General features: G+C 38.1%; 2 protein-coding genes across 4 annotated transcripts; both read right to left on the bottom strand.

Moving 5' to 3' along the window:
• Positions 1–21,922: 21,922 nt before the first annotated feature.
• On the bottom strand, positions 21,923–107,535 carry LOC126294993 (zinc finger protein 59-like). 3 transcript variants are annotated; one of them, XM_049987237.1, is made up of 7 exons: positions 106,620–107,535; positions 105,633–105,719; positions 82,305–82,391; positions 48,718–48,810; positions 35,643–35,680; positions 25,277–25,887; positions 21,923–25,215 (listed from the first exon to the last, which is right to left on the bottom strand). In XM_049987237.1, exons 1-7 carry the CDS (start codon positions 106,692–106,694, stop codon positions 25,181–25,183), a joined length of 1,026 nt encoding a protein of 341 aa, XP_049843194.1. In that variant the 5' UTR covers positions 106,695–107,535; the 3' UTR covers positions 21,923–25,180. The 3 variants fall into 3 exon arrangements, with proteins under 3 accessions (XP_049843194.1, XP_049843196.1, XP_049843195.1); XM_049987239.1 differs by having other exon boundaries at positions 107,388–107,535; XM_049987238.1 differs by having other exon boundaries at positions 21,944–25,215; positions 107,302–107,535.
• LOC126295062 (zinc finger protein 85-like) lies at positions 24,567–25,077 on the bottom strand. Its single transcript, XM_049987309.1, has 2 exons — positions 25,064–25,077; positions 24,567–24,957 (listed from the first exon to the last, which is right to left on the bottom strand). The coding sequence occupies exons 1-2, from the start codon at positions 25,075–25,077 to the stop codon at positions 24,567–24,569; spliced, it is 405 nt and encodes a 134-aa protein (XP_049843266.1).
• Positions 107,536–110,665: the final 3,130 nt, after the last annotated feature.

The following is a 110,665-nucleotide window of genomic DNA, read 5'->3' as shown; positions in this document are numbered from 1 at the left end:
TGACCACAAAGTATATTAGTTCAGTGGGGTGCTTCTTCAATTTTCACTCTTCCTGACATCACACTAGATTATTCGCAGTTCATCATTCTACATTTCTCAATATCATTCGATATTACATTGAGGCTAAATGCATTTGACAGTAAGTGCGCAGACACAAATGTAGCATTGCGCACTTGGTAATCAGCAGCATGACTGAGTTGAAAATATAAAATTTATGCCGTTTTTTGTCACTCTTAAAGCGAATACTGTAGATTGGAAAGAATGAGATGTGCACTGAAAGTTTTATGTCGATGCACATTTTGAAGATATTTTTAAGCTTTTATACAAATTTATATTGTCATAGGAGTTTTATAACGATAATGACGCTGTCGACAATAATTAAAGTTTTTAAAATGTTAACGAATTTGTTACGATTAAGATAATAGATCTTATGACGTCCGCCCAGATAGCTGAGTGGTCAGCGCGACAGAATGTCGCATGAAGGGACCAGGCTTCGGTTCCCGGCTGGGAATCGAAGCCGGGATTTTATGATCATAAGACGAAAGCATATCTTGCACTGGTATCTTACACAGGCCAGTGAAGCCAAACTGCAAATGATTTAATGAAAATTGCTTCATAAATTTTTGTTTTTATTTACGTGTTTATATTTCGACTGATAACAAATGTTGCAGTGTTCTTGTTCAGCATGTTAGCGTAGACGTTGGCACAGATGCGGCTAACTAAAATATCTGTGCAATTCACACGCTTATTTGTATGTTAAAGTCGACTTTGGAATTTTTCTTTGTGCGAGACTGCATGGGCCGAGTTGATATTCTAGATTCGCATATTTTACTGATGAAGTCACTTTCCCATAATCTTTTATCGATTGTTTAGGTACTCGTTTGTATTGTGGTCTATTGTGAAATTCGAACATTCGCGTGTGTCACAGTAAAATCCTACTGTTATTGTTAATTCTAGGCTTAAACTCAATTGTCCTCTTTTAAAGTTTTTGAGAGTAGTAGGCCTATAGGATTGGAACAGTTACAGCATTCACACAGGTGTTCCAACAATCATTCGTCACACGCTCCATATGTGAATGGAACGTGAAGAAACACTCGTAACGGGTAGAATACCCTTTGGAATGCACTTCGCAGTAGTTTGTCGATATGGATGTAGATGTATATGTAGATGATGAACCATGTTTTTAATTATTACAAATTGTTTCTGTGAAAAAGCGGTAAGTAACAGCTAAAAACTTCATGCATCGCTTTTAAAATACTTGTTTCTTAGGTTTCAATTAAATAAGAATTTTATGGGAGTAATCAGTGCCCTTGTTGGTAGAAAGATTATTTCGTTTATTACAATGGATATGGAAGAAATACCTCAACGTCTGCATGATTACTCTGCAAGTCAAACAAAGTGCCTGGCTGACGGTTATTCGAATCACCTTCAGACTATTTCTATAGCATTCCACCCTGTTACAGCGCGTAGTAAAGTATCTCTATATGTTCTGCGATTTCTCTTATATTTTTCGATGACCATTTCCACCTATGGACGTTGGCGACAATAAAATATTTCCTCTTGCACGGGAGAATGTTAGTGATTGAAATGATCTCGCTGCATATAAAAGTGCTTTCGATTTAATGGTTGCCATACCAAGTCGCATATCATATTTGTTACTGTCTCTTCACCATTTCGCGATACTACAAAACGAGCTGCCATTCTTTGGTCTTTCTCCATGTCCTCTGTCAATCCTACCAGCTAAGGATCGCACAGTGTACATCAACATTCTAACAGAGGACGGAGAAATGTAGTGTAAGGAGTCGGTTTAGCGGACCCGTTGCATCTTCAGAGCCTTCTGCCAATAAAATGCGGTCTTTAGTTTGCCTTTCCTTCAACATTATCAACTTAATCGTTGCAATTTAAGTTCTTCGTAATTGTAATTCTTAGTTATTTAATTGAATTGACAGATCCCGGACCTGAGGGATTTATCGTGTAACCAAAATTTAATGGATTTCTTTTCGTATTCATGAGGATGACCTCACACTTTTCGCATCATACAGAATTTTGTCTGAATTATTTTGCAATTGGTTTTGATCTTCTGCTCACTTTACTCCACAGTAAATAACAGCATCATCTGACTCAATGATTTTCCCTTGATTACTACATACTGTGACCTTTCTGGCAGAAAAATGATGAATCCATTTGCATAACTAAGGCTCGCAGTTGGATTAGAAGTGTCTTCTGAGGAATCGTATGAAAAGGTTCTTGAAAATCTAGAAATATGGAATCAGAGCTAGCAGTGTTTCACTGAAAGCTAAAAATTCTTTATGTTTCAATTTATTTGCTCCTCCTCTACCGCTCTGCTCTGTGTTTGTTGGTAAAAAATTTATTTTCATCTAAGCTGAAGGTGTTTTATAACAGGGTAATCTTCTATTTGTATTTTATATCTTTGTTCTTCTAGAGAGATCTTTACAGAAAAGCCTTTTTTACTAGAAGCCTAAAATGTTTACGCCAATATCGGTAGGATCTGTCAACGATTTCTAAATTCTCTGTAAGAATTATAGTTTGCCGTTTGCCTTTTTTTTGGTTATCAGTAATAGTCCTCAGATTTGTTGTATTTCTTTTATCAAGCACTCTTTGGGAGAGAAAAATGACGTGTCAAGTTTGCCTTGCAATCTATTCCTTTTTTGAGTCAGCCCTTCACCTGTAAGCAGTCTCGAAGGATGACAGTTCTATGTCTACATGTACATCTACAGCAATACTCCACCATCCACCTTAGGTGTGCAGCTGTTCTCACAACAACTTTTCTTGTCAGAGGAATATCGATGTTTTCCTGCAGAGTATCACATTTTACCTTCGTTATTTCGTTTATTTGCGTGGTATGCAAAGTGGACTCAGTATACCTGAACAACTATTCTATTTCAGAAACACGTACCAACATCTCAGCACCAACTGCACCTGACACTCTCAGAATCTTTTGGTGAATGCAATGCTCCATTCCTCTAAAATTAAACACACACTGTTTTCGGTTCTGTGACATATTTTCCAATTCTTGTGTTAAAGTATCTCATATAAAAAGTGGAAATAATCACATATTTTAAGTTTTAAAGTTCAGTGAGTTTTTTTGAATGGACAACTGTTTTCCACCAATGTTGCCAGTAATAACTCGTGACCGTACATTGTGTGGTCACAAATGTATTAATTCAGATATGTAGCGAGAGTATGAAATTAATGTCTTCTATACAACAGTTACGCTTTTCAACATATTTACAAAACTGCAGCTGCTGCTAATAATAAGAACAGTAATAATAACAATAATAATTTGCACAATTTTTCTGAAAAAATAGTTGTTTTGGGTGATTTTGTTATTTTTTACATAATTAAGTAGAGTTTATGGCAAGTACAAAAGAATGCCTAAGGTTGAGTTCCTCTCCGTATCGCATTTTCGTGCAAATGGCAGTCTTTATGCTCTTTTTTCTGACAAATGTACAAGATCCCTAACACACGTATTAGCAAACGAATTCACTTGTGGGCAGAAAATCAGACACTGTTATATTACACCCACAGTTACACTTGTTACACACTTCTTTGTTCGGTTGTAGTCACTTTCTCAGTCAATGGAAACCCTAATTCCTTTGCAGCTAACTTTTCCTGGTAATTTTATTTTCTGTTAGCACTTAAAACCTATTCAACAGAGGTCATGTTGACACTACACACAAAAGCAGATTCTAGCACACTAAACAACCTACTCCAGACACAAACTACCGTTTATGGAAATTATTATATTCATGTAGTACCATCTTCAAACATGGTCACTTCACCAGAATAGAGATGAGACGCTAAGAACCATACAGACCAAAAGCACACAATCATCGATCACACATTTAACTAAATATCAAATAAACCAGTGAGAGAGCTTTCCGTCCATGTTCATATACACAATGTTGGCCTACAACACAGATAAACCTGACCCACCATAAGATCAACAGATATCTGAAGCATGAATACATGCTACAGTCTCACAATTGACGATGATGTACTTACTGGTCCTCAGCGCCTCAAACGGATTACTGTATGATAAAATTCAATGCTTAGTGTGTTACATCTCATTCATTAGGCCACAAAATATGTTTCTCTGTCAGTGCAAGTATAACATGTATTGGTATACGATGTAATTTTACTATATAGTGAGTGAATTGGCGTATCTGAGGAGTGTGCAATGGTCTAGTGGGATTCATGAGAAGCGAACAGTGAGAAGAGTCTGCTGCAGTCTGGCACCAGCTGGTGGCACATATGAACTTGTAGTTGAATAGGAAGGGCTAGCTGTGCACACCATGAACCATGCACGTTGTGTATCAAATTCGTACGTTTTTGGCCCATGAATCAATTGTCACACCAGTTGCACATGCTCAAAAGCCACTTAAATTGCACGCAACTGAAGGTGTACTCGCCATTGTGAAACCACACAACTGAAGGTGTACTCGCCACCGTGAAACCAAGTTTCACAGACTCTAGAGGAAAAGCAATGCAGCGCAGCACGGTGGATTTAGCGTCCTGTACTTCAGATTATCGCTTCTACATTAATTTTAACAGCATTCAAAGAAGAGTCACCAATAACTCCGAAAGGTGTCAAAAGTAAGGGTGTTCACGTGCCCTCATGCTGCTACACAACAGTCACCGCTGAGTGTTTCTTTGTGAAGTCCACGCCAATGTTACCATCCCAACGTCTGTGTTCAGTGAAATTCACGCCTACTCTTGCACTGCCTACTTCAACTAGGGGGCACTATTGCACCCGAAATTCCATTAGATCTATTCTCTAACACTCTGGCCGAGCGGTTCTAGGCGCTTTCGGACTGAAGTGCCTAGAACCACGAGACCGCTACAGTCGCAGGTTCGAATCCTACCTCGGGCATGGATGTGTGTGATGTCCTTAGGTTAGTTACGTTTAAGTAGTTCTAAGTCTGGGGGATTCATTATCTCTGATTCTAAGTCCCGTAGTGCTTAGTGCCATTTGAATCATTCTAACACTGCTTAGCACTTCCCAACAACGAAACATTTGTCGATTTGGTGCGTTTCTATTGTGATTTCTATACAGGTAACGGATATTGAAGATAGTGGGCAACGTCTTGAGTCTCCTGTCCAATGTATCTCAGCTTGTTGACTCATTTATGTCACATGCAGTTGCAAATCGCTGGAAAGTTTGTGGTTATCATATGGCAGATAGGTCTCCTGTAACTAGAATCAGGTATCACAGTAAGTTATCTTTGTGTTGTAAGATACCTGATATTTTCCTCTTTTTCAATCATCAGCTTTGTGGCTACTTGATTGCACAATGCAATTGCACCTTGCCTTGCCTGGAGTGAAATGGCACTGAGCACTATGGGACTCAACATCTTAGGTCATAAGTGCCCTAGAACTTAGAACTACTTAAACCTAACTAACCTAAGGACATCACACACACCCATGCCCGAGGCAGGAATCGAACCTGCGACCGTAGCAGCCCCGCGGTTCCGGACTGAAGCGCCAGAACCGCACGGCCACCGCGGTCGGCGCCTGGAGTGATGCACAGAGCTTGTGGCCAGCTTAACAGGCAACATCACAGCAGGGTTGATGCAAGAAGTCTCAGAAACCAGAATGAATGAATATTCTTGGGGAAGAAGCTGTAATCAGGGAGGTAAAGACACTGCCCTGGCCTTCTGAAAGAAGTTACTACATCATTACAGCACTGTCAGCGATGTGAAGTTTCTGGCATGACAGACAAGATGGAGCAGTGATGTCATGATTGCTCTGTGGTCAGTATCGATCCTGTTGTTAATTACAGATCAGGAGCACTACCATTTCCAAAACCATAGCACATGAGCTTGCACATATACCACCAAATTTCGACAGGTATTATCAGTACTCACCAGTTACTTAAGAGGGGTGTCCACTCCAGTCCACGAAATATATAGAAAGCTGCCACTTTCAGACTCTGCTTCCACCAAGTGTGAGCCTGCTACTTGTACTGCATCTGAATGCTGCTGACTTGGGACCTTCTGACCACTGGGTCACCCACTAGCAAACCACTGACCACTAATTGTCGCCTAACCTGGTGATCTGTGATCCAGAACCAAGCTGCACTCAACTGAGCAGGTAAACACTGTTTTCAGTTATCTTCTCGTGGGCAAACACAGTACTTGTTTTCCACCGTCTGTGTTGGCACTCATCGTCGCTGTGAATTACTGCCATCCATACTGAATCTGCAGTCTCATTCTCCACATTCTGGCGCACCCTAATCCAAGCTGTGTAGCAGTGTCAAGTCTGTCTGACTTTTGTTGCTGGCTGTCACTCGCTGTCTAAATCAGCATCTGCGCTGCTGTGCTGACCACAACGCTTCACCTGACTCTACATACTGCCCAATGTAACAGGCCATTGCTGGGGCAAGCATGCTGTCACTGTCCGAGTCTGTCCTGTGACTTGAGGATGTTGCCCTCCTTCCAGGAACGTCACGAGTGTTGTAGTTTGTTATGCAATAAAAGGAATTGTTAACACTGCTTTTCCATCGCGAAATGTTAAGACGACAACTAGTATCTACGCACCATGTCACTGCAACACTGCCTACAGTAATGTACTGGAGGCCCCCGATCATCCATTCTCCGGTGATTCATTTTTTTCTCACAGAAGTTCACAATTACAATCGTGTAGGTCTTTGCTCTTGACAAACAAGTAAACAAGCTACCGTCATTATAATTCTGTAAGGTTATTTTTGGAAACAGCAAAACAACACAGTATTTCTTTTATTATGTGTGTAAATGGATTATTACAATTTCTTGTATGTCTGCTGCTGTAGTTCTTGCCATTTGCTTCACACCTTTATTGCATTTCATTATCTCTGATTATGCAACTTGTCCAGATAGCCACACATGTTCATGTACCACATACAGGATTTGTGAAGGCGAGCTAGCACTAGTTAGAATTAGCCTCATGGAGAGCAGGTGAGCCAGGGTGCGCTTTTTAGGTAAATACAGGGCAGTTAGCGATGTCCTTCCTCAGATACTCACTACACAAAAATTTGAAGCAAAATGTTCTGAGATTTACACATGGACTATACCCTAGATGCAGACAGAAAGGATACACAGACGCCATACTGAGGAATGGTGGCGTCAGGAAGGGTACTAAGTCACCTGTTGTCACTAACGATACGATAACCCAAACAAATCTTCAAATTTCTCCCATTTTAAAAAAATATTGTAATTTCTACACAGTGAGGATCATTCTATTCATGGTAAATGTATTGGCACTTTGTACTCCTAATTAATGTTGATTCCCACAGTTAAAATAATAATTGCATACCACATTTATCCTCAGTATCGACACAGCCTTTTTGTTTGTGTTATTGGTGGTGGTTGTTGGTTGGTGGGTTTCAACGGACCAAGCTACAAAGGCCATTGGTCCTATTTGTATTATTATTATTATTATTATTATTATATTATTTCCAAAGACTCCTTCCATTACAATTGTCCAAGTGTTTCAAATGTTTTCTTTTCGCAGCATGTCACTTCAACAGATCTGCCAGATCTGGAATGCCACAACTACCCTGGCTATTCTAACGGCCAGCAACCCTTTCGTTATGAGCATATTTTTTTATTTTCTTTATTATAATGCAAACCAAACTCAGAACTGAACAAACTCTGTTGCCCTATAATTTTAGGTCCCTAAAAATATCCCTTCACCTACATCTGTGGATTATTCGAAAGGATGAAAGGTGAAGAAGGTACAACTGTGTGCCATTCCATACAAGGATCCCTAGATATTATTAATTTTTGTCTCTTTTTTTTCGGTAAGGTTCCACCTTTTGTGCTCAATTGTAGCAAGGTCCACATGCTGGTACAGGAGAGTTGGTTTAGTCCAGTATGCTTGTGAGTCTTTTTTTATTTACCTGTGCTAAAGCAGACATGGTTTATGCCACCTACAACAGCCTCACTTGTCTTTTATCACTGCTACACAGCATACGATACATCCCTGTTGCCATCGAGACTGGCAACTTCATCTTTCCTGGAAGGCCCGATATAAACTCTCTCTGCAATAATTGCAGACTTCTCTAACTGTCGTTATGACTCTCAATTGGCCCTTACATAATCATATAACCATCAACTCTATTTTGCCCACAATCCACCTGGTGTTCTGCACTGTAGCAGCTCCTATATTCCCACGAATGATGCTGGTAAGACTTTATGCTAGGGTTTCACTCGTTTTTCTTTTTCTTTTGCCACAACACTTGTAGCTGCTGCTATCCACCATCCTTTTAGTGTTTGCTAAACTGTCATACATTGAGTACTAACTAATATCTTCCACCACATCCCCACTTTCCCTCTTCTTGTCAGAAGGAATATCAAACTGAGTTTATATTAAGTAGGTTGTGCAGATTATTGCATTCCATCTAATTAACCACAAAAAGGAAGCAGTCTTGGGTTTACTTTGTTGTTAGTATCACTGTACTGAAAGCCTTCTGTTGTCATGTCTCCTCAACTAAGATATGAACAATCTCTTCTTTTCACTGGGCATTAAAACCAAATGATATAGGGTTTTTTCTTTCAAAGCTATTACTATTAGAAAAAGCTGTAACTCTGAAGAGATCATAGTTACTTGTAGTAAAACAAATACTTAAGAAAAGTCCCATAGCAATGGCAATATTTGTTGAAAATCAACTGACCTGAATATCATTTAGACTTTATTAATGGAACAGCTACAGGGGGGGGGGGGGTTACTGGTACATCTCTAGTCCTTTATGATACAATGTCTGAATGGCATAGATCTCTCTGATGTGCCTTGGGCTGTAACCAAAGACATTAAGCTATATCCATGAGCAACTGTGTAGCTCTAACTTCTGCAAATTTATGGGCACAATTCTGTGTGTTAGATACAACTGCAGACCTATGTGGCACACATGTTCACTTACCCTCAGTAAATGTAGGGACACTAAACTGACACCATAAAAATTTTTAATAGCAGATACACACAGTATCCAAATGAGTAACATGAATCTGCAACTATTTTTGCAATTTTATCTTCTTCTTCTTCTTCTTCTTCTTCTTCTTCTTGGCTGGCTCTACAGTCCTTTAAAAACCCTGGCCTCCTGTATCGCCTGCCTCCATTGTTCTGTGTCCATCGCCTTTCTTCTCCACTTTCGTATTCTCATCGCTTTCAGATCTTCTTCGATATCATCCAGCCACCTTTTCCTGGGTCTACCTCTTCTTTTTTCCTGGTCAGGTATTCACATGAAATCTTTCTTGACACTCCGAGTTTCTGCCATTCTCTGTATATGTTATGCCCATCTTATTCTTCCCTGCTTAATTTTAAAAACAATATCCATCTGTCCAAAAAATATTTGTAGTTGTACATTTGTCCTTACTCTCCAGCCATCTTCCTCTCTCACTTCTCGATAAATCCTTCTCAGTGTCCTTATTTCCCGTCTCAACAACCAGTTCTCCTCCTATAATGTCAATACCCAGCCTTCTGATCCATATATTACTATAGTTCTTAACGTGGTCGTGTATATTTTGATTTTTGTATTCCTACTAACATTCCTGCAAGACAAAATAGCAACGATTTCCACTCACTATCCTTTCTTGTATTTCTACTGGTTCTTTATTGTCCTCTGTTATTACGTAACCTAAATATTTAAATGTTTTCACTCTTTTATATTCTTTCCCATTCTTTACTATTGAATTCTTTCGTCCATTTATATTGGGCTTACCTATCACCATACACTGTTTTGTTTACGTTTACTTCTAAACCTACTTCTCTTGCTGCTTCCTCTAATGTGTCGTAGTTCCCCTTTAGTGCCCTTACATTCGTTGCCATTAATGCTACATCACATGCATGTGCTACCACTTGAACTTGCCAATTAAGTATTGTTCCTACTGGGTTTATCGGAATTTGTCGCATCACCTTTTCAAAAACTAAATTAAATGGCATTGTAAAGATCGCATCTCCCTGTCATAGCCCCCTCTGTAGTTGGAATTGACCAGACAGTTCTTGCTCTATTATTACACACTGTTGCTTTCATTGTTATTTGTGTTAAATTGACCAATTTTAGTGATATTCTAAATTCTTTCATGATCTGCATAATTTTCTCCCTGTTTAGGCTGTCGTACACTTGCTTAAAATCAATGTACAACTGATGTAGTTGCTTGTCATACTCATAAAACGTCTCTAGCTCTTGTCTTAATAAATATATCTGATCCATCGTGGATCTGTTCCTCCTAAATCCAGCCTGATAGTCCCCCAATATCCCTTCTATTATTCCTTCAAGTCTGGAGGCTAAAATTTTACAAAGTATCTTATATGTTACGTCCAAGAGAGTGATTCCACGACAATTGCTGCATTCTGACTTGTCGCCTTTTTATGTAATGGCCAGTTAATCCCCTTCTCCTGCAGTTTTTTTTTTTTTGGAGGGGGGGGGGGCTCTTGATAGCATTCTTCACTTCCTCTGGCTCTGGTACTGTTTCCTCTTCCTGATCCTCTACATTTAACTCTTGATTCCAATACTGAGTCCTGTTCCTCTTCATTCTGAATCACAGTTCCTTCTTCTTTATACCCTTCTTTCCCACCAAGCAGTTCGGTAAAATACTTTTGCCACCTTTCTAGGACTTTGCTTTTACCTCCAATTAGATTTCTATCCTTATCCTTCTAGAAAAATGCTCAAGGTTGGAAACCGTTTGTCAAATCTCATGTTATTTCATAGAACCTTCTGATCTCTTTACTGTCTGCCATTTCGTCCAGCTGCTCTATCTTTCTCCTTTCAGGCTGCCTTTTCTTTATCCTACAGAGCTTATCAGCTCTTTTCTCTGTATTCTTCTGCCCCTAACCTCGTTTTCCTTTGCAACATTCTACACCGCATTTCATTTCTCTTGTGTATTACCGATAAGAATTCCTCGTCAAACCACATAACTACCCTTTTGCGTTCTTCTCTCCCCAGTATCTCTTCTGCAGCTATACTAATGGCAGTTTTCAAGGACTCCCATTTAGTTTCCACATTATCTCCATTTCCCATGTTTGTACCTGCTTCCAATATCTCTTCTAGTTTCCTCCTATATTCTTTCTGTGTTCCCTTCATTTAGAATCTCTGTGTATCGTGTTTCATTCTTATCTTATTACTTTGGTTTTCTACCAAATCTATCTTCTGCCTACATCTAATTCATACTAAGTAGTGGTCTGTATCTCCATTTGCCCCTCTGCAGCTGCTAATTTCCATACATCTGTTGCATGCCTTTTGTCTATGAGTACATGATCTATTTGGTTTTTTGTGTTTCCATCCAGTGATACCGATGTACATTTCTTAATGTCTGTCCTTGTGTGAAAGGTGCTTTTCATTATGCTGTTCTTCCCACTGGCGAAGTGTATCAGTTTGAGGCAATTGTCATTACTGTCGTTGTGTAGGCTTTCCTTTCGTATTATACTTCTATATACCTTTAATGAAGGGGAAGAAATAGTGGGAGGGGCATAAAAAACTTGATAGAATAGAATTAATTCTGAAACTTCTGAGTAAGCAGAATGAAAATATAAATAATTTAAAATATGAAATGAGGGCTGAAATTGATGAAAGGTTAGGGGAGAATTTGAATAAGCAATTAAATGTAATGAAAACTGAGTTAAACAAGGTCAAAAATACACTGGAAGATAACTTAAAGGTGATAGTATCGAGGGTAGACAATGTGGAGAAAAAAGTAATTGTTTTTGAAAATGAATTCATTGCTGAAAATAGTAACAGAGTCAGGGAAATTCAGGAACTTCAAAATGAAAATGAATCACTAGATGCAAAATTAGATGACTTGAAAGCAAACAATGTTAATGCAATCAGTAGTGTTGAGAAAAATGATGACAGTTTAGAATCAAATCTTACCAATAAATTACACACTTTAAAAACTAAAATAAATCAATTTGAAGAATATGTTGTTAACAAAAATTTCTAGTCATGGACCAGTATGGTCGAACCTGTTAGTGAAAAGTTTTCCTTGTGATAATTTGCACCCAGTTGGCTTTTTGCACCATTGCAAGGACAATTTTGTGCCAGGAATGTCTGATAATTCAAACATTAAATTTGTCAAATAATTTCTTGAAGGAGAGGCTTTATCCTGGGCTAACCGAAATTTAGATCAATGGGAAACCTTTGCAAATTTTGAGAAAAACTTCTTAAGCAAATTTTGGTCAGAATGTGAACAGGGGAGGATTAAATCTGAATTTTTGAATGAACCTATTTTGAGAGGGAGAGTGGGCACCATGAAAGGATTTTGTAAAGATCAACTGAGAAAATTATTACATTTAGATAAACCTTTTGATGAAATGACAGAAATAGATGCACTGAAAAGAAGGCTACCTGAAAAATTGTATTGGGATTTAGTTCATGGGTCTGATGATTCTTTGGAAACATTTTAAAAATATGTGCATAAATTGGATAGGGCATTCGAAAGAGGGAATATGCAAAATTTTAACAATGGTGAACACCTACACAGGGGGTGGTATTCAAACAGGTATGGAGAGAGGAGAGAATACAGAGACAATAGATATGAACAACACAGGGGGAAACAATAGGGATCATAATTGTAACGACAGAGACAGGGATAGAAATTTTGGAAACAGAAACAGGTGGGATGACAGAAACAGGGGGGAACAAAATTGGAGATCAAACAACAGAGAAAATAGGCAGGAAACCTTCGGACCACCTGAATGAGAGTCCACAGTTTTGGGGAGAGAAAATTTAATCAGTATAGGACCTACAATAAGAACTGGGGATTTACAGACAGAGGAAGAAGGAGAAATGTAACTTACTATTATAATAAAACCAGTGGAAGACAAAACAAATACACTCTACAAATAACAGACACTCATGTTCAACACCAAATTAATACTGTAAATTTTGATCAGAAATTTTGGGATACAATAAGAGAAAATAATCGTGTTGAAAGCAACACGGTAACTACTTCTGAGAACAAACCAGATGAGGATATTGCAATTGGGCCAGAATTTCATAATTGGGTAGATAATGAAAATCTATGTAATTCTGAAGTATCTGACAAACATTACAGCTCTGATTTGAATAAGTTATTTAGTGAAAATGAAAAGTTATGTGAAGAGAGAGAGAGAGAGAGAGAGAGAGAGAGATGGAACTTGATGTGACTGTGAACAGGATGCAAGATGAGGAAAGTTTTGATATTGATGAAAATATGGAAGCTAATGATGTTGTTGAGAGTTGTACAGAGGTAAGTAATGAAGAGGTTAATGCTGTGGGAGAATATCAGGTATTTGTTGAAATTATTTCAAGTAAAGTAGTGAAGCTATGTGACAATGAAGTTGATAATTGTGAGCATTATGATGAGGTAAGTGTGGTTAGTAATGAGGAAGTGGACACTCATGCATCTGAAGAACAGGTAAAGTTAAGTCAATGTAACCAATATAATGTAGCAGAGGACTGTAATGTTGTGGCAGCTAATAGTAAAAGTATTTAAACCCACATACAAGTTATGAAAGAAAAGGCGAAAAATTTTTAAAAATATTATGGAACAGTTGCAATTACAAAACAGATAGGGAAGAGGTTTGGAACTATTTAGCTAAAATTTGTAGGTTACATCCTCACTGGTGCCAAAGTGTTAAATGTAATGAATATCTGATGTCTGCTCAACCTGTTGTATCCATAGATGATGTTAATGAAAGTGTCAATGTGTGTGTGTGTGTGTGTGTGTGTGTGTGTGTGTGTGTGTGTGTGTGTGTGTGTGAAGCTATTAAAAACTGATCAGGAAAATAATGAGGGTAATTTTAGAGAAATTGAAAATGACCTGTTATATTAATCATTAAAAGTAGAAGAATGTGAATTAGGATGTCCCTACATTCAAGATAAAGTAAACAACTGGGAGAGTAAATTGATACAGGGAGTTCTATTTCAGCCATTTCAGAAAAATTCAGTAATAAAATTAAAGACAGTGTTAATTTTTTTGAGGTCCCTGTGATGGGAGTAAAGATAAGAGGAGCTACAGGCAAACACAGTAAAGTCATCAAAGTCAAGTATTTTTATCATTTGGAATAGAAGATGTAAAATTTGAGCAGGATTGTCTTGTTATTCCAAGTTTAGAAGAGAACATATTGTTTGGCGTAGTCTGGGAGTTAAAGGTAAGTGCTGGATTTAGCTGGAGTGAGATGAAGTTAATTGTGTGTGAACCCAAAAGCAGTATTACTGTGTGTACACAACTGTTTATTATACACTGCAGAGAAAGTTGCAATCAAGTCAGGAAAAACATTGACTATGAAGAGAATTTGTACTGTTATGATGACAAGCCTGAGCTAAATTTTTCTGGTCAAAATTACGAAAACCTAGTTAAAAGTGAAGTAGAGGAAGCAATTAATTTGGACAGTGATCAAAAGAGACAGTTGGAAAATTTATTGTGGGAATTTCAAGATGTTTTCAATGAAAAACCTGGAGTGGTCAGGAATTATCAATGCACTTTACACCTTAAAAGTCATGAACCTTTTTTTCTCAAGCCTTATAGTACCCCTTCTGCAAGAAGAAAAGAAGTAGAGAATGAGATACAAAAAATGGAAGCATGGGGTATAATCGAAAGAAGTAACAGTGATTATAATAATCCTTTGGTGGTGGTTTCCAAACGTTGATGGGGTGATTCTAGGCACCATAACAAATTCTTGAGAAGAGAAAATGATCATCCAGAAAACATAGATGAACTGTTACATAAATTTGAATGTGTGAAATTTATAAGCAGCTTAGACCTAACTTCAGGCTTTCACCAATTTTTTTTAGAAATAAATTCTAAAAAATACACTGCATTTTTGTATGAGGGGAACAGTTATCATTACTGTGTTGTACCATTTGGACTAACTGTTTCTCTTGCTCAGTTTATTAGAGCATTAGATGTTGTTTTGGGGGATGAACTGCCGTCTAAACTTACTGTATATGTAGATGATATTTTGATTTCTGGAAAAACATGGGAAGAACATTTCGAATTGCTAACACAGGTGTGTACAAAATTGAGGGAAAGGGGTATGACGTTTAAGTTAGAAAAATGTAAATTTGGAGTAAGTGAATTGAAATTTTTGGAGCACATTATTTCGGAAAAGAGGATTGAACCTGATAGAGAAAAAATTAAAGCTATAGAGAATTTTCCTGTTCCTAAAAATAAAAAACAAAATCTTTTTGGTCTTGCTGGATTGTACAGAAACCATGTCAATACTCAAGCTATGAATGGTTTTTGTTTATGTGATCTATCTGTTTGGGATTGGTCATCTGACTGTCAAAAATCATTTGATAAGATAAAGAAACAACTTTCGCAAAGCAGAATTCTATATAGACCTGACATGTCTTTACCTTTCTGTTCAATGACTGGCAGCAGAGTGATACAGGATTAGGAGCACACTTATTTCAGGAAAAAGTAGTGAGAGATCATATTGAACACCATTCCATTGCATTTGCTAGTAGAGTATTACAAAAGTATGAAAAGACTTACACTGTGACTGAAAAAGAACTTCTGGCTATACATTGGACTTTCAACAAATTTAAAAATTATCTTCTTGGACACAAAGTAATTGTTTACTCTGACCACAAAGCACTAAGTCACTTACAGGAGTGTAGAATCACCAGATGGGTAATATTCTTACAATAATTTGATTATGAAATTAAATATATTAAGGGGAAGGAAAATGTTATTGCTGATGCACTTTCTAGGTCACCTATTGGGCAAAATTTTGATAATGAAACAGATATTGATGACAAACATTTCAAAACTATGTATTTGAAGGGGATAAAAGAGGAAGGAGAAATTTTAAATATTTGTAATGACATTAGGAGACACCAAAATCATGATGAAAATTGGAAATTGGTAAAAAGTTATTTGGGAGTTACGCAAAAGGTAGATGATTATTATAAGGTACACAAAGGGATTCTGTTCAGAAGATTAAGACCTGATTTGGATGACTGGAAATTATGTTGGCCTGAGCAGCACAGACACATTAGTTAAGTTTATACATGAGAGCTTTGGACATTGCAGTTCTGCCAAATGCATACAAAAGGTTCAGGAAAACCTCTACTTTTATAATATTGCCATAGGAGTGAAGAAAACATTAGCAGCCTGTGACCGATGCCAAAGAGTAAAGGTGAGTAATCAAACATGCAGAGGGATGGTGCAAAATATTTTGCCCAGCAAAAATTTAGAGCTGGCAGCTTGCGACATTTATGGACCCCTCCCCAAGTCAAAAGGAGGTTACAGTTATATCTTTTTGATTGTTGACATACTCTCAAAATTCATCAAATTGAATCCATTAAGGAAACCCACAAGTAAACAGATTACATCTAAATTAACCAGTGATTATTTCAATAAGGCAGGTACTCCACAAGCAATCTTGTCAGACAATGGCTCACAATTTATATCGAAAGTATGGAAAGATTTTGCTGAAAATGCAAACATAAAACATATATTGATTTCAGTTTATCACCCATCCAGTAATTGAGCAAAGAGGTACACGAGAGAGATACGGAGGTTGTGCGGAACATATTGTAGTAAGAACCATGTAAATTGGATTTAATATGTAAATGATTTCAAAGACATAATGAAAAGTTTGCAACATACATCCACTGGCTTTTCACCATTCGAAATTGTGTTTAATAAAAGACATTACTGAACACATCGATTTTCCAGTTTGTCAGATTTTGTCACCTCAGGAGATAGAACAAATTGTAAAAGCACCATCAAAAAACAAGCAGATTACAGAAAGAAAAGACACGATGCAAAAGGCAGGATTTCACACTTTAATATTGGTGATTTGGTTTTGGTTAAAAGGAGAGAAAAATCTAAACTTATGACTTCAGAATTAAAGGAATTTTTTGGCATTTTTATAGGAACATTTGAGGTGAAAGAAAATTCTCACCCAAATGCTTACAGATTGATCTATCCAAAGTCGAGGAAATTATTTGGTTTGAGGTATGTGACTGAATTGAAACCTTATAAGTCCGATGCCTAGAATGAAATTTGCAAATCTCAATAACCTGGAATACAAGGAAAATTTTTCTCATTTTATATTGTTTATGAAGTTTGTTTCCTATCATGTGATATAGAAACTATATATGGTAACAAAGCTTACTTATTGTTGAAAGGAAGCGCAAAATGATTTTGCTTTATCAACATATACACATGTAATATACGTACTATACACTGAATATATGCCTAGATGTAAGAAAATATTTTGATGGTTGCTTATGCATTTTATTTTCTTTGGGTGGTAGGACATGTGCTATTTTAGTTGTAGTTTACTCATGTTAGTTATTAGACATTTTAATGAACATTTTGACATTCATATTTTGTGCTTACTATTGTTTAAAAATACTCTTGAAGTATTACTAGTGTGACTTTTTAAGGAAGTTGTGTGTGGTGAGCAGTGGAGTCGTGAACAATTACTCATTTTTGTAACAATGTTTATGGAAGAGTCTATTATGTGTACATGCTTAAATTTGTGACTATTTTCTTCATGTGCTGATGTTATTTATGCTGAAAATACTTTGTTGCTGTTATTATATTTTCTGAGCCTATATGTTGTAACTCACCAGAGTTTGTGCTTCGACACATTATGAAAAGACTGAAATTGGAATATTATGGACAGGCTATGCCTGCTTACTTGCCCACTTGACAGTTGGAATGTATGAAATGGAGAAGAACTTTCCACACTGTGGAATTAAATCATTCTTTTGCATATTATTGGTGAACCATTCTGTCTGCCTATGGAGGCAACACACAGATACTAACAGTTTTCATTTTTCTTAGTTTTGTCTTTGTAGATAACATGTTTAGGATTAGTGTGATACCTTTTGATATTTTGCATATTACAATAATATTTCTTCTGTTTTCATAAGACTCAGTGTACCCCTGAGCACTTTTCTTCTTTTGTACATGTCATTATAGGTTTTTATGCTACAGTTAGATTGGATCTGTATTGGGGGGGGGGGGGGTCCATATTGGGATAGTCAATATCAGTGATGGGTTTCTTAAGCTACTGTAGGGGGATTATCACAGTTGTCCATTCTGCCATGTTTGTGTTGTATTTTATATTGGTGGGTGGCTGTTGATATTCTGCTCTCATTTATATTTTTTGAATCCTCCCTTTTATTTCTTATCCTACTGCCTGTCACTGATTCTGTTCTATTTTTCTTCTGCTGATGATGAGAGGGGGCTAGGCTGAACTCTTCAGTAGTACCTATTTCTATTTTTCTTTTCCATCCACATATTTTCAGGTATAGTTCCTCCCTTCTTGCAGAGTGTATAATTCTACCATGTTCTCATGCTCTTCAATACAGATCAACAAGCAATTGTTTTCTTAAATGCTGTCTGGTAATACTTCTCTTTGTCACAAATTTCCATGTTAATGTAGTTAACTGTATCTAGTTGAAAACTTTGAAATTCATTTCCAAATTTATTTATACACTATCCTACCGTATTATAGTAGAGTAAAAATTCCAATTACTTTCACATCAGAATGTTGAAGGCCTATGGATAATAAAAGCTTGCTTATGACATGTCACAAACAAGATTTTTTTAGTAATGTTAGAAAATGAGATATTTAATGTGTGTTGTAATATACAGAATTTTTATTGAATATGAATAATTGTTAGACTATTATAATCATTCATATTGTTTCTTTTATGTCGTACTAGTGTTTGATCATTCTTGGTGACACAATAGTTGTAACTAAGATTGAAAAATTTTATGAGTTTTCCTTTGCATAAAATATGTTACAAATTGACAGATTACATTTTGATATTTATGGGTTCTGTTCTAAAGAGAGTGAAGTGAGGCCTGTTGTAAAATTTAGTAATTTTTGCAAGTTTGAAAAGATATGGTTAAAGCAACTTTTAATCTATTACATTACATTTCATTTCTTTAATATTATACCATGAGGATCAATAATCTCTACGTACTGTTTCAAAGATACTATTATTTTATATAGTGATTACCGTAACTTACTACCTTATCTTGCTGTTTGGACACTAAATTGTATGCAGCTTGTGCATGGAATTTTGTGTGTGTGCGTACGTGTGTGTGTGGGGGGGGGGGGTTTAAAGGTACTTTAATTACGTAATCATTATGGCATCTCACCTCAACTTCTCGATACCAGCAATATTCTATAAAATAGCTAACATACTTCTGTGACAACATTCAGATTTGATTTCATTAATGTAGAGGTACTTTGATACATCGATATGTATATGTTGCAATGATATTATTCTTATGTGTATTCTTTCTTTTGTGACTATGATAGTTGACGTACTTGTAACTCTGATTTTTGGGCATGTAAGGGGTTTTTAGATAGTCAAGCTTTGGTCGTCATGTTAAAAAGACGCAAATTGTAGTCAGTTTATGAAATGAGACTTTAACAGTGAGGAAGACATTTTCAAGTAGGTTTTATATTGTGAAGTGATGTTTTGGAAAGAGTTACGTGATATTGCAAACGAAAGTGATAAAAAGGAAGTGTAACTTAAATTCGGAGTGCTGATTACTTTTTTACATCACCATTGTCCTAACTTGCAAAAGTTTAATCATCAAGAATGGTTTACAAAACACGTCTATAAAACTTTTGAATATTGCAGAATAGCACCTAGGCCTCTTTGCATCCGAGCCTGGTATCATCAGTACCTAGATTTTCGACGATTGAGCCACAAGTTCACAATGAGACCAGCGTGACAAACACGAAAATATGAGTGCCTAGTTTATCCATTATTTTATGATATTACTTTATTAACTGTGCTCTAATGAGACCTGCCACATAATGTAACTTTGTTGTTGCCCAAAAATGCAATATTTAGCAGCATGAGCAACACTACAAATCATAATTAATTTTTGACCTTTGTTGTGGTAGGGTTGTTAGAACCTCTTCTTTCTCTATTTTTGCATTTATGTCTCTGAGCATTATTTTCACATTATGCCTTTCGATTTTACCAGTTTCTTCTTCCAACTAGGCATAAAATATATCCTTTGCATCTTCATCTGCCCCCTCAGTAGGGCCGTAGACATTCACTATTGTAACATTCTGTCACTGCCATTGCCATAAAACCAATTATGTTGGCGTTCATAGGCCTATGTAGGAGGATACCAGTGCCATAAAGGCCTGTATCTCCAACACTATACTTCATTAAATGTTCCCCCGATGCTATCATTCCTTGCCCTTTCCATGTAACTTCTTTTATTGCTGCTATTTTCACTTTATTCTTATCTAGTTCACTCCCTATTTCTTGTATGTTGCCAGGTCTCTTGAGTGTCCTCACATTCCAGGTGGCTATCCAAATATCAGTCTCCCTTCTCTTTAACCGTTTTCCTCGCCGGGTCATAAGAGGCAATGCTTTCCATTCCGAGGCATATGTATAATATCTACAACAGCACTTTTTTCCTGCATGGGGTTGTTACCCTCACACCTAACCACTCTCTTGGAGGACCTGCATTTTTTAGGATTTACTCCCCTAGGTGGGTTGGGTTTCTTACGCATATAGAAACCCCCCCCTTCTGCCCTATGTTGTGGGACACACTGACTCCTACATCAAGACCAATCCGGCTTGGATGACACAGCCAGTAGCTACACTACCTCCAGCACAGCTCTCGACTTCGTCAGAGCATGCAAACCCTCCTACCAAGCACTGAAGGTGCCTACGATAATGCGGTGTCCCCTGGGAGGGTTCACAATTTTATACTTTAGTGAAAAGTAGTTTTTTTAGCTTTACACGAAACCTGTGTCATCTTCCAACAACACCATTCACTCAAGTAATTTCAAATAAGAAAGTACTGCAATTCTACAAACGACAATATTATAATCACACTTTCTTGATTTATGATTCATTTTGGACTCAAGTGAACAGTAATGTTTGTCTTTTGACAGATGTCTAACAACTCAGGTTTTAAAACGAATCATTTTGGACAAAAGTGCAAGAAGTTGCTGAGCTCACTTACAAAACAGAAATGGCAACAATTATCGTCTCTAAATGACTTTTCTAAGAACGTTTTGGTTGGAAAATGCCACCCATATTTGCTTGAAGGGGTGACACTGTGAAGATGGTCATTACAGCCTTTACGCCATTTGTCAGATATATTTCAACAGAATACATCTAAAAGTTACTAATAATGACGTTTGTGTTGGCCTTATGAATAAATACCACACTACAACAATTAATGGCACTGTATTTTGACAAAGTGATATTGCCAATATTTCCTAATTTGAAACCCTATTTTAATGTGTTACTGTGGGTTATTTTAATTTCTGTTCTGAATCATCAGAATCTCATTTTCAGTTATGAGACTATTAAAATAGAAGAGCCAGGATTTGAGCTTCATGTGAGTAGAAGCATTGTAAGTTTGTGACTTCAAGGCTCTGTTCTTACTTGAATAAGAATTGTAATAATTTTTGTCTCAGCAAGCACTAATGAGAGAAAAAATATTTTTCTGCTATGGTTAAAATAGATCATCCACAAAAAGTGCAGTAACAAAAGTAAGTGAATCAGAAATATGCAACTAAATAGCTGGACAAAATAGTGTACCAACACTGCTATATGGATAATGATATAATTTAAAATCCATGCAATTTCATTCCAAGTCACAATCAAAACTCCTTATCAAGTGTGTATGAAGAATAGTAGTCCACAAACTGCAAATATATCACCATTGCCTCAATATTTAAAAGCCACTGCAGTATTACAGACCAGATAGCAGCACAGTATTATGTTTCAAGAACCATCATGACAGATACATTCTCATTTCAGACAATAGCCATAAAGCTGAAAGTGTCACAAAACTCAAAAATGACAACACTTAATAACAATTACCTCAAGTTATTACTAGTATGACAAAACATAAACCAAATACCTTACACCAACAAGAAATGGGTAGATAACCGAAAAAAATGACCAAAAACAAACATTATGAAATATGAGACAAAGCATTAGTAATGTTTTCTGAAACCTCACATTTATTATAAAAATAAAGGAAAATACACACTATGCAATCATGTTTAAAGTAGATGAAAGAAGACAACTAAAAAGAAATAAAATGAGAACAAAGAAATTAGAAAGAAAGCACATTTGCTATATTTACTTATTACAATAAAAATTATGCATTTGGATTAAATTTAAATTTTAGTAATCACATTTTGAGCTGTTTCGGTTGTCCTTGTGTTTTATACAATTGGAATTATAATCTGACACTACATGATGACATAGTTTTCCCACATATGTTTGTGCAGCAGTTACATGATAATTAGAAACAGACAAATAATTGAAAGACTATATGCATAAAACTACTCTTCATTAACTTAGAATTATGTACAGAGCTTTGTACTATACAAACATATTTCACAAGAAATACAGCTCAAATGGCCAGTAGTGTATTGATATGAACTTTAAAAAAGCATGAAACTTTGAATTACTACAAAATTTACCAAATGACCCTTTTGCATGAATATACACTTTTGATCCAAATCATTATATCCACTTCCATAGGAGGGCTGTATGCTGCCCAGTGGCATTGTGGGTATATCACATATTAATGAAGCTGTGTAAGCAGAGATGAATGCATAATCATTCTAGCAACAGTCTGTGAAAAACAACAGACAAATAACTTTGCCAAAGAGCAGACGGTTTTGTCTGGTACCTGGGTAATTGCATCTCACTAACAGCGAATCTGGTTGGATGCTTATGTGCTCCTATTGTGAGCCTCTATGGAACATCGTTGAAAGATAGTGAAACCACAAGTTGACAAGAAGGTACAGGATGCTTGTGCTTTACCTAGAGAATGGGAGATCAGAGTCTGGCTGCTCTGTAAAGTGGGATCGATGTCAGTCTATGAAGACAGGAGATAATGCTTGAGCATTCTCAAGACTCAAGCAATTCAGCAGACATTGTCGAGAATGAGGCCCCAAGTTATGTAACAGCTTTGTATTCTAATGTTGATCTAACAACATTGTCAGTTACAGCAGCAGTGGAAATGCAATAATTGAGATTTGACTGCATACCTAGAGAGATGTGTCACATGTTGGCATAAGAGACATTTCTTTTTCGACGAGGTCAATGGTTGTGCCCAGATATGCCATCATCCAGATGAGTGGTTATTCAAAACATGTACCAAACAACAGATGCAGGAAGATAAAGGCAATGTCATGCTATGGGGGATATTCATATGAGATACCAACAAAAAGCAGGTCATAACTGAAAGCATCATGACAGCTGCGTATAATACTAACATTATTGCAACCTCTTTATCACTTCCCTGACAGTGGCATCATCTTTCTGCAGGATTACTAACCAGGTCACAGGGTCAGAATGACACTACAATGGTCTGACCAGTATGATAGTTCACACTTGTCTTGCCCACCTAGTTCAACCCATTAGATCATGATGTAACGAATTTGGGATGCTATTGCACACTGTCTACACAGCAACAGACCAACAGCCTACAACTTATGCGTACAGTGTGATCTATGTTTCAACACGTAATCCAATATACTACTGGAAAACTAACAAAGAACTAATGAGTCCACACCATGCAGAAGTGATGATGTATTGCATTATGAAGGTGGATCAAAAGGCTACTAGGCAGATGATCAAAATTTTTGGCTTATCACTACATACTCACCACCATCAGTTATTTCCTAATGGGGAACTAGCACCAAACAGTTCACATGTGTGCAGATTATCAACTTCACAAATAGCAACTATTAAAGAAGCATACCTCAGTAAAATGCTTACATAATCATGAGATTTTTGTATCTTTCTCCATTGTTCAGATAAATACCCTGAGTGAAGAATATGTAATAAGCACACCTTAGCTGTCACCTGGCTAGTGCATACAGCTTCATGAATCATGAATTGGCGTATCTTTAAAAAAAATGGCAACATATTGTTTCATTCTCACGATGAAGATGGGGTCCTGATTACTATTTGGAACTTCTACCCAAATGAGTAAAAGATATCTCTCACCGCACAAATTTCTGGTAGCCAGTTCATTAAGGCATGGACCATTTGTCACAAAAAAACAAGTGTGTGATTCATATGTAGTATTTATTCTGCATCTTCTTGAAACGTCAAGAAGCAGAAATGGATGTGTCATTTTTATGACCTCTCTCTAGCAGATGCGAACAATTTTCATAACACATGTGTGGTCTTTCAACATGTGTAACACTAGAGCCCTCGACAGTTCTTTGAATGGTCTATACTAAGTGTGTATTATAGCAACCTTCTTAAAACGATCAACCTGACTAAAAGATTTCCCAGAAATATATCTGTGTAGCCCTTTTTATTGTGTAGTAACTCCTGTGTTTTGAAAATACTGGAATGGTTTAACTCTTTTCCACAAGCGCTACATACGGTCGTTCTGTAGTGTGTACTAATATTGTTACTTGAGAGTAGCAGAGTAAAACATTTATCTCTTCCCTGCATGTATTAACAATTGTTTCTTCAGATGATCCAGTAAGAAAAAAAATTTGTCACCAACATTACATTAGTGTAGTCTTGGTCCAGTGTGTACTAATTTTGTGCCTTCAGATTACTCGGATGAGTAAACAATTTTCCTCAAACACTACATTTGAAAGGGACTATCTCCAGTGTGTATTAAGACGTGGCACTTTAGATTGGACAATGCATTAAAACGTTTGCCACAAGTATCACATTTGTACGGTCTCTTTCCTGTGTGTATGAATTCATGTGTCTTACGATGGCCTGAATGATTAAAGGATTTTCCACATACACTACATTTGTAGGGTCTGCTTCCAGTGTGTCTTAATTCGTGTGTCTTGAGATTGCCAGAATTAACAAACGATTTTCCACAAACACTACATTTGTAGGGTCCCTTTCCAGTGTGCATTAACACATGGGGCTTCAGATCGTACAATGTAGTGAAAGCTTTGCCGCAAACATCACATTTATGAGGTCTCTTTCCTGTGTGTATTAATTCGTGTCTCTTCAGATTGCTGGAATGAGTAAAAGATTTTCCACAAACACTACATTTGTAAGGTCTCCTACCAGTGTGTATTAAGTCATGGACCTTTAGATTACTAAAACGACTAAAAGATTTGCCGCAAACGTCGCATTCGTGAGGTCTCTTACCAGTGTGTATTAATTTGTGTCTCTTTAGACTACTTAACAGAGTGAACAACTTAGCACAAACATCACATCTGTGACATCTCTTTGAACTTAGCACGCTGTGGACATTGACATTATCAAACTTCCTGGCAGATTAAAACTGTGTGCCCGATCGAGACTCGAACTCGGGACCTTTGACATTATCACTTGTAGATAACATTCCATCATTACATCTTTCGGGTTTCTCGGCAGCTTGTGTCACAGTATGTGTATTATATACATCATTGAAGGATTTCTTCAAAGTTTTCCTACTTTCCTTGGATGAAGACTGCTTCTCGGTCATTTCCATGCTTCCTTCTCGTACACTCTCCAAGGAGATATTGTTTTCATGGTCATCACTGCAGTCAAATACCTCACTGTTGGCAGCAGATAATGCTTGGTCACCGTTACTCATTATCAAATGTTTTTTCAAGCAGTCATCAGTGGGCAATACCTCACCACATGACTTACACACATATGCAGGTGCCTGCACACCATCAATGTGGTTGAAGACATGCATTATGAGTCTGTATTTGGATGGGAAGCTCTTCAGGCAGAAATTACAGTTGAACCTGTGAAAATCCTTTTCCCTAATGCTATGACTACATCTCATGCTGAATAAGCTATCTTCTTGTGAAATCGATATTTTGGTATAGCTACCGCACACAGTGAAATCTGTTGACTTCTCTGCATCTATCTCCAGCTCGTCGTTGACTACTCCTTGATGTAATGTTTCTTGAAATGAAATGTCACAGCTCTCACCAGCACTTTGAATGCAACTGAGGAATGAAGAAAGAAGTGTGAAATGTTGATTTACAAGATACAAGGAACAATATTTGAGCACGCACAAAATCAGAGGCTATCAACTCAAAGATAAAAATTTATGAGCGTCGCAGATAACTTGTTCAGTAAATGTAAGTGGTTTAAAATTAACATGAAATTCTACCAGAATTTCATTTTGAGACACTGAAACATTTCCATAAAGCAAACCATCATAGGAAATTCAATAATGACCAATCTCATTCAGTGCTGACTACATTTCCAATTTTTCTAGTAGGTTATTTAAAAGTATCACAATATTATAAAAATACTACATTTATTAGATATAATATCCTCCACTTTTGTACATAGGAGTTTCATTCAAAGAATAAAGGAAATGAAAAAGAAGAGTAATCAATGGTTTTAAAGTAAAAGTGAAACAATTTTCTGCAGTTGATTTTTCTTTGTTTTGGAGAGCAATTTCAGCTATGGGTAGAAATTCTTAAAATCAGATATATTAAATTCATTTTACAAAACAATAAAGCATGGCTTTTCATTTGATTCTAAATCAATCAACAACTACCACAAACATCAACTTTTTCATTGGCTAGATAGTAAGGCCATCAACCAGGTGGAGAACATCTGTGCGTATATAGGAAATAATGTCAGGTCAATACATGAAGGAACACATACATGAATTTCCAGACTGATGAACAAATGTGAATGACACACAAATTTTTCTAACACAAGATGTGTGTTGTTAGTAGCACAGCTTGTATGTATCCCTCTGGCAGGAAGAATGCCAATGCAGTTACAGCTACCCATTCAAAAATATTTTTACAGCTCAACATTTGGTCACTGGGAATTCCAAAACATCCTTGCTGTATCAAACACATGTGTCAGTGGTGATGTCAGCACAAGTCACACACTGTACAGCCTACCATAGTCTTCTGAGAGCAAGTAATGGCAGTAGGTGCATGGTCCACCTGTGTGATATCTGGGTCCAATCATTCCACCTGCAGCTACCCCATTCCATCAGAATGGAAATGGAAATTTTTGAGCTTCCCAAAGAGATCATTTGCTTGTGGATATGGCTGTGGATGTGTAGGAGCATGCACACATTTGTGTGATATAATTCTTATTTTATCCTGATTGCTGTTTTTGACTGTTTTGCTTCTTGGTGGGTATTATATTTGGTTTCAGGTAACCAATGACAGTGAAAAATTAGAGTTTGCTCTCCTCAACAAATGAAATTTTTCTGCAGAATATGGCTATGCTAACAAAAATAAGGAAATTCTTTCTCTAGTTTGCTGATAGTGGTTAGCCTTAAAACTTCTGCACAAAATGATCATGATCTTAATTGTGCTGCAGATTCTTGATCGCTGTTTTCTCGGTTATACTGCACATCACACGGTTGTGGTAAGGTTAGGACACGAGTTTAAATTCAAGGCTACAAAACCTGTCATCTACCACAGTTTAGTCACAGATCACTTAAAATCAGCTTTCAACAGAGCAAATCTCATTTCTGTCATGCTGTGCATTACATATTAAAAGCATTTGTGAAGTGACTCACTGTGAGCAGTAGCTGCCAGTGGATGTAGCAGCACTGCAGTGTCAAGTGACACACGTCAACTGTCAAGTAGTTTTAATCAGATTACAGTAAAACTTATTTTCTATGTGATTAAATGAAATCTTTACAGTTAATCACTTTGTTGCAGGTAACACTGCCACTAATTTCATACACCAGAAACTGTCCTTTAAAAGAAACTCATAGTAAAATGGGCTCTTGTCTCACAACTCTAAGTCAGTGTAGAATATTATACCCCACTGACCACAGTATTGTATTCTGCATTACAAAGAACACACCTTTTGGATATGTTCTATGTAGGTATGTTTCTTATACTGCTGCTTCCACACAGGCCATGTAATAAGGGTAGATGGCTGGTGTGCCCATAATCAAAGTGGCTGAAAACACTTCTCACTTTCACAGTTTACATATGGCATAAATGGCAGGCGCTGACTTTCCCTGAACCATCATACAAACACATATATCATGAAGAGACAGTTACAAATACACACTGTTTTGACATATTATTGGATTAGTGAAAGGCAGTGTATTCCAGCCATTCACAAGCTCAGGGTGCAGAAGTATCCTCCAAATGTAGGCTGGATGTTATTACATTCTTTCTTGGATTCTACAGACCAGGTATGCCACATGCTGATCAAACTTTTCTTGTAATTTGGCTTCCAATTGGTGAGGGCAACATTACAGTAATTTTGTGCAACATATCTTTTTCCCCTGGGTTCAGCAGAATAGGCAAGATTGATTTCTTGCATAAAGATAAATGGTTCCTAACAGTTCAGCTATTATGTAGTACTACTTGAAAATAAAAAGTGGTATCTAGGTTCTTTGAGGCACCACATTTGCACTGCCTGAGCTATCTCCCTGTCTCCCATCTGGTGTTTAGATTGTCCCTGCCTGATATAACAGTTTTATGGGCTATTACAATAATAATAATAATAATTACTCCTGGTTGCTAATTCACATTTTTGTTGAGCCAGCTAAGAAAAGAAATGTTGCAGACAGCTGTTCTCAGATAAATACGCACTGGAGATGAGCAACATTGGAATTATCACCAAGCTTTGCAAAAGGTGAATACTATGGGCTGACATTTACTTCCACAACAGGGCAAGTACACCAACAATGTGGTGAATTTACCTTGCAATAATCTTAGAATGGCAAGATGGAAGCAGTTTCAAAAATCACCAGATGGCAAAACAATGCTCTCTTTGCTCTGTGTGATAACAACCTCAATGACATCCTTTTGACAAGCCTGCATGTGGAGGTTACAATTATAATGAATCAGGATTAGAGATTAGTTGACAGAAATCAAATAACTGTGCTGCAACAAATTCTACCACCTGTATTCAGGAGACATAGCTCGTCTCATGACCCACCAGGAGATGCTGGCATTACTCCTGCATATTACTGACATTATTATCCCCTATAAGCGAAATGGCTGTCAAAATTTTAGGTCAATATTGGCAATGCTTCTTGCAAAGAGATTCCTGGCAAATGAAAACAAAATCTAGTATTATTGAGATACAGCTAGTGTCTGATCTCATTCCTCACTTATGTCTCACAGACAAGAAAAACAGGTTGTCCATCAAGCACTCCTTACCCCCAGTGGGAACCAGTCAGATACTGTGCCCTCACAGCATGGGACTACTGAAACATTTACAAAGTGACTGAAGTGAAATACAGTGATCTTCTTCAGATATAAAGTTTTAGTTACTCTACATGTGCTATCAAACTATGGATGTTCCATTGCAATATAGGAGTAATTAAACCAATGATAAGCTCATGAATCATTACTAGAAGGGAGTAGGGAGATGACAATTTCAGGGTTTTTGCTGAGGAACTTTGTGTTTCCACCTGAAACCATCAATGTTTACATCTAGTGGAATGAGTCTACCTATGATTCATGGGATGAGGTAGTTGTAGCTGATGCTCAGAAAGTTGACAGTTGTTAGTTCCTGTATGTCTTTTCCCCAGTGATTATGGTGGTGACTTTAGGTTTCAAGTGTTTTCTATCTTTGTCTATTGGTATTGAGTAGAGCATTAAGTAACACCCCCACCTGCTGACACAGCCCACGAGTCACCACCAAATGTGTTCTTGAAGACTTTGCTAGTGACTTAAGATGTCTCATTGGTACAACCCTCCCATAACAAAACCGAATGAAACAGCAAATATCCTCATTCCATGCCGGATAGCCATGGCTCAAGATGGTACAGTTGTTTCAACACTATGTTCCTGATTCATGCGCAGTTTCCCCGTATTTATGATAGAGTTCTTATCCTTTGAAATCCCACACCAAAGCTCATATGACATCATCTCATGACTGATTACATGAGCAGTTACATATGCTGTTAACCCTTATGGACTTGAATTTAATATTATATGTCTGTTATCTGTGGGTTACCATTTTAGTTATTCATAATTTTCCTCAAATATGTGCTACCTCATTTCTACCAGCCATTCTTAATTGTTGGGTAGCTTCCAAAAAATTACTTACGAGAAGCAATAACTCAGTAAGGTAGGTTGTGAGAATATATGATATCAATGGTACAATTACAAAGGCTATTAACAGCTCCATGGCACAATGTCACGTCTTCCTAATTTTGTGACTTTTTGGTAATAGCTAAGTTATTTCACATGTTTCAGTTTTTGTAGCACTCATTTCCCACATGTACACTATGTGAGCCAACCTATCTGGAATCGTGGCTGAAAATGACACAGGTTTGTGGCACCCTCCATCAGTAACGCTGGAATTCAGTATGATGTTGGCCCACCCTCACTCTTCATGACAGCTTCCACTCTCACAGGCATACATTAAACCAGGTACTGGAATATTTCTTGGGGAATGGCAGCCCATTCTTCACAGAGTGCCACAGTGAGTAAAGGTATCAATGTAAGTCAGTGTTTCAAAACATCCCAAAGGTGTTCTACAGGACTCAGGTCAGGACTCTGTGCAGGCCAGTCCATTACAGGGATGTTACTGTTATGTAACCGCTCTGCCACAGGTTGTGCATTATGAACAGGTACTCGATCGTGTTGAAAGAGCCATCCCTGAATTGCTCTTCAGCAATGGGAAGCAAAAAGGTCCTTAAAACTAATGTAAGCCTGTGCTGTGATAGTGCCACGCAGAACAACAAAGGATACAAGCCCCCTCCATGAAAAACACTACCACACCACAACACCACCATCTCCAAATGTTACTGTTGGTACTGCACGCACTGACAGATGTTCACCAGGCATTCTTCATTTCCACACAGTGTCATCGGATTGCCACATTGTGTACCATGATTCGTCACACAACATAACATTTTTCCACTGTTCTATCATCCAATGTTTATGCTCCTTACACCAAGCAAGGTGTTGTTTAACATTTATCAGCATGATGTGTAGCTTGTGAGCAGCCACTCAACCATGAAATCGATGTCTTCTCACCTCCTGTCTAACTGTTACAATACTTGCAGTGGATCCTCATGCAGTTTGGAGTTCCTGTGTGATGATCTGGATAGATGTCTGCCTTTTACACAATTTCTCATCAGATTAGGTCAGCCTTTACGTTTTTGTTCTGTATATGTCCCTTCATGTTTCCACTTCACTATCACATTGGAAACAGTGCAGCTAAGGATGTTTAGGATCATGGAAATCTTGCATATGAATGTATGACACGAGTGTCACCCAATCACCGACCACATTTGAAGTCTGCGAGTTCCACAGAGGACTCCATTCTGCTCTCTCATGATGTCTAATGACTCCTGAGGTCGCTGGTATGGAGTACATGGCAGTAAGTGGCAGCACTGTGTACCTAATACAAAAAAACATATGTTTTTGGGGGTGCCCAGATACTTTTGATCACATAGTGTATATATCTTGCCAAAGTGAAGTGATTTGCATGACTTAATGAAACAGACAGACAGTACATAAAACTGCAATGGAAGTATATCTAGGGAGACTCCAGACACTAACATGTGGTTAATGAAGACGGATAACAGGTTTTTCTAGTAGTACAGGTACCAGCTGCCACCATACTGTACGATGGCTTGCCGAGCATCTATGCAGATGTAGATGTACAACAGTTTGTACCATTAGCCAACATGGCCTTGCTATGTTAGTACTGTGAACAGCTAAAAGCAAAGGACATACACCTGTTATAATCCATAATGACGTACAGCCCTACTGAATAGTTTAATGATAATGACAGATCTCTGGGAGGCACCTACTCTGGCAGATATTATCAGGGAAAAGAACAATATGGCTAAAAGTCAGAATGTGGAATGTTAAGTTGCTTGATTGATTAGTTGTGGAAGAGAATATGAAATGAGAAATGGATAAGTTTAATTTTGATATGGTGGTAATTAGTGTGGTGCAAAGGGAGGACCAACAACATTTCTGGTCAGGTGAGTACAGAGTTATTAGCACAAAATGAAACAGGAGTAATGCATGAGTAGAAGTAATTATAAATAAGAATATAGAAATGGAAGTAAACTATTATGAACAGTATTGTGGACTCAGTACCATAGCCAAGACAGATAAGAAGGCAAAGCTATCCATAATTGTACAAGCACATACAATTACTAGTTCTGCCAATTATGAAGTAATTAAAAGAATCTATCAACTCGTACCTAGATAAAATTTTGAAATGTTGCAACAATTGGCAACTAGCATTAAATATTCAGACTAAACAAAGTGTAGTTCAAAGAAAGGAGAAACATAGTATCCTATCACTACTCTCATTAATTCTTGAGTGTAGCAATATGTGGAGATACCACACTGGTTCAGTTGCTACGATACTATACAATACATTGCTAGGAGGCGAGAGGAATCCAGTCATGCTATAAACGTGATGCTTTCAAAACAACTGTAACACTCGCCTCAGAATATTGCTGAAGTGTGTATGATACATATCAAATAAGTTTAAGAAGAGATATTAAGCTTTTACTTCACATTGATTCGCAAAAAATGGGTGTGTATCTAGACATAGCAGTCATGCTGATCAGTGAACATTTACTAGGTGAACAATGTTAAATGTTTAAAATGGATATACACAGTAAATGTGGAACTGAATTATTTCATAAACATAATTTGAAAATCTCATGAGTCCAGCATTCCTACATTTCTAGCACCAAGAAAGGATGGCTACACTTTGGGATGAGAACATCTTGTGCCAGGAAAAAAGAGCTTTACTGAACACAAAGGAAGATCTGATAGTGCACTACAGGCAGTACAGCTGAATATTTCACTATGTGCAATCTGTTGTCTTCTGAATTAGGTATAGCTCTCTCTACCTTGCACATGGTATTGAAGTCCAAGAAGTTATTATAGTTTTTTAGAGAATAAGAAGACCAGGAAAATAACTAACACAAAGTTTAATTGTACAACCACACTGTGTACCTTATACACCTAATGTTAACATTCATAAAGAAATTTCACTCTTATTACTGTGATTCAGTGGTGAAAATAGTTTCCTCCTACGACCTGGCCACAACTGATTAATATTCATTTTACTGTCATGGTCAGATAAATCACTTACTATCGGTTTCACTCCCAAACCAGCCAAGCTTGTGGTGTGCCCATTAAGTCCTTGTGTGGAATTGTACTGTGTTAGATTTCCCAAATTCAGACATTGGGAATTCCAGGTGTCCTTGATTTCTAGCTTCTGACAGAAAATCAACATTAAAGTCACAGAAGATAACCACTCACAAGCCAATTCTACACGGCCTTTCTAAGGCTGCCTACAGCTGCTTTATGAAATTTAAGATCATGATGGTGGTCTGTAAACTGTCAATACAACAAGCTTAGGTTTCCCAATTCACATTCTTGACACAGTGGTCAAAGAGCTGTTCACCATGACATTCATTAACTGAAAGAATTAAGACTTTACTCCAGTACCTGCATTTATAACCACTCACCCTTTCCCTCTTACTTGTTCTACATTAGCTTGTACCCACCATGTTGAATTTCTGTGACTTCCATGTCATATTCAATTACAATAGTTAGCACTATACAGCTGCTGACACTTCACCTGAACTTACGTTCTCTTTTTTGTATAAAGGAATTGCACTCTTTTTATTAAGGAACAGAAACACAAACCAGCTGTTTTATTGAACGTGTTACCAACCATATTGCTTCGTAATATTTTTTCTTGTCGATAATAATGAACAATCTTGTATATGTCAAGCACCATGCTTAATGTGAACTCACTTAAGGTGAACACTTGGTTAACACCAGCAAAAGAAAAGCCCAGGCAGTGATGTACGTGATATTATACAAAGTTTTACTGGTTAAACAAATGAATTACAAACTTTTTTCGTAATGTTTCTCTGGCTGACTTTTGTGCGTAACATTGCTCAACAATTATTATCAACAATCTAAACAATCATGACAACAGTGTGAAAAAACTAGATTCCTTTAATAAGTACAATTACATGTTGAGACGTGCTTTTATGTTCTTTACATGGAGCCAGTATTAGTAACATTCAGTTCCAAGCAGTAAAGGGTAGTCACGTCAATAGAAAGCAGAAAGCATGCATCAGGAAGTTAAACTAAAAATTCTGCAGGAAGCATACCATGGTGTATTGAGCAACAGCACAACTGCCAGAAAGATTAGACTCAGCAAATCTACATTAATCACACTACCTAAATGAAAAGTTCATAACTCTGCGGCACCGGGTTCCAGGAGCAAATCTAAGTGACTTCACAGTGTTATGTACGAAGATGCTGAACTTTTACTTTTACAATGGTTCATCAATATGTACACTTCCAATGTACCTATAGTGGAACTATAATTCAGTCAACAATAAATGAGATGGCAAAAAATTTAGACATTCAAAATAGACTTCGGTGTTTTTGCTTGTTGGCTGTATCGTGTAAGTTCCAAAACAGTGGCATAATTTCATCTTCAGTTATTAGCAGTGAAATGAATAAAATTGATGAAGGTGGGGCAAGGACTGGTTGCAGGAATTTGACCAAGTGAAAGAAAAGTTTGCTATATCTTATATCTGAAATGCAGACAAAACTAGGATTTCTTTACAACTTTCGCCAAGTCAAACCACAAAATAAGAGGTGAAATATGCCATGGTCAGGCCAGCAGTAAACAATGTTTAATTATGTACTTGTCTGTAATTCATATGATATAGATAAACAATATCCTTGGGTGATCAGTAAATCTGAGAAACCCATTTGTTTTATGAACATGAAATTGATGTTTTCCCTTGCATCTGCTGTCAATTGACAGCTAATCTTAAATGGCTTTTATGTTTCAATATGAACTAAGGTAAAGGTTAACTTTTTACCTCCAAATACATTCAGTTGCCTTCAGCCTTTGCATCAAGGCATTACTGATGCTATGAAGATATTGTATCACAAGCCACTTGTGCAATCTGTATTGCTGAAAACAAGATTGAAATGCCAAATTGGATTGTATTGGATGGAATACAAATTGGGAATCAGTTCTGTCACAACACATGAAGAACTGATTTAGAAATGCCTGGAGATTTGTTGCAAGTTAGATGGAGACAATCACTTCACCTAAGAGTGGAATATTTTGCAAGACATTTCAAATCCTGCAGTTAGTCCTGAATCTGATGTACAAAAGTTTCTGTCTGAGGTGCAAAATGCATCATAAGAATGTGAGGACAAGACCATTCTGCCTACCCACCATTAAGTGTTAAACGCCTTTGACACTTTTGCTATAACATCTGAACTCATCATTATTTTTACAGAAGTTTTTAGAGATGGCCTGAAGCAAGCAGGCATTTTTGTTTCTTCCTGTGACAGCACAATATTCTGGATGTTTGCCATAAGAAAATTATCTGAGTGTATAATTTTTCAAATTACACTACAGTATTTAATGAAAGTGTTTTGCTTTTCATCTTTGCTGTTTGTGTTGTTATTGCAAACGAATGTTATAAATGGCACTGATGTACCTCATAATGTTGTAAAGCTTCTTTTTATTTTTTTGCATTAACAGAATGGTGTACATAATAGTGTTTCCTGTAATAACATGCGTAATATTGCTGCAGTACATATATAATGTATACTATAAATGGTTAATATGTAGAAAAATGGAATTGAAAAAAAAAAGAAATTTTTATAAAAACTTCTGGTATTTTGTTCCCTAGGGGTTATTTTTTTGCTTTCACATGGAGTAGCTAAAAATTTATACAGCTCCAAAAATTGTGCAGTGAATAATAAAAACGTACCTCGTACTATCAGATGCATTTCTTATTGAGGCTGCCACCTGAAATATTACAAAGAATTACTGGTGATTTAAAATTGATGAAACAGTAAATAAATAAAATTGTATTAACACCCACTAACATGTGATTGTTAATACTATTTCCAAGTAGTGTTTGGAACAAAGAGATGCTACATAACTGTAGCAGTAATTGAAGAAAAGGTAAAAAGTAAAAAATAAAGTAAAAGCAAAATGAAAAATCAACACTTCATTTCAGCACTTTATTTTTAGCTGTGTAAATAACTATAAAAACATTGACTCATTTGAATACAAATTTCCTATTTGATACTTGAAAAATAAGTGTCCTGAAACATCATTCACCTATCATGCACATAGGATTAGGTGAAATAGCAGAGAAAAATGTGAAAAATGGTCAAATTTATTGATGAGACAGGTAAAGAAAAAACTGAAAAAAATTCTATCTGAAATGCTATTAAATTTATTTTTTAAACAACTGCAGTACTGAATATTATTCCATTCTCTTGAGATAGCTCATCGCATGGAACATCAAAATCGTTAAATGTCACATCAGTTTCATTCACAGAGGAAATTTAGGAGTACAGCATGACATAAAAGCAATAGGAATTATAACATGAAGTGGTGGTGTTTTATAGGAATATAGATGAAAAAGATTCATGTATTATTGTGAATAGTAAATGAACATGGTCAACGTGAGGACAGTGTCCTCTTCATATGAATGAATATGCAGTCATACATTTCACAGAAGGGGAGGGATTAATAAAACTGCTGATAAATTCAGGTGGCAGACTATAAAGAGCCAGTATACAATGAATACACATGAAGAAGCACTTAGAATGTGGACAACTATAATAGCAGTAAAACAAGTCTGTTACTGGAGCCTAGGAGAAGACCTTTAACATCAAGGAGAATCCAGGAATTCAGTCATCAAACCCAGAGATGATCACATTTTGTGAAACAGGTCAGATTAAACAAACTAGTGTACATTAAAGTATAGACTGAGTCATCTCTGACAGCAAGTTCAATTAAGCTAAGTAAAACAGCTAATTTTTGTTCAAAAACAACAACTGCACTGGTAATGAATAATAAAGATAAGTGTACTGTATTTTGCTACAAGAAACAAACAATTTCTTGGTAGTGGTCATGATTTGTTATTCAGATTATGTAATTTAATGAAGCAAAACTTTAGTAACATTAATGAGGAATACGATCAGTATAGTAAGTAACTTTGCAACAAATGAAATGTTGACATAAATAGAAATAATAAAGGGTTTGGAGATAGATGCAAAAGAAACTATCCAGAAAAAAATCATTTTTCAACAGGATAGAGCATCACCACACTGGCACCTGCGTGAAAGAGCACTTCTGAACAATCAGCCATAAGAGGCATAGACATCTCACATTCATTTGCTGACCTTGAATTTTGTCTGATCTTGCAGTATGCAATTTTTTTGTCAGGGTTTGTCAAAGGATCCAACAATTTGCCATGCCATCCTACACCTTAGTGATAGCTAAAGTAACAATTTTGATGACAGTAACTCCAAATGTGCTTCATTAAGTATGGGACAAGTCTATTGCCTCAATATTTGTTGCACATCTGGTGGAGGGAATACTGAACTTTCATCAAAGGCAAATGAAAACATTGTACTTAAACCAAATTGTGATAAGCACCCCATTATACTTGCATGCATATAGAATATGTACACTTGATAAATTGGATGGTTCTTTGGGAAATAAAAGCTTTATAGTGATACATCTAAGCAACATGTATCCTACATTTATATCTTTATTAGTGTCTAGGATATAGCCTTGTGAATTAAGATGAATCTTTTCGGAACACCCACAGGATCTGGTTACACAGAAATCACTACCCTTTCAGTAAAATATGGTAATCTTGCTCTGTCTTGATGTGCTGCATTTATTTCTTAACTTTTTGTATTTTCTTCATAAATTTAATTTCTCTTTCAATGTTGAAATCACACTACAGCCTATACCCTGGCCAGGGAAGGTTATTCATCCATTCATTCGTTCTATGATCCACACATTGTGTTCCACAAATCAAAATGTCTTCATGGGTGTCGAATGTGATACATCACACATTAAAAAGCAGAAGCTGCTATTGCAGATTACTTTTAGAAAGCCTACTGAGAATAAGGTGTCTTTGGTTCAAATGGCTCTGATCATTATGGGACTTATCATCAGTCACATAGACATTTTTTTTTCTTTTTGTCATCAGTCTACTGATTGGTTTGATGCGGCCCGCCACGAATTCCTTTCCTGTGCTAACCTCTTCATCTCAGAGTAACACTTGCAACCTACATTCTCAATTATTTGCTTGACCTATTAGAATCTCTGTTTTCCTCTACGGTTTTTGCCCTCCACAGTTCCCTCTAGTACCATGGAAGTCATTCCCTCATGTCTTATCAGATGTCCTATCATCCTGTCCCTCCTCCTTTCAGTGTTTTCCACATATTCCTTTCCTCTCCGATTCTGTATAGAACCTCCTCATTCCCTACCTTATCAGTCCACCTAATTTTCAACATTCGTCTATAGCACCACATCTCAAATGCTTTGATTCTCTTCTGTTCCGGTTTTCCCACAGTCCATGTTTCACTACTATACAATGCTGTACTCCAGACGTACATCCTCAGAAATTTCTTCCTCAAATTAAGGCCGGTATTTGATATTAGTAGACTTCTCTTGGCCAGAAATGCCTTTTTTGCCATAGCGAGTCTGCTTTTGATATCTTCCTTGCTCCGTCCGTCATTCGTTATTTTACTGCCAAGGTAGCAGAATTCCTTAACTTCATTGACTTCGTGACCATCAATCCTGATGTTAAGTTTCTCGCTGTTCTCATTTCTACTACTTCTCATTACCTTCGTCTTTCTCCGATTGACTCTCAAACCTAAAACTTAAAACTACCCAAACCTAACTAACCTAAGGGCATTACACACAGCCATGCCAGAAGCAGGATTCGGAACTGTAACTGTAGCAGTCACTCAGTTCTGGCCTCAAGCGCCTAGAACTGCTCGGCCACTGCAGCCAGCTGAGATACCTTTGACTATTGCTAATCTCCTCACACTGACACTATGTGAGATATTTCCAGACTGCATTATCATCATTATTGTTCTTGTTGTTGTTATCTTCAGTCCTGAGACTGGTTTGATGCAGTTCTCCATGCTACTCTATCCTGTGACAGCTTCTTCATCTCCCGGTACCTACTGCAACCTACATCCTTCTGAATCTGTTTGGTGTATTCACCTCTTGGTCTCCCTCTACATGTGTTACCCTCCACGCTCCCCTCCAATACTGAATTGGTGATGCCTCAGAACATGTCCTACCAACTGATCCCTTCTTCCAGTCAAGTTGTGCCACAAACTTCTCTTCTCCCCAATCCTATTCAATACCTCCTCACTAGTTATGTGATCTACCCATTTAATCTGCAGCATACTTCCATAGCACCACATTTCGAAAGCTTATATTCTCTTCTTGTCCATACTGTTTATCATCCATGTTTCACTTCCATCCATGGCTACACTCCATACCAATACTTTCAGAAACGACTTCCTTAAACTTAAATCTATACTCAATGTTAACAAATTTCTCTTCTTCAGAAACGCTTTCCTTGCCATTGCCAGTCTACATTTTATATCCTCCCTACTTTGACCATCATCAGTTATTTTGCTCCCCAAATAGCAAAACTTCTTTACTACCTTAAGTAATCTAATACCCTCAACATCACCCAACTTAATTCCACTAAATTCCATTATCGTTGTTTTCCTTTTGTTGACGTTCATCTTATATCCTCCCTTCAAGACACTATCCATTCCGTTCAACTGCTCTTCCAAGTCCTTTGCTGTTTCTGACAGAATTACAATGTCATCGGCAAACCTCAAAGTTCTTCTAGATGGATTTTAATTCCTACTCCGAATTTTTCTTTTGTTACCTTTACTGCTTGCTTGATATGCAGATTAAGTAACATCAGGGAGAGGTTACAACCCTGTCTCACTCCCTTCCCAACCACTGCTTCTCTTTCATGTCCTCAGACTCTTATAACTGCCATCTGGTTTCTGTACAAATTGTAAATATTCTTTCGCTCCCAATAGATTACCCCTGCCACCTTCAGAATTTCAAAGAGAGTATTCCAGTCACCGTTGTCAAAAGCTTTCTCTAAGTGTACAAGTGCTAGAATCATAGGTTTGCCTTTCCTTAATCTAGTTAAAGATAAGCCGTAGGGTCAGTATTGCCTCACATGTTCATGTTCCAACATTTCTACGGAATCCAAACTGATCTTCCCCGAGGTCAGCTTCTACCAGTTTTTCCATTCGTCTGTAAAGAATTCGCATTAGTATTTTGCAGCTGTGACTTATTAAACTAATAGTTCGGTAATTTTCATATCTGTCAACACGTCCTTTCCTTGGAATTGGGATTATTATATTCTTCTTGAAGTCTGAGGGTATTTCACCTATTTGATACATCTTGCTCAACAGAGGGTAGAGTTTTGTCAGGACTGGGTCTCCCACGGCCGTCAGTAGTTTCAATGAAACTTGTTTCGACTCAGGTCTTTCAGTGCTCTGTCAAACTCTTCACGCACTATCGTATCTCCCATTTCCATCTTCATCTACATCCTCTTCCATTTCCATAACATTGTCCTCAAGTACATCGCCCTTGTATAGCCCCTATATATACTCCTTCCACCTTTCTGCTTTCCCTTCTTTGCTTAGAACTGGGTTTCCATCTGAGCTCTTAATAGTCATACAAGTGGTTCTCTTTTCTCCAAAGGTCTGTTTAATTTTCCTGTAGGCAGTATCTATCTTACCCCTAGTGAGATAGGCCTCTACATCCTTACATTTGTCCTCTAGCCAACCCTGCTTAGCCTTTTTGCACTTCCTGTCGCTCTCATTTTTGAGACGTTTGTATTCCTTTTTGCCTGCTTCATTTACTGCATTTTTATATTTTCTCATTTCATCAATTAAATTCAATATTTCTTCTGTTACCTAAGGATATCTACTAGCCCTCGTCTCTTTACCTACTTGATCCTCTACTGCCTTCACTACTTCATCCCTCAAAGCTACCCATTCTTTTTCTACTGTATTTCTTTCTCCCATTCCTGCTATTTGTTCCCTCATGCTCTCCCTGAAACTCGGTACAACCTCTGGTTCTTTCAGTTTATCCAGGTCCCATCTCCTTCAATTCCCACCTTTTTGCAGTTTCTTCAGTTTTAATCTACAGTTCATAACCAATAGATTGGAAACAGAGTCCACATCTGCCCCTGGAAATCTCTTACAATTTAAAACCTGGTACCTAAACCTCTGTCTTACCATTATATAATGTATCTGAAATCTGTCAGTATCTCCATTCTTCTTTCATGTGTACAACCTTCTTTTATGATCCTTGAACCGAGTGTTAGCTATGATGTGCTCTGTGCAAAATTCTACCAGGCAGCTTCCTCTTTCATTTCTTACCCCCAATCCATATTCACCTACTACGTTTCCATCTCTCCCTTTTCCTACTACCGAATTCCAGTCACCCATGACTATTAAATTTTCGTCACCCTTCACTATCTGAATATTTTCTTTTACTTGATCAAACATTTCTTCAATTTCTTCGTCATCTGCAGAGCTAGTTGGCATATAAACTTGTACTACTGTAGTAGGCGTGGGCTTCGTGTCTATCGTGGCCACAATAATGTGTTCACTATGCTGTTTGTAGTAGATTATGCGCATTCCTATTTTTTTATTCATTATTAAATCTACTCCTGTGTGACCCCTATTTGATTTTGTATTTATAACCCTGTATTCGCCTGACCATAAGTTTTGTCCCTCCTGCCACCAAACTTCACTAATTCCCACTGTATCTAACTTTAACTTATCCATTCCCGTTATAAAAATTTTGTAACCTACCAGCCCGATTAAGGGATCCAACATTCCACGCTCCGATCCGTAGAACGCCAGTTTTCTTTCTCCCGATAACGATGTCCTTTTGAGTAGTCCTCGTCTGGAGATCCGAATTGGGGACTATTTTACCTCCGGAATATTTTACCCAAGAGGACACCATCATCATTAACAATACAGTAAAGCTGCATGTCCTCAGGAAAAATTACGGCTGTAGATTCCCCTTGCTTTCAACCGTTCGCAGTACCAGCACAGCAAAGCCATTTTGGTTAGTGTTACAAGGACAGATCATCCAGACTGTTGCCCCTGCAACTACTTGAAAGGCTGCTGCCCCTCTTCAGGAACCAAGTGTTTGACCTCTTAACAGATACCCCTCCGTTGTGGTTGCACCTACGGTACGGCTATCCGTATCACTAAGGGCAAGGTCCACAGTTCATTTGGGGGGGCTGCTATTATTATTATTATTATTATTATTATTATTATTATTATTATTATTATTATTATTATTATTATTATTATTTCTTTCTTATCTCAGACGTTATGTCTGGTCAGAAGTAGAAAGTGATGCGGACCTTGATCAAGCATTACTTCCTTTCAACTGTACGGTACATGTTATATTGCATTTAGGAATTTCGGGTAATTGAACATGTATCAATAATTACGGATTTCTGTAGTTGTATATATAAGTTTGGATGTAGTTGTATTGCATTGATGTACTGGTGGATATTGTGTGGTATGACTCCTGTAGTTGATAGTATAATTGGTATAATGTCAACTTTATCCTGATGCCACATATCCTTTACTTCCTCAGCCAGTTGGATGTATTTTTCAATTTTTTCTCCTGTTTTCTTTTGTATATTTGTTGTATTGGGTATGGATATTTCGATTAGTTGTGTTAATTTCTTCTTTTTATTGGTGAGTATGATGTCAGGTTTGTTATGTGGTGTTGTTTTATCTGTTATAATGGTTCTGTTCCAGTATAATTTGTATTCATCATTCTCCAGTACATTTTGTGGTGCATACTTGTATGTGGGAACGTGCTGTTTTATAAGTTTATGTTGTAAGGCAAGCTGTTGATGTATTATTTTTGCTACATTGTCATGTCTTCTGGGATATTCTCTGTATTTGCTAGTATTGTACATCCACTTGTTATGTGATCTACTGTTTCTACTTGTTGTTTGCAAAGTCTGCATTTATCTGTTGTGGTATTGGGATCTTTAATAATATGCTCGCTGTAATATTTGGTGTTTATTGTTTGATCCCGTATTGCAATCATGAATCCTTCCATCTCACTGTATATATTGCCTTTTCTTAGCCATGTGTTGGATGCGTCTTGATCGATGTGTGGCTGTGTTAGGTGATACGGGTGCTTGCCATGTAGTGTTTTCTTTTTCCAATTTACTTTTTTCTTATCTGTTGATGTTATGTGATCTAAAGGGTTGTAGAAATGGTTATGAAATTGCAGTGGTGTAGCCGATGTATTTATATGAGTGATTGCTTTGTGTATTTTGCTCGTTTCTGCTCGTTCTAGAAAGAATTTTCTTAAATTGTCTACCTGTCCATAATATAGGTTTTTTATGTCAATAAATCCCCTTCCTCCTTCCTTTCTGCTTAATGTGAATCTTTCTGTTGCTGAATGTATGTGATGTATTCTATATTTGTGGCATTGTGATCGTGTAAGTGTATTGAGAGCTTCTAGGTCTCTGTTACTCCATTTCACTACTCCAAATGAGTAGGTCAATATTAGTATAGCATCAGTATTTATAGCTTTTGTTTTGATTGCTGTCAATTCTGTTTTCAGTATTTTTGTTAGTCTTTGACTATATTTTTCTTTTAGTTCTTCTTTAATATTTGTATTATCTATTCCTATTTTTGTCTGTAACCTAGATATTTATAGGCATCTGTTTTTTCCATCGCTTCTATGCAGTCGCTGTGGTTATACAATATGTAATCATCTTGTTTAGTGTGTTTTCCCTTGTCTATGCTATTTTTCTTACAATTGTCTGTTCCAAAAGGCATATTTATATCATTGCTGAATACTTCTGTTATCTTTAGTAATTGGTTGAGTTGTTGATTTGTTGCTGCCAGTAGTTTCAGATCATCCATGTATAGCAAATGTGTGATTTTGTGTGGATATGTTCCAGTAATATTGTATCCATAATTTAGCATGTTGGATAGTGGGTTCAGAGCAAGGCAGAACCAGAAAGGACTTAATGAGTCTCCTTGGTATATTCCATGCTTAATCTCTATTGGCTGTGATGTGATATTCTTTGAATTTGTTTGGATATTAAGTGTGGTTTTCCAATTTTTCATTACTACCTTTAGGAACTGCATCAATTTAGGATCCACTTTGTTTATTTCCAATATTTGTAATTACCATGAGTGGGGTACACTATCAAAAGCTTTTCGGTAATCAATGTATGCGTAGTGTAGCGACCTTTGTTTAGTTTTAGATTGATATGTAATCTCTGCATCTATTATCAGTTGCTCTTTACATCCTCGTGCTCCTTTGCAACAGCCTTTCTGTTCTTCAGTCATTACACAGAAATTAATGACACATACAACACAGAACAAAATTATAAATGAAGTTAATATTTTGTATATTGTTGGTAGGCATGTTATGGGGGGGGGGGAGGGGGTATTTAGCTAGGTTTGCTGTGTCTGCTTGATATTTAGGTTTCATATAAATTATTCCACGTGTAAGTGTATCAGGGAATGTGTATGGGTCTGCAATGTAACTGTTAAATAATTTAGTTAGATGTGATCATGTTGAGGTGAACTACTTTAGCCAGAAATTTGCTATTTTATCTTTTCCAGGGGCTTTCCAATTGTGAGTAGAATTAATTGCTTTGGTGACTTCATGTTCCAAAATTATCACTTCAGGCATTTGTGGTATCATCTTGTATGTGTCTGTTTCTGCTTTTATCCACCGTGCATGCCTGTTATGTTGTACCGGGTTTGACCATTTGTTGCTCCAGAAGTGTTCCATGTCTGTTATGTGTGGTGGATTCTCTATTTTAATGTGTGTGTTATCTATTGTCTGGTAAAATTTCTTCTGATTTGTGTTGAATGTTTGGTTTTGTTTCCTTCTATTTCCACTTTTGTTGTATCTTCTAAGTCGTTTGGCCAATGCTTGTAATTTCTGCTTCTTCTCATCTAATTGCTCTATCGCTTCTTGTGAAATTTTACCTAACCTTTTTCATTTTTGTCTGATATTTCATTTCTTATAAATTGTGTTAGCTGTCCGATTTCTTTTCTCAGTTTTTCTATTCTGCTCTGCAGCCTGTGTTGCCATGCTGGTTTTGTGGGTTTCTTCTGTGCGTTAGTTGGTTCTGATCTCTGACTAGTTTGTATATTTAGTGTCGTGAGTACTCCTATATAAACCAGTAGTTGTAACTCTTCCATAGTTGTGTTTTCATTTATTTTGTTGTGTACGATTGTGTTGATACTTTTTATTGTTGTTTCGACTAGTGGGTTATTTGGTGGTCTAAGCAATAATGGTCTAATGTCTGTATATGTGTCTTTGTATTCTATATATGTCAGCTGAAATTTTTCTTCTATATCTAACGTGTGTTACATCGTGTTCTGTTTGTGCTTGTTCTGGTGGCTGTCTTAAGATTTCGTTTTCATGTGATTGTTTAATTGATGCGTGTTGTTCTTTGTTTGTTTTCTCTGGGATGTGCGAGTCTATTACTGTATTTTCTTCTTCTTCTTCTTCTGATTGCACATTATTTTGTTCCATTATTTGCTGTACTTGTTGTTTGATGTTTTCTAATTCTGACTGGGGTATCCTGTTATTTTTTATTATTACACGGATCTGATCAGCTAGTCATTGTTCTATTAAAAATTTTAATTCTGGGTATCTGGTAATAAATGTGTATACTTGTTCATCATCATCATCATCCTTTTCTCAGACGTTATTTCTGCTTAAAAATGGCATGAGACGCGGACCTTGATCAAGCGCGACTTCCTTTTGACTGTATGGTATATGTTACATTGCATTTAGAAACTTCCGGGTAATTGAACACATATCAATAATTACAGATTTCTGTAATTGTATATATACGTTTGGACGTAATTTCTTGAAAAAATTTTTACTCATTGAATTATGGGTGTTAATGGATTAATGAGGAGTGTTTTATTGATTTGTTTCATTCTTGATAGGCTGAAATCTAATCTTTATATGCACGAGACTATGAAATGACTAAAAAATTCCTTTCTTGTTCTTACACTGAGTATTTTTGTATCCTTATTGGCTATAGCATGGTGTATCTGAAACTCATATAAACTGGAGTTCAGAAATTTACATATTTGTAGCATGTTTGCAGGTTTAAGGAGTTGTGTGGTAGTGGTTTTAAACTCAGTTTCCCAGATTCATCTCACCAATTTCATATATTCTCTTTTGAACCCCTGTTTTGCAAAATTTTTTTGTTGTAGTATATGCAATGAAGTACTGCTTGACAGTGTGAGATCCACCAGGTCAGGTTAAATGAAGATATTGAAGCAATTCAGTGGCATGCTTTTAAATTTCCTACTATTAGGTTTGATTGGCACACAAATACAGGATTATTTATTGCACAAGGACTAAATATTGTATAGATCTCATACATACTGTATTTCAAAGAGAAACTCAGGAAGTTTTTTAACAAACAGTCCATATGTGAACTATGAGTGACCTGGCAGGTGTCAATACGGTATTCGAATTATTGCTATACTTGTCCCAGCATGGCATTGTTGACTGTGGCAGCCACTTCCTGTATTCATAGACAGCTTCTGTCACTGGACTTTCCACATAGTCACTGGCGCCATTTTGAGTTCACGGGATACACGACGCACTGACTTCTTTTGACTCCTTATGAATGTCTCTTGTAAATGCTCCACATTCACATCACTCATACTGGGACATCCGCTTCTCTTTGCCGGCAGAAGCAACCCATTGTAATGAATTTTTTGTGCCAGTGGTAAACAGCCTTCCTTTTTGGTGCCTTCTTACCATACTTGGTTCTAAACATCTGTTGAACAGCTGTCACACACTAGTTTTTGTCAAACTCCAACACACAGAAAGCTCGGTCTGCACCTAAACTTGCCATGTTTGCAACTACTGCTGACTCGGCAGATTACCAAACTACGCTGTGGCGGTATACATGAAAAAACTGACATACGTACATTGTTTGGTTCTGGTGCATAAATAACATATAACGTATAGTGTTCCAGACTTTATGTACATCCTGTATTATAGATATGGTTCAGAAATGCAAACAGGAATCTGTGGAGAGAATATGCTGTTCTTTTTACAAGTCAATGTTGAGAAAATTTAGGGAACTGGCATTTGAGGTTCAGTGCAGATATAGATGTTGATCAGCAAACATAATGGAACTTTACATGTTTGGCTTTGTATACTAGTATTTGCCTATAATATAATGGATCACATCTTGTGTATCCTCTGTGACTGCCAGAAAGAAACTGAGTTTTATTTTCCTATGTTTCCTGTTTTGTCTAATGTCTTTTGTTAATTTTGGAATCACCAGTGTGTGTATTGAAATTGAAAACATTTAATGGGCTTTTGTTATTGTAATATTCTGGAAGAGCAAGAGTTTAGATGTGCACCAATACATAGTGAGTTTTGACAGAACAATGGGAGGTGATCAACTAGGGTTTAAGGTTGCTGTTGGGCAGTATACGGTCATAGACGGTGAAATTGTAAACGTAAAAGAACAATTTTTTTTGAGTACTGTGGATTGTAAAGATAGTGGACAACATGGAATTAAAATTTATGCATTTCAGCTTAATTTTCCACACAATAGCATGAAGGATGCAACATAGAACCAATGCAGAGGCATGTTTCCCAATGGAAAATTTTATGAAGTGCAATGCCAACTACTAAGTTAATATTCCAAGGTGTTGATCTTCCTCTTATTGTGAACTGGTGTAATGTGGTAAAATATCAGAGCAGTGACAGAAAAGGAACACAGTAAGTGAATTCATTTCAATACTGAGCATATTCTCCAAACTGAATACCATATATAAAAACTACGATGTCTGTGTACCACAAAAAATAATTATTACGTTATGCATATGCAACAGAATTAGGCGTAACAAACAAACGCTTACTTTGGGAAGAGTAAATTTGATGCAGGAACCAACTCCACCACATGCACTCTTTTTTTTATATGCCATATGCGCTGTACCTAGCATGATTAATTTTGTTCCTTGACTGGTATGCTTGCATTTCCTTCACTCTATTTGCAAGTGGAAAAGAGAAGTAAATGACTAAATGTGGTGGAACCATACTCACCGCCGTGCACCGTATTTTGTCTTGTGTAATATGTATTTAGATTTATGTTTTTCAGTCCTCGCTCTTATATTCCCCAACATTTGTTAGATTTTACACCTGTGAGAAGTTTATGAATCTAACCATCCGCTTTCTCTTACGCAAGACAAAAAAAATTATACCACCACATTTTAGTTTACCAGGTTAAATTTTATGCTTCAAACAAGCAAACCATAACAAAGCTGAAGGGTGTGCCAAGAAGATAATTTGTTTTGATCAGTTACGACTTCAATGGTGAGGTAATACACAAATTTATCTGTGCAGGTACATGAGTTTTTCTGTGACTGACAAATCTATAAGTAATTCAACATATACCACTGTGGTAGCCATATTATAAATATTTTAAGACTAATGTATCAAGGGTGATTTATCACATACAAATATTATCACATTTCATACCTCAGGCACCTTTGAAAATTTTTGGTACGAACTTGAATATAGCAATGATTCACAGAAAAGATGAAAATGTCCAATGTATTATTCTGCATTCCATTAATCATAGATTATTGAAAGCAGCAATTTTTTTCAAATGATCTACATTCCCCAGGTTTAAACTTATAGAAAATGTTTAACATTCATAATGGTCACTGAAAATATGGTTGAAGTTATTGTTACAAATTCTATTTTGATTCGATTCAGAACAGTAAGCAAATAACAGTTGATAATCCACATCAAGTGGAACAGTGGAAGAGCACTGGAAAATTAGGAATTGTACTTAATTGCAGGAAACACTCAATCTATGCCTGTCCCACAGTACTGCATTATTTACATTAAGCAATTAAACAAATATGTTTTTCTCACACTACATGCAATAAATCAGAGATGTGAGTGCTTACAGTATTCTCAGTTTCATCCACCTCCAAATTTAGTTCAGGATCCTCCTTGATAAAATCATTTGGCCACGAGATCCCTAAGTCATCTTCAAAAAACTGAAAGAAACAGAAAATCTATCAGTTAAAACTGCTTGTACCCATTTGTACTTACGACATTGCCCCCAATATTTTTTTTTATAAATATCACACAACTTTTCAGAGATTTGCATCATTTGTACACAAAAATAAAAATAAATATAATTTATTGAGCAGCTATTCTGCCAACACAGATCACCACAATTTCACACAGCCATACAGTACTAATTTTACAGTAGTCAGTCAGTACACACTGTATTCAAGGTGCTTACTGACCCTTGTCATTCATTTGGTAACCTCACAGTTTGCCCATAGCAAGAAGAAGATAAAGTAATTACTTCCCATGCATTAACGTAATAGAATAGGAAAGGTGGCGAGCCCAAGAACTACGATTAGCACTGTCACTTGAGACTCAAGTTCACATGTGATCAGATGGCATTTGTTTCTTCTGCCTCAACTTATTTTGAGAGTTTCTTTATAGAGTTGTGAGTGAGTATTTAAGAGTTGAAGGTTGCGATTATAAAGCGGCATTGAGAGATATAGTTACAGGTATTTATAGAAGGAAATGAACAAAAAATGCCCACGTTTTTTGATCCAGTGTACTGATTTGGGCGAAGAGAAACAAAAGGTAAATATTTTGTAGGTCTCCAAAAAGTAAAGTACAATTTCAAAATGGTTGAGAGCAATTTCTAGGAAAGACAATCTGACTCAGAGCTGTTCTGTGTGTGATATGGATTTCAGTGAGGAACAACAAACCTTTATCATCGTTAAACAAGTTTTAATTCTAAGACAAGGGTGGTCTCTTGAGCCTGGAGCAGCTCAGCAGTTCCTTGTGTATTTCCCAGTTTACTGAAATATCTGTTGACAATATTACAAGAAAGATAACAGCCAGTAAAGCACTCGCTAAAAGGAAGCTGTGAAAAGAAGACAGTAAATAAGCTGTAGTTTTGATGCCTGCCAGAGCTGCTTCTGTTGAGGAGAATGTAGGGAGCAGATCAGTACTAAACGAAGGAGTTATTACATTAAAAAAAAAGTTGAAGTGGCAGGAACTGGAAATTCTGCGATTACATGAAAAATTAAGGACTGCATATTCCAAAATCAACTCCTTCCACAATCAATCAACTCCTTCCACAATCAATCAACTCCTTCCACAATCAATCAACTCCTTCCAAAATCAATCAACTCCGTCCAAAATCAATCAACTCCGTCCAAAATCAATCAACTCCGTCCAAAATCAATCAACTCCGTCCAAAATCAATCAACTCCGTCCAAAATCAATCAACTCCGTCCAAAATCAATCAACTCCGTCCAAAACCAATCAACTCCTTCCAAAACCAATCAACTCCTTCCAAAACCAATCAACTCCTTCCAAAACCAATCAACTCCTTCCAAAACCAATCAACTCCTTCCAAAACCAATCAACTCCTTCCAAAACCAATCAACTCCTTCCAAAACCAATCAACTCCTTCCAAAACCAATCAACTCCTTCCAAAACCAATCAACTCCTTCCAAAACCAATCAACTCCTTCCAAAACCAATCAACTCCTTCCAAAACCAATCAACTCCTTCCAAAACCAATCAACTCCTTCCAAAACCAATCAACTCCTTCCAAAACCAATCAACTCCTTCCAAAACCAATCAACTCCTTCCAAAACCAATCAACTCCTTCCAAAACCAATCAACTCCTTCCAAAACCAATCAACTCCTTCCAAAACCAATCAACTCCTTCCAAAACCAATCAACTCCTTCCAAAACCAATCAACTCCTTCCAAAACCAATCAACTCCTTCCAAAACCAATCAACTCCTTCCAAAACCAATCAACTCCTTCCAAAACCAATCAACTCCTTCCAAAACCAATCAACTCCTTCCAAAACCAATCAACTCCTTCCAAAACCAATCAACTCCTTCCAAAACCAATCAACTCCTTCCAAAACCAATCAACTCCTTCCAAAACCAATCAACTCCTTCCAAAACCAATCAACTCCTTCCAAAACCAATCAACTCCTTCCAAAACCAATCAACTCCTTCCAAAACCAATCAACTCCTTCCAAAACCAATCAACTCCTTCCAAAACCAATCAACTCCTTCCAAAACCAATCAACTCCTTCCAAAACCAATCAACTCCTTCCAAAACCAATCAACTCCTTCCAAAACCAATCAACTCCTTCCAAAACCAATCAACTCCTTCCAAAACCAATCAACTCCTTCCAAAACCAATCAACTCCTTCCAAAACCAATCAACTCCTTCCAAAACCAATCAACTCCTTCCAAAACCAATCAACTCCTTCCAAAACCAATCAACTCCTTCCAAAACCAATCAACTCCTTCCAAAACCAATCAACTCCTTCCAAAACCAATCAACTCCTTCCAAAACCAATCAACTCCTTCCAAAACCAATCAACTCCTTCCAAAACCAATCAACTCCTTCCAAAACCAATCAACTCCTTCCAAAACCAATCAACTCCTTCCAAAACCAATCAACTCCTTCCAAAACCAATCAACTCCTTCCAAAACCAATCAACTCCTTCCAAAACCAATCAACTCCTTCCAAAACCAATCAACTCCTTCCAAAACCAATCAACTCCTTCCAAAACCAATCAACTCCTTCCAAAACCAATCAACTCCTTCCAAAACCAATCAACTCCTTCCAAAACCAATCAACTCCTTCCAAAACCAATCAACTCCTTCCAAAACCAATCAACTCCTTCCAAAACCAATCAACTCCTTCCAAAACCAATCAACTCCTTCCAAAACCAATCAACTCCTTCCAAAACCAATCAACTCCTTCCAAAACCAATCAACTCCTTCCAAAACCAATCAACTCCTTCCAAAACCAATCAACTCCTTCCAAAACCAATCAACTCCTTCCAAAACCAATCAACTCCTTCCAAAACCAATCAACTCCTTCCAAAACCAATCAACTCCTTCCAAAACCAATCAACTCCTTCCAAAACCAATCAACTCCTTCCAAAACCAATCAACTCCTTCCAAAACCAATCAACTCCTTCCAAAACCAATCAACTCCTTCCAAAACCAATCAACTCCTTCCAAAACCAATCAACTCCTTCCAAAACCAATCAACTCCTTCCAAAACCAATCAACTCCTTCCAAAACCAATCAACTCCTTCCAAAACCAATCAACTCCTTCCAAAACCAATCAACTCCTTCCAAAACCAATCAACTCCTTCCAAAATCAATCAACTCCTTCCAAAATCAATCAACTCCTTCCAAAATCAATCAACTCCTTCCAAAATCAATCAACTCCTTCCAAAATCAATCAACTCCTTCCAAAATCAATCAACTCCTTCCAAAATCAATCAACTCCTTCCAAAATCAATCAACTCCTTCCAAAATCAATCAACTCCTTCCAAAATCAATCAACTCCTTCCAAAATCAATCAACTCCTTCCAAAATCAATCAACTCCTTCCAAAATCAACTCCTTCCAAAATCAACTCCTTCCAAAATCAACTCCTTCCAAAATCAACTTCTTCCAAAATCAAGTCTGAGATGAAAACTGTGAGATGGCTCAGTCAAATGTCCTACATCATCTGAAACTCAGTAAATACAGAAAATCATAGTTGCCACTACGTTAAATAAGTTCCAATTTAAAAATAAGATAATGCACTGTGTGGTGTGACAACAAATTTATTCTGGAGGGCGTGCTCTTGAAAATTAGTAGCTCAATGGATACACTCTGTTTGAAGCATGCCTTGTTGCAACAACCTTCTGAAACACATCTCCAAAATTTTGTAAATGATCTCAAATGCTCATGCACAATTAACAAAGAGGCTGTGAACAACTAAGAATTATTTTCGGGAAGGAGAAAATGAAAACAAAGGTATACTGTTTTTTGAGGAAGTAAAGCCCAAGAAAAGCTAAATTTCAATTACACTTTGCTGAAAGATGGTTTCATCAATTTATGGGAATATACTTCAGACGATTGTAGTAATAACTTTGCCTATCATTGCTCTGGTGTTCATATTTCTTGCACTGATGTATTACCATATTCACCCTATTCATGTGTACCTGAGTCGCAATGTCACTCTTAGTGATGTCTAGCATCTATTGATTCAAGTAATTATCCAGCTGAAGCAAGATGGAATGAGACTTGTTGCATTTACTTCGTATGGTACAGTACACAACAGAATAAAAAGGTCCGGCAGTGTCTAGGAATTACTGGCATAAAAAATAAAGTTACTTGCTCAATATCAAATGCAGTTGACAAGACCAGAAAAATATAAGCATTTTCGTAAATGCTATTCATGTCATAAATTGCGTTAAGAAATGGTTGGTATGATAAAACTGGTGTAGTTTTTAACGATGACATCATCAACTACAGTTTCTATCGACAAGGTAGTTCTCCAGAATGAATGGGATCATTCATTAGATAGGTGAGCAACTTAGTGGATACACTTATTTTCTTGATTATGGTTTGTACAAAACACAGAGGCTCACAAACCGTTTATGAAATAGAGAAGAATTCTTGCTAGTAAAGTTAAAGCTTTGCTTCTGAAAGAACTCTATAGCCACCAAGAGTAACCACTGATAGTACCTTAGAAATACCTAAATACTTATGGAAAAGAGGTTTCATTTCTCTCCGAACAGCAGCATCATTTCGGTAGCCTAAGGTCTCCAAGTTTCAATGGTCAGCCGCCAGTAACAGACTACTTCTGCTTGAACAAGTTACAATTTTTTTGCCAGTACATTCCTGTAAAACTCACTCTCTCCTTCAGAAACTGAACATAAATGCGAATTTTCGTTAATGTCATACGTAAGACAAATGCGGATTTTAGATGGATATTTGCAACAACAGAACAAATACAGAGTTTTGGAGCATAACACATACTTTAAAAACCCTTTGTATTCACATAATATTAAAGAGGCTCAAGTTAATCCGCCATTTAAGTCAGTCTGCTGCTTTTGATGTTGTAACACATTCTTCAGCGGGTCACAAGCAGACCAACTGACATCTCACAACAGAACCGCTGAACTAGGCAGTCAGCAAATTTCCTCTTCTACTCGCTATGATTAGCCTACAGTTTCAGTGGTGTTTTCTCCCTCCACTCATACAACAACATGTTCTTAATTTTTAATTATATCACCTGCCTATTTATTGCTGTCTGGATTTATCAGCTGAACACATTCTCATGCTCACAGGTCTGGTTTGAATATTTTCTGGCATATGAGACTCTTTTCCCACAATGTCACCTTTTGCTTCATTTCCTTTTCCTTCATTTCCAACACTTCTTGTTTTTGGCGCCGTGCAGGTGAGCGCCACAATCAGGACTGCATACGACCGAGGCACACAGGGCCAACACCCGGCATCATGGTGTGGGGAGCGATCTCTTACACTGGCCGTACACCTCTGGTGATCGTCGAGGGGACAATGAATAGTGCACGGTACATCCAAACCGTCATCGAACCCATCGTTCTACCATTCATAGACCCTCAAGGGAACTTGCTGTTCCAACAGGACAATGCACGTCCGCATGTATCCCGTGCCACCCAACGTGCTCTAGAAGGTGTAAGTCAACTACCCTGGCCAGCTAGATCTCCGGATCTGTCCCCCATTGAGCATGTTTGGGACTGGATGAAGCGTCGCCTCACGCGGTCTGCACGTCCAGCACGAACGCTGGTCCAACTGAGATGCCAGGTGGAAATGGCATGGCAAGCCGTTCCACAGGACTACGTCCAGCATCTCTACGATCGTCTCCATGGGAGAATAGCAGCCTGCATTGCTGCGAAAGGTGGATATACACTGTACTAGTGCCGACATTGTGCATGCTCTGTTGCCTGTGTCTATGTGCCTGTGGTTCTGTCAGTGTGATCATGTGATGTATCTGACCCCAGGAATGTGTCAATAAAATTTCCCCTTCCTGGGACAATGAATTCACGGTGTTCTTATTTCAATTTCCAGGAGTGTATATGGACCCTTCCACAGTTTGGCTAATGAATAACTGGGGACACAGTGTGAAGATATGCCCACGGTATGGGTGGAGGAGGGGAGGGGGGGTGGAAGGGAGTGCATGGGAGGTGGAAGGGGAAGAGTGAAGGTGTTTCATTTCTTTTACACAATATGCTTTAACACTTCACAGTGCAGATATACACAAACAATGGTAATACAAGTAACAAATTTGGGGAGTAAAATAACTGATGATGGTCGAAGTAGAGAGGATATAAAATGTAGACTGGCAATGGCAAGGAAATCGTTTCTGAAGAAGAGAAATTTGTTAACATCAAGTATAGATTTAAGTATCAGGAAGTAGTTTCTGAAAGTATTTGTATGGAGTGTAGCCATGTATGGATGTGAAACATAGACGATACATAGTTTGGACAAGAAGAGAGTAGAAGCTTTTGAAATGTGGTGCTACAGAAGAATGCTGAAGATTAGATGGGTAGATCACATAACTAATGAGAAGGTACTGAATAGGATTGGGGAGAAGAGAAGTTTGTGGCACAACTTGATGATAAGAAGGGATCATAGATAGGACATGTTCTGAAGCATCAAGGGATCACCAATTTAGTATTGGAGGGCAGCGTGAAGGGTAAAAATCGTAGAGGGAGACAAAGAGATGAATACACTAAGCAAATTCAGAAGGGTGTAGGTTGCAGTAGGTACTGGGAGATGAAAATGCTTGCTGAGGAGAAGTAGCATGGAGAGCTGAATCAAACCAGTCTCAGGACTGAAGAGCACAACAACAACTACAACATGCTGAAGTTCAGTAACACCTAGGTTACCAACCTCAGTTGTAGAGAAATGCTATTCAAGGCTCTGGACTTCTTCAAATGTTGGGTAAGTAAAAGCTGGAGATGTTTATTTTGATATTCCTCATGCCATGAGAAATATTCCAGAAAGGGACAATAGAGACAAAGAAATTGACATTGTCAGGTATAAATTGACATATCGTTACAGTTTAGACAGGCTCTTCAGTGACAATACAGTTCCAGCAACAGAGCTCCAGCTCTGACAACAGAGCTTCAGCTGCTGAGATTTGTTTACGTAATAGCTCACCACAAAACTATAAAGTAGTACTCCCTTAATAAACTGAAAATAACTCCACTGTACAAATTTGAGCTCAGTGAAGTTATTTTGTCTACTCACACAAGAGAACTGGACAATAAATGCTGGGGAGGTATAGTATGTGTAAATTGAAAAGCAAACAGCACTCATGATGAGGGACCTTTCATTTCGCAGAAGGCTACAACTGCCATACAGGATGACACAATCAATTTCCCCTCTGACAGCATAGATCACTCTGGAGATGTGTTTCTTGTGTTAATGCCATTAGTAACTGATATCAGCATTTCATTAAGTCTTAACACATTCTGTGGCAAATAAACGGCCACCAAGTATGTCTGCAGACTGTTGTAGTGAGCTCTTCATAGGCACATTGTGCACAGTTGTAATAACTTTGAACCACACCCTTTGGTTGCTTCTTGTGACGTAGTGGGATAGACAGAATAGGGAATAACTACCTTTATCTTCAGTTTGCAGACCTGTGAAGGAAGGAAGAGAATGAACATAATCTGGCAATCTATCTTTCCTTTGCTTCTACTTCCCGTATCTCCCCCTTCACACTCTTGCACTCCCAGAATATAATTTATCCCTTAATATGGCTCTACTGCACTTAAATGTGGTACACTAACTTGTTTTTAAACCGGTACATATAAAGATAAATTAATTTTGTACTGTTAAAACAATATTTTAATAATCTACTTTTTCTATATCCTTAATTGTGGAAACTATTACGCACAGATTAAAGAGACACTAACATTTTTTAGGAAATTCCATGTAGTTTGATTCTGTACTGCAAAACATTTTCAGTAGAAACTGCAGTTTGAGTTATTCAAAATGAAATATAAAGTGACCTTTAAACATCACTCCCCGATCCCAAGACTCACATCCTACCATTCAGGATTTTTAGTACATAGATCAGGAGACTCAGTCTTGGCACTGTGGAAAAATTTGTGTCTACACGATTTTTTCCGCTAATCAAACTTCTTTTGGCTTCACTGACTCGGCTATAAAAAGAGAGTTCAGAGGTCATTAGACAAATGAACACAGAATTCCATACTGTTATAATAATTTCTATCTACCACTGCACCTCTTCAGTCCATGTATTGCATACTCTTTACTTTTTCAACCGTTTTCTGTAAAATATTACCATTATTGACAATTTGCAGCTAACAGCATTGGATATGAATGAGACCATGATTTAATATTTTTTGTTGTAACATTATTACTATTTTTATAGTATTACACTCACGTACTATTTGCATTGCCTTCTCTCATTTGCCCTTTTCTGTTATATGGAGCTGATCTGCTACTACTGTGAAAACTGCCCATCTTTATTACAGAAAATAGTGATTCAGATGGTGGTTTCCGTTCATTATACCAATGGTGATAATGCTTTCTTGAGGTGCAAACGATTATGACGAAAACATCAGGTTGATCTCCAACGAGTTCCCAGTGACTGAAGTTTCAAACTTACCGATCACCTGAGATTTTTTTCAGAAGTGAAAAAATTTCCCAATATTAGGTATTTCTAATGACATTCCAAATGCATCACATTGTACTTCGTCTCATTAACCTGTGGTTAAAAATTACTTGAAAATAACTGAGTATTTCTTCCTCTTTCACATTAATTGCGCTATTTGTTATAAAATAGCTTTTTGTTGATGGTGTAATTCACTGACTTTTTCTTTTGTGGTTCCTAGGACTGAGCTCATGTTTTCATCCAAATGCAAGGAAACATTGCAGCAGTTAAGAAATTTCTTGTTCAGAACGTGCGTAAAAAACAAATCAGCATTTTCCTGTCTCATAAGGTATCAAAAACATTCCTCTGTAGTTCTCTCATGTTCATATTATGCAGTGTTAAGGCAGAAGAAAGTCACCTGTACTGGATCGTGATGGTACAGTTTACTTATTGTATAAAAGCCAGGAATTCGAATTTGTTGCTTGTAGCTCATTCATAATGCTGTTTATATTTTGGTGCAGAGATAGTCAACTTGTAAATTTTCAGAAGAGACAGATAGAGAGAGAGAGAGAGAGAGAGAGAGAGAGAGAGAGAGAGAGAGACACATTGTGTGTGTGTGTGTGTGTGTGTGTGTGTGTGTGTGTGTGTGTGTGTGTGTGTATTTATTTATTCCTAAGGGACAAAACTGCTGAGGTTAATGGTCTGTTCAGAAATATAAACTTGCACTTGTATAACAGACTTTGCTTCACCGGTAAAATACAAAATATTGGGAAAATGCAACCAGTCCGCAAAGGAGATTGCTTATAAAACATTTGTGAAATCCATCCTACAAGCCTGCTCAGGTGTGAGGCACCTGCAACACATATGATTAACACAGAATACTCAACGTATACAAATATGAGCACCACCAATGTTCACTAGTTTGTTTGACCCATGTGACAGTTTCACAGAGATGCTAAGAAACTAGACACACAGATTGAAATTTTCACTCTGCAGCGGAGTGTGCACTGATATGAAACTTCCAGGCAGATTAAAACTGTGTGCCCGGCCGAGACTTGAACTCGGGACCTTTTGCCTTTCGCGGGCAAGTGCTCTACAATCTGACCTACCGAAGCACGACTCACGCCCGGTACTCACAGCTTTACTTCTGCCAGTACCTCGTCTCCTACCTTCCAAACTTTACAGAAGCTCTCCTGAGAACCATGCAGAACTAGCACTACTGAAAGAAAGGATACTGAAGACACATGGCTTAGCCACAGCCTGGGGGATGGTAGAGCACTAGAGCACTTGCCCGCAAAAGGCAAAAGGTCCCGAGTTCGAGTCTCAGTCGGGCACACAGTTTTCATCAGCCAGGAAGTTTCTTAGACACACAGATGCTTGAAGATAGATGCAAACTATCCTAGGAAAACCTATTTCACAGAGTTAAGAACCAGCTATAAGTGATGAATCTAGAAATATACTACACCCCCACTACATATCACTTCCCCAATGAGCATAAGGACAAGACTTGAATAATTACAGCGTGCACAGTCATTTTCTTGCACTCAATATGTGAATCGAATCGAAGAAATCCTAATTACTGATTCAGTAGGCTGTCAGAACCAAGATGGCCGCCGAGTGAGATCGCAGGTATTTTCTTCGTCTGCTAAAAGAACTTATGTAAGAGGAAATAGTGTCAAACTTAAATTTTCTTTGTTTTGTATACTTGCTGTAGTGACCGTTCTTGTCACACAACTGAATATTAGCGTCCGATCAGCACTTGTTCTTGAAAAAAACTTATTCTTTAGCTGTAGTGACCGTTCTTGTCACATGACTGAATATTAGCGTCTGATCAGCACTTGTTCTTGAAAAAACTTATTCTTTAGCTGAAGTACCGATAATCGCGACATAACCAGAAATTTTCATGACAAACACAAGAAATTACATTGAAGTTTTCTTGATAGTGCAAAATGCGTTTAAAAAAGACTACTACTAGTTTCATCAGTGACTACTGTCGCCATAAAAGTGTTATTAAATGTTTCTAAATTGTATTTAATTAACACATTTTGTGTTGTTTACTAATTAGATAGACGCGATCTAGGCCTAAATTTTCCAACTTATAAACGTTTAAAAACTTATCCAAACACACCTAATAACGTAAATTCTCTAAAATCAAATTAATTACAAATGCATTCTTCTGTCATTGTATCTCTAAATCAGTACAAAAAGAATAAGAACCACCGAACATAAGACCTTTGTGTCATTTTTTGTCAATCTCGCGTCCTTAAAATTAAAATATTCTTTAGACTTAATTATTATTATTTTTAAACTGACCATGAGTGAGAAATGTGGGAGCTGTTGTAAGGTAGTAAGTAGAGGGATTTGTTGCCAATCATGTAGGGGGGCGGGGTGCAGTGGGGAGAATGTTGGGAGAACAGAAGGGGCTCTCTCACCTGGAACTACAGAGTATGCAGTAGGAACATTTTGATTGGGGAACAGGAAAGGAAAATTTGTGCCCTTCAAGCACAGTTGGAGGAAGTAAGGAAGGATCAGGGGAGAGAGGGTGGTTGGGAAGTGGCAGCTGGTAGGACGATAGGAAGAAAGAGAACACGATCTTACAGTTTTATCACCAAAACCAAAAACGGTATCTACCACTGCCAGAGTTAAGTGGAGAAGAGCCTCAGGTAGAACGAGGAGCAGGAAATGTGCAGAACACTTGAACCAAGGCCAAGAAGCCTAGGAATGTACAAGGTGTTAGGAAGAAGAGAGTGCTGCTGCTAGGTAGTAGCCATGGGCGAGGTGTAGTCCCTCAGTTACAGGAAAATTTAGGGGCAGTGTACCCGGCCACCAGCATGTTCAAGCCAAATACAGGGCTAAGTCATGTGATAGAGGACCTAGGGTCTTTATGCAAGAACTTTACAAAAGAGGACCAAGTAATGATTAGTGCGTGGGGCACGAAACAGTTTGGACAGGGATGGGGCATATGACTTAGCTGGTGACCTGGACAAGATAGCTTCCCTGACTCGTGGCAACAACGTACACTTTGTTGATCTGTCTCAGTGTCATAATCAATCACACCTTGATGGAGCTGTGATGCAAATCAATCTGGGGTTAGCAATGGCTCCGAGGACAGCCAACTTCGCTCACGTTTCTCTGGTGCGTCAGGACGATCAACAGATGGGGCTTCACCAGGCATAGCCTACACCTAAACAGTACTGGGAAGGGAAGATTGGTACAGCTTATTCATGAAAGTATAGGGGGTAGATCTTGGGCCACACATGGTCAAATACGTGTTGTCAAAGGTACGAAAAGTAGGTCCTTTTTAGGATAAATCTCGACAAAAGGTTCCCCTGCCTAAAGAGTATCTCCAGCACTCTAAAAATGCTGAAACAATCACTCACAAGACAGATTTTAACACTTCAAATATTACATATAGCAGATGTCACAAAGAAAATCAAACCACTGGAAAGAGTAACATGAAGCATTTCACAGACTTAACAATCCTCCATCAAATCATGTGATCAGTAAAAAATAAAATACAATTATTAGAAGTTGAGTTCCAATCTTTGAACTGCACAGTAGTTTGTATTACCAAGCACTGGTGTAGAGACACAGAAATCCAACATGTATTATCATTGTATGAAAAGGCAAACACTTACTGCAGAACTGCTTCAAGGGGTGGAGGATCATGCATTTATATCAGAAAAGGAACACAGTTCAAATTGAGACATGACCTCAGTACTGTAAGTGAAGACAAACACTTTGAAATACTAGCTATTGAATTAACAGGGCTTTATATCACCAAGAAGTTTATCATTTTGTGTGTGTAAATGATCTAGTGATAGTGTGGACACTTTTTTCAATAATTTAACAGAAGTTCTAGATAAAGTCTCAAGTACAAAGGTCAATATAATACTGTATAGGGGCATTAACATCAGCACTATCATCATAAATGAATCCAGCAGCACCTTCATAAACATCTTTCAAAGATTTGGCATGTCCCTATTGGTCAACAGTGTAACAATGGTTACAACAATGACTTCATCAGTAATTGACAATGGGCCACAGATATGGACAGGCAAAAAATGTGATGTAGCTGTAAAAGATCTCTGACTATCAGACAATCTCTGTCAAATAACAACAGTAAAGTCACACATCCAATCATTTCCTGAACAACAAGCCTACAAATGACATTTATCAGAAATCAAAATAAAACATTTTCCAAAAGAACTAGAAAAACAAGGGATGAAGTGTATATGGAAACCAATGTGAATATGAAAATTATTGGCCCATTTCCCTGCTGTCAGCATTCTCAAACATAATAGAAGCAATTATGAAAGGCAGATTAATGAATTAGCTGAATAAATAAAATCTTTTAAGTGAATCACAGTTTGGTTTCCGAAGTTGCAAAAATATGAGTCAGCCATAGTATAATTCACAAAAGTTGTACTTGATGCTGTTGATAAAGATGAGTGTGTCACAGGCATATTTTTGGATTGTTCTAAGGCATTTGATACAGTCGACCACAAGATTCTCTTAAATAAATTAGAACCATTAGGAATAAGAAGGGAAGCTAATGACTGGTTTCGCTCATACCTAACAGATAGGGTACAAAGAGTAGAGGTAACACATATCTCAACATTTAGTACAACACTTATCAGAACCAAACTACATTAATCGCAAACGCAAGGTAGCATATTAGGACCAATACTGTTCATGATATACATCAATGATTTTCCAGGTAGTGTTACTCATGGTGAAAGAATCCTCTTCGCTGATGACAGCAATATTATAGTCACTGAGAAAACACGAGAACTCCTAGCTGAGAAAGCAAACGAAAATCCTCAAAGAAGTTTATGATTGGTCAATAAGTAATAAAGTGACATTGAACATAAATAAAACTAATGCAATGAATTTCAGTTTGAAGAGGAAAATGGCAACATTAAGTTAAATGTAGATGGCATCTCTATTGACTGTAACAAATACAAAATTTCTAGGAATGACTATTGATTCTCAGTTGAAGTGGTGTGAACACACAAAAGTACTTGCAAACCAAATGTCATCAGCATGACACGCCCTTAGAATCCTGTTATCAGTGTTAACGTGCACTGTCTTTTAGTTACATATTATTCATATGTACACTCACTTCTTAGGTATGGTATTCTTTTTGGGGAACAAATGCACAAAATATGAACACAGTTTTCAAACTCCAGAAAAGAGCCATAAGAATAATAACGAAAAATACTAGTCGAGCTCATTGTAAATACCTGTTCAGAACACTGGGGATTTTAACTGCTCTGTGTGAATACATTTACCATTCAGATGTACACATCAAAAATAACACTGGTAATAATGCACAAACCGCTTTGTCCATGACCATGCAACAAGAGAGACTCACCTTACATTTACCAAGAAAAAATAAACATAAAACTCAAAGCAGCATTTCTACCAAGGAATAACACTGTACAATAAATTAAAGAAATTGCAAAAATACACTTACTTAAAAAGGCAGCTAAAAAGTACATGTTATGTAATTCATTTTATACATTGAAGGATTACTTAGCTAGAACAGAGTAGGGGTTTGATAAAAAAAATTGTTGTACGAATAATTAATAATAATAATAATAATAATGATTATAAAATATCCAACATTCCACGTAACACCTTCACGTTATGTTTTTCCTTCTTTTTTTTCCATTTCTACAAATACTTACCTCCAAGCTATGAATGACACAATACCAACACCTTTTCCTCTTTCTTAGCTCATCATCTCAATTATGTTTGCAGTACAGAAAATGGCCCAGAGATCACCAGTGTATGTGTGCCCCTTGAGACTACTTGCATGTGTATGGATGGCCAGGCAGAGACTAATCTACTAGTGCTGAGATTATCTAGGCACATTAGTTACCAATTCACTTTGTGTATGCCCTGACTCCTTATTTTATCAATTTTCCTGATGTAGGTACACGTCAAAAAGTATTTTGTCATTTGGAGGAAAAAGTCTGCAATTGAAATTTTAAGACATGAACTCAATACAAAGAAAATGCCTTTGTTCTGTTTGCCACCCCAACTCATACCATACATTACACTTTATCCCTTATTTTGCAATAATACAGAACATGCTGTCCTCCTTTGAACTTTCTCAGTCCCCTCCATTAATCCAACCTGATACGAATCCCATACTGTACAGCAATACTCCAGAAGACAGCAAATAAGCATAGCATAGGCAGTCTACTATATTTTTTGCACCTTCTAAATGGACTGCCAATAAAACTCACAGTTCAGTTCATCTCCCCCCACAACATTTTTTATGTGAAGTTAAGGTTTTTGTAATTGTAGTCCCTGAGTCCCTGGGTATTTTGTTGGATCTATAACCATTAAATCTGTATGTTTTATTATGCAAACCCAAATTTAGTGGAGTTTTACCATTCTGATGAGGAGGACTGCACAGTTTCTATTGTTCAGGGTCAACTGCCACTTTCCTCAGACTTCATGTCAATGATCAGCACAGAGCTGTTTATTGCCAACTGAATGTAAGTTGAGTGATTACTAACTCCTTGCCATGCCTCTTTATTCCAAAAGATGATGGTATACATCACTAACATGAATTTATACATTGAGGAAATAACATAGGATAGAAACAAAGCATTTTATGTTCAAGAATTATTAGAAATCAATTACTGTATTTCATGAAAGTATGAAGAATTTTAATTACATAGTTTGGAAGCGACATGTTTTTAGTGGAAACATAATGGTGAAAATAATAAATGATGTGTATTTACAGTATTATCTAAAACTGTGATGTTTCGCAATATAGGAATTTTAATGGATTGTAGGTCTTTGGAGAATCAATATAAAGCAAAGAATGAAAAATTTCCTGAGCTACTGCACTTGAATGTTGGGTCATGAAGTAACACAACTGTTATACACTGTTCTGTTCGTAGGTTGGATTAGGAGGCTACCAGTCTGAAGCACTTATTTTATTTGAAGAAACTGATTGATTGAAATGGTGTCCTTATCTATTTATTTCAAAAAAGACTGCTGTGGTACGGCCAGTTACTCTATGTACTAAAAACTGACCAGGATCTAGTATATTCCATGGTTACATTTCATATGAATGAGTTTGTAGCTGTCATTGAATTTAAGGTAACTACATTATGCATTGTTGAAGCAAAATGCCATGTACCAGTCCATCACTAAATGGAAATGTACATAAAAGGGAGAAAATAAAGCAATATTTTGATATTGGAATGAAGACTGTGCTGAGACACCTATACAACCGTACATATCGGGCGAACAGAAAACAACCAAAGTATCTTTTTTTAAAAAAGAAGTGTAGCAATTTAATGTAATTTGTGATAATGCCAATCAATAATGTTAGTTTAAGCATTGAGTAAGCAACACAAACTATAAACCAATCACTTTGTGGTCCACAAGTATTGTTAGAGTAATCAATTATGGCATGTAATACTGAGTATGAAGAATGTTTATTGTATCGGTTTGAATCAATAGGTATCAGTGGGCACATCATGGTAAAAATTATGAATTGGTACTTACAGTGTTATATAAATTTGAGAGGTCTGTCTACATTCATATCTTAACTCTGCAAACCACTGTGAAGTGCATGGCAGAGGTAACATCCCACTGGCTTTTTCCCAAGAATATTCACATATGGAGCACAGGAAGAATGACTATTTAAATGCCTTCATGAACGGTGCAATAAATTTAATTTTGACAATACACGAATGGGAGCTATAACATGGGGCTTTAGCACTACGTGGTTGTAATTAATGAGCAGTTACTCGCACAGATTCAGTGTGGACATTAATCATCATATCAAAGCAAAACTCTGTAGCTGCATTACTGGGGAACAGGTTTTCACTGGAAAAAAACACTTCCAACTTTGGACACCAGGTGCAAAATTTGACAATGTACAATGCACACTGATTGTCTGACACTATGACATCCATACTGTCATTTGACAAGACGTAACATGAGTGAACAGTATTGCTGTCAAGTGAGACCATGGTCTGTTAGTGCAACTGTTTTCTGTGAAGAGCAGGAATTACAGTGCTGCATTGACAGAGTAAGAGCCAAGGTGAGGACCACTGTCATTAAATGGTTTAAAGGAGATGATAATGAAATTTCAAAACAGGAGTGAGCTTGGTGTAGCACCTGGAAGTGGGAGGTGTCCTATCTGAATGGGGTTGATGGTTGCTGTAACTGACTATGTGGCACATGCCCCCAAGTAGGGCTAGCATTTGTGTTGTTTCATGAGACCTGTTCATTCCACAGTGAGCTGTGGAGTACTTCTATTGACACTTTTATTGATCCCTGTATCACACTGGCATTTACTTGGTTTCGCTTTGACTGGGTCAGTTTGGCTGGAAACCAGAGTGTCCATCTCAGGTGCTGCAGCAGATAAGGTGAGTACCCTACTTGTTTGCAAATTTTATTCACAAGCCTCAAACAGCAGCGACTTATTTTCAATTGTCTGTGTAGATAATGTTTAGTTCCTAATTTCTTGCATGTCTGAATACTTACCAGGCATAGTGTAGCATCCTAATAACTGTGTAGTGTGCAGTTTTGAATCTTTGGTATGAATAAGTACTGATTGCTCTATTCAGGTGTGAGCTAAGTTGGTGGCTCTTAAAAAACAACCCCAGCTGGTGTTGGGTTTGGTCACACAGCTCGAGGCTGTTGCCAACGGGCATCACTATTTGATACTAGATTTCTACTATGTCCCACACATCCCCCAATTGGTCCACTACTGTGGCTCTCCTCAGTACTGCCTGCACTGGAGCTTACCCCTCACCTGTGTTCGAGTGATTGGTAGCTCCAACAAAATAATTTCTGAGGGGCCTATCTGAGTGCCACTACAGATTGTATGACAAACAGAGTCTGAGTGCTATTTGTGGCTTTTGAAATCCCTGAGCCAGGTGAATGCACTCCTTTTCCACTGCAAGCCTCTCAGCCCACAAGGCCTGAGCATTCACAGAGGGTGGGTTTACTGGTAGTTGGGACTTCCAACATTAGGGGATATGGCTGTCAAGGAGGGCAAGGAATCCAGTGTGCACTATGTGTGTATCACTAGATATTTTGCAAGGAATTATTGTAGATGGGAAATGGGTGCTTCCAGACACCATGAAGAACAAAGGGTGCTGCCAAGTGCAGTTGGTGGCTCACATTGGAACAAAAATGTGTGTTACGTTGTATTTGGAAGAGATTCTCTATGGTTCTGAGTCGCTAGCTGAAGAAGTAAAGACCGAGTCTTGATTGCCAGATGAAGGCAGAACTCACCATCTGTAGTACTGTATACGTAAGTGATTGTGTTACAGAGGCCAGTGGATGGCTTGAATCAGGGGTCCAGATGGTTCTGCAACCATGTAGGCTGAAGATTCCTTGACTTGCACCATAGGGTGTTAGGTTTCTGGGTTGTGCTTAATAGGTCAGGGGTTCACTATAAACAGAAAGTGGCTACACATGTAGCGGGACCTGTGTGAATCGAACGAGGCAGTATATTTGAGGTTCCCATGGAGGGAACATATTCTTGCAATCTGCTAGTTAGAAAGTTCAGATAACCAGCTTTGTAACAGACTGCAGAATGACACATAGACACCAAAATACATCTCAGAAGGCTTTAGAAGACCGGGGGGGGGGGGGGGGGGGGGGAGATCTGGGCTCATATGGAAGCATGTTGTTTGTTGTTGTGGTCTTCAGTCCTGAGACTAGTTTGATGCACCACTCCATGCTACCCAATCCTGTGCAAGCTGCTTCATCTCCCAGTACCTACTGCAACCTACATCCTCCTGAATCTCCTTGGTGTATTCACCTCTTTGTCTCCCTCTACGACTTTTACCCTCCAAACTGCCCTCTAGTACTAAATTGGTGATCCCTTGATGCCTCAGAACATGCCCTACTAATCGATACCTTCTTCTAGTCAAGTTGTGCCGCAAACTTCTCTTCTCCCCAATCCTATTCAATACTTCCTCATTAGTTATGTGATCTACCCATCTAATCTTCAGCATTCTTCAGTAGCACCACGTTTTCTAAGCTTCTATTCCCTTCTTGTCTAAACTATTTATTGTCCATGTTTCACTTCCACACATGGCTACAATCCATACAAATACTTCCAGAAAAGACTTCATGACACCTAAAATCTACACTCAATATTAACAAATTTCTCTTCTTCAGAAATGGTTTCCTTGCCATTGACAGTCTACATTTTATATCCTCAGTACTTCGCCCATCAACAGTTATTTTGCTCCCCAAATAGCAAAACTCCTTTACTGCTTTAAGTGTCTCATTTCCTCATCTAATTCCCACAGCACAACCGATTTAATTCGGCTACATTCCATTATCCTCGTTTTGCTATTGTTGATGTTCCACCTTATATCCTCCTTTCAAGTCACTATGCACTCCGCTCAACTTCTCTTCCAATTCCTTTGCTGTCTCTGACAGAATAAGAATGTCATCAGCGAACCTCAAAGTTTTTATTTCTTCTCCAAGGATTTTAATTCCTACTTCAAATTTTTCTTTTGTTTCCTTTACTGCTTGCTCAATATACAGATTGAATAACATCGGGGAGAGGCTACAACCCTGTCTCACTCCCTTCCCAACCACTGCTTCCCTTTCGTGCCCCTCGATTGCCATGTGTTTTCTGTACAAGTTGTAAATAGCCTTTCACTCCCTGTATTTTACCCCTGCCACCTTCAGAATTTGAAAGAAAGTATTCCAGTCAACATTGTCGAAAGCTTTCTGTAAGTTTACAAATGCTAGAACTGTAGGTTTGCCTTGCCTTAATCTTTCTTCTTAGATAAGTCGTAGGGTCAGTATTGCGTCGCATGTTCCAACATTTCTACGGAATCCAAACTTATCTTCTCTGAGGTGGGCTTCTACCAGTTTTTCTATTCGCCTGTAAAGAATTCGCATTAGTATTTTGCAGCTGTGGCTTATTAAACTGATAGTTCTGAAACCAAGTGATAGCTATGATTAGGTTGTGCTCTGTGCAAAATTTTACTAGGCGGCTTCCTCTTTCATTTCTTACCCCTAATCCATATTCATCTACTACGTTTCCTTCTCTCCCTTTTCCTACTACCAAATTCCAGTCACCCATGACTATTAAATTCTCGTCTCCCTTCACTATCTGAATAATTTCTTTTATTTCATCATACATTTCTTCAATTTCTTCATAATCTGCAGAGCTAGTTGGCATATAAACTTTTCTACTGTAGTAGGCGTGGGCTTCGTGTCATCTAGGCCACAATAATGTGTTCACTATGCTGTTTGTAGTAGATTACACGCATTCCTATTTTTCTATTCATTATTAAACCTACTCCTGCATTACCCCTATTTGATTTTGTATTTATAACCCTGTATTCGCCTGACCAAGGGTCTTGTTCCTCCTGCCACCCAACTTCACTAATTCCCACTGTATCTAACTTTCACCTATCCATTTCCATTCTCCATAACTCCAGCTGTGAGTGGGCTCCATCACACATCTTGGCTCTAGTTGTAGATATATGTTAAGACTTGGGGACTCTATCAAAAAGTGACTAAAAGCATCACATTTGTGAGCTTTTAACCTTGGCTAACAGGATTGAAGCTAGGTAGGCTTGTAACCCTCTCAAAACTCTCAAGAGGTCTGCAGCTGGGACTACTCAAATGGAAGTAACTTTTGACACAATTTGGCATCCCCCCCCCCCCTCCCCCCCCAGGAGTTACCAGACATGGTGCAACTAGTTGAGTTTCTGTTAATAACTCACCTAATGATTAAAAACCACTATAAATTTAGACAGCATTGTGTATGGAGCACAGCAATCTGGTGCTAACTTTGAGTAAAACAACAGTCGAGATCAGATTAACATTTGTTTATGATTACCTGCTTTAGCTTTCGTTAAAGCCATCTTCAAACCCTTAAGGCCCCCTTTGGTTGGTGCTGGCAGCTGCTGAGTTCTTCATGAAACCATGATCGTGCACAACATCAGCCATAGCGGCCTAAAAAATTTGAGCATGGCTTTAACAGTCTGAAACTGACAACAATAAACAAATGTTATTGCTGTTTATATCAATGATAAAATTATCTGGATCACTATTTTTTTTAATAATGGCCAGTTTCAGTTTGAATAGCAGGTCATCTTCAGATCTAGGTTGGTGTATGGAAGAATGAGATGAAACGACACCAAACATTATATGAGTGTACCACTATAACACTGACACTGGTACTGCAAATGATATTAAAACATTAAACTATTTGTATGTGTTGCAGCCAGCTGCAGTTCATCACTGGTGATAAAAATGTAACATAAAACATAATGCTACACAAAGTAAAACTGCACTTTGTATACATTTGTCAACAATCATAAAATCACGAGTATTGACAACAACAACAACATGGTGATTTTATGTAGTTGACAAGACGCAATATCTTGATTGCTTGAAGAGCAGCAAATTTGTACTTCAAAAAGAAAAGAATATTAATGAACAAAATGACTTTTTGCACACCACTCACTTATATTTATGACAACATTCTCCGGTAAACATACAATCCCCAGTGGCTCACTCCTCCTGTCAACATGAATGTTTTTTCATGTCAGCCGGCCATGGTAAGATGGTGGCTGGTGCAGACTGTGGCCTGTTTAAACACACTGGTTTCTCATTTGTCACAGAACCTGCTGTGGTATGTGGTACATCCCTGTGGATATTCTGTTTCCTATCACTATTTTCTTCCAACTCAATGTACAGTATAATTGTTTCCTAAAACATGGCTGTTTTTATAACCAGATTCTGTTTCCCACTTAAATCAGAGTTCCAAGAAAGACGCCTTTATTCTACAAATGGTGTTTCCAGTTGTGTTTTAAGAAATGAAGCACCAGAACAATATAAATCTGATGTTTGTGTTAACAGTACAATTTCTATCTCACAAAATACCTAAATGTACACAAAAACATACAATTTGGTTGTCAAATGTATGGTTTCACTTTTATCATGGGAGACACATTGATAAAAAGATACTGAAATTTGAAACAATGTCGCAAAAATCTCATCTTATGCCACAACGATGTCATGAAAGCAAGTTACGTGTTCCAGTATTACATTATTTCTAACAATTTTTGGTCTGGTAGACGATTTTCCATTGACTACCGTTAACACTTGTTTTATTAGGGGAGATTTTAATGTTAGATTTAGAAGCCAACAAATCAAGATGATAGGCAGCTCTCTGAAGATTCTCTTCATTTTCTTAGATTACTATTGGATCATATGGATATATGCAGGGAAGATACTTTCAGAAATGATAGCAGTAGGAATGAACTGAAAGTTGATTTAATGCACAAGAAATAGAAACAGATGGTGGGAATATATAGACAGAATGCCTGAAAGCAGCTTCCCAATTTAATTCTTGATTACAATCCACAAGGGACAAGAAAGAGGTGAAGACAACAGAAGAGATTGCTAGAACATGTTGACCAGCACAGGTGAAATCACCTAACACATCATGGGAGAGGAACAAAAAGAAGAATCATGTAGTCAATTGCACACGATTAAATGTATTAGATCAACATACTTTCTCTTTATAAGAATCTTCTTGACACTGTATTAATGTTCTGGGTATTGATGTGTACAGACCTCACATGACTGATTCTGCAACTTTCCCCCTTGCATCCTCTGTACTGTTTTCATAGTTTTATGTTCATTCTTGTCACTAACGAACTACACCACACAGCACTGGATGTGAATGAGTATGTGAAGTATTAATGTTATTTGGAGTACTGCTGTTTCTATTACTTGTAGCATCACACTCTTGGGTTGTTAGGCCTCAGTTTTCCTTTTCTCAGTTTAGATCTGAAAATGATCTGCTGGTCAGATCAAAACATGTCATCAGTAATTTTAAAAAGATAGTGATCCATATTGTGTTTCCATTATTTATACCAATGGAGGTAATTCTTTCCTAAGACACGGTGGCAATTATGAATTGTAACCAGTCCATCTGTAGCCATTTCCATGTGACTTGCCATGTCATTTGCCAGTGACTGCAGTTCCTGACATGCAGGAGATCATGTGGATTTTTTGTAAAAGCAAGTGAACAAATTTTCAATATTGAATATTTATGATTACATTTTCAATGCACATGCCATGCCAAACAACAAGGAGGCTTGCTCCATAAAAAACACGACAACATCACAACACCACCACCAATGAATTTTACTGTTGGCACTACACACAATGGTAGACGATGTTCACCGGGCATTTGCCATACCCACACCCTGACATCAGACTGCCACATTGTGTACTTTGATTCACCACTCCACACAACTTTTTTCACTGTTCTATCATCCAATGTTTACACTCCTTACACCAAGTGAGGCATTGTTTACCATTTACTGGTGTGATGTGTAGCTTATGAGCAGCCACTCGACCATGAAATCACAAAGTTCTCTCACCTTCTGCCTAACTGTCTTCCTACTTGGAGTGGATCCTGAAACAGCTTGGAATTCCTATGTTACGATCTGGATAGACTATTATACACTATGGCCCTCTTCAACTATCAGCGGTCGCTGTCAGTCAACAGGTGAGGTCAGCCTGTATGCATTTGTGCTATGTGTGTCACTTCACGTTTCCAATTCACTGCCATACCGGAAACAGTGGACCTAGGGATGATTTCGAGTGTGGAAATCTCACATACAGTTTTATGGCACAAGTGACCATCACCTGACCATGCCCGAAGTCTGTGAGTTCTGCGGAGAACCCCATTCTACTCTCTCACTATGTCTAATAGCTACTGAGGTTGATGATATGGAGAACCCGGCAGTAGGTGGCAGCACAATGCGCCTAATATGAAAACCGTAAGTTTTTAGGTGGATACTTTTGATCACAGTGTATGTTGAGGGTAGTCCAATATTAAATCAATATTTCAAAATATAAACTTGTGAAATAAATTTTTGGTTGTTTACAGACATGTTTGCTGCTGTTTTGTTTTGTTTTAGGGTGCAAAAACTACTAGGGTCATATGTGTCCTCGTCAAAACTGTGTAACACGGAGAAAGAGAGAGGAGATAAAAGTGACCACACATCAATCCCAATAGGCGGAAGAAAAGACATGGAGAAAAGAGTACAAAATACACCACAGAGAAACCGAGGTCTAAATTAAATGGCCTTTGCCGTATTGATATGCTGGATAAAAAGTCAAATGTTGTCAAAAGTGCACACGTCATTCACTAAGTAAAAAACCAGCCAATAACTCAGACTGCAAACCCAAGTGGGCATGTAAATGGTTAAAGAAGGGCACTCCCTTGGGAAATGGCAGACAGTTGAAAGTTGGGCACAATGTGCACAAAGTGGTGGGGGAGCGCCACTTAACAAATGCTGATGGCTAAAAAGGCAGTGCCCAATACGCAACGTGGTTAAAATGACCTCCTCATGGAAGAAGATCGAGAGGAGGTTGTCCAAGCTAATGCTTAATAACCTGGTGCTTATTCCCTCGCAAGGAGAACCTGTGACATTGCTGAAGTGACGCAACCTCTTGACAGACCGCAGCACAGAGATCATCCAGAGAGAATGTCAGAACTAGTGGGCTGAGGTATGGAGACTGAAGCCTTGGCAGCAGCATCAGCAGCCACGATTCCTGTCAGACCGACATGACCAGAAACCTACATAGACATCACCATGGCTCCAGCAAGAGTGAGCAAGTGACAGTTTTCCTGGACCAATTGCATTAAGGGATGGACAATGTACAGTGCACAGAGGCTTTGAAGGTCCCTGACAGTGCGTGCAGATGACAATCGAAAAGGCTCTGTCACCGGACATACTCCAGCACTTGATATAGGGCGAGGAGCTCTGCTGTAGTACTTAGCAGTGTGCTGCAAGTCAATACTAAAAAATATTGGCCAGTGATGAAGGCGGACTGACACCATGGTCGGCCCGAGAACCATCAGTGTACACAAAGGTACTATCACGACGTACCATACAAGGGTCATGTAACTGAAGGCAACAAAGCAAGGCTGCAGTAGTGTCCCTAGGAAGTGAATGAAGGCCAAGGTGAACATGGGCCGCCACACGAAGCCAAGATGGTGAAGGACACACACCCACTGGCACAGCTGCAGGTAGTGTGAAGCTGCCAGATCAAGAGTCAAAAGCGAACTTCAGGAGGTAACAGACAAGAGGAACATGACCCATACTGGCAATCAAATGAGTCATCAAAGAAGGAAGTACAAGATGGGTGGCAGCACATGAGAGAGCGAAGGCATGCATACCTGTTGAGGAGAAAACCACAGCAGTAGGACAACAGCAGTTCGGCAGTTTCTGCATACAGACACTCAACTGGGCTAGTGTAAAATGTCCAGTGGCAGAATGGAGGCCATACTAGTGGATACTATTGAAAGGGTGTAAGAGGGATGGATGTGCAGATGTATAAACAAAGCACCCATAGTCCAATTTCGAACAGACAAGGAACCAGTAGAAATCGAGGAGGGTGGCGTGATCTGCACCCTAGGAAGTACCATTGAGGACACTTAGGACATTGAGTGACCACATACAGCAGGCTGCACGAAAGACACATGGGAGTACCAAGAAAGTTTCCTGTCGGGCAAGAGCCACAGGAATTGCATAGTTTCAACGAACAGAAGAGAAGCAGGGCAAAGACATAGAGACCATGGAAGAAACCAACTGCATGCTATAAATTCATACAAACTGTTCTGTCAGTGGAAAACAAAAGCGATTGCCGATGCTCCATGAGAAAAAACGATCGAGACATCGCTGAAAATGCCACTCAATGAGACAGGTCTATGGAGAACTGCAATGGGTGGAAAAGTCTTCAACAGAAATGGAGCTGGAGCTGCCTGATGGGAGACAGGCCTTGGAGGGTTAATGCCAGTAGCAAAGAGGACGACACTCAGGATGGAACCCTGAGGCACACCATTTTCCTGCAAAAACCAATGTTCGACAAGTCAGAACCCACATATACCTTGAAAACTGTCTTCTAAAAATTCCTCATGGAAATAGGGTAGGTTGCCATGGAAGCCCCACGTGTAGAGAATGCAGAGGATAACAGTCCTCCAGCAGGTGTGGTAGGCTTTCTACAAATAGAAAAATACGGCTACAGTTTGGGATTTCGCAGAAACCCATTTATGATGTGTGGACAAAATCACGAGATGGTCAACTACAGAACGGCATGCTCACAATCCATACTGTGCAGTGGTAAGTCAACTGCAGGACTCAAACCAACATACCAGCCACCCATGAAACATATGTTTCACCACCTTGCAAACACAGCTGGTGAGAAAGATTAGGTGGTAGCTAGAAGGAAAGTGTTTGTCCTTACCAGGCTTAGGTATGGGCATTACAGTGGCTTCACACCAGTGTCTGCAAAATGTGCCCTTTGCACAGGCGATTGTACATATTAAGCAGCAAGTGCTCCCTGCAAGGCAAAGGTGCTGCAACATCTGAATGTGAACACCATCTGGCCCTGAGGCGAATGATCGGGATGAAGTGAGAGCATGAACTAGCTCCCTCATGTTAAAGGCGGCATTCTAGCACACCCGATTTGGAGAAGATCAGGGTATTGCCCTAGCCACCTCTGCTCATTTCCGATGGGGAAAAGAAGAGCAATAGTGGGAAAAACTCGAAATTTCCGCAAGATGGCGGACCAAGGTGTCAGGCCGAAATTGGAGAATGGATCTTGGTCCCAGAGAGGTTGGCCCACTTTTAAAAGATATTGTGAATGAAACCCAACAAGCTTTTTTGCTATCCCGAAGAACACGATGCTGTATACACATCTCTGTACAGTGAATGCAGTTTGCCATCTTAGGATGATGGGTGAAAACGCGGAGAACACGTCTCCACATGCGAATTGCATTTTGACATGCCTCTGTCTACCAAGGGACAAGGATACAGCATGGTAAAGAGGAAGTGTGAGGAATGTTCTGCAGCAGTAAGGATAATGGTTGTGAGGTATTCCACCTGGTCATCACAACTGGGGAAACCTTGTTCATCAAAGGTCCCATGGAGGAGTGAAGCCAGTCTGCCTTAGTAAGCTGCCATTTGGGTGTGCATGCAGGTGAGGTAGGAGTAAGCACATGGATAGCACACAGGAAATGGTCACTCAAGTCAGTGTCAGAAAGAATGGACCACTCGAGATGATGGGCAAGCTGGGCAGTGCAGAAGTATAGGTCCAAATGGGAATAACTGTGCGAGAAGTCAGAAAAAATGTGGACATTGATTGTGAAGGTGATTGGCTGATTGTGAGGAAATCCCCATGACTGCCAGTGTCTGCAAGGGCGTGCTCCTTCCAACTGGAGGTCCCCTTCACATGGTGGCATCCTTACCTTAGGTGATTGTTCACACCTCAGGTAACACCTGATAGAGAGACCAATTGGCAATTTGGGATGGTAGCAGCTCAGACAACCACCCCTTCCTGGGCCTGGCTTGTACTTGCAAAACCGATCTGTTGACTCAGGGCTGGGAATTACTCATTACCCAGACACCTGTTATGCATACATATGGACCGGCCTTCAGGAGTGCACATGGAGGAAAATGAACAAGGGGAGGCTCAAACACCAAAGTGGAGGAAGGATAGGAGAAGGCGAATGCAGAAAGGTAAAGGGAACGAGAAACAGTGAGGGACTGTTCGTATGTCAGCTAGGGACATTGTGGAACATTCCCAGAAACACCTCAGACACTTTCCTCATGGGAGGAAAAAAAGAATACCAAGAGTCAGACTTGCAGCACTGAAGGGAAAAGATGCTGCAAAGGTTGGGGCCCTGTCGTAGTGAAGTGCAAACCTGCCAGAGTGCAAGCCCACTATGGGAGCCAGTCCACACAGCTAAGTCAGTCATCTGGATAAGCTTGACACAGCTCAACCATTCCTGCTGCTGCCGGAAATAAATTACTCTGCACTAAACCTTTTCCATCATTTTTCTCTTTCTGTCAAAGCAGCCTACTGTGATAGGGAAATTAAAATGTGTACCAGCAAGGCAGACATGTGGGCAAAAATTAATTAAGTAACCAACTTTTTTTGAGGTGGTGGTAAAAACTTTTAAGACTGCCCCTCACATGTAGCGTAGAGTCCCATTTCTTCATCAAACACTTGAGGTCACCTTTATAGTGATTTCTGCCTGTGGAAGCACACTTTCTGTAATTGTGAGTACCTCCCCATAAATGAAGCTGATGTCAGAAACCCAAAATCTTGTTTAATCTCCAACAGACTATGACATCTTCCAGTAACTGTCATCTTATATTTAATGTTTGGTCCACTTACTGTGTGCTGCCCTGTTCAATTCTTATTTGTTTGCAGCAGACTGCTGAGCTATCACAGCCACAGTTGCACGGCATTTTGCAAATACTGTCATCCCAAGTTCAATGTCGGTCGCCTGGAAACATGGTGCCATATTGTGTACTCACTGGTCCGCAACCAACTGCTCAGGTATTGTGTCTACAGCACTTGTACCTTGAGAAAAGAGAGCTCTAGTTCTGTCAGGATCTATTCCATAGTACTGCCAAGTTTATGTTTTAAGAACTGAAGTGTGTGGACATAATGGTGAAAGTGTGGTATCTGTAAAAAGCAAAGCATGCAACACCCTACACATCTAAATGTCAGTCACTGCACAACACAAAAATGTAGACACTGTTTGGCAACATTCTTTAGTTGATATTGCTCTAGCAGTAGTTCATCATAGAACAATACACACGAATCAACACTTTGTCAAAATAAGCCACTTGCCACTTTAGTAATATGCATCATATTTTCATAAAAATCTATTGTAATTCGTCTGTTTGGAAATTGTGTTGCTTCGTTTATGCTTGATAATTTGTTTGCACAGGTACACTGTATAAACAAATTTCATTCATGGAACAGTTTTCCTCAGAAGAGGAGGCCGTGAATCATATTGGGGTTGGAGAAGAATGGATGGTAAAGTGTCTTAGGCTGCCAGCTATCTTACAGTAAACCTGTTCACACTGTTGAGTGTCATGCAGCAACTTCAAGCATGGTAACCACATGAAAGGAAATTATCTACAACCTATTACAACAGTAAATGCATTAACAATGGTGAGAGTGCTGTATCACCACACTGGGGCTCCATAGCTCATACATTTGATGCTACTTTCATACTTACTTTTACATTTTTGTTGGTGAAAGCATGTGTTGGCATATATGACTGAAAATAAGGGTTAAGAAAGCTGAATTTGAATCTGATACTGGTTGATATCTGTTAAATTAATATAGAAAACAAACAATGCAGAATGTCCCTGATGTATGTTGTTTCTTAAATTTATTGAAAATTAAAAGCACCTGTGGCAAGCTGTCCTCCGTGCAACATTCATGGTGCAACGAAAAGTAAGGTACTGATTTTCCTATCATGACATGCACTGAAGATCATTATCAATTGTCGTCCAGTGTGACAGGACAGAAAGTATAGAGGAAAAGAGAAGAAAAATGCATTGTGGAGTAGGATCAAAACCACAAACCTCTTCTGTGCAACTTCACAAGGTGAAATCTTTTCAACAGGTTTAAATTTGTCAATATATGTGGAACAAATGCTGCCATGACAAATGGTTTTTAGGTGAGATACCCAGCACGTTAAATGAAAGCAGCATCAGTCTGTTCTCCTATCCCCGTGTCAGACTGTTTACTAGCTCTGAAGTCCATTTCTCTTGAACATAAGCTGTCAACCTCTAGCAAAGTTGGTATTTTTTGTATTTTCATAACCTCACAGAATTTCTGCCATAAAACACATTTATCACATTGCCCAGGCATTCATATTGTGTACATGTTGCTCTTTTTCCTTTGGCATAGATATTCCAATTCCACTCATCTCAGTATTGCATACTTCTCGCCACAACTTGCATACAGAAAAATTCACATTAAAAATCTGCTTTGTATATTCTGTTGCCCTTTGCCTTTGTAATGCCTTTGCTTTCTCATCAACAAAAAAATTTAATTTTTTTTAACAACAAGTTTCCACCATCCCATAGCATTGAGCACAACTTTAACAAGGCTGTGACTAGACATTAGAAATAGTTGATTCCTACTACTTCCAGGTATGTGGTTCACATTGCTGACTAATACATTACTTTATTTTTCAATATGGTAGTTGAAGTACTATGGCTACACAACAATGTCATTCTGCTTGCAAGGTAGCTCGTAGGTGGACTGCACACTTTGAGGAGGAGTTGAGAGGCAGAGAGAAAGAGCCAATGCAATGTAGCCAGAGAAAGCAGGCGAGAAGGAGACAGAAAAATAGGAGAGACGTAATGAATGTGGGAGGAGAAGATGGCCTACCAGATTCGAATAAATAGCTACCCTGGCAATGTCGTGTACTCAGCTGGGTACTAATATACTGCTGATCTCTAGTAAATTCACAATCGATGTTTATTTCAAATAGCCAATGCCTTTTTCTCATTTTACATGCAATATTTGTGATGTGAATGCTTGTAATATTCTCAAGATCTTCCCACCCCAAATTTAGTCTAGGATCCTCACTGTTAGAATCACTGACAAGATACTACCAATGGATTCTTGAGAATATTAAAGAACATTCGAATGAATACAGCTAGTGCAAATCTGTAGATCCAAAGAAATAATTTGCTGGTCAGCTTTTCTAACCCACATTCCCATGGTTCGACCTTGTGGTACATTTCACTGTGCTCTTTGCAGAGACACTAACAGCTCTCTCCTGCACTGCGTACTTCACAGCACAGCACCTATTGACCCTAACCGTCGTCTGTGACCTACAAGTTTGCCTTGAGTTGCAGTGTTGTGCTTTTCCCATCCACACACCTCTTATCACTCGTCTTCAGCCTTTCCCTGCCTACTGTTGCCCACATTTGTAAAGTTAACTTGTTCCACACTCAAAGCTTTACCTCAAATGAGTTCAGGCATTTGACACATATTTCTGGACAATCTTTGGTTTCCCCTCCCATTAGTGTCTTGCACTGGACTCAAGATCATGTCCAAGATTTTCAGCCTCCAAAATTTATTTTGCATTGCCTGCCTGTATGATGCTTAAGGACTTGGTTCTAGAAAGCAACAGGGTAATTTAACTAAACTCTATTCACAATTATTTTAGGACTTGCAGCTAGAAATGAAACAGTGTGGTGAGGCATGCAAAGATGGCAGGGCACACATTCAGTCTATCCCAACGGATAGACCTTCACCAAACTGCCAAAATACTTCTCAAGTGCAGTGCAGTTCAGTTTTTGGCAGCGTGCTGTCCTAAGGAATCACTGAGTGCACTATGAGATTCTGTTTGCATACATTTCGTACAGTTATAGGGTTGAAATTTTACCTGTATTTACTGTTATTTGTTTTGGACTGTGCAGGACTTAACAATGCTAAAAGCAGCTTCATCAAATGCTGTTCAGTGGATATATTGATATCACTCTTGTTCAAGGAACTGCTATACAAAATCAAAATCAGTTGAGGGAAATGGTTTGTGCATAATCTGCCTCAATCATCAACATCTGTTCTTGATACTGCTCCCAAATGTACTGTTGTTGATGAGAAATTTATGCCAAAATAAAAGGAGGAAATTACTGGTTTCATCTTTCGAATATGGAAGTGAAAATTTTTAAAAAGATTGACCATATAAATTCAATTTCTCTACATAAACTACAGTGCCTAGATAAAAAAATTGACAGGTTGACAACCCCAACAGAATTGAAATGGACCCAAATTAAAGATTATGTTGCAAAACAGTGATGAAACAAGTAAAAATGTACACTGTCCGCAGTTGGGGAACTCAGTACTGAAGCTGTTGGGAACATTACCAAGGAACGTGTGGCGTAATTACCTGCAGAGCAGATATATTTTCATAAATTTTAATTCTTACTGAGAAGGCTGTTGTTGGCAAGTACAATCAAATGAAGTGCACCTCAGGAATTCAGCACTAATGACACTAAAGAAATCTTCATTGTTCACATAACAATTGTTGGAATTTGAAGGTAGTGAATCTTATCACTGCTCTTCTTACTTTGAAACTTAAATTTCCTTACTTGAACTTATTGTGATTTTACCCACAATCATTTTCATACTATCAAAGTTAGTGATGTACTAAGGTTCTAGTGCTTTATATTCAGCTGTATGTTGTACCTATGTCTCAACAGTTCTCCAGGGTGGCAAACATGAAATTCAGTGTGTAGTGGGACACACTGCACCACTCCAGAAGAAAGAACCAACGTATCTGTTTCCTCAGGTAATGCTCTACATACCAACTTTCATGGATGCTACAAACCACCATTTTAGCTTTGGAATTTGCCATGGTTGCGCCAAGCACAGGTTCCCCCATTCAATATATCACTGTTAATTTCTCAAATATTATGTTTAACGGGCTTCAACAACAACAATGACAACAATGACGACCACCACCACCACCACCACCACCACCACCACCACCACCACCTTTCTCCAAACTTGTGTGTGCACTAAATCTACTGTACACCCCTCACTCTCATTATCACCTTTGCTATTGTCCCTGCCGATCTGCTTACTATACCTAACTTTCTTGTTTTGCAACAGACTCTCAGTGCAGTGCAATCATTGCCTGTAAGTACTGTGACCTTTAAGAAATGGGTTCCTTGTTCTGTCATAACCTCTACCAAATGTGCCCCATAATAAATGTCTGATTATAGTACATCCCTCCCTACATAGATATATGTACACTACACACGTCACCTAATTGTGCATGCCAGAGGGTACCACTACGTGCATTACTTCAAACATTCCTATTGCATTTGAAGGTGGTGTTTGGGAAGAGCAATTGCCAGATAGCATCTATATTAGCACTAATGCCTCCTATTTTGTTTCTACAATCATTTTGCAAGATATATATCGGAATAAATAGTATATTGCACAAATCTTGCCATGTACTGAAGTACACTATATCTTTCTCAAAAAAGCACCATTTTTTATCTACTAGATTAGAGCTGTCAGTGCTTGATGAGGTTCAACTATTGACTATGTAACAAACATAGAAATTAACTTAACTACATTTAAAGTTGCTATTTGACATGTGTAATAGCAACATTTTTATCCCCAACTCAGATGGAAACACACTTGACTACTTTATTCCCTGATGTCTTAACACATATCCTATCATCCTGTCCCTTCCTTTAGTAAGTCTGTTTTCCTATACATTTCTTTTATTGACAGTTCAGCTGAGGACTCCATATTCCTCATAAGTTCACCTAATTTTCAGCAGCATTTTCTAATGCCACATGTCAAGTATTTCACTTCTTTTCATTTTCCAATCAAATCTACCTAGTATAATTACCGACACTCACCACAACTGATCTCACTCCACAGAGCTGGTTACTGTCACCAAAAATAGATGTCGAAGAGGTGTCACAAATTTTTCTAAATAGCATTAAATTTAGTACACTATCGTGATTGTTAATCAAATAAATATGGAATTTCACAGACTATCACTATAATCTACTAAATTTAATGCTATTTACAAACATTCTTGCTATCACCATGTTTTCTCTTTGTAAAATGTTTGGGATAAGCAATGTTCTATTACACTGTAAATTTATGCCATGTGTACTGGATAAACCCATTGCCTTTACACAGAGCAAACACACAATTGCAGTAATGCAGGCTGTTTTCCTTTAAATACTTCAGCAAATAGAAATGTATGCCAAATACAACACTTATCTGATAACTTACCGCTTATGGTTGATTGCTTTACCACTTACACTTTTTCTATTATAGAACTGTGACAGAGACACATTAATTGACAGCTGCTGCAAAAGGAGAGTCTTCTTTGGTACATTTGTTCCAAGTATGAATTTGAGGCATTCATTATTTACATGTACAATAAAATTACCATGGGTTACAGTTAACAAACTTTGTTTCCCAGACGTTTTATTCAAATGCCATTAAACACAAGAGAACAACATACCTACAGTCAATTGAAATTTTATAAAAATTCTGGAGAAGTACTACTATCCTAGGTTTTAATGTTTCATCATTTATGATCACTTAGATTTACTGCACACATTAAATTGCATTTCATGATATTAATACTGTACTTCAAGCGCAACGCATCACTGATGCGGAAACTTACATCATGTTCAGTGCCATCCAAATCCTGTTTCAGTTCTGGGTCATGCTTTATAAGAAGACTAGGCATCATTAGTGGATCTTCAAGAAACTGAAAAAAGAAAGAATGATTGCATATTTAAAGCATCTGTTCCTTGCACTTGAGTGGTGGTTACACATCATGCACGGCTAAAAAGCTATAGGTCAAATGTATTCACTAACTGGCCTTCGGTAACAAGAAAATGTTTGTCACATTAGATTAGATATTTTCATTCCAATTGAGCCATATTGCTGAGGTCCTACAGTGTGCAGACATGTCACAAAAACAATAATCCACAACAATTATACACAACAAAATTTTGAACGAAAGCACCGTTTAATTTTGAGGTAGACACATTAGAGAGATATCAACCAAATCAACAGAAATTATTTATCACACACACACACACACACACACACACACACACACACACACACACACACACACACACACACACACAGGATATCATATTTTCCTCAACTAAAATCTTTCTCACTTTGCAAGGGAGACATGTTATTGTGGGTAGACAGTTCATGCAGATAAACGCACTAATACAATACCAATTCATTTCAAGACAAAATTACACACGCTATCTAAAATATCACGACAATTTTCTCCTTTTCACCAGTACCATTATCATCCATTTTCATGCTTTATTTGAACATTTAAATAATGTGCCACCACTGTAATTTTATTTGAAGCATTTCTGCTGGAGGTGGTCACAGTCACCAGCATTGACACAGGCCACTGAGCACATCAGGTTTTGTGTAAGCAGGTAGAAATTTCTGTATCATTGAGTACATCATACTACGTTACAAATTTGTAGAATTTCTACTGTTTCACTGCAAAGTTGATTCATTAGTGTGGAGAACTGGATAAATTTATGTGCATAGAAATTCACTATATTTACTGATGAGTGGAAGAAGCTGATTACTCGTTTATGTAGATGGCAATGTGAATTATTATTAATATATTTGCAATTGCATGACAGACACGCCAGTAACATTACTAAACTGAACTGTGTGCCTTATGTATGAAGCCAAATCCAGGACCTTTCATATTCCTAGTTCACAGGAGCAGGTGAAACTGGCCAATTGTCTGTAAAATGCTTGGTGAAATGTCTGGTGTGGTCAATGGCTTCAGGCTTGGGATACAATTCAATTGAACTCTTCACTCTCTTCATAAGTACAAGATCAACTGCAAGCTCTCTCTCGTTAAATGTGATTCACTGGTTCAGATGGAAACTCCTTCATAAAGTAAAATTTGAAATTTTACAAAAGAGAAGTTAGTTCTATGTAACCCAAGCTTTTTGTTACAGTATTTGATTAGCGTTAAATTTATTCCTCTACCCTGTTATCCAAATTATTTTCACTATGTCAGCTCTCACTGTGTACTGCAAATATTCACTTTTTGTTTCCTTTTTAGATATTATACCTGATACTACTAATATTTATTGGAAGTCAGAACTACAAGTAGTTCAAATGAAATTCACATCAAGTCTCTTGACATACATCACAATAGCATTTCTTGATTTTTATTTCAGAATTTTTGTGTGGTTTCAGTCCTTCCAGCCCCCCTTTTCAGGCTAGTTCAATCAATATACTATAAGTAAAATTTACATTAAAACAGAACTGACCATTTATGAGGGCTCCAAATGTCATTTAGACATTTGAGTGTATCCATTACAATTGTCTAACAGCAGAACTTTAAATTACACGAAATTTGATTCATACAACAGATTAGAATGACGACATAGGGGTCATTTGACACCATGTTGTGATGTAACAAACCACCACAATAAAAAAAACTAGTATTAACAGCAGTGTGGGGTGAGTCACAGTGCAATGTAGATGAGTGCAGCAAGCAGATGCTTTGACAGATGTAAGTTTGAAGATGGCACTTTGTTTTTGCCGAGTGTGAATGTGGAAACACTGATGCAGTAAGATAGTTCAATGTGTCTCACTTCTGTTTTGCACATGGAAGCCAATTAAGTTCTTCGCGAAGTTCTTATCTATAAAGTTAAAAAACACCTGAGACAAGAAATGATGTTATGCACCTGCAACACTGGAGGAAAATATGACATTCCAACAAAAGTTGGTACAACTTTTTGATGGGCCATGTCCCCCCCCCCCCCCCCCCCCCGCCCCCACTCCTCCCCTCTAACCCCAGAGTGTATATTAGTAGCACCTGTTGCATGCTGTAATGGGAAATTATGATAGCTGAAAAGCCAATGACATAATATTTTAGTTCAATGGCAAGACAAAAATAGTACTCAACCTAACTACCTTGACATGTCAAGAGCTAGAGTGGGATGAAACTGAATTTTCAAATAAACCCCTGCTTGCTGGGGGTCAAAACAAAAAAAACATGTAACACATAATGTAACACTGGGTTTTCAGTAATTACTTTTGCTCTTTTGTTTCTGATAGTTATTTGTATCCTGCAGGACTATGCAGAAAAACAGGAAGTAATGGAAAAAAACTGTCAGTTTCCAGGCTAACCTAAACCTCAGAGTAGGCTATGTATCAATCTGTCACAACATAGTTTCCACCTCTGAGAGAAAGCTCTTAGTAATATTTCAAGAGAGCTAGTGAAACACTGCTCTACACCCCAATACAAGAACATCTTGTGAGCAGCAAAATAACATGAAGACAGGACTATCCACACAATACCAATCACCAAAACCAAGACTTGTATACCAGATATAATTATTAATAAAATTTCAAAGTCAAAGTTGCACATGTGTTCTGTATACACACATATATGATTATATAACATCAACAGAATCATCAGCATGTGTCAAAAGCATGCTGTGAAGGAAAGGCCATACACAAACTTCATTCTGTTGTATGTTAACAGCATGAGTGAGCTGGTAAACAGCTGTGCATTGTTTATGATGTAATATCCTCCCATTGCCTGTCACCAAACCACTTCAGAGACATTTTACAAATATCTACTTTTTACCATAACCATGTGCAGTACATGGACCATCATTTGTAAAGTTTAGCTAATAAACCTCTCCACAGGACTTGTTAGCTTTAGGAACAATGTTATTAAAATGGGCACATTAAAGCCACTTCGAAGTAACATATGTACATCTCAAGTACCTGCACTTACCAGGTCTCCATGGCAATGCCTAAGAAACAACAAAAGCCCCTGGGGTTCCAGTCAAGATGCTACAGGCCCATAAGCTTTCAAATGTGCTGACTTTATCACCCAAAGGGAAAGGGAGGACACGCAAGATAAGTCGTGTTTGGCTTATTAAGAGACAAGATGTGCTGAGTGTTGTTGATTGGGCACCCAAACCAACACAACTCATTTCACCTGTTGGGCCTGAAGGATACCTCCCTGCAGCATCCAATCAAGCAGTGAGGGGTTGCCCATCACTGGGAAATCCAAGACTCTCAAGCAAACAGCAGCCTTGTGTGGTGATACACATCACTATGAAGAAATGTGGCAATACATACCACTACAGAGAACAGATGTATATCCCTACATCATCAAATGATGCTTGCAACTAGAAGTTATTTATGTAACAAGATTAGAGAAACAAATTAAATATATTGAGTATAAATATACATGGCACAAGAGACATGTCAACATCTTGTGTGTGCCAAGGTTCCATCTGAGATGTGGTGTTCCATCATTACCTAACTTTTCTACATGTCTGGGTTATGTAAGATCCTCAATATTTTTCTATGTACTGAAAGATTATCATCTGCAACTAAATTATGTTCCTTTGAGTTAGGTTGGCTGATCAGCACATCTCTACCTATGGAACAATGTTGTTGCACAACAAAATTTCATGTCTGTTTTGTAGAACTCCACTCACAAGCTACACTTATTTACTTTATAGAAAACAATGTTTATCTTCCTGTCCAAATCACTATCTATTATGCCTGTGCCAAGTTGAAGGCTCCAATAAGAACTTTTGATTTTAATTTGTGGTGATCTTAGCTCCCTATTTTTCTGAAGTGTGTTATTCAGTGGAAGATGATAGGGTACACCTGCAAAGATCACGAGGGCACTATGGTCAAGAAAAAGCTAACCTACATCCTTTCGTCTCTCCCTCTCCTTCCTGAAGAAGCAACCATCGGTTGCGAAAGCTAGCAATTCTGTGTGTGTGTTTGTGTGTTTTGTTCATGTGCCTGTCTGCCGGCGCTTTCCCGCTTGGTAAGTTTTGGAATCTTTGTTTTTAATATAACCAAATAGTAGGTTATATGCAGAATGAATTTGTTAGGTTATAAAACCACCTGTAAAGACAATCAGGTAACTGCAGATACATTGTGGGTCACCTAATTTTGGTACTGAAAATACACGTCAAATGTCACAAAAACTAAATGCAAATGCAAAGTAAAAGTAAAGCTTTCTTCAACCTGGAGGTAGTTATTAACACATCAGTGCTCTAGCAGGCACTGTCTACTGGATGCGGTATGCCACTGGCTTCCTCCAACTTCTGAACTCACTAACACAGTAAGTTACACAAGGACCTACAGCGTCACACTGGAATGGAAATTTTCATTTTCCACATAGACAATTTCCATATGTGAAAAAGTGACAGGTGATACTTGGGACCTAACCCAAAACACTTGAGTTTGTAGACTCACACTTATACAGTCAATAAGCAATCTTCTTACTCTTAGAAAAATGTGTAAGCATTCAAGACAAAATGTAGAGCTTCATTAACAGTAGCACTGCACACGCAACACTGGAAGGAAAACTAGAAATTAGCTATAAAATCTCATATTGCATACAGAGGACCCACCAGAAAGATACACCACAGAACACTGGCAGTAACACACTTATCATCATGAAAAATCAGTTATGTACAATGAGACAAATCTACATTTATCTCATCTCATGTTACTGAAATTTGAAATAATCTGCATGCAGTTAAGTATCAAATGTGAGGAAAAAATTATTTTTAAGTGTGAGGTGGAAAAAATAACCATTTGAGTACCAACATCCACCCATCATATCCTGTGTACTACATAACTGGAATTGCATGCAGTGAGAGTGGGAGAAAGATGTGGAGGACAATTACATCAATGAAGTACAATATGATATGAGGTTGTGCAAACAGATAACATGAGAACACCCTTTTATCAGGAACTGTCACTCCATTTCCTTTAAGAGATTTTGGGAATCCACAGAAAATTGAGATCTAAATTTCAATAGGACAATCTGAACTCACTCATCCCAAAATCATGTCCTGTGACAGTACCACAGCTGCGAGAACAAAAATTCCTGTGAAAATTTACAAAACATGTTTTCCCAAAATTAGCCTGTGTAAATGCTTAGAAAACCCCCACAACAGGAAAATGTTTATTCTGTTAGCAATAGGCATGCCCAAAATAATCAATTCTCTAAATACAGAGATTGGATCCTGAGCACTAGACTTCTAAAGCATCACAGATCACTACTGTTAAAAACAAGTTTTGAAAGAAATAATTATACTTCTGCCTAACAAACCTGTTATAGTTATTAGAAACTGTATAATAGCCAATACACCTAGCTATGGGGAATGATGTGGAATACAGTTAGGACCTGCAACTGTTTAACAACAACAACATAACAGAGTTACATGGCTGCAGGCATCTGTATAACAGATTCAAATGAAGCCAAATCTGCTGGATCCCCACTGCCAATCAAAATTGAACATAAGAACCATCAAGGCAGCTTATATAAGAAGTGTTCCATTAATCAACAAGCAAGACCATATCTTGTAAAAAAAATGAAATGAAAAAAGAAATCCTAGAACTTCTTAACAAAAATATTGAAAATGGACCAAAGACATATCTACAAATGCTTGTTGACACTGTTGCACACAGAAGCAAAAGAGAAGACAGGAACAGCCAGACATAATTACAATGCTTTACCTCAGAACATAAAAATGCATTTCACATTTTTGACTACAGCATGGATACCAAAATGACAGATATATAATTGACTAAGTGGGGACAGGAGGGAGAAGAAAAAACCAAACTTATTCTGCACAGAGCAGACCGCTAGACCTGAAAGGGCAGCCATCAGGTAAATAAAACACTTGGATGTTGCACAACAACCTCTGGCAATGGAAGTGTTACTTTATGGGACAATGGCTTCTCAAGGGAATAGAGAAATGCACGTCCTCTCAGTATGTAAGAAGAGGCACAGAGAACATGTTTGGAGCTAAAGACCTAAACATCAGATAATTTTTTCTCCAATATAATGATTTTGGAAGGGAAACAGTTCCTCCACAAGAATAAAAATGGATCCTACAGTCATTGATCAAGTAACATTGATTGCTCTGTTCACTCACAGTGCTGCTGCAATGCAGTCAGACAATACAATTTTGAATACCAGATGATTTCAGCTAATCAGGAACATTCACAAAGTGATCTAATGAATGTCTAATAGAAAATCTTCTGTGTAACATGTGTAAAAATTTATTTGGAGTTAAACTTGGATTTCTTGTGTTTTATGTGCTGTCACCTTAACCATTATGGACACATCACTGTGACAATAATAACTAGACTGAAAATGGAATCTTACAGATCATCCTCTTCAATTTCCTTCGGATTCATAGTATATGGAGTTTAGTGCTGGACCATCAATTTCCTAAACCAGAACTATGCCATTACCAAACAACTAAAAAAAAAAAATACTTTGAAAATCAGAAGTTTTCTGTGTGCTGTCAACTACAAAATATTTCCTACTTATTAACACAATTGCTGGTAATTGAGAGTATATCATAAAAGTGCAGTAATGAAAAAGTTGCTGGTTCAAATCTCCTAGTAGGAACTACAACTACTTTTTAAAAAATCCAATGTCTACTAAAAAATTGCAAATTTAACAAATTCTGGATTGTAATGGCTTAGTAAAAATTACATCTTTTTACACTCGACCTACTTGACATTTTAAAACACAGATTTTGATACAGTTATGGGAAAATTCTTTATTTTCTATCTGATGATTTCCATTTCTATACCAATATTTAATTTTTCAACAATACTTGCATTTTATGTAATTTTTAATTAAAATAACTTTTTCATAAAGTATGATTCACCATGAATTAAAATTGCCATTCGTTTTACATACAGGATTTAAATAAAACTAAAAGAACTGGTTGCTATTGGTGTGATCTGAACCACCAACTTTATGATTGTTATAGAATTATCCTATGCACTCCACTACAGACAGCTACATAATAAATTTTATATACTTGCCAGCACTCAGAAATCACCCAATCTCCAAATGCATTTCTTGTATCTACTTTTATGGAGAACTGTGTAATACTGCTTTACCTAGGATGAAAATCTATGAGGAAACAAGTGACGTCCCCTTGGCAGTCCTGGAGGCATGCTTGGTTAGGGTAACTGTTAAAGTAACTGATCTTTTAACCATTAGTTAGTGCCTTAAATCTGAGACATACCAATAGTTTTCATATGCTTCTTTGTATGTGTATCAATTAAGTCTCTCAGAATTGTTATTTATATTTATACAGATAGGGAAGTAATTCTACAAATATGTATGCTAAAACTATTTCTCCTGCTGAAAGACAGTACTTTAAACAATATAGCATACAGCCCCCACCTCAAACATACCATGAGCATTGCCGAGGTAGGGTTGCTTGCATGTCAACAATACTGAAAACAGTATGTTAGGTGCAACCACAAGTAAGTATTATCTGTGAAGAAATCAAGCTAACCCATGCTTCCCCAAGGATGGTAAAAGCCTTTTCAGTAGTTGCAGGAGCAATGGTCTGGATGATCAACTGACCTGGCCTTGCAACATTACCCAACTGCCTCTGCAATACTGCAAATGGCTGAAAGCAAAGGGAAACTGTAGCTTTGTGTTTTTCTTCTCAAGATCATGCATCTCTACTGTACAAAATTATCTTAGGATCATTCTGGAGATAAAAAATCCCCCATTCAGATGCCTACCCAGGAGAATGTTATGAGGAGAAGCAAGACAGGCAGCCTATATGTCAGAGTGTGGAGTATTAGATATCTTAGTATGGTAGGCATATATCACTAGGGTTAAGATAAATACTTCCTACGGGAAAATTAAAGTGACCTTTGGAGAAAAGAAAACCACTTGTATGATCATCAAGAGGTCAGATGGAAGACCAGTTCTAAGCAAAGAAGGGAAAGCAGAAAAGTTGATTGCGTATATACGGGGTCTATACAAGGGCAATGTACTGGAGGGCACTATTATGGAAATGGAAGAGGACATAGATGAAGATGAAATGGGAGACATACTGTGTTATGTGTGTGACAAAGCACTAAAAGGTCTGAGTCTAAACAAGGCACAGGGAGTTGACAACATTTCATTAGAACTACTGATAGCCTTGGGACAGCCAGCCCTGCCAAAACTTTACCATCTGGTGAGCAAGATGTATGAGACAGGTGAAATACCCTCAGACTTCTCAAGAAGACTATAATAATTCCAATTCCAAAGAAAGCGGGTGTTGACAGATGTGAAAATCACCAAACTATTAGTTTAATAAGTCACAGCTGCAAAATAGTAACACGTATTCATTACAGGCGAATGTAGAAACTGGTAGAAGCCAACATTGGGGAAGATTAGTCTGGATTCCATAGAAATGTGAACACACAAGGCAATACTGAACCTACAACTTACCTTCAAAGATAGATTAAGAAAAGGCAAACCTACGTTTCTGGCATTTGTAGACTTAGAGAAAGCTTTTGACAATGTTGACTGGAATACTCTCTTTCAAATTCTGAAGGTGGCAGGGGTCAAACACAGGGAACTAAAGGCTATTTACAATTTGTACAGAAACCAGATGGCAGTTATAAGGGCCAAGGGGCATGAAAGGGAAGCAGTGGTTGGGAAGGAAGAGAGACTGGGTTGTAGCCTATCCCCAATGTTATTGAACCCGTATATTGAGCAAGCAGTAAAAGAAACAAGAAACATTTGGATTAGGAATTAAAATCCATGGAGAAGAAACAAAAACTTTGAGGTTTGGCAATGATATTGTAGCTCTGTCAGACACAGCAAAGAACCTGCAAGAACAGTTGAACAGAAATGAACAGTGTCTTGAAAGGAGGTAGTAGTAGTAGTAGTTTTATTCATCCGTAGATCTCTTTTTACAAGGATATAGGACATGTCAAAGTATTTACAAGCTTAGATCAATTTACAATAAGCTAATTCGTATACACATATATTTACAGACTTCTACTTAGAGACAATCATTAGATTTTACTCCTGGTATACAATAATTTATTTACAAATAACTCATTAAATAATGTAATGCCACACTATTCACTCATATTTCACTATCAGTCACTGCACACACTATACACACATTGTTTCATAACACTTCACTCACTACACACACACACACACACACACACACACACAGGTGATCCTTGGGCCATTTTCTGTACTGCAAGTTCCCATTTGCTATCCTGAAAAACTGAGTCAGCATCCCTTCATAATGAGTGAGATGTTGAGCTCAGAAAGAGGAAGAGGTGTTAGTATTGTGCTATGCATAGCTTGAGGGGAGAGTGTCTCTAGAAAGGAAAAAAGAAGAAAAATAATAAAGTGAAGGTGTTATGTGGAATATTGGATGTTTTATAATCATCATTATTATTATTATTTGTTTGTATAACATTTTTTTATCAAACCCCTACTCTGCTTTATCTAAGTAATCCTTCAATGTATAAAATGTATTGCATAACAGGTACTTTTTAGCTGCCTTCTTAAATAAGTGTATTTTTGAAATTTCTTTAATCTCTTTTGGTAATTTATTGTACAGTTTTATTCCTTGGTAGAAAATGCTGTTTTGAGTTTTATGTTTATTTTTTCTTGGTAAATGTAAGTTGAGTCTATCTCTTGTTGCATGGTCATGGACAGAGCTGTTTGTGCAGTAATTGCCAATGTTACTTTTGATGTGTACAACTGACTGGTAAATGTGTTCACATGGAGCAGTTAAAATTCCCAGTGTTTTGAACAGATCTTTACAATGAGCTCGACTACTATTTCTGGTTATTATTCTTATGGCTCTTTTCTGGAGTTTGAAAATTGTGTTCATATTTTGTGGATTTGTTCCCCAAAAAAGAATGCCATAGCTAAGAATTGAGTGTACATATGAATAATATGTAACTAAAAGACACTGCATGTTACACACAGATGATAGAATTCTAAGGGCATAACATGCTGATGACATTCTGTTTGCAAGTACCTTTGTGTGTTCGCACCACTTCAGCTGAGAGTCAATATTCATTCCTAGAAATTTTGCATTTGTTACACAGTCTATACAGGTGCCATCTACATTTAATTTAACATTGTCATTTTTCCTCTTCAAACTGAAGTTCATGGCATTAGTTTTCTTTATGTTTAATGTCAATTTGTTGCTTATTGACCAATCGTAAACTTCCTTGAGAGTTTCATTTGCTTTCTCGGTAAGGAGTTCTCTTGTTCTCTCAGTGACTATAATATTGCTGTCATCAGCGAAGAGAATTTTCTCACCATGAGTAACACTACTGGGAAAGTCATTGATGTATATCAGGAATAGTATTGGTCCTAATATGCTACCTTGTGGAACCCCTATATTAATATGTTTTGGTTCTGATAAGTATTTTACTAAATGTTTAGATCTATTTGAAGTATGTGTTATCTCTACTCTTTGTACCCTATATGTTAGGTATGATCGAAACCAGTCATTAGCTACCCCTCTTATTCCTAATGCTTCTAATTTATTTAATAGAATCTTGTGGTCGACTGTATCAAAAGCCTTAGAAAGATCCAAAAATATGCCTGTGACACACTCATCTTTATCAAGAGCATTAAGTACAACTTTTGTGAATTCTACTATGGCTGACTCCGTATTTTTGCCACTTCGAAAACCAAACTGTGATTTGCTTAAAAGATTGTATTTATTCAGATAATTCATTAATCTGTCTTTCATAATTGCTTCTATTATTTTTGAGAATGCTGACTGCAGGGAAATGGGCCGGTAATCTTCTATGTCTTCTGCATTACCTTTCTTAAGCAAAGGTACAACTCTTGCCTGTTTTAGCTGCTCTGGAAATGTCCCTGATGTGAAGGATTCATTTATTATATTTGTTAATGGGCCTTGTATAATCCCTATGCATTGTTTCAGTACACACATTGGTACATCATCTAAGCCTTCTGACTTTTTATTTTTTAGCTTTTGAACAGTTTTATTGACTTCATTCTCTGTGGTTGGAAGTAACATCATTGTATCTAGTGCAACAATTTTTGCAGGTGTTATATTTGTTTTGGGGAATTTTTGCTGTAACTTCTCTGCAATACTTGAAAAATGCTCGTTTACATAGTTTGCTAAGTGTTGTGGATCATTTATTACCTTATCCCCCTCCCTTAGCAGTATGTTATTCTGCGTTTGTTTGCCTCTCCCCGTTTCCTTTTTTATAACATCCCAGACTGCTTTGCTTTTATTCTCTGCATTATATATTATTTTGTCATTAAATGACTTTTTTGCAGCTATCAGCACCTTCCTATAAATCTTTTTGTATCTATGATAGAAATTTAAGAATTCTGGATCATTGTGAATCTTTTTCATGGAACTGAGGTGTTTAAGTGTTTGGGAGGACTTCTTGATACCTGCTGTTATCCATCTGTTTTTGTGAGATGTTGATACAGTCATGCATACTTTTGGAAATGCTGTTTCACAGTTCAATTTAAACAATGTGGAGAATTTGGAGAATTTCATATTCACATTGGTTTCCTTATACACTTCATCCCAGCTTTGTTTTTCTAGTTCTTTTGAAAAATCTTTTAATTTGATTTCTGATAGATGTCGTTTATAGGCTTGCAGTTTAGGGAATGGTTCGATGCCTGATTTTACTGTTGTTATTTGACAGAGATGGTCTGATAGTCCGAGATCTTTTACAGCTACATCACATTTTTCCCTGTCTATATTTGTGGCCACATGGTCAATTACTGATGCAGTCATTGTAGTAACCCTTGTTGCACTATTGACCAATAGGGACATGCCAAAACTTTGAAGGATATTTATGAAGGTGCTGCTGGATTCATTTATGATATTAGTGTTGATGTTTATGTCCCCACACAGAATTATGTTGACCTTTGTACTTGAGACTTTATCTAGAACTTCTGTTAATTTATTGAAAAAAGTGTCCACACTACCACTGGGAGATCTATACACACACAAAATGATTAATTTCTTGGTGATATCGAGCCCTGATAATTCAATAGCTGATATTTCAAATTGTTTGTCTTCACTTACTGTACTGAGGTCATGTCTAGATTTGAACTGTGTTCCTTTTCTGATATAAATGCATGATCCTCCACCTCTTGAAGTAGTTCTGCAGTAAGAGTTTGCCCTTTCATACAATGATAATACTACATGTTGGATTTCTGTGTCTCTACACCAGTGCTCAGTAATACAAACTACTGTGCAGTTCAAAGATTGGAGCTCAACTTCTAATGCTTGTATTTTATTTTTTATTGATTGCATGTTTTGATGGAGGATTGTTAAGTCTGTGAAATGCCCCATGTTACTCTTTCCGATGGTTTGTTTTTCTTTGTGACATCTGGTATGTGTGATTTTTGAAGTGTTATAATCTGTCTTGTGAGTGATTGTTTCAGTATTTTTTGAAGTGCTAGAGATACTCTTTAGGCACGGGAACCTGTTGTCTGGATTTATCCTAAAAAAGACCTACTTTTCCTACCTATGACAACAGGTATTTGACCATGTGTGGCCCGAGATCCACCCCCTATACTTTCATGAATCAGCTGTACCCATCTTCCCTTCCCAGTCCTGTTTAGGTGTAGGCCATGCCTAGTGAAACCCCATCTGTTGATAGTCCCGACGGGCACCAGAGAAACATGAGGATGTAAGAGGAACTGAAACAGATTTGGAAATGAGACACTTAAAGTAGTAAATGAGTTTTCCTATTTGGGGAGCAAAATAACTGATGATGGTCGAAGTAGAGAGTATACAAAATGTAGACTGGCAAAATAAGGAAAGCTTTTCTGGAGAAGAAAAATTTGTTACGACTGAGTATAGATGTAAGCGTAAGGAAGTCGTTTGTGAAAGTAATTGTATAAAGTGTAGCCAAGTATGGAAGTGAAACATGGACGATAAATAGACAGGAGGAGAATAGGGGCTTTCGAAATGTGCTGCTATAGAAAAATGCTGAAGATTATATGGGTAGATCATGTAACTAATGAGGAGATACTGAACACAAACAGGGAAAAGAGGAATTTGTGACACAACTTGACTAGAAGAAGGGCTCAGTTGGTAGGACGTGTTCTGAGGCATCAAGAGACCCGAATTTAGTATAGCAGGACAGCATGGAGGGTAAAATTCATAGGGGGAAACCAAGAGATGAGTACACTACGCAGATTCAGAATGATGCAGGCTGCAGTACGTACTTTGAGATGAAGAAGGTTGCACAGGGTAAGGCAGCATGGAGAGCTCCATCAAACCAGTCTCAGGACTGAAGACAACAACAGCATAGGAAGGTTAGAGGGTTTAAAAAGGAAAAATGGATAGGTTGTACTCAGTTGTAGTAAGAATTCAAGCACAGTGGCAGAAAGGACAGGACTTCCTGTCAGGTAAGTACAGGGTTACCAATAAAAAAACAAATATGGGTCATATAGGGACAGGCCTAGTAATGACAGCAATGTCAATAACTTACCGTAGTTGAAACAGGAATGAAGAAAATACGACAGTGGTAGAAATTTGTATGGCAACTAGACCAGCAGAAGGCAAGAGGAAAAAGTTTGATGAGAAAAAATTACTCAGTAACTAAGGAAGATGATAACCAATTCTAGAAGGGAATGAAATTCAATAGTAGGAGCAGGAAGAATAAGCAAAATAGCAGGAAAATAACCAATGGCGGAAAGGAATGAAACGGGGTAGCCACCTGGTAGAATTTTGCACATTGCATGAATTAGCCACTGCAAACACTTGTTTCAACTATCATGAAAGTAGTTTGTGTATGTGGAATAACATGGTGACACCAAAAAAATTTCAAACAGATTATGTAATGGCAAAAACAAGGATTTCAAAACCAGATTTTAAACTACAGAACATTTCCAGTAATATATGTGGACTGGCTAGAGTTGTTTTTATTAACTGCAAAATAACACTGAAGAAATGGTAAAAGTAGAAATTAAGCAGATGGGATCTGGATAAGTTAAAAGAACCAAAACTCACTGATGGTTTCAAAATGAGCATTAGGCAACAAGTGATAAACAGAGGAAAGGAATACAGTAGATGATGAATAGACAGCTTTGAGATGAAGCAGTGAAGGCAGCAGGAAACATAGGTAAAAAGTACGAGCTAGTATGAATATCTTGGCACCTCATGACATACTGAATTTAATTGATGAGAAGAGAAAATACAAACATGGAGCTATTTAAGCAGGCAAAAGGGAATACGGAATGATGTTGACAGGACATGCAATATGGCTAAACAAGAATGGTTGTAAAGCAAAGGGAAACAAACTTGCTCTAGAAAGGGGAAAGGAAGTAGGTGTAGAGCAGAATTTGATACAGCACTGGAAGAGTGAAGTGGTAAAAAGGCCATTGCAGTTGATTACATTCCCTTAGAATTATTGAGATACTTGAGGAAGCCATCCATGACGAAATTATTTCACTTTAAGTGCAAGATACGAGATAGCTGACATACAGTCATACTTAGCCACTGTCAGCAGGCACTGGGACATGACAGCATCTGCTTCTAGCATGAGCAACCATCTGTTAGGGAACGTGATGGGAAGCTGTACTGTGGAAGGGGAAGGGGAGGAGAGGAGAGAAATCAAGAAAAAGAGTGTGTGTGTGTGTGTGTGTGGGTGGGGGGGGGGGGGGGTACTGAAGTGAGAGCATGGAAGGAGATAAGGGTAGAGGACATTGATTAGCATAAATTAAGTCCAGAGGGGTTACAGGAAATGATGATAGGTTGTGTTAGAAGGTAGAAACCAGATGGTGCCAGCTATGAAGCAGTCATTGAACTGAAGCACAACATGCTGGGGGCACTTTCAGCAAGTGGGTGGTCCAGCTCTCTCTTGGCCACACTATGACAGTGGTCGCTCATGCAGATAGAGAGTGTGTTAGTTGCCATGCCTATGTAGAAAACAGCACAGTGGTAGCAGGCTGGTAGTTGTGAATCACACGGTTGCTTTCACAGGTAGCCCTACCTTTGTGTTGGAGACGTCTGGCAGGGCTGGAGGGATCAAGCATGTCCTCCATGTAGGGGTTAACAGCAATGTCCGATTCCACCTGTCTGCTTTGGCCAATGACATCACCAGTATGGCAAAAACGACCATTCACAACAACTCCCATATCGCGGCTATGACGTCATTACATAAACATGACAACCAACACAAAAATAGATCGAAAAACCATCAAACACATATGTTTCCAAACAATATAATGAAACTAATGGGACAGGAAGGGGAAATTGGGGTTTTTTGAGTGGGGACAAACTAAAAATGAACACACGCCACTTAACCAAACGATAAAATAAAATGACCACAACCTTCCCAAAATCAATTAAAAACAATTTCCACTGGAATCTAACACTTCCCTTGACCCGGATATTTCGTCAGTTCAGTTGGTTACAAAATACAACTGTGGGAAAGGTGAAGAGACTATTTCTTATTTTGAGGCACAAGAGGTAGTGTAAATCCTGGCAGAGAGTGTGAATCAGTTACTCATCCTGGGTGGTATTGATTTGCAAGGGGAGTTTTCCTTTATGGCCAAACAGTGGTTATGTGGGAGATGGTAGGTGACTGACAAGCCAAGGCATGGGAGATCCCTTCCTGAAAAATGTTTGAAAGGAAATTTTAGGCTGTGCATGCCTCAGTCAGACCCTTAGCATATTCCTTTAACCCCATTATTTCCCAGCATTCTTAGCTGGTGGAGTCTCCTTGAATTTCCTTTCACCATAACTCACTGTGCCAGAAAAAAAACTACCTTGCACACCTACTAATTCTTTCATCACCACCACTAGTGACAGCAACTACAGTAGTACAAATACTGCCAATATTAATTTTTAGATCTTAGTATTATTTACTCACACTGCTACTTCAGACACTCAAATCATTTTAATACTATTTGTCATATTATAACTTATCTTCAGGAAAATATGATATAAAATGGGTACTGTATATGTGAAACTGTGGTTCAATTTAATACAAGGCCTGATGGACCTAATCAGATCAGCTTCACTAAACCAATAGGATCAGAAAGATGTCATAAATGAATCTTTATCTAGTGAAGGGTTTGCGATTCTGGGTGGCTAGAAATGAATCTTTTAGCTGGCCTATAAATAAATTGGCATAATATGATACCATACAAATGCCCTTTGATGTACTGCAGATTTGTTTGTAGGCCATGCCTTCAAAGGAGAAGTAATTATAGGTGAGGACGAAGTTGGTCGTGGTGTCAAAAAAGGGGCTGTAGGTTTGGTGGCAGCTAGACACTGAGAAAAGTAGTGTTCAGTAACAGAAAGCCATGAGTGTTGGGGATAGAATCATAGCAGGGCGTCGAGTGGTAAAGGAACAGGAACTGTGGAGATTCAGTGTAGGAAATGATTGGTGTCTTTTGTGGTAGGGTAGGTTGTAACAGGCTGAAGGTTTTGCCCCATTAGAGCAGAGATTCCATCTTTGGGAACAAATTTAAAAAAAAAAAAAAAAATTGCACACATATAATCAGATTTTCTGAACTGTGCAAATGGGAACTCTTCTTGCTACGTATCATTCATCCCCATAACCCCCCTAGCCTAATTTTCACTCAACTCCCCCCCCCCCCCCCCCCCCCCCCCCTCCAGACTCCCAACACTGCACCTAGCAACCCTATCCTGCCCCCTCCCCTCCCATGTCCTTGCACAAACCCACAGGCAGCACAGCATCCCCCACCCCTACCCTGCTATCCCTCACCTCCCCACCCCATGCCACCTCTTTACCCCACCACTCACTTCAACAGATTTCTGCTCACATTACATACGGTCATGCCCTAGTGCCATGCGTGTCCGTTTTGTATGTCGTAAGAATGACTTTGTCCAAAAGCTTAAATATTTAGCAGTCAATTCATTCTACCTACCTGCAACCTAAGGCCTCCTCAATATGGTGAGTTGGAATGTACCCTTTGTATATCATTATTCTATCCTGACATTTCCCTTGTTTGATTTCACTTTCTTTGTTCTTTGGAAAACATATTTGAGGCAACTGAATTTTGTTTGTCATCATACGACCATTTCAGATACAATCTCACATGAAAAGTTGGAACAGCAATTGCTCAGTTACACAGCTTTGAGTTAATGAAAGACAGATACATTAACAATACAGATGTAACAAGAGAAAGGTGCAATGTAATCCTCACTTCTGTGGTTGTTCCAAAAAAGTAATAAGAGAAGCTGCCACACCAAACACAGGTGTGCTAAATCAAAAACTACTTGCCTTTATCAACTTACATTTTCAGACCAATGCAAGAACTACTATACCACTAGAAGTATGAACTTTCTGAAAATGAGCAGAACAAAACAGACACCAAGTTCACAGAAAGAATGGTATGTGAGACATTCAAAGCACAGAGGGTTTTTTTTTTTTTTGCGGGGGGGGGGGGGGGGGGGGGGGGAGGGAGGTCACACTTCATGCAGAATTTGGCAGTTGGTGCTCACATAAACCTGTCAAGGCTACTTTTATAACATGACATTGTCTAGCAAGGAGTTACAGTTGTGTTTTCACTGCTTATAGAGGAACTTTCAAGATGAATGATTCAGAGCAAATGACATATTTATTTTGTTACAAGAGTGTTTTGATTTAGCTCAAAACAACTTAATTACAGCACTTTGATGAAGAAATAAACAAAGGATATATTTTCAAAACAAGCTCAATGATAAGGGAATTTTCCATAAAACGGTGATAGCCACACTGGAAACTTCAAAATCCTTCTAATTTCAGAGAAACTGAATAACAAATTGAGATCTAACATTCACTTTAGCATGTTTTAATTTGCCAGAAGCCAACAGTGACATTCTATTATAATTACTTTTTTGATAAGCATCAATCTGTAGGTGTATTTTCTGTGTTAGGGGTGGGTCATATTTGAGCCCACACAGTTTCATTCTGTGATCATATTAACATTTAAGTAATTCATATGATACCAAATATTTAGAGTGGTAATGGGAAGAACTACTGGTTAAACAGTATTGCAAACATTCTGTAGTAACACTCCCTTATTCTTTTAGTATCACCATTACCACCATTTCCTTCTTAAGATTGTAAATTCTACTAACAACTACACTTTCATTTAATAATATTTACTGTCCTCAAATGTTTTCAACAACAACTCTTGGTCCACCTACATTTCTACATCTACATCTACATCCATACTCCGCAAGCCACCTGACGGTGTGTGGCGGAGGGTACCCTGAGTACCTCTATCGGTTCTCCTGTCTATTCCAGTCTCATATTGTTCGTGGAAAGAAGGATTGTCGGTATGCTTCTGTGTGGGCTCTAATCTCTCTGATTTTATCCTAATGGTCTCTTCGCGAGATATACGTAGGAGGGAGCAATATACTGCTTGACTCTTCGGTGAAGGTATGTTCTCGAAACTTTAACAAAGGCCCATACCGAGCTACTGAGCGTCTCTCCTGCAGAGTCTTCCACTGGAGTTTATCTATCATCTCCGTAACGCTTTCGCGATTACTAAATGATCCTGTAACGAATCGCGCTGCTCTCCGTTGGATCTTCTCTCTCTCTTCTATCAACCCTATCTGGTACGGATCCCACACTGCTGAGCAGTATTCAAGCAGTGGGCAAACAAGCGTACTGTAACCTACTTCCTTTGTTTTCGGATTGCATTTCCTTAGGATTCTTCCAATGAATCTCAGTCTGGCATCTACTTTACCGACGATCAACTTTATACGATCATTCCATTTTAAATCACTCCTAATGCGTACTTCCAGATAATTTATGGAATTAACTGCTTCCAGTTGCTGACCTGCTATATTGTAGCTAAATGATAAGGGATCATTCTTTCTATGTATTCGCAGCACATTATACCTTTCTTCATTGAGATTCAATTGCCATTCCCTGCACAATGCGTCTATTCGCTGCAGATCCTCCTGCATTTCAGTACAATTTTCCATTGTTACAACCTCTTGATACACCACAGCATCATCTGCAAAACGCCTCAGTGTACTTCCAATATCATCCACCAGGTCATTTATGTATATTGTGAATAGCAACAGTCCTACAACACTCCCCTGTGGCACACCTGAAATCACTCTTACTTCGGAAGACTTCTCTCCATTGAGAATGACATGCTGTGTTCTGTTATTTAGGAACTCTTCAATCCAATCACACAATTGGTCTGATAGTCCATATGCTCTTACTTTGTTCATTAAATGACTGTAGGGAACTGGATCGAATGCCTTGCGGAAGTTAAGAAACACGGTATCTACCTGTGAACCCGTGTCTATGGCCCTCCGAGTCTCATGGACAAATAGTGCGAGATGGGTTTCACACGACCGTCTTTTTCGAAACCCATGCTGATTCCTACAGAGTAGATTTCTAATCTCCAGAAAAGTCATTATACTCTAACATAATACATGTACCTAAATTCTACAACTGATCGTCGTTAGAGATATAGGTATATACTTCTGCACATTTGTTCGACGTACCTTCTTGAAAACGGCGATGACCTGTGCCCTTTACCAATCCTTTGGAACACTTCACTCTTCTAGAGACCTACGGTACACCGCTGCAAGACGGGGGGCAAGTTCCTTCGCGTACTCTGTGTAAAATCGAACTGGTATCCCATCAGGTCCAGCGGCCTTTCCTCTTTTGAGGAATTTTAATAGTTTCTCTATCCCTCTGTCGTTTATTTCGATATCTACCATTTTGTCATCTGTGCGACAATCTAGAGAAGGAACTACAGTGCAGTCTTCCTCTGTGAAACAGCTTTGGAAGAAGACATTTAGTATTTCGGCCTTTACTCTGTCACCCTCTGTTTCAGTACCATTTTGGTCACAGAGTGTCTGGACATTTTGTTTTGATCCACCTACTGCTTTGACATAGGACCAAAATTTCTTAGGATTTTCTGCCAAGTCAGTACATAGAACTTTACTTTCGAATTCATTGAACGCATCTCGCATAGCTCTCCTCACACTACATTTTGCTTCGCGTAACTTTTGTTTGTCTGCAAGGCGTCGGCTATGTTTATGTCTGCTGTGAAGTTCCCTTTGCTTCCGCAGCAGTTTTCTAACTCAGTTGTTGTACCACGGTGGCTCTTTTCCATCTCTTACGATCTTGCTTGGCACATACTCATCTAATGCATATTGTACGATGGTTTTGAACTTTGCCCACTGATCCTCAACACTGTCTGTACTTGAGACAAAACTTTTGTGTTGAGCTATCAAGTACTCTGAAATCTGCTTTTTGTCACTTTTGCTAAACAAAAAAATCTTCCTACCTTTTTTAATATTTCTATTTACGGCTCAAATCATCGATGCAGTAACCGCTTTATGATCGCTGATTCCCTGTTCTGCGTTAACTGTTTCAAATAGTTCGGGTCTGTTTGTCACCAGAAGGTCTAATATGTTATCGCCACGAGTCGGTTCACTGTTTAACTGCTCAAGGTAGTTTTCAGATAAAGCACTTAAAAAAAATTCACTGGATTTTTTTTCCCCGCCCCGCGTTATGAATGTTTGAGTCTCCCTGTCTATATTCGGCAAATTAAAATCTCCATCCAAAACTATAACATGGTGGGGAAATCTTCTCTAAATATTTTCCAAATTATTCTTCAGGTGCTCAGCCACAACAGCTGCTGAGCCCGGAGGCCTATAGAGACGTCAAATTACCATGTCTGAGCCTGCTTTAATCGTGACCTTCACCCAAATCATTTCACAATTCAGATCTCCATCAATTTCCTTTGATACTACTGCACTTCTTATCGCTACGAACACGCCTCCCCCTTCACTGTCCAGCCTGTCTCTGCGGTATACATTCCAATCTGAGTTTAGGATTTCATTACTGTTTACGTCTGGTGTCAGCCAACTTTCTGTCCCTAGTACTATATGGGGATTGTGACTGTTTTTTAATGAGAGCAGTTCTGGGACCTTTCTATAGACGCTCCTGCAGTTTACTATTAGCACATTAATATTGTTATTCCCAGTTACATTTTTGCCTACTCCTACCTTGCCGCATCTCGGGAGGCGTCTTGTCACACCTATGGAAGGAATTCTCTAACCTAAAAAACCCACATGTGCACTCCACACGTACTCCGCTACCCTTGTAGCCGCTTCCAGCGTGTAGTGCACGCCTGACCTATTCAGGGGGACCCTACATTTCTCCACCCGATAGCGGAGGTCGAGAAATTTGCACCCCATGGATTCTGAATACCTACTGACAAAACAAAAACCGATCAAGAATATTAAGACTGCTGATAAGAACTTTGAGGGTTGTTGGTGTGGTTGTTGTGGTCTTCAGCCCTGAAACAGGTTTGATGCAGCTCTCCATGCTACTCTATCCTGTGCAAGGTTCTTCATCTCCCAGTACCTACTGCAACCTACATCCTTCTGAATCTGCTAACTCTATTCATCTCTTGGTCTCCCTCTACGGTTTTTACCCTCCACACTGCCCTCCAATACTAAATTGGTGATCCCCTGATGCCTCAGAACATGTCCTACCAACCGATCCCTTCTTCTGGTCAAGTTGTGCCACAAACTTCTCTTCTCCCCAATCCTATTCAATACTTCCTCATTAGTAATGCGATCTACCCATATAATCTTCAGCATTCTTCTGTAGCACCACATTTCAAAACCTTCTATTGTCTTCTTGTGCAAACTATTTATTGTCCACGTTTCACTTCCATACATGGCTACACTCCATACAAATACTTTCAGAAACGACTTCCTGACACTTAAATCTATACTCAGTGTTAACAAATTTCTCTTCTTCAGAAACGCTTTCCTTGCCATTGCCAGTCTACATTTGATATCCTCTCTACTTCGACCATCATCTGTTATTTTGCTCCCCAAATAGCAAAACTCCTTTACTACTTTAAGTGTATCATTTCCTAATCTAATTCCCTCAACATCACCCGACTTAATTCGACTAATCCCTGCTTAGCCATTTTGCACTTCCTGTCGATCTCATTTTTGAGATGTTTGTATTCCTTTTTGCCTGCTTCATTTACTGCATTTTTATATTTTCTCCTTTCATCAATTAAATTCAATATTTCTTCTGTTACCCAAGGATTTCTACTAGCCCTCGTCTTTTTACCTACTTGATTATCTGCTGCCTTCACTACTTCATCCCTCAAATCTACCCATTCTTCTTCTACTGTATTTGTTTCCCCCATTCCTGTCAATTGTTCCCTTATGCTCTCCCTGAAACTCTGTACAACCTCTGTTTCTTTCAGTTTATCCAGGTCATATCTCCTTAAGTTCCCTCCTTTTTGCAGTTTCTTCAGTTTTAATCTACAGGTCATAACCAATAGACTGTGGTCAGAGTCCACATCTGCCCCTGGAAATGTCTTACAATTTAAAACCTGGTTCCTAAATCTCTGTCTTACCATTATATAATCTACCTGATACCTTTTAGTATCTTTGAGGGTATAAAACCAATTACATGAGCAATAGCAAAAATAATACACCAAGAGAACAATATTGTAGGGATCATAACTGTAGATTTCTCCACCTGGCACCATGATAAATAGACTGCCAAATATTGTATTTGCAATAAATCCACTTGTATCTTCCTCTTGTCTGAGAAAGCAACTGCGATCAACTTAAAAATTGACCACAAATATAGCATCTGATCAGTTCGTCCAACACACCATAGAACTGACCTACCATACTAGCCATAGCATCTGCACTTAGCAAGTAAAGTCCTACCCACATGTTACTTCATCATATCCATTAATAAGACCACTTTCTATCTAGACATCAACAACACATCAAACAATCTTTAATTAGAAACTTAATTTGTAACACCTGATTGCTAACACCACAATTATTTAAGAACATGTGAATTTCTTAGTAGACAACAGACCTGTAATCATTAACTGCTGACATGACAACATCACACTCAAACAATATGCTACAGAAATTTTGAAATAAATTAAATACTAAGAGAGCAGCATCATATACTAAATGACACCAATCCATTTCAAATATGTTGAACACCCATGAGTCAGAACTTTGTCAGCTCATGTATCAAAACCAACAGCCAATACCAAATGTTTCATTTGACAAACGACAGAACATGCAATCTGCTTGTTTACACACCACATAGCACATAAAAATTAATGAAACAATGGTACGAAATACATGAAGCTATTTACCAAGGAGCCTGAGTCAGCATATACTTCATTGTTCTCTTTTTTCAGCCAATTAGTTCCCTTGCAGTCCATGATTGCAATCTTAAGCCACTGAAAAACAAGAAATAAGAAGTGGTCCTATTGTTTGCATTGTTACTATTGTTACGGTGCACAGGTGGTATTTTCTGGCTGCAGCAAATGAGTCAGTGTACATGAAAAATTTAAAAATGGCTGTTGAAAAGAACTGGATTACAACTTGTTGGTTATGAAGACTCTGAAGTCTCACTGTCATTAATGAAAAACAAAACTCAATTTGAGAGGAAAAAACCTCAAACACGGATACAAGACTATCAGTTGCTGCTGTTACTTAGTAGCATTTGCTTGTGGTATACAATCCCATTCTGAACACGGTAACTGACATATCTTGCTTTCTTCACATAAATTTCTAACTGTTAAGCGAAGCAACTAAAACAAAGTGAATTTACCAAATAAGTCTATTTACTATAGACAACAACAATTTTAAGTACGAAGAATAAAAGATTAAACTGAGTCTTGAGCTTTCACTCTTGAGGTATATCAGACTCTAATGTGGGAATTCCTTAATATATAGAATAATGTAAGATGTTTCGAATTATACTCTCAGCAATGTATGCAAGGCCAGAAGAGAATTATTTCTCAGTCATACAGGCTTCTCTTTCAATCCTGTATCTATAAACCCATATTTGCTCATGGTATTTAGACAAGCACTACACGAAAATCCACCACTACAGACAGTTCATTTTTTTTTTTTTTTGTCAGTTTAACATGTATTTTTAACAACTGTTTCCTTATACAGTCATCTATTATCAAAGTTATCAACCAAGTTTAGAGCAACACTGGACTCTTTACCCATGCACTACAAAAACGACACTGCAGCCTGCAAGTTGCATAGAAAAGTAAATGATTTTTTATTGTCAAGATTTAACACCTATTAAATTCCTCTAACAAGACTTAGTGAAATTACTTTCTTACATAAGAGTATCCGAGACAATCTTCTATGGAGTTCTGATGTGCCGTATTTTGGCAGTGGCAAATACACACACCCATTATGCCTTACACAGTCAATTACATTTTCCATATCCTTCCAGAAAGGTGATGCACTACTCTTGCACAAAAATAGATTTCAACGTGCACATTACTACAATAAGAAGTTAACACTATTTGCTACGCTATGGAGCACATAGGCACATTGAAAACCAACGGAAAACGCAACACATGTACAGCACTCTCTTTCATCCCAACATAATCAATCCCTGAAATTCTGTCTTAACATGGGCAAATGAAATCGGATGTATCGACAATACAACTGTTCACGCTACAACCTGGACGAGCTACGCAACGGATTACAGTGAACTTTATTACTGCCCCTAGTCATCCCTACACAACTATTGTTACCGAACATAGCATGCACAACGAAAGTCCATATAACAATAACATTGTAGCGGGTGTGCGAACTTCATTAAGCGCCTTCTTTCTGTCAATCACGAAGTATTTCACACTGACCTTCACTTTCTCTATCTACCATACCATTTACAGAAACGTTTCCGGTAATTTCAGACAACATGTCAAAATTTCAGCCGGTTCTTTCGCTAACTCACGGGAGACATTTAGCAATTTTATCGGACAGGACGTAAACAGCAAGCAGATGACGTACATACACATCGATCTGGTATTTCTCGTAACTAACGGACAGCATAGGTACGTAATTTGTACTAATATGTTTGTTTAAACACTAATCACCTCCGGTTCGAAATACTGAAACACAGGCTCACTGAAAATAACAAGTGCTTGCTTCTGATTCACATAACCTGAAATAATTACTTATGCAATTCAAAGGCATTCCAAATCATAACCAGAGACGTCAAAGATAATGCAACAATTAAATGTCGAAAAAATTTATGGCTCAAATGTGCCCAATAAATGAAATCAAACTAACACAACAGTTGTACGAACAGTTACTACAGCATCATTAGAAGGTATTGGCAAACTATTTCATTCCTGGTAGTTAACTGTAAAAATCATTAAAATTACGTATTGACTTAGTTCCAGACTCAATACGTGTCTTTCCTTAATTTCATGGCTCTACCATCTAATCACTTCTTTATTACATTGAAAATGCAACGTAATTCCGTACAAACTTATGATACGAGCTTCTAAATTCTACAGCCACCTGCCAATAGAGGTAGCAAAAATAACGTAACTGATAGAAATAACCGGTTACTGAGAAGTAACGGTTGCTGCGACAACCGTTCCTCTGATACAGGCAGTTATTTCAATAACTGTCTAATGTCAACAGTGCCTCGCGCCATCTGTTGACCGAAGATCGTACTACGCTTTCACGGGGTAGACCATTTGGAAGGAGTTCTGTAGGCCACGGGAATAACTGTGAGGCTGCGCGCCATCTGTTTATAAGAACTGTGTACTATATGTTGCGCTTTCGTTACTTTTAGCACAAACAATTAAATAAAGTTAATGTCCGAGCGTTGGCTGATAGGAGCTGCAGTACAGGCAAGATGCCTTACAGAAGATATCGCCGCCGTTCTAAACAAACAGTCTACAAGAACATCGAGAACATCGAATTTGCTACAACAGCTGGAGACAAGAAGAATCGTATTCCAGTTAAGTCTGTCGCTGCACAAGCTGTGCTGGATGGTCCTGCTGTTTTCGTCGGTTGTAGACTTAATTTTAGTTTAGATATAAACGTTACGTTTGGTCATGGTAATGGATGGTTTACTGTTGCCATTGTTCGAGGAGGTACTGGAGTACCAAGTGTTGCTGGACTTGAAAGTTTTGTTGACAGAGACATTATTGCCTTTCGCACGTACCATATTTCGGAATTGGCTAATAAGGATTTTGGTAAATCTGCATATGTTTCTCCTTCTTCCTTGTCATTGTATACTCGGAACAGGAGGAAAATATCTGTTAACGAATCTGTATTCATTTGGGTTAAAGGCAAAGGTGTATGTGAATATGTAAAATTTGTTGGTGATTGTACTGTATACGGTCGTCAACTTGAGCCACCGCCTCATATGTCAATTTAGCTTGGACGGGTAGTATAAAGAGAGGTGTCATAATGAATTCGAGCGACTATGGAAATAACTGTCAGAGATCGGTATTTACCTGTGGCAGTTAGTGGCTCCATGATTGGCTCACAGTTCTCGCTCTCTGGCAGTTATTTGGCTACCATTACAGGTAACCGGGAAGTTGGTAACAGAATAATTGTGTGTGTGTCTGTGTTCCTGACACAGTGACTCCAGTCTTAGACCACGGTGATATTTCAGAGACGAGAGTTACTGGAGCGAACAGATATTTACGTAATTCTTTGGAAATAGCCGCTGGCCATCACGAATGACAAATAACATGTCAGAAAGTATAACATAATACAGTTGAATATAATAATTATTATCCTCATCATTTGTCAGGAGATTGTCAAAATATGTGAATATATCACAGTAACTGCTGATGTTTACAGAATTGATACACTGTCAGAATAAAACACAGTTACGTACTTTTAATAAATTTATCATACACAGAATACCCGGTCTTGACTGCTGCAACCAAGTGCTGTCAAAACTGATATATAGCAGAATTTTTACCTAAGCTGGTCTATCAGTTTCTCTTACGATATTCATCTACAGAAGGGCTTAACAACTGGCCGGTTTTGAGCGCGAGTACTCGCGTCTGCTTACGCACGTGCTCGCAAGCAGGTGCAAGGTCGCGGAGTAGGGAGGGAGGGTAAATGCGCCCGCACGTCTGAATAGGGCCGCAGCGTGCCTATTGAATTCGCGCCGACTGTGCAACGTTTAAAGTACTGCGATCAGCTCTAACAGTCACTTCGCTGGTTAAGAATCATGTCAAGTCGCCGTTGTGTAAACCCAACCATGCTTTCGCAGTTCTACCCCCATTGGGAGGAATTGTATCTGTTTACAGAAAAAGATGGTGTTGCAAAATGTTTAGTATGTCACAAAACGCTGAATTCTTTTAGGAAATTTAATTTTCAACGACATTATATGTCGTACCACGCGAAAGACTACGGACGTGGAAAATGTGATGGACCAGATCGTGCACAGGAAGTTATTAAACTTAAAAGGAAGCTATCCGAAGAAGATCTGGACGACGAAGAAAAATCAACTGAGGCAGCTCTCAGAGTGAGTTAGAAAATTGCTTTGCTTTTAGCAAAATCCCTGCTCCCCTTCACTGATGGCGATTTAATAAAAGAATGTTTGGTAGTTGCAGCGGCTCATTTGTGTCCATCACAAGTTGAACAGTTTCAGATTGTGCCACTATCTAACATGACCATTATGCGTCGCATACAGGACATGGCAGACGACGTCCAGAGTCAGCTTGCAAATATCTGTAAAGATTTTATAGCGTATTCTCTATCTCTGGACGAAAGCGTTGATATCACTTGCCATATTTATTAGAGGTGTTAATAGAGATCTTCAGGTGAGGAAGGAGCTCCTCGATGTAGTAGCCACGATGAACACTACAACTGGAGATGATATTTTAAGTAATGTTGAAGAAAGTGTTGAAAATATAGGATTTTCGTCGAATTCTTTAGTTTCAGTGTCTACAGACAGGGAAAAAATCAGGTTTCGTTGCACTGTTGAAGGAGAAAGTGAAAAACTGACCGTGCCGAATGAAATAAGAGGCGTTCACTGTGTGATCCACCAGGAAAACTTATGTGCAAAGAGTATCACTCAAAAAATGCGATGAGTGTTGTTGTTTGTACAACCAATTATATAAGGAGGCATGGACTACAACACAGGCAATTTAAAAGCTTTCTTGATGATGTTTAAAGCCAGTATGGTAGCCTGCCTTATTATAGCGAGGTCCGCTGGCTTAGTTGTGGCGAATTATTAAATCGATTTTTTTGCCTATTAGATGAGATAAATATGTTCATGGAAATAAATAACATGTGTGTTCCTGAATTGAAAGAGCCTTCATGGAAATGTGATCTCGCGTTCTTAGCAGATTTAACTAGCCATCTCAATGCTTTGAACATTTCACTACAAGGT

The sequence above is a fragment of the Schistocerca gregaria genome, chromosome 11, assembly GCF_023897955.1.
Source record: "Schistocerca gregaria isolate iqSchGreg1 chromosome 11, iqSchGreg1.2, whole genome shotgun sequence".
Lineage (NCBI taxonomy): Eukaryota > Metazoa > Arthropoda > Insecta > Orthoptera > Acrididae > Schistocerca > Schistocerca gregaria.
The sequence above is the reverse complement of the archived record's forward strand: the minus strand, read 5'-3'. Positions and strand labels throughout refer to the sequence as shown.

What these genes read in the sequence shown, in the direction of transcription:
- LOC126294993 (XM_049987237.1), bottom strand. Translation starts at nt 106,694, where the DNA reads ATGGGTGTGTGTATTTGCCACTGCCAAAATACGGCACATCAGAACTCC. An exon ending in AATGCATCTGATAGTACGAG is followed by an intron (nt 25,888 to 35,642) that starts GTACGTTTTTAT and finishes TTCATTCCTCAG; the next exon opens with TTGCATTCAAAGTGCTGGTG. An exon ending in TGATGGAATGTTATCTACAA is followed by an intron (nt 25,216 to 25,276) that starts GTGATAATGTCA and finishes TTAATCTGCCAG; the next exon opens with GAAGTTTGATAATGTCAATG.